We start from the raw sequence: 144179 nt of genomic DNA, 5'->3' as shown, positions 1-144179 counted from the left end.
GGAGGCTCACGCTGCCCCCGACACTTCCTGATTCTACTGCGCAGGCGCACCAACCGACCTGTAGGAGTCGCTGTCCACAACGCCCGATCCCCACCCATCAGTTTCCCACCCCCTAATACGGCCAATGTGTATTAGTATGAACGACCAGCTAAACTGAAAGCAATGTGGAGCGCTGGGCTCGAACAGGCGATCCCAGCGTCTCCGCATTCGTGGCGAGCGCCTTGCCCACTACGCCACGTAGCCGCCCGAATTACAAAAACTAAGTACAAACTTAATTAATTAAATTGTAGAGCACTGTGATATATTGTTACCAATATTTGCTTTGATGTCTAGTAGGGCTGACCTTCGAAGCTTTTTTTGGCAATCGAAGCTTCGATTTTAATTCGAAGCTTCGAGATTTTTTTTTTTTTTTTGTATCTTATGTTGTGGGACTTGTACAGCACTTTGGTAAACTTTGTTGTTTTTAAATGTGCTCTATAAATAAAGTGGATTGGATTAATGAATTAAGTAGCCCCTTTCGTGACTGTGACGCAGCCAACAAGGTTTCACTCGGCTGTGTGATTTAATTCAAGGTGGATCGCTGTTGTCGTTTGAACAACTTCAGATTTCATGGGAACTACCAATCCCCCAAATCAAGAATGTTTAAGATGAATGAAGTAAGATTTTGATTATTTTAAATATGGCCTGTGTAGACTAAACTATGCACAGAATTATGTCAGTCTACAAGGTCCGGATTCTACATGGTCCGGAAATGTAGACCTTGTAGACTCCACTACAGACCAATTATCAGTGAATGTTCATGCATTTTTAAGAAGGGCTACTTCCACAAAAAAACAAATAACTCACCAAAACATCTCAGTAGCACCTTATCTAAATGTTCTATTTCATATATGGAGATTCATATTTATTTATGTATTGCATGCATTTCTACATTTTATTTCCTATTTTGTTTATTCATCCCAGTATCTTTCTTTCTTATGTGTGGAATTATACAAGGCATTTACATTCACATTTACATTTAGTCATTTAGCTGACGCTTTTATCCAAAGCGACTTACAAGTTCTGTACGACAGGTCATCAGGAAGGATACAACTCTATCAGCTGAGTAACAATATTCATCAAAGTGTTGCGTGTTACAGTGTAGGTTAGTTTATTAGGACAAGTGCATGACAGTAAGGTTAGTTAGGGTTAGATTTTTTTTATTTAATTTTTTTTATTTTATTTTAGATAATTGTTGAAGAAGTGCGTCTTTAGTCGACGGCGAAAGATTGGACGGGATTCGGCTGTCCTAACTGGGGTGGGTAGTTCATTCCACCATTGTGGGGCAAGGACTGAGAATAGGCGTGTAGGTGGTGTATATGTGTTTGAGGATGATATCCTTCAAACAGGCAATAGTGATGATATAATTTGGGCAGTGCTGAGCTGGGTTACTTTCCTCCAGTGTATTTGTCCCCCGGCCCCACCCAATGGCCCCATGCACACACACACACACCGAAGTAAAAAAAAAAATTGAAAAAAAAAAAAAATGAAAATAATTTTTTTTTTTAACTTCGATTTTTTTTAATGTTCGAAGCTTGTGCCATCGAACGAAGCTTCGAAGCTTCGAAGTATTTAAGACAGCTTGAAGTCGTCTTTGTGGACGCCTAGGTTCTTGTAGTATGCTACTATGTGTTCTACCCCATAATGCCCTGTATGGGAGGGTAGTTTGTTTACCAGTGTTGTGGCTATGTTTGTGAAGAAAGTGTTTAAGTAATTGGCTACATCCAGCTTGTCTGTGATGAGCGTGTTGTCCGTCTTTATGTTTATGTTTGAGAACCTGGTTTTAAGTTTTTTACTGCAGCCTAGTTGATTATTGAGTAATTTCCAAAGTTCACATGGTTTATTTTTGTTTTCCTCAGTTTTGTCATTGATGACATTTTTTTTTAGCAGTTTTGATCATGGATGTTGGCGCAGCAGCCATTTTCAGCAAAGGTCTAGACAGCCTTGGGCTACTAAGGAGGAATAAAAGACGCCACACACTTCATTGCAGTTTCACACACCACTGACCGAATCTCACAAGTGAGCCGGCAATGATCCCTTTATTGGAACCAGCTGCGTAATTGTCAAGCTGACAAGTATGACGTCAGCATAAGAGCATTAAAGAGATGCATCGTTCACGACTGTTCAACACCCCCACTTGATCTTATTCTGATAAAACCTTTGACATACATTTACATTTTCTTTTCTTTCATTTTTAACCTTCAACACCAAAAATAAAATACACAAACTTTTCAAGCATGACCTTTGTTGCAGGTTTGGTTAACATATCAGCTACCATTTCTGTTGTTGGACAGTATTCAATAATAATGTTTCCATCATTTACTGCAGATCGAACAAAATGATATTTAATGTCAACATGTTTACACCTTTGGCGACACACAGGATTCTTTGAAAGTGCAATTGCCCCTTGGTTATCCTCAAAGATTGTCACTGGTGCATAATCATTTTCACTATCCATTCCTTTTAATAACTGCACAAGATAAAAACTTTCCTGTGTAGCAGCTGCCAAAGCCATATATTCTGCTTCACATGTGGATAAAGCAACTGTAGGCTGTTTCTTAGATTTCCAGGAAATAACAGGTCCTGTCTGACATAGACTAAAACAGTACCCAGTTGTGCTCCGTCTGTCATTTTGATCTGCTGCCCAATCAGCATCACAATATGCAACAAGTTTTAGTTTTGAATCACTTCTCTTGTAACACAACTCCTGGTCTACAGTTCCCTTCAAGTATCTCAACACATGTTTTGCTGTTACCATATGCTGTTCTTTTGGTTCGGATAAGTGTTGAGACAACTTACTGACAATAAAACTTAGATCAGGTCTAGTACATGTCATTACATAAATCAAGCTGCCTACCACTTCACGATACCTCTTTTGATCAACAGATTCACCTTCATTGTCAAATTGTTGTTTATACTCACATGGAGTCGATCTTGCCTTGCAGTCAGACATGTCAAACCTTTGCAATATTTTCATGATGTACCTTTTCTGGTTCATCTTTATTTCACCATCTGTCTGTGTGAAATCAATGCCTAGAAAGTTCTTAAGTTTGCCAAGATCTTTCATCTTAAATTTGGCTCCCAAAATGTCTTTTACATTTTGGATTGTTTGACTGTTGCTTCCTGCAATGATAAGATCGTCAACCCAGATTATCAAAATAATCCTTTCACCTTTAGATGTTAGTTTATTGTAAACACAATGGTCAGCCGGGTTTTGGATAAAACCATTTTCACTTAGATAATCATGGAGCATTTTATTCCAATTCCGTCCTGATTGTTTCAGACCATACAGTGATTTGTTAAGTTTACAGACCAGTTTCTCCCCCTTCTCTGACTTAACCTCAAATCCTTCAGGTTGCTCCATAAACAACTCACAGTCTATAGGAGCATGTAAATATGCCGTTTTAACATCCATTTGATGCAACTCCAAATTATGTTCTACTGCAATTTGCATTAGACTACGTATAGAGGTCATATTTGCGGTTGGAGAAAAGGTTTCCTTATAATCAATACCAGACACTTGACTATAGCCTTTTGCTACATACCTGGCTTTGCATGTTTCAACTGGGTTCTCTTTCACTGTGTAAACCCATCTGCCCCCCACTGCATGTTTACCTTCTGGCAGTGTGGTCAGGGTAAATGTGTCATTTTCCCTCAGTGAATCCATTTCCTCTTCCATAGCTTTAGTCCATAATTGAGAATTTGGTGATGACATAGCCTCCTCCAATGTTTGGGGCACATCACAAATAACTCTATAACAGTAATCAAGGGTTAGTTCTTCTTGGTCATCAGATTCGACTTTACACTCATAATCCTTCAAATATTGAGGAGGTTTTCTTTCCCTTTGTGGATAAGATTTACTCTGGAAATATTGAGGAGGTTTTCTTTCTCTTTGTGGATAAGATGTACTCTGGCTACTTTGGCCTTCACCTGTCTCAATGTTATCACAAATCTCATTCTCCTGTGACTCTTTTGTGAGTACATTTGCCTTTTCAGTTTTTGGTAGGTGGTTTACAGCTCTCCTCATACTGAAATCTTCATCACCTGTTTCCTGCTCTGTTTGAGTCTGATTCTCAATGACACTCTTGGTGATGAATTTGACCAACCTATTTTTAAGTACTTTTCCTGTGTCAGGATAAAACACCAAATAAGCAGGGCTGTTCTTATCATAGCCTACAAAAATACCCTTTTCACATCTTGAATCCAACTTTTTCTTGTTTTGCTTGTAAGCATAGCATGGTGACCCAAATGTTCTCATTTTTGAAAGGTTAGGCTTCTTTCCTGTTAACATGTAGTATGGAGTCTGTCCTACACGCTTGTTGTAACACCTATTTCGAATGACAGCAGCAGTCATAACTGCATATGTCCACAACTCTTTTGGTAGGTCACTCTCAATTAGCATGCATCTTGCCATTTCAAACAATGTTCTCCAATTTCTCTCAGCTGTCCCATTTTGATGGGGTGAATAAGGAGCTGAGGTCTCATGTCTGATGGCATTTCTACTTAGCAATGACTGAAATTGACCAGAAGTATACTCTGTACCATTATCAGATCTCATGCATTTGATTTTTCCATAAGGTGAAACGTCAGCAATGTACTTCTCAGTAGCCTTGACTGTGTCACTCTTTGATTTCAAAAAATAAACAAAAACTGCTCCTGAATAGTCATCAGTAAATGCTAATGTGTATCTGAACCCATCTTTAGCTGTAGGATCTATAGGTCCAGACAAATCTGTGTGTACAAGCTGCAGTGGAGCCTTTGCTCTTTCATCTGGCTCTCTGCTCCTGCTCTGAGCAAATTTACCCTTTGTGCACACTTCACATGTCAAATTAGATGTATCAGTTTTGCCTTTAATTGTCATACCCTCTGTGACTTTTTGCAATTTTAACACATCTTCGTAGTTACAGTGACCTAGAATTTCGTGCCATGTTTTGATATCATAACACCCATGACATTCATCAACATTTTCATCATTAACTGTGTTTAGATAAAACAATCTATCATACACCTTAATATCAAATGTCGTACCGTTCTCATGAATGAGCTTGTTCTGTCCTTCCTTGAATACAACCGTGGCTCCGTTGGTCGTCGCTGCCTTGACCGAGAAAATGTCTTGGGGAAAGGATGGGACGTACAGCGCCCCCGTCAGCATCGTCTCCACCTCTCGACCCGTATTGTCTTTCAGCCAAACTTTGGCTGCACCTCTCTTCAGCGCTATGCCAGAGGCCCTCACTCCATCAGCCAACTCCAGGACATGTTTTCGTGGCTCGAAACTCTCGTCAAAGTCTTTGAACTTGCTCACGTCAGTCACTATGTGCGATGTAGCACCGGTGTCGACCATAAGCCCTCTTTGCTTCAGGCCATTGCCTGGGTCGCCGTCCACCTGTCGTTCGCGGGCCTTGAAGGCGAATGTGTGGTGGTGGTCGTGGTCCTCTTCATCCGCGGCCTGTTTTACGTTGTCTCGTCGTCCTCTCCGCCTGCAGTTTTCATCTCTGTGCGTGGAACTTCTGCAAAAACGGCACCACTGTCTCTGTTGTTCCCCGTGACCAGCAGCCTTGCACTCGCGGGCCATATGGCCCTTTTGGCCGCAAGCATAACAGGTCAGCAGCTTCACATCAAAGTCTTTGCCTCTTACTTTCATCACGCTGTCATCAACTGAGCTCCCACTGAACTTCTCAGTGCTCTCGTAGCTCCTCAGCTTGGTTTTGAACTCGGCGAAGGTGATCTTCTCATCACTTTGTGTAATGTGGATAGAAAACGGTTTAAACGACGCTGGCAGCCCCTTCAGAATCATCGCTATCAATAAACCGTCACTTAAAATCTCTTCTGCATTCCTCAGTGCTGTGATAGCAGTTTCTGCTCGTATAATATAGTCTGTAATGCTTTCATTAGCATATTTCTGGAGAGACGTAAGCTCTGTGTACAAGCTGATCACACGTGGTTTTCCTGTACTTGCGTAGTGATCCCTCAGAATCTTCAACGCCTTTCTCCCATCGTCCGCTGCATCTCTCATGACCAGAGACAAACTTGTATCGTCCAACAATTGAATAAGTTCAGCGTAGACTTCTTCATTTTTGTCAGCATCTTCTGCGGCTCTTGTTGTGGCTGCGTCTGCGTCTTCTTCGTCCCCGTCACTGTCAGGTTTTTTCAATATGGTGCTTTTCAGCCCTTGTAGACGCAGGTGGCCAAGAAACTTTGTTTCCCACAACTCATAGCTTTTCTCATCTCCGTCAAAGCACAAACGATTCCATCGGCTTCCAAGATCCTTTCTGGGCCCATAACCTGTTGGCGCAGCAGCCATTTTCAGCAAAGGTCTAGACAGCCTTGGGCTACTAAGGAGGAATAAAAGACGCCACACACTTCATTGCAGTTTCACACACCACTGACCGAATCTCACAAGTGAGCCGGCAATGATCCCTTTATTGGAACCAGCTGCGTAATTGTCAAGCTGACAAGTATGACGTCAGCATAAGAGCATTAAAGAGATGCATCGTTCACGACTGTTCAACAATGGAGTTTACGTCTCTCTGAGATCAATAATAATAATGTAATGAGGAACAACTCGTTGGAAATACACATTTCTATAATAAAAAGATCTCTCTCTCTATGCTTTACATTATACTGGGCTCCTCCTGGACTATGCCTGAATGCACACGGTTGGACGATTTATTTGATAAAAGTTTCACATAAATAGAATGAATTGAAATAGTCTTATTGTTGCAGTAGTAAGTGTAACGAAAGTAACATGCGTATGTTTTATTTTATTAGTTTAGTTGTTTGTTAGTTTACACAGTTTACTAACACAGATTTTCAAATATAAACATAAAGACAGATAACACGCTCATCACAGACAAGCTGGATGTGGCCAATTACTTAAAGGGGACATGCATTGCTTGGTTGGTTAAGGTTAGGCATTGTTTCGGAGTTGGTTATGGTTAGAAGGGTTAAGTTTAGGCGCTGTTAAGGAGCTGGTTAAGGTTAGAGTTTGTCTTAGAGAATGGCAATATTCTTTCGGAGTTGGTTATGCCTTATGGTTAAGGTTAGGCATGGTTAAGGTTAAGGTTAAGGTTAGGCATAGTTTCGGAGTTGCTTAAGGTTAGAAGGGTTAAGTTTAGGCGCTGTTAAGGAGCTGGTTAAGGTTAGAGTTTGTCTTAGAGAATGGCAATAGACAGCCTATTTCCGCGTTGCAGCGCGAGGCAATAGACAGCCTATTTCCGCGCGACAGCTCTCAGCAGCCTCGTTGCACGTCCTGAGGCTGCCGCGGGGCGTGGCCGCGCCTGTCACGTGCCTGTCGGGGCCAATCAGGCCTACCCCGGAAGTAATTTACAGTTGCGGAACAGCTACAGGCTTCGGGGACAGCCTTACCATACATATTATTTATATTATTCAAATGGAACTCAAACATGTTCCTTGTGATGTCACACTATGATGTCATAATAGCACATTCTAGAACATTTGTGATGTCACAGTATGATGTCATAATCAAACATTCTAGAACATTTGTGTATCTATTCAACAATTCTCTCAGAAGATCTCATTGTGTATCTTGGAACAGTACTGAACAGTACTGAACAGATAGACTAAACAACATAGATTGAAGCCTGCATTTATCAACCAAGGTTGCCAAGGTTAACCCATAATTACTGGACTGTCATTATTGTTATTATTATTTCTGTTATTGTCCTGTGATTTATCGTTGATTATTACTGTTACTGTATAGTTTGTCTTGTTTCATGTTAAAAGAAAAAGGGAAAATAAAAAACATTTGTTAAAAAAAAAAGATAGACTAAACAACTATTTTCGTGGCTGCCACAGGCTTGCCCAGTGAGAGGATTCGCCGGGGCTGCAGCTGGACCCTATTGGGAATGTGAGAAAAACACAATGGCGGATAAAGAAGGATGGAACTGTGGTACCATGCCTGTGGTAACTCTGAACGGGAATGAAACCAAGAACATTGCTGACCTGCAGAAAGAATGTGCCACAGAGACTATTTCTGAGCTCCAGCAGGAGCTCCAGGTCCGACACAACGAGATCTCCCGGGTGACGCGCCAGAAGGTGAAGGTACAGAAGGAGGCAAGGCAGCTGCGCACAGACAAGGAGACCAAGATGGTGGACATCAAAACCCTGACCCAGCAAGGCCAGCGGGCCAAAGAGGACCAGCAGAGTCTGGAGAAACAGCTGAGGGAGCTGAAGAACCAGAGTGAGAAAGCCACCAAAGAGCTGGAACAGACGCAAGTGAGGAACACCAAGCTGCAGCAGGAAAATGAGCAGCACTTAATGACCATAGACCATCTTGAGGCAGAAAATCAATATAAAACATCCAACCTGAAGATTAAAGAGAAGGAGGAGATTCAAATGCGCCAGGAGATTGTGAGACTGACCAAGATGAAAGAGGTCATACAGAAGCACTCCCACCAGGTGGAGGAGGAGAAGGCAGAGCTTGAGGTTCAGAGGGAGATGCTGAAAACACAGAAAGCTGTCCTGGAGAAAGAAATCGAGGCTTTCCAAAAGCTATCAGACGTGGACAAGAAATCCTATGAGGAGCTGGTCCGCAAGCACGATGTCTTGAATAAGAACATGATCAAAGCGGCGGATGCCACAGAGAAGCAGCAGCACATTGTGAAGCTCCAGGAACAGGTCAAGAATAACCTGGACCAAGAGATCTGCAGTTACAGCGAGGCGGCCCAGAAGCAGCATAAGATCATCTACCAGCTGGAGAAAGACCGTAACCTCCACTTTAACGAGATTAATGACCTCACACATAAAGTGTTGCAGCACATGGATGACATTAGATTAAGAGAGGCCGATAAGCAGAAGGACAAGAAGCAAATCACAGAGGCGGAGAGCAGACTGAGGCAGCAGCAGAACCTCTACGAGGCCGTCAGGTCCGACAAAAACATCTACAGTAAGAACCTGATCGAAGCTCAGGATGAGATCACCGCGATGAAGACAATGATGACGCTCACGGACCAGCGGATGAAACAGCTGAAAGATGATATCGAAGGGAGGGATTCGAAACTGAGCATGGTGAGCCTCGAGAAAGAGCGACTGGAGAAAGAGAAGGAAGCCCTCAAGGTTGACCTACAGATGATGAACCAGCAGGCAGGGGAGACGAACAGGGAAAACAACAGCCACGAGAAGGAGGAGGAAAAGCTGCGTAAGGACATAGCCGCGGCTAAGACTGAGCAGATTAACCAAAAGAAGGAATTGGACCAGATGATCCGCCAGCGGGATATCCTGGGCACCCAGCTGCTGTGCCGCAACAAGGAGCAGGCACTGCTGTACGAGAGGATAAAGATTAAAGAGTCCATACTCAACCAGACCAATATTAAGTACGAGGAGAGGGTGGAGCACATCAAACTTCTCGGTCGGAAGATCAAGGGGCTCCGCAGCAAGAAGCGCATCCTAAAAAAGACTGTGTCCAACGTGGAGGACCTGAGGTATGAGGTGCTCTACATGCAGAAGGAGTTGAACATAGAGAGGAAAAGGTGTCGCATTTTAGAGGAGCAAACGGAAACCCCTATGAATGTGCATCGCTGGAGAAAGCTAGAGGCCAGTGACCCTAGCAAATATGAGCTGATTAAGAAGATTCACTCCTTCCAGAGACTCCTGATCACCAATAACCAAGCGATGGTGAACAAAGAGCTTTTATTGCAGGAGAAGGAGAAGCTGTATGTTGATTTAAAGAACATTCTGACGCGGCAACCTGGCTCAGAGGTAGTGGAGCAGCTCCAGCAGTACCAGGGGACGCTCAGGAAGAAGGCCAAGAAGCTGAAGGCTTTAATGGCAGAGCTGAACATGTGTCAGTCTATGGTTAAAGAATACAAGGGTGAGAATCAGAGGCTGGAGGGCGAGCTGCAGAACATCAAGAAGAAGTGCCTCAGTCAGAAATGCAAGGAGCAGCAGCACAGGGAGAAGAGCAAGGTCCATGCAGAGCAGCCACTGATCCTGCCCTAAATCAGAGATGGACCAAGCTTCACTGGAGGGGGCTTCAGCCTCAACAAAAAGTAATCATCCGTTAATCAATCGTTAAGCTGTAGGAATATAATAATAATAATAATAATAATAATAATAATAATAATAATAATAATAATAATAATAATAATAATAATAATAATAATAATAATAATAATAATAATAATAATGGATTCAATTTGTACCGCACTTTATATTCGTGAGAATCTCAGAGTGCTACAGGAGATATAGACAAAAGTTAAATGAATAAAACAATTTAAAATGAATAAAAACAATTAAAAAGACTAACAACCAGTGAAATGGAAGAACCTAAGAGTAAAATAAAATAAAAATAATAATAAAATGAATAGAAGTAAAAATAAAAGTAAAAGAAAATTCAGGCAAAAGCCTTGTTAAGAAATGTTTATATTTCGCCTAAAGGTACATGCCTAAGTAAATGGAAGATTGCTCCACTTCTCCAAGGGCAATTTGCATGTTCTTGGTATCTAGGAACATCTAGGGACCTGGGGGTATGTATTTCCAGTGTCAGAAATATTGTGTCTGTTACTAGGCTGAGTAAATTGTAATGAAGAAAAGGAGAATATAAATTATGATTTATTTTTGCATCTTTGATGGTGAATAATACCATGTTAAATCTGCGGGGTACGAGGAAATGCTCACTGAGCTCATTCACTACCTTATTGAGATCATGTGTAAAAAAAATCATAAAGGGAAGATGATTAAACAGAAGGATTTGTAGATACAGTAATTAATGATAATCGATTTTTATTATAAAATCATATTTGACCTTGAACTTGACCTTGACCTTATTATGGCCAAATCATACATCTATGGATAGGGAAAATGCTCCTCTTTCCAATGGCAGGGTTGAATCTGGATTTTGTCATTTCCTTGCGGTTTTACGATATTTTGCATTTTCCGATAAATTCGTATTTCCGATAAATCGTATATAAAACATCGGTAAAAATGAAAATATACACTTTGACTACTGTTTTTGATAGGGTTATGGTCTTTACTCTTGGCTACAATTTTTTTATTTTTTTAAATAACCTCTTAACATCCAAGGGCCCACATGTGGACGATTCTTTGCCGACCTCTAGTGGCTCGGGTGTGCATTTCTTTTAATACAATATATAGATAGAATTAAAGCCCTATTTGTTGCCTGTCGATTGCCCTTTCAGGTGACAAAATCCGTTCAGCGGTTCTCGAGTTACATGCCGATATGTGAGGCGTGCCCCAAAGTACGCAAAAGTACACATTACCACCCCCGACTCCCGGGGCTCTAGCTCTGTCAATCATTTGGCGATCTCGATAATCTTTGCACAGGGTTGTAGCCAATGAGTGTGGCTTTCCAATGATAGCCCATGCTATGATAATTGGGGATCTAATACGGTCTCTATTGATCGATTTATGATAAAGAAAAGCAGGGAGACACCCCAGGTGAATAGGCAAAAAAAATATTTGAATAGATATCACTATGAAACTTTCCCAGTTTGTTATGTACATAACAACTTAGAAAAAATGTATTGCAAGTTTTCTGAGATCTTATGTTTATATATGCAAAATAGGCATTACCTCATTAAATATGCACTCATTTGCATATGACGTTTGGGTATAAATACCAACATGGGATGATGCCAGATTTTTTCAAATGTTTTCATTATGTTGACACATAACACTGAACTTTGTACAAGGGGGATTGTAACTGAGGGGTACAATTCCCTGACTGTATTACTAGATATGATACTTACTACCACTACCTTTGTACTTAATATTCGGCCACCCAGTACACGGCATAAATATATTATGATGAACACTGTCACGTAGATGAAACGGATCCAACACAAATGTACGAATTAGAAATAGGTCTTTATTTCTACACAGCGATGGTGTGTAGAGCAAGCACTTAATCAAATCAATCACATTTATGAATGGAAATTAGTATGCACTTTTATGGCAAGAGTATTCGTCGGTATATCAATAGAGAATGTCCAATCTCTGAAGGCGCAGGTGGTACATATACGACCTGGAATAGTTTAAGGAATAACAGCAATGATACTTTAATGATTATATACTGGATACACTAGGGGGGGGTTAATCCGGTCGCTTGTAAGCCGACAGGAGTAGGAGGGGGGGGGGGGTAGAATCCGGCTGCCTCATCCGGCCAAGGGTATCCCAGGTGAACCCACTGTAGTGCCGTTCAATGCGCCGGCGATCCTTGGACCACAGATGAAAGCAGGTGGACTCTTTGTGGGCCGGCGTCATCCGGTCCACGAAGGAGAGACGTGAAGCGACCTCGTCTTGCAGAGCGTCTCCTCACCTTGCGTCCTCTCCAGGGGGGGGGGGGGTTCCAACACACGGCAGTGTCGGGGGTCTTTATCCATGGAATAATCAAAGTATACAAAGCATAATCCGTGCCTGGGAAGGCGGGCTGTCGTCGGTAGAATAATCCGGTATACAGGTCCACTCGCTCGTCGGCTCTGGGGCTCCTCGGGTGCAGCTTCACGTGGGGTCAACCACCCTGGATAAGCAGCCAGTTCTCTGCCCGAAACGATGGGGTACTGACTACGGTAGTATTCTCACCGCACGAAGCACTATATATTAACAGACTATTATTAGCTTAATAGACTACGTCCAACTCGACGATATAGTGCCAAATATGACTATTCAAATATTAATATACACGATGTCTCAATACCGATGGTAGGCGAACTTGGCCTTACTCCCACACGTGGCGTCGCGGGGAGGCTTTACGTCTGTCACTCTATTGGAGGGTAAGAAACTGGACTGAAAAGAAAGTCCTACTTTAGTAGCGCAGTATATATACGCACTATGAACAAATAGTCCCATTAGTGGTGCGGTAGTCAGATTCCTACGCGGAACTAGGACTTGTTCGTACATGTGGAGCGGTACGTTTGAACTGGGTCTGAGGCCGGGGTATGGCAGCCTGGCACCAAGGTCTCGACCAATAGTAGAATGGAGACTATTATGGGATGTTCAGTAGGCTAGAATGGATATTCAATGCATATTGTACAAGGAATATACAAGGGATATCAGGGAATATTAGAGAATATACAAATACAATTAAATATATATATATAAATAAATATATATATTCGGTTTAATCTGGCCCTTCACAACAGCCACCCCCTGATTGGTCCCAGACCTAATCAGTTAAACAGAGACAGATTAATCGCGTTGTCTATTTACACATAAGGGTTTGCTGTAGGGGTCAGTCAACTTCACAAAGTCATAGGGTTATAGGGTCATGGTCATCATCGATTGTGTCTGGGAGTCGAGGCAGTTCTATGAGCCTCGCCACGGGACGGGTGTAAGTGCGACCCTGGACGAGCACTTCAGCTGCTCGGACCTTGCCGTCGGCACCGGTGATCACTTTGCTTACGCGGCCGGCCGGCCACATAGCTCTGGGCAGTGATTGATCAATAATCATGACGACTGTTCCTTCTGTCAAATTGTCTCTCTCCTTTACCCACTTCTGGCGGGTCTGTAGAGACGGTAGGTAGTGCAGTAGGAAACTGCTCCAAAACTTGTCGGCTAATACTTGGCTGTACCTCCACATTCGTCGGCCGTTCGCTTCTTCAGGCCGGTACATTGTCTGGGGTAATGCAGGATCTAGCCGCCCCATCAGGAGTGTGTTGGGGGTAACTGGGTCGATATCCGCCACATCACTGGAGACATATCCGAGGGGCTTCGAGTTAAGTACTCCCTCAATCTCCGTGAGGACTGTCATTAGGACTTCTTCCGCCACAGTCTGGGCCCCAAGTACTGCGTACAGGGCTGTCTTTATGGAGCGCACTTCTCGTTCCCAAGTGCCACCGAAGTGGGGTGCGTTTGGGGGGTTGAATTGGAAATCAACCTGTGCTGGAGCGAGGTGGGTCTTAAGTTCTGGGCCCATAGCTTGGAAGCTCTCTCTCAGCTCTCTTTCGCCGCCTTTGAAGTTTGTCCCATGATCGGACAATAGGGTAGACGGTCTTCCTTTCCGTGATGTGAATCTACGGAAGGCCATAAGGAATGAGTCTGTGCTCATGGTCGGGAGAAGCTCGATGTGTATCGCTCTGGTGGTCATGCATTTGAATACAATACCCCACCGCTTCTCGGTTCCTCTTCCTTTCTTTATGTGCAGCGGGCCAAAGCAGTCCATACCCGTTGAGTGGAATGGCTTGTCACCGATTCGGAGGCGACATGGAGGAAGGTCAGCCATCCTTGGTATGCTGGGCTGCGCGCGCCACTTGCGGCAGTCTAGACATGTTCGCTGGAAGCGTCGTACCGCCTCTCTTCCTTGTAGGATCCAGTAACGACGTCTGATTTCCGCGAAGACTCTTTCTGCTCCTGCGTGATGTACATCCTCATCGTATTTCTTTATAATCAGCTCTGTGACCTTGTGTCGGCTGTTCAATACGATCGGGTATTTAATGTCATCCGGTAGATTGGGGGCTCTGCGTAGGCGACCACCCACTCTGATGAGGGTATGAGCGTCGCTCTCGGGGGCCAGATGAATGAATCTGCTGTCGGATGGGACGGGCTTTCCTCCCTGTAGACAGGCCAATTCATCGGGGAACGAGTCTCTCTGGGCTCGCTGCAGTAGAAGCAATTCTGCTTCCTCGTAGTTAGCTGCTGACATATCAGCGGGGGACTTGCACTCCGGGTGGTACCGCAGGAATGTTCTTTGTTGTGCACTCTCTATGGACGTGCAATCGTCTATGTTAGGGTCGGTGGAGGCTACGGTGCTCAATCCACAGAACACAGACTTCTTATTTTCCACCTCCTCTGGACTTGCTTCCCTCGGGATAGGCATGGGCCACTGTCCTTCCGGGAGTCTTAGGAATGCGGGGCCGTCACTGTAGACATTGCGACGGGTGAGGTCATCCAGGGGCATCCCCCGGGTGATGACGTCAGCTGGGTTCTGTTTTGTATCAACGTAGCGCCACTCTGTTTCTCCGGTTAACTCTTCGGTTAAGTCTTGAATCTCGGTGACTCTGACTCCCACGAAGACTTTGTACTTGCATGAGTCCGATTTGATCCAGGCGAGTACCGTCGTGGAATCTGACCACAGGATTGTTCTAGACACCGGTATGGTGAGCTCACGTTGGATGAGCGTGGCTAGGTGCGCTCCGGCTAGGGCTGCGCAGAGCTCTAGACGTGGGATAGATTGTTGCTTGCGTGGGGCTATTCTCGAGCGGGCGAGGACAAATGCTGTGTAGATCTCTCCCCCCTTCTCTTGGGCCCGCAAGTAGGCTACTGATCCGTATGCGACCTCTGAGGCGTCACTGAAGACGTGTAAGTCCATTTTACATGTCTCTGGCCTCACCGTGGGTGGGAAGTAGCTTCGGCGCATATTAACGCCTGGGAGTGAGTGGAGCTCCATCTCCCACTCTCTCCAGGTGGATGCAAGGTGTGCGGGAATGGGGTCGTCCCAGCCCTGGTCCTTGTCCCACAATGCTCGTACAATCATTTTTGCCCTGGTGGTGTACGGTAGAATACATCCTAGCGGGTCATATTGTCGGGCGAGTGTTGTGTACACACTCCGTCTGGTGGTCGGCGCCGCCGCCGGCCTTCCCTGCTCCGTAGTCAGGGGCTTGTGTCTGTAGTGAAGCGAATCTGTTTTGAATCGCCACACCAATCCCAGGGTCATCTCCTGGGCTTCTCCCGGGATTGTAGCCATCCAGGTCTCGCTGCTGGCTGCCTTGTCCTCGGAGGAGAGGCTGCGCAGTACTTGCGGATCGCTGCTGGCCCACTGCCTGAGATCAAAGCCGCCTTTGATCAATGAGGCGCGGAGTTTAATCAGGAGAGCCTCGGCTTCTTCTTGGGTTGAAAGGCTTTGTAGACAGTTGTCTACGTAGAAGCTGTTCTTTACGCTGTGTCGGACCTCTTCGTCCGCTGCTGGGTCCTCTGCTACATGTTTCTGTAGTGCAAATGTAGCACAGCAGGGGCTGCACGTCGTTCCGAAGGGGAGGACTTCCCATTGGTAGATGGCTGGGTGCTCATCTCCTGGCTTCTCTCTCCATAGGAACCGTAACAGGGGCTTGTCCTCCTCTACTAATCTCACCTGCAGGAACATTCCTTTAATGTCCCCGCTGATGGCCACCTTTTCCTGGCGGAAGCGGAGTAGAACGCCGAGTAGGGAGGGGCCGAGTGTGGGACCGGGCAGTAAATCTTTATTCAGATTTTGGGATCCGATCTGGTAGCTGCAGTTAAATACTATGCGGTCTTTACCGTTGTGATGGACCTTGTGGTGAGGCACGTACCACGATTCAGTGGTCTGGTCAGCCTCTTTAATGTCCATCTTTGTGACGTGTCCCGCTGTGATGAGCTTCTCAATCTCAGCGCGGTATACACTCTCTTGGGCGGGGTTCTTGGCTAAGCGCCGCTCCGTGTTCAGCAGGTACCGTTCTGTGGCGTCTGTCTTGGCGTGGAAAGTAGGCATTCCTTCTCGCCGCAGGAGTGGCGTGGCGTATCTCAACACGCCGTTGACCGGGACTCTCTTGGTCCCTGTCTCGAGGAGGTGAATGGCGTAAATGTCATCTTTAGAGCGAATGTCTTTCTTTCCGTTCTTAAAGGGCATTTGTTCCAAGGTCCATAGCCGCTCTACGTGTTGCAGGAGTGCGGTTTCTCCCTCTGTGACTCGGGAGTGGAGACATCTAGTGGCTGTACTTCGGTTGAGAGATTTGGCGAGCGGGCCTTGGAGAGTCCATCCCAAACGGGTCTCGACTGCTGCAGGACAGCCTCGGGGTCCGGTATGAACCCGGTCTATCGGGACAATGAGGTCTGCATGGTCGGAGCCTATCAACAGGGTCGGCATAGCATTGTCTATGAGCGGGATCGGTAACTTGCGCAGATGTGCATATTTCTCCATCAGCTTGGCGACGGGGTATGTGTACCGCGACAGTCCTATTTCTTGGCTGGTGAAAGCGTCTGTAATCTGGTACCGTCGCTCAGGCTGGCCGCTTGCTGCGATAGAGAATGAGACATTCTCGCCCTTTATCGTCTTCAAATCTCGTCTTATTGTCCGAATTGTCATTTGGGTTTCGCTTCCCCGCAGCCCTAGCTGGGCCGCAGCGGAGGCGAGCAGAAGGGTCTTCTCTGACCCGTCATCGAGGACGGCGTAAGTGTCCAGGACTTTATTCTGGTAGCTTAGTGTCACACGCACTACTTTTAGGAGTACTCGGGCTCCACTGCTGCTGGCGGGATCGATGTACATGACGCTCGCTTTGCTGCTGGATGGTGCGGGTGAAGGGCGCCGTCTGTTACTGTCGTGAAGTATGTCCAGCTGGGCTCCATCGCACTTGGTGCACCTTTTCTTTAAGCGGCATTCGGCTGCCATGTGTGAGCGCGCACAGCGAAAACAGCGCTTGTTGGACTTTATCCATTGACTTGCTTCCTCCGCGTTCAGCTTGGGGAAGGAGTCACATTGCGCTAGCCAGTGTTCTTTCTCACAGTAGGGGCACACTATCTTCCACTTCTCTGTTCTGGAGGGGGTACTGTGGCTCCTGCTGCTCGGTACTGACTCCGATTGGTGCATCACAGTCACCGATCTTCTTCCATCATTTAGTCGTCTGGTTCCTTCTCTGGAGCCAGGGGTGCTCCGTCCGAATGTACTTGCAGGAGAAGGAGAAGCTGTATGTTGATTTAAAGAACATTCTGACGCGGCAACCTGGCTCAGAGGTAGTGGAGCAGCTCCAGCAGTACCAGGGGACGCTCAGGAAGAAGGCCAAGAAGCTGAAGGCTTTAATGGCAGAGCTGAACATGTGTCAGTCTATGGTTAAAGAATACAAGGGTGAGAATCAGAGGCTGGAGGGCGAGCTGCAGAACATCAAGAAGAAGTGCCTCAGTCAGAAATGCAAGGAGCAGCAGCACAGGGAGAAGAGCAAGGTCCATGCAGAGCAGCCACTGATCCTGCCCTAAATCAGAGATGGACCAAGCTTCACTGGAGGGGGCTTCAGCCTCAACAAAAAGTAATCATCCGTTAATCAATCGTTAAGCTGTAGGAATATAATAATAATAATAATAATAATAATAATAATAATAATAATAATAATAATAATAATAATAATAATAATAATAATAATAATAATAATAATAATAATAATAATAATAATAATAATAATAATAATAATAATGGATTCAATTTGTACCGCACTTTATATTCGTGAGAATCTCAGAGTGCTACAGGAGATATAGACAAAAGTTAAATGAATAAAACAATTTAAAATGAATAAAAACAATTAAAAAGACTAACAACCAGTGAAATGGAAGAACCTAAGAGTAAAATAAAATAAAAATAATAATAAAATGAATAGAAGTAAAAATAAAAGTAAAAGAAAATTCAGGCAAAAGCCTTGTTAAGAAATGTTTATATTTCGCCTAAAGGTACATGCCTAAGTAAATGGAAGATTGCTCCACTTCTCCAAGGGCAATTTGCATGTTCTTGGTATCTAGGAACATCTAGGGACCTGGGGGTATGTATTTCCAGTGTCAGAAATATTGTGTCTGTTACTAGGCTGAGTAAATTGTAATGAAGAAAAGGAGAATATAAATTATGATTTATTTTTGCATCTTTGATGGTGAATAATACCATGTTAAATCTGCGGGGTACGAGGAAATGCTCACTGAGCTCATTCACTACCTTATTGAGATCATGTGTAAAAAAAATCATAAAGGGAAGATGATTAAACAGAAGGATTTGTAGATACAGTAATTAATGATAATCGATTTTTATTATAAAATCATATTTACATTTATATTTGACCTTGAACTTGACCTTGACCTTATTATGGCCAAATCATACATCTATGGATAGGGAAAATGCTCCTCTTTCCAATGGCAGGGTTGAATCTGGATTTTGTCATTTCCTTGCGGTTTTACGATATTTTGCATTTTCCGATAAATTCGTATTTCCGATAAATCGTATATAAAACATCGGTAAAAATGAAAATATACACTTTGACTACTGTTTTTGATAGGGTTATGGTCTTTACTCTTGGCTACAATTTTTAATTTTTTTTAAATAACCTCTTAACATCCAAGGGCCCACATGTGGACGATTCTTTGCCGACCTCTAGTGGCTCGGGTGTGCATTTCTTTTAATACAATATATAGATAGAATTAAAGCCCTATTTGTTGCCTGTCGATTGCCCTTTCAGGTGACAAAATCCGTTCAGCGGTTCTCGAGTTACATGCCGATATGTGAGGCGTGCCCCAAAGTACGCAAAAGTACACATTACCACCCCCGACTCCCGGGGCTCTAGCTCTGTTAATCATTTGGCGATCTCGATAATCTTTGCACAGGGTTGTAGCCAATGAGTGTGGCTTTCCAATGATAGCCCATGCTATGATAATTGGGGATCTAATACGGTCTCTATTGATCGATTTATGATAAAGAAAAGCAGGGAGACACCCCAGGTGAATAGGCAAAAAAAATATTTGAATAGATATCACTATGAAACTTTCCCAGTTTGTTATGTACATAACAACTTAGAAAAAATGTATTGCAAGTTTTCTGAGATCTTATGTTTATATATGCAAAATAGGCATTACCTCATTAAATATGCACTCATTTGCATATGACGTTTGGGTATAAATACCAACATGGGATGATGCCAGATTTTTTCAAATGTTTTCATTATGTTGACACATAACACTGAACTTTGTACAAGGGGGATTGTAACTGAGGGGTACAATTCCCTGACTGTATTACTAGATATGATACTTACTACCACTACCTTTGTACTTAATATTCGGCCACCCAGTACACGGCATAAATATATTATGATGAACACTGTCACGTAGATGAAACGGATCCAACACAAATGTACGAATTAGAAATAGGTCTTTATTTCTACACAGCGATGGTGTGTAGAGCAAGCACTTAATCAAATCAATCACATTTATGAATGGAAATTAGTATGCACTTTTATGGCAAGAGTATTCGTCGGTATATCAATAGAGAATGTCCAATCTCTGAAGGCGCAGGTGGTACATATACGACCTGGAATAGTTTAAGGAATAACAGCAATGATACTTTAATGATTATATACTGGATACACTAGGGGGGGGTTAATCCGGTCGCTTGTAAGCCGACAGGAGTAGGAGGGGGGGGGGGGGTAGAATCCGGCTGCCTCATCCGGCCAAGGGTATCCCAGGTGAACCCACTGTAGTGCCGTTCAATGCGCCGGCGATCCTTGGACCACAGATGAAAGCAGGTGGACTCTTTGTGGGCCGGCGTCATCCGGTCCACGGAGGAGAGACGTGAAGCGACCTCGTCTTGCAGAGCGTCTCCTCACCTTGCGTCCTCTCCAGGGGGGGGGGGGGTTCCAACACACGGCAGTGTCGGGGGTCTTTATCCATGGAATAATCAAAGTATACAAAGCATAATCCGTGCCTGGGAAGGCGGGCTGTCGTCGGTAGAATAATCCGGTATACAGGTCCACTCGCTCGTCGGCTCTGGGGCTCCTCGGGTGCAGCTTCACGTGGGGTCAACCACCCTGGATAAGCAGCCAGTTCTCTGCCCGAAACGATGGGGTACTGACTACGGTAGTATTCTCACCGCACGAAGCACTATATATTAACAGACTATTATTAGCTTAATAGACTACGTCCAACTCGACGATATAGTGCCAAATATGACTATTCAAATATTAATATACACGATGTCTCAATACCGATGGTAGGCGAACTTGGCCTTACTCCCACACGTGGCGTCGCGGGGAGGCTTTACGTCTGTCACTCTATTGGAGGGTAAGAAACTGGACTGAAAAGAAAGTCCTACTTTAGTAGCGCAGTATATATACGCACTATGAACAAATAGTCCCATTAGTGGTGCGGTAGTCAGATTCCTACGCGGAACTAGGACTTGTTCGTACATGTGGAGCGGTACGTTTGAACTGGGTCTGAGGCCGGGGTATGGCAGCCTGGCACCAAGGTCTCGACCAATAGTAGAATGGAGACTATTATGGGATGTTCAGTAGGCTAGAATGGATATTCAATGCATATTGTACAAGGAATATACAAGGGATATCAGGGAATATTAGAGAATATACAAATACAATTAAATATATATATATAAATAAATATATATATTCGGTTTAATCTGGCCCTTCACAACAGCCACCCCCTGATTGGTCCCAGACCTAATCAGTTAAACAGAGACAGATTAATCGCGTTGTCTATTTACACATAAGGGTTTGCTGTAGGGGTCAGTCAACTTCACAAAGTCATAGGGTTATAGGGTCATGGTCATCATCGATTGTGTCTGGGAGTCGAGGCAGTTCTATGAGCCTCGCCACGGGACGGGTGTAAGTGCGACCCTGGACGAGCACTTCAGCTGCTCGGACCTTGCCGTCGGCACCGGTGATCACTTTGCTTACGCGGCCGGCCGGCCACATAGCTCTGGGCAGTGATTGATCAATAATCATGACGACTGTTCCTTCTGTCAAATTGTCTCTCTCCTTTACCCACTTCTGGCGGGTCTGTAGAGACGGTAGGTAGTGCAGTAGGAAACTGCTCCAAAACTTGTCGGCTAATACTTGGCTGTACCTCCACATTCGTCGGCCGTTCGCTTCTTCAGGCCGGTACATTGTCTGGGGTAATGCAGGATCTAGCCGCCCCATCAGGAGTGTGTTGGGGGTAACTGGGTCGATATCCGCCACATCACTGGAGACATATCCGAGGGGCTTCGAGTTAAGTACTCCCTCAATCTCCGTGAGGACTGTCATTAGGACTTCTTCCGCCACAGTCTGGGCCCCAAGTACTGCGTACAGGGCTGTCTTTATGGAGCGCACTTCTCGTTCCCAAGTGCCACCGAAGTGGGGTGCGTTTGGGGGGTTGAATTGGAAATCAACCTGTGCTGGAGCGAGGTGGGTCTTAAGTTCTGGGCCCATAGCTTGGAAGCTCTCTCTCAGCTCTCTTTCGCCGCCTTTGAAGTTTGTCCCATGATCGGACAATAGGGTAGACGGTCTTCCTTTCCGTGATGTGAATCTACGGAAGGCCATAAGGAATGAGTCTGTGCTCATGGTCGGGAGAAGCTCGATGTGTATCGCTCTGGTGGTCATGCATTTGAATACAATACCCCACCGCTTCTCGGTTCCTCTTCCTTTCTTTATGTGCAGCGGGCCAAAGCAGTCCATACCCGTTGAGTGGAATGGCTTGTCACCGATTCGGAGGCGACATGGAGGAAGGTCAGCCATCCTTGGTATGCTGGGCTGCGCGCGCCACTTGCGGCAGTCTAGACATGTTCGCTGGAAGCGTCGTACCGCCTCTCTTCCTTGTAGGATCCAGTAACGACGTCTGATTTCCGCGAAGACTCTTTCTGCTCCTGCGTGATGTACATCCTCATCGTATTTCTTTATAATCAGCTCTGTGACCTTGTGTCGGCTGTTCAATACGATCGGGTATTTAATGTCATCCGGTAGATTGGGGGCTCTGCGTAGGCGACCACCCACTCTGATGAGGGTATGAGCGTCGCTCTCGGGGGCCAGATGAATGAATCTGCTGTCGGATGGGACGGGCTTTCCTCCCTGTAGACAGGCCAATTCATCGGGGAACGAGTCTCTCTGGGCTCGCTGCAGTAGAAGCAATTCTGCTTCCTCGTAGTTAGCTGCTGACATATCAGCGGGGGACTTGCACTCCGGGTGGTACCGCAGGAATGTTCTTTGTTGTGCACTCTCTATGGACGTGCAATCGTCTATGTTAGGGTCGGTGGAGGCTACGGTGCTCAATCCACAGAACACAGACTTCTTATTTTCCACCTCCTCTGGACTTGCTTCCCTCGGGATAGGCATGGGCCACTGTCCTTCCGGGAGTCTTAGGAATGCGGGGCCGTCACTGTAGACATTGCGACGGGTGAGGTCATCCAGGGGCATCCCCCGGGTGATGACGTCAGCTGGGTTCTGTTTTGTATCAACGTAGCGCCACTCTGTTTCTCCGGTTAACTCTTCGGTTAAGTCTTGAATCTCGGTGACTCTGACTCCCACGAAGACTTTGTACTTGCATGAGTCCGATTTGATCCAGGCGAGTACCGTCGTGGAATCTGACCACAGGATTGTTCTAGACACCGGTATGGTGAGCTCACGTTGGATGAGCGTGGCTAGGTGCGCTCCGGCTAGGGCTGCGCAGAGCTCTAGACGTGGGATAGATTGTTGCTTGCGTGGGGCTATTCTCGAGCGGGCGAGGACAAATGCTGTGTAGATCTCTCCCCCCTTCTCTTGGGCCCGCAAGTAGGCTACTGATCCATATGCGACCTCTGAGGCGTCACTGAAGACGTGTAAGTCCATTTTACATGTCTCTGGCCTCACCGTGGGTGGGAAGTAGCTTCGGCGCATATTAACGCCTGGGAGTGAGTGGAGCTCCATCTCCCACTCTCTCCAGGTGGATGCAAGGTGTGCGGGAATGGGGTCGTCCCAGCCCTGGTCCTTGTCCCACAATGCTCGTACAATCATTTTTGCCCTGGTGGTGTACGGTAGAATACATCCTAGCGGGTCATATTGTCGGGCGAGTGTTGTGTACACACTCCGTCTGGTGGTCGGCGCCGCCGCCGGCCTTCCCTGCTCCGTAGTCAGGGGCTTGTGTCTGTAGTGAAGCGAATCTGTTTTGAATCGCCACACCAATCCCAGGGTCATCTCCTGGGCTTCTCCCGGGATTGTAGCCATCCAGGTCTCGCTGCTGGCTGCCTTGTCCTCGGAGGAGAGGCTGCGCAGTACTTGCGGATCGCTGCTGGCCCACTGCCTGAGATCAAAGCCGCCTTTGATCAATGAGGCGCGGAGTTTAATCAGGAGAGCCTCGGCTTCTTCTTGGGTTGAAAGGCTTTGTAGACAGTTGTCTACGTAGAAGCTGTTCTTTACGCTGTGTCGGACCTCTTCGTCCGCTGCTGGGTCCTCTGCTACATGTTTCTGTAGTGCAAATGTAGCACAGCAGGGGCTGCACGTCGTTCCGAAGGGGAGGACTTCCCATTGGTAGATGGCTGGGTGCTCATCTCCTGGCTTCTCTCTCCATAGGAACCGTAACAGGGGCTTGTCCTCCTCTACTAATCTCACCTGCAGGAACATTCCTTTAATGTCCCCGCTGATGGCCACCTTTTCCTGGCGGAAGCGGAGTAGAACGCCGAGTAGGGAGGGGCCGAGTGTGGGACCGGGCAGTAAATCTTTATTCAGATTTTGGGATCCGATCTGGTAGCTGCAGTTAAATACTATGCGGTCTTTACCGTTGTGATGGACCTTGTGGTGAGGCACGTACCACGATTCAGTGGTCTGGTCAGCCTCTTTAATGTCCATCTTTGTGACGTGTCCCGCTGTGATGAGCTTCTCAATCTCAGCGCGGTATACACTCTCTTGGGCGGGGTTCTTGGCTAAGCGCCGCTCCGTGTTCAGCAGGTACCGTTCTGTGGCGTCTGTCTTGGCGTGGAAAGTAGGCATTCCTTCTCGCCGCAGGAGTGGCGTGGCGTATCTCAACACGCCGTTGACCGGGACTCTCTTGGTCCCTGTCTCGAGGAGGTGAATGGCGTAAATGTCATCTTTAGAGCGAATGTCTTTCTTTCCGTTCTTAAAGGGCATTTGTTCCAAGGTCCATAGCCGCTCTACGTGTTGCAGGAGTGCGGTTTCTCCCTCTGTGACTCGGGAGTGGAGACATCTAGTGGCTGTACTTCGGTTGAGAGATTTGGCGAGCGGGCCTTGGAGAGTCCATCCCAAACGGGTCTCGACTGCTGCAGGACAGCCTCGGGGTCCGGTATGAACCCGGTCTATCGGGACAATGAGGTCTGCATGGTCGGAGCCTATCAACAGGGTCGGCATAGCATTGTCTATGAGCGGGATCGGTAACTTGCGCAGATGTGCATATTTCTCCATCAGCTTGGCGACGGGGTATGTGTACCGCGACAGTCCTATTTCTTGGCTGGTGAAAGCGTCTGTAATCTGGTACCGTCGCTCAGGCTGGCCGCTTGCTGCGATAGAGAATGAGACATTCTCGCCCTTTATCGTCTTCAAATCTCGTCTTATTGTCCGAATTGTCATTTGGGTTTCGCTTCCCCGCAGCCCTAGCTGGGCCGCAGCGGAGGCGAGCAGAAGGGTCTTCTCTGACCCGTCATCGAGGACGGCGTAAGTGTCCAGGACTTTATTCTGGTAGCTTAGTGTCACACGCACTACTTTTAGGAGTACTCGGGCTCCACTGCTGCTGGCGGGATCGATGTACATGACGCTCGCTTTGCTGCTGGATGGTGCGGGTGAAGGGCGCCGTCTGTTACTGTCGTGAAGTATGTCCAGCTGGGCTCCATCGCACTTGGTGCACCTTTTCTTTAAGCGGCATTCGGCTGCCATGTGTGAGCGCGCACAGCGAAAACAGCGCTTGTTGGACTTTATCCATTGACTTGCTTCCTCCGCGTTCAGCTTGGGGAAGGAGTCACATTGCGCTAGCCAGTGTTCTTTCTCACAGTAGGGGCACACTATCTTCCACTTCTCTGTTCTGGAGGGGGTACTGTGGCTCCTGCTGCTCGGTACTGACTCCGATTGGTGCATCACAGTCACCGATCTTCTTCCATCATTTAGTCGTCTGGTTCCTTCTCTGGAGCCAGGGGTGCTCCGTCCGAATGTATCTAGCCGTAGGCTGCTGACTTCTCTCGCCAGGAAGTCTGCTAGATCGAGGAGGTTCGGTTCGGGGCCATTCGGGTCTCGGTGGTCCCTCTGTCGCCTAAAACGCTCCTGTCGAGCGGGCGGCAGCTTCTCCAAGATCCTTTCCACATTTGAGTTGGCGTAAAGTTCATGCCTCCCCTTCTCTCTCTGCGCTCCCAACATCCCTACCAGGGACTGCACTCTGATGGACAGGTCGTCCAGTGCTCGATTGTCTATTGCTGGGGGTAAGCGGTCGATGTGTCGGATCTCCTGGATCACGTAATCCCATATGCGCCCATACCTCTGGTCCAATGCTACCAGCGCTGCTGTGTATGGGGTGGTGGAAGTCGCGTAGGCGAGCGCTATATTATGTGCGCGGGGCACCTTTAAGTGCTTTAGTAGGATGGCGTATTTATGGCGTTCATCCAATACATCCACCAACATGGTCTCCAGACACATGCGGAGTTCCGTATACTGGGCCCGGTTCTCTTGGGTGAAGTCGGGTACCATAGGCGGGCCAATGTATGACGCTGACTGTGGATACATCGGCGAGCGTTGGGGGAGAGGCCTCCTAGGCGAGTCTCCTCCCGCTCCTTGGTATGGGCTGGTACCGGCAGTGTACCATGGCCCGCTTGTCCAGGTGCTGTTCCTCGGTGCGGGTCGTGCTCACCCGTGTATAGAGTCGGGGGTCTGTAGCGCAGCTCCGCGGGAGTATAGCCTGGGCTGTACCGGACCTCCTGGTCCGGTAGAGTACTGTGCTGTCGTCGGGCGTGGTTCTCCTCCTCTTCCTCTTCGTCTTCAGTTAGGTCATCCAGTGCTTGTAGTCTCTGGTTTAGCCTCTCCACAGGATATGCTGCTCCTTCCCGGTTGCTAGGTCTCGCTTGGACCGGTGGGGGGAGGTGGTCTGTGGGGGGTATAGACCTCGTCTGTTGGTCAAGTTCAGGGTTGTTTACTCGGCTAGGGGATGCCGCCCTGGAGGTGTGTCTAGACGAGTTCCTGGAGCCTCTGGCGGAGGGAGAGGGTGTTGTCCGTCTGATCAGCTGTTCTATTAGTTGCGCTTGCTGTCTGTCGCGCTCTGCGTCCCGTAGAGCACCAGCAGCTGCTCGCTGGCTGTCTGCTCGGTCTCGGGCCACATTCTCTTCTCTCTGAATGCGTCTTAGTTCTAGACGTATATGCTCTTCTTCGCTCCGCTGCTGGATCTGCAGTCGGTCGCGTTCAGCAGCGGCGTTCAGGCTGATGAGGAAGGCCTGCTGTAGGGTCCTCTCTGCCTCGCTGGGAGAAGGCGGTTGTATAGGGGAGCCTTCCCTCGGGGTACTCCTTGCGGAGCCTTGGAGCTCTATCTCCACGGTGCTCTCCCCGTCTTCTTCCGTGCCGAGTTCTCTCTCGGTAGCGTTGTATTCCTCCCGGGACTCATCGGGGACTACTTCTTCAGTACTGGCGGGGTGTGAAGTCATGTCTGGTTCCCACTGGTCCCCACCGTGAACTTGGTCAGTTACATTAGAGCCCGTAGGGGCCTCTATGGTCGGGGTAGTCTGGGCGTTGGGGTTAGACATACTTTTACTTTCTAGTTTTACCGCGTTTACTGTTAGTAGAAGACTAGGTTGTTGACTGACAGCGTAAGCCTCTAAGTACTGAGGGAGCCGTCGTTCGCGCTGCGGGCGTTGGTTAGGAGGATCGTTTCGTGGAGTGTTCATCATAGGCCATTTCAATATTAATAACACTATATTAATATTACACTAATTACCATCCGGCTCGAAGGACCAATTGTAACTGAGGGGTACAATTCCCTGACTGTATTACTAGATATGATACTTACTACCACTACCTTTGTACTTAATATTCGGCCACCCAGTACACGGCATAAATATATTATGATGAACACTGTCACGTAGATGAAACGGATCCAACACAAATGTACGAATTAGAAATAGGTCTTTATTTCTACACAGCGATGGTGTGTAGAGCAAGCACTTAATCAAATCAATCACATTTATGAATGGAAATTAGTATGCACTTTTATGGCAAGAGTATTCGTCGGTATATCAATAGAGAATGTCCAATCTCTGAAGGCGCAGGTGGTACATATACGACCTGGAATAGTTTAAGGAATAACAGCAATGATACTTTAATGATTATATACTGGATACACTAGGGGGGGGTTAATCCGGTCGCTTGTAAGCCGACAGGAGTAGGAGGGGGGGGGGGGTAGAATCCGGCTGCCTCATCCGGCCAAGGGTATCCCAGGTGAACCCACTGTAGTGCCGTTCAATGCGCCGGCGATCCTTGGACCACAGATGAAAGCAGGTGGACTCTTTGTGGGCCGGCGTCATCCGGTCCACGGAGGAGAGACGTGAAGCGACCTCGTCTTGCAGAGCGTCTCCTCACCTTGCGTCCTCTCCAGGGGGGGGGGGTTCCAACACACGGCAGTGTCGGGGGTCTTTATCCATGGAATAATCAAAGTATACAAAGCATAATCCGTGCCTGGGAAGGCGGGCTGTCGTCGGTAGAATAATCCGGTATACAGGTCCACTCGCTCGTCGGCTCTGGGGCTCCTCGGGTGCAGCTTCACGTGGGGTCAACCACCCTGGATAAGCAGCCAGTTCTCTGCCCGAAACGATGGGGTACTGACTACGGTAGTATTCTCACCGCACGAAGCACTATATATTAACAGACTATTATTAGCTTAATAGACTACGTCCAACTCGACGATATAGTGCCAAATATGACTATTCAAATATTAATATACACGATGTCTCAATACCGATGGTAGGCGAACTTGGCCTTACTCCCACACGTGGCGTCGCGGGGAGGCTTTACGTCTGTCACTCTATTGGAGGGTAAGAAACTGGACTGAAAAGAAAGTCCTACTTTAGTAGCGCAGTATATATACGCACTATGAACAAATAGTCCCATTAGTGGTGCGGTAGTCAGATTCCTACGCGGAACTAGGACTTGTTCGTACATGTGGAGCGGTACGTTTGAACTGGGTCTGAGGGGTATGGCAGCCTGGCACCAAGGTCTCGACCAATAGTAGAATGGAGACTATTATGGGATGTTCAGTAGGCTAGAATGGATATTCAATGCATATTGTACAAGGAATATACAAGGGATATCAGGGAATATTAGAGAATATACAAATACAATTAAATATATATATATAAATAAATATATATATTCGGTTTAATCTGGCCCTTCACAACAGGGATTGTGGATATGTCTTTTTATCATCCCATAAATCAGGAAATGCTGTCTACAGTCATAAAAAAATCTATTTTCGCCATGTTTTTGGTCTAAATGTACTATAAATCAGGCTATGAATGATATATCAACAAACCCCTCTGTAGAAAGATGCAGGGTATATATAGGAAGAAATGTGGAAAGTATGGTGTGTGTAGATGCTATGGAATGGTAGATTTATACCCAAGTGTGTAAGAAAAACGCATAAAATTTTTTTTTTGGGAAAACGCCTTCAAAGTTCTGTATTGTAAAATGCCATTTTTTTTAAACAGCTATTTACAAACACAATACCTAATCAAACCATTAGTAATAGACAACCTAAACACATGCCTGATAACTGAATAATAATAATAATAATAATAATAATAATAATAATAATAATAATAATAATAATAATAATAATAATAATAATAATAATAATAATAATAATAATAATAATAATAATAATAATAATTATTATTATTATTATTATTATTATTATTATTATTATTATTATTATTATTATTATTATTAATAATATTAATATTAATATTATTAATAATAATAATAATAATAATAATAATAATAATAATAATAATAATAATAATAATAATAATAATAATAATAATAATAATAATAATAATAATAATAATAATAATAATAATAATAATAATAATAATAATTATTATTATTATTATTATTATTATTATTATTATTATTATTATTATTATTAATATTAATAATAATAATAATAATAATAATAATAATAATAATAATAATAATAATAATAATAATAATAATAATAATAATAATAATAATAATAATAATAATAATAATAATAATAATAATAATGATGTTATTGAACTGACCAGAACTACACACAGGCTACAAACAGTGTAGTAACAGTGTAGTACAGTGTAGTACAGTGTAGTACCCCCTAATAGGCAAACAAATATTTGAATAGATATCACTATGAAACTTTCCCAGTTTGTTATGTACATATAAACTAAGAAAAAAAAATATTGCAAGTTTTCTTAATCTTATGTTTATATATGCAAATGAGGCACTTCCCCATTAAATATGTGCACATTTATGGATGCAATAAGGCACATTTAAGTAAAATAAACAACTAAATGTGTGTTATTGACGTTTTTTGTCACTAGTTTCATAGAAGACATGTTTAGGAAGCAAAATATAACAAAATCTCAATCAACCAAAAAAAGTATATTTGCCTATTCACCTGGGGTATCTCGCCTTAAAGGAACACGCCAACATTTGGGGAAATTAGCTTATCGTCTTCTCCAGAGAGAGACAATTGATTGATTGATTGAAAATTGTATTAACAGATTGCAGAATGGGTACAATGGGTTTATTTTCTTATTTAAAATGGCTGCAAACACATGTAAAAAGTTATACGAATAAAGCCCATTGAACTGAATTGGATTGTGTTGAACTGAATTGATTGGGAATGGGCAAGAGCTGGTGCCTTCTCCCTGGCACACACACAAACGTACTGTATCCCCTCTATACAAATTGGGGATTCTCATAAAAGGAAATGTTTTTGTTATATGGTATCATTGAGTCTGTATTAATACCTGGGTAATAATTGTGTGGGTCAGGGCAGGGGCGTAGCTGGGGGGGGGGGGGGGGGGGGGGGGCAACGTTTTTTATTTTATTTTTTTATTAGACATCACTCAGGTGTATTATTGATGCTCTCATTGATACTATGTTTGTTTATGAAGTGTGTGTGTGTGTGTGTGTGTGTGTGTGTGTGTGTGTGTGTGTGTGTGTGTGTGTGTGTGTGTGTGTGTGTGTGTGTGTGTGTGTGTGTGTGTGTGTGTGTGTGTGTGTGAGATATAGAGAGAGAGGGGGGGCTTTGGTAGACTATTGCATTGGTCCATTCATTGAAGATGAACGCAATGCGACATCCTTTACTAGGCTCACCCACCAACAGTGCAGGTGCTGAACTGCTGATCCGAATGTATAGGTAAAAACCATATTATGCGTTTTCATCAATAAATAAATGGCCAAAAAAAATGATCTCGCTCGCTTACGCACGCGCGCCCGCATTGACAGGGGGCTTACGCATACATTCTTTCATGGGGGCCAGAATCTACAGCTACGCCCCTGGGTCAGGGGTTGAGCTACCCATGTCAGAGTTCTTTTCACTTTTCCACCTTTGGCATGATCAACGCAGAACAGTGTGCATATTAGAACATGTGTATAAAAGATTATTCACAACACTGGTGGCATCATCACAATAGGTGACATAGGGACTGGCTGAAAAGGAGAGGAATATAAGCTTATAGTGAAACCATTATCAGAACACAACTCAGCAGGTGCTATAAAAAGTTATTTGGCTTACCAAGATTAGCAATTTAGTTTCTAGCCCCCTCTAGTGTCCAATATGATTGTTGCAAGCAACAATTTGAAATGGTCATTATGGTCTCATCAAAGTTCAACAACGTGTGCTTTTATTTTGATATTCCTTAATTCCACATTGAAATTATGCGATACAGTGTGGGGTCCCCAAAAAAATCCAAAATAAAATGGGGTCGCAGTATGAAAAAGTTTGAGAACCCCTCCGATCTAATGAACTATTTTCTATGCCCCATAATAATATATGGCAGGTGTACTTCGGCAGAAAATAGTTTGTAGTGATGATGGATAAAAATGGATAAAATATGACCACATGGCAAGGTGAACAGTTCGATAGAAAGTGGGCATGTATAGAGCGTATAGGGCTATAAAGGCACCTTATTATTTGAATTGTCATTTTATTATTTTCTATCTTATTTCTCATTTTATTGTCATTTTCTTTTAAACCCAGCCACTTCCGAGTGCCGGTCCCAAGCCCGGGAAAAATGGGGAGGGTTGCGTCAGGAAGGGCATCCGGCGTAAAAACCAAACTGCCAAAATGATTATGCGGATCAAAAATCTGATTTCCATACCGGATCGGTCGAGGCCCGGGTCACCAACGACCGCCCCTGGCACTGCTGACCAGCAGGGTGCCGGGGGAAATTGGGCTACAGGTGGTAGAAAGAGAAGAGGGGGGAAACATGTCCGGAGGAGGAGGCAGAAGAGGATGGGGAGGAGTGTGGAGGTGAGGGTTGGAACGTTGAACGTTGGCACCATGTCTGGCAAAGGGGGAGAGATAGTTGATATGATGGAGAGAAGAAAAATAGATATACTGTGTGTGCAGGAGACCAGGTGGAAGGGGCGTAAGGCCAGATGCATGGGGAGAGGGTACAAACTGCTCTACTATGAGGTGGATGGGAGAAGAAATGGGGTAGGGGTTATCCTAAAGGGGGAGTATGCCAGTAGCGTGGTAGAGGTGAGGAGAGTATCGGACAGAGTGATGGCTCTGAAGCTAGTGAGGGAAGGGCTAATGCTGAATGTGATCAGCGCGTATGCCCCCCAGGTGGGGTGCGAGATGGAAGAGAAGGAAGAATTCTGGAGCATGTTAGATGAAGTGGTGGAGAGTGTGCCTGTGGGGGAGAGAGTGGTGATTGGAGCGGACTTCAACGGGCATGTAGGGGAGGGAAACAAAGGGGATGAGGAGGTGATGGGCAGGTACGGCGCCAAAGAGAGAAATGCGGAAGGGCAGATGGTGGTAGACTTTGCAAAAAGGATGGGTATGGCGGTAGTGAACACTTACTTCAGGAAGAGAGAGGAGCACAGGATTACATATAAAAGCGGGGGAAGGTGCACACAGGTGGACTATGTTCTATGCAGAAGGGGTAATCTGAAAGAGGTCAGGGACTGCAAGGTGATCGCAGGTGAGAGTGTAGCTAGGCAGCACCGCATGGTGGCCTGTAGGATGACTGTGGAGGCCAAGAGGAAGAAAGCCAAGGGAGAGAAGGTAGAGCCAAAGATTAAATGGTGGCAGTTAAAGAGAGAGGAACGTTGTGTGGAGTTCAGGGAGAAGATAAGACAGGCGCTGGGTGGTAGGGAGGAGCTGCCGGTTGGTTGGGCAGCCACAGCAGATGTGGTGAGGGAGACCGCTAAAATGGTATTTGGCGTGTCTTCAGGACGAAGGAAGGAAGATAAGGAGACCTGGTGGTGGACTGAGGAAGTGCAGGAAAGTATACAGAGGAAGAGGTTGGCGAAGAAGCAGTGGGACAGACTGAGGGATGAAGAGAGTAGACAGGCATACATGGAGAGACGGCGGGAGGCGAAGAGAGAGGTGGCAAAGGCGAAGGAAAGAGCATTCAGCGAGCTGTATGAGAGGTTGGACACCAAGGAAGGAGAAAAGGACCTATATAGGCTGGCTAGGCAGAGGAACCAGGCAGGGAAGGATATACAGCAGGTCAGAGTTATAAAAGATAAGGAGGGCAAGGTGCTGACCAGCGAGGACAGTGTGGTGAGAAGGTGGAAGGAGTACTTTGAAGAGCTGATGAATGAGGAAAATGAGAGAGAAAGGAGGATGGACAGTGTGGAGGCAGTGAACCAGGAAGTGCAACAGATCAGTAAGGAGGAAGTGAGGGCAGCTTTGAAGAGGATGAAGAGTGGGAAGGCGGTAGGCCCAGATGACATACCAGCGGAGGCCTGGAGATGCCTAGGCGAGATGGCAGTGGTTTTTCTAACAAGATTGTTCAACAACATCTTGGAAAACGAGAAAATGCCAGAGGAGTGGAGGCAAAGTGTGCTAGTGCCGATTTTTAAGAATAAGGGAGACGCACAGAGTTGCAGCAACTACAGGGGAATAAAGCTGATCAGCCACAGCATGAAGCTATGGAAAAGGATAGTGGAGGCTAGGTTAAGAGGAGAGGTGAGGATTAGTGAGCAGCAGTATTGGTTCATGCCAGGGAAAAGCACGACAGACGCATTGTTCGCCCTTAGAATGTTAATGGAGAAGTATAGAGAAGGCCAGAAGGAGCTGCATTGCGTCTTTGTAGACCTAGAGAAGGCGTATGACAGGGTACCAAGAGAGGAGGTGTGGTACTGTATGAGAAAGTCAGGAGTAGCTGAAAAGTTTGTGAGGGTAGTACAGGACATGTATGAGGGCAGTGCGACTGTGGTGAGGTGTGCAGTGGGAGTGACGGAAGGGTTCAAGGTCGGGGTAGGATTGCACCAAGGGTCGGCCCTCAGTCCTTTCTTATTTGCAGTAGTGATGGACAGGCTGACAGATGAGGTCAGGCAGGAGTCCCCGTGGACCATGATGTTCGCAGATGACATCGCGATCTGTAGTGAGAGCAGGGAGCAGGTGGAAGAGAACCTGGAGAAGTGGAGGCATGCCCTGGAGAGAAGGGGGATGAGGGTGAGCAGAAGCAAGACCGAGTATATGTGTGTGAACGGGAAGGAAGACGGAGGGGTGGTGATGATGCAAGGAGTAGAGGTACCAAAGGTGGACGAGTTTAAGTACTTGGGGTCAACAGTCCAAAGTAATGGGGACTGTGGTAGGGAGGTGAAGAAGAGAGTGCAGGCCGGGTGGTGCGGGTGGAGAAGGATGACGGGTGATCTGCGATAGAAGGGTACCAGCAAGAGTAAAGGGAAAGGTATCCAGCACGGTAGTGAGACCAGCTATGCTGTATGGTCTAGAAACAGTGGCGCTGACCAACAAGCAGGTGGCGGAGCTGGAGGTGGCAGAGATGAAGATGTTAAGGTTCTCTCTGGGAGTAACAAGGTTGGACAAAATCGAAAATGTCTACATCAGAGGAACGGCCCATGTTGAGCAGTTCGGGCAGAATGTGAGAGAAGCAAGACTGAGATGGTTTGGACATGTGCGGAGGAGGGAGGTGGGGTATATCGGGAGGAGGATGCTGGAGATGGAGCTGCCAGGAAAGAGGAGGAGGGGAAGGCCCAAGAGGAGGTTTATGGACACAGTGAAGGAGGACATGCAGGCAGTGGGAGTGACGGAGGACGACACAGATGACAGAAACAGATGGAAACGGATGATCCGCTGTGGCGACCCCTGACGGGAAAAGCCGAAAGAAAAAGAAGAATTGTCATTTTCTTTTATATATTTTTTTATTTATCTCACCATTAATACTTACCTAATCTAAATGTGTTTTTCATTCCTTCAATACACAACCACGATTGCATCTAAACTGTCTACCAATATCACTTGTATATCATCATTATTATTTTTACTTCTTAAATCTCTTTGTTTCAACACTTACTGGTGGTTTCATCCACACATATATATAATATATATTCTGGTTTATCTGTTTTTATGTTTCTAAAAACCACATGAGAGAGTTGTCAGTTGGTTTTGTTCAGCAACAGTAAGACATGAGAGATGACCTACAGTACATGCATTTTTTTTTTAATTAAAAACGAAGGTTTGAACGTCCATTCGAAGAACCCTGACGAAGTTAGACATTTATTATTTGAATTTTTTAATTAAAAACTAAAGTTGGAACGTCCGTTCGAAGAACCCTGACGAAGTTTGAATCCCAAAAACAGGCTTCGGGGACAGCCTTACCATACATATTATTTATAGTATTCAAATGGAACTCAAACATGTTCCGTTGTGATGTCACAGTATGATGTCATATAGAACATTCTAGAACATTTGTGATGTCACAGTATATGTCATAATCAAACATACTAGAACATTTGTGTATCTATTCAACAATTCTCTCAGAGGATCTCATTGTGTATCTTGGAACAGTACTGAACAGATAGACTAAACAACATAGATTGAAGCCTGCATTTCTCAACCAAGGTGCCTTGCCTACCGTTTTGCTGTGGAAAGGTGAGTGTCCACAACGGCTAGCTAGCTGTTCTACTTGAATACTGAATGTTAATATTGAATCAGACAATATTGAATACTGAATGTTAATTCAGGTTGACAGTTGACATCATTTGACAGTTGACAGAAATGTATCTATTCAACAATTCTTTCAGAAGATCTCATTGTTACAACATTACACCTCTCTTTCAAAGGATGCAGGTCGTAACGCTCAAACCCACAATAACACTTATTATCTAGCGTAGCAAGCTAAGTTTACAAAACGGATTCTGTTGAGTTTTTCATGAGGAAGTTGTATTCCTCATAGGTCTGCTCATGAACCCAAGAAAAGCACCTGTCTGAAGAAGACCATGCCGCAGACCTGCTCTTCGGCTTCGCCTTCGAAGCACCCTGAAAGACGCCACTATCGCATCCGGGCCCTCACTTCTCAGGTGGACGAGACACTCTGTGATGATACCAAACAAACCGAGACACAGGGAAACTCGGGGACCACCAGGTCCAAGAGTGGCCCTCACAAGACCCATCAACAAAATATCCGCATCATCCCCAAAGACCGTATCCGCAATCTGACGATCCCGAAGAAGGATCCCTCTGAACATATCATCCTGCCCCCCGCTGTGATGGAGCGGATCACTGTGGCAGCCCGGGTGACCACCAAGGAGGAGAGGGAGGCAGCGATGGAGGCCCTGCAGGAGAGGAGGGATGCAGCCATGGATGTGATGGAGGAGAGGAAAGCTCTGATCCATCAAGCTGACCTATCGCGCAAGAAGAACCAGGCACTGAATGACATTGAGTCAGATGCCCGGGACCGGGCTCAGTACGCGCTGGACCGGGCCAACGCCATGATGATGGAGCAAGAGGGCGAGATCCGCAGGCTCAACACGCTGATCCTGGGTGCTCAGTGCCTCGCGGTACGCAACGCACAGATCCTGGAGAAGACTCAGATCAGGGACGAGCTGGTGGATGATGAGAGGCGCCTGCACGGCATGATGGAGCTGGATTGCCGTCTGGCCTTACAGACCCAGAGTCAGATTGATGATCTGCGCAAGCAGCAGAGAATCCAGGGGGAGCAGCACATTCTGGTCCAGATTGAGGAGCGTCAGATGGAGAAGCTCCTGCAGCAGGAGAGGACGGAGCAGGAGGGAAAGCATGTGATGGAGAAGATAAAGAGAATGGAGCTGGAGGAATTGATGTCCTTGGAGAGGAAGAAGGAGGAGCAGCAGCTCCTTCAGGAGGATATCATGAGGATCGACGCAGAGAGCCTCCGGGTCAAGGAGCGCAAGAAGAAGCAGGAGAAGATGGCTGACCACAGGGCCATGGAGTTCACCCAGAAGAAAATGCAACTTGAGGCAGAATATAAAGCGGTGCAGAGTCACGCCAAGAAGGAGAAGGAGAAGGGAGTGGCCAGACTGAGGTGCCTGCAGGAGAGAGACAGAGACCAACAGGCTGAGAAGGATGAGCTCCGTGTCCGCAGGAACCAGGAGGCGGTGGAGAGGAAAAGTAGGAGGAAGGAGAAGGAGAAGTCGAAGAGAAAAGCAGAGGAGGAGGTCACGCACAAGGCTGGGCTCTCTGAGCAGGTGGTCCACAAAGAGCACCTGTTGTCCATCCAGGCTGGGAGAGAGAGGGCAGAGTTTGAGAGGCTACTAAGTGCCCAGCAGGAGGCTATCGCCAGGCAGAAGGAGGAAGAGAAGAGACAACATCAGAGAGCAATGCACAATGCAGCTGGCGTCCGTCAGCAGATGAGGGAGCGTGAGCAGGTGGCCGTGAGCAAGCGCTGGGAGAAGTGTGAAGAAGAAAAGAAGGTGGTGGAGGAGGCGCAGGAGAGACGTGCCTGCATGGACAAGATGAAGGAGAAGAAACTCGGGCAGCTCAGAGCTGCTGGACTCGCGGAGGAATACTGCAATCAAGTGGAGAGGAATATTCCTAATATCACAGAACAGTAACAGTGTTTCCCTTATATGCATTCAGCAGCGCCGCTGCTATGAACTTACTAGACTATTAAAAAAAAATGATGGGTGGCTGAGTGGCGCAGTGGGCAAGGCGCTCGCCACTAATGCAGGATATGCTGGTATCGAGCCCAGCTCTCGGCGTTGCTACCGGCTTGACCGGCCGTCATACTAACACTATTGGCAGTGTTAGAGGGTGGGAAAGCCGGTGGGTGGGGATTGGACGTTGTGGACGCCTGAATACTTTAGACAACAAATGTTTGTTTCCACGTCTCTGATTGGCCATGTCATTTCTGGTCATGTGACATGTACGCCCAATCGTGGGACCGCAGGTTTATACACTGATTAAGCTTAGGCGCTCTTTCGAAGTTGGTTAAGGTTAGAGTTTGTCTTAGAGCAGCGGTTCCCAAACTTTTTTGGCCGTGCACCCCCTGTCACCTCCCGACCTAGCTGACGCACCCCTCAATGGGTTTCTGTTAGAAAAAATTGTTGCTGGTCTCCGTGCACAGATTTTATTTTTTATTTTATCTTTTCCCACGGCGACTATGGATAGGGAATTTCTTTATTTAATTAAAATGTTCACGACAACATGGATGCATGTACTCTGCCAGCATGTTTAATATCCATAATACTAAAGGTTTGACTAAGATTTTTATGAAATGTTATTGTAAAAAAAAATAAAAAATGTTTTACCACCAAAAATGTGCCTTTTCATGTCACGCACCACCTAGAGGGCGCTCGCGCACCACAAGGGGTGCGCGCACCACCGTTTGGGAACCACTGTCTTAGACCATGGCGATAGAACGCCTACCCTTCTTTCGACGGTTAAGCTTAGGCACTCTTTCGAAGTTGGTTAAGGTTAGAGTTTGTCTTAGAGCATGGCGATAGAACGCCAGGTAGTTTGCAGGCTGTTAGACCCGGAAATCGGCGCAGAACTTGCTGTCCCACGATTGGCGCACATGTCACATGACCTGGCCAATCAGAGCGCAAAACTCGAACGCGGAAACAAACATTTGTTGTCGAAAGTATTCACGCGTTGTGGACAGCGACTCCTACAGGTCGGTTGGGTGACGCCGGTACGGCGGAAACAGGAAGTATCGGGGGCAGCGTGAGCCTCCCACGCGTTACTCCTCGCCACTGAGAGTTCGAGCTGTTGCGGTGAAAAGATGCAACAGGCTGCCTCCTCGTGTACCGGAGGGGACACGTGATGCAAGGCTCCTATCCTCACTACAGCCGACCAGTGGGAGGCATAGTCTAGCAACGTTCAAGACAGGGGAGGGAAGAATTGGAATTACGAAATTGGGATGGGAGAAAAATAGAAAAATAAGGAGAAAAAGTGGATAAAAAAAATAATAAATATTTATAAAAAAAAATTTAAATTAAAAAAAATCTCATTGTGTATCTTGGAACAGTACTGAACAGTACTGAACAGATAGACTAAACAACATAGATTCAAGCCTGCATTTATCAACCAAGGTGCCTTGTCTACCATTTTGCTGTGGAGAGGTGAGTGTCCACAACGGCTAGCTAGCTGTTCTACTTGAATACTGAATGTTAATATTGAATCATATTGAATATTGAATACTGAATGTTAATTCAGGTTGACAGTTGACATCATTTGACAGTTGACAGGGGGCTGGAAAGTTGATTTAATAAAAGAAAAAATACTCATTTAATCAGATTAATCACTTTATTCAAATTGAGGATTTAGTTTGAGGATATAAATATATATATATATATTTCTTTATTTTAACTTCTTTTTTTGTATCCACTTTTTGTCCCCATTTTCTATTTTTCTCCCATCCCAATTTTGTGTTTCCAATTCTTCCCTCCCCTGTCTTGAACGTTGCTAGACTATGCCTCCCACTGGTCGGCTGTAGTGAGGATAGAAGCCTTGCATCACGTGTCCCCTCCGGTACACGAGGAGGCAGCCTGTCGCATATTTTCACCGCAACAGCTCAAACTTTCAGTGGCGAGGAGTAACGCGTGGGAGGCTCACGCTGCCCCCGATACTTCCTGTTTCCGCCGTACCGCCGTCACCCAACCGACCTGTAGGAGTCGCTGTCCACAACGTCCAATCCCCACCCACCGGCTTTCCCACCCCCCTCTAACACTGCCAATTGTGTTAGTATGACGGCCGGCCAAGCCGGTAGCAACGCAGAGAGCTGGGCTCGATACCAGCATATCCTGCGTTAGTGGTGGCGAGCGCCTTGCCCACTGCGCCACTCAGCCGCCATTATTTTAACTTTAATTAAAAACGAAGGTTTTTAAGTTTTTTATTAATAATTTTTTTTAAACTTCAATTTTTTATTAACATTTATAGACAAACAACACTTACACAATACCTACAATGACATCAACAACACAACAGTACATCCACATGGGCCCCTTGAATTCAGCCACGCTCAGCCTCCCAGAACTCCATGAGAGGGACCCCCCCCCCCCCCTCCCGCCATCCACCCCCAGAAACAGGGCTCCCCCACATCCCAGGGCCGTCTCACGCGGGGCCGAGTACTCAGCGACACGGCTGGGTACCTTGAATTTGATTGGGCCAGGCCCAGTAGAGGGGCGAGGGGTGGTACTCCCCCGCACCGAGCCAAGCCCGCCACCTCCCATTCCACTCAGCACCCCACCCCACGGCCGAAGACCCCACAACATCCAAGACCCCCCTCTCCCGGGCCAAACCGCGGAAACGATGGTCAAGACCCCCCCCCCCCTGAGCCAAGCCCATAAGAGCCCCCCATATCCCAGGCCGATGCGCGCGCCGCCGGGCCCCCAGCGACACGGGTCCCTTGAATCAATTGGGCCAGCCCAGTAGAGGAAAGGATAGGGGACTCCCCCCCCACCGAGCCAAGCCCGCCATTTCCCATGCCACCGAGAGCCCCACACCCACCGCCCCCCCCAACACACAGGACCCCGCCGGGCAAAGCCCAGCCGCTCTGATCCCCCTGAGAGAAACCCCTCCCTCCCTCCCTCCCTCCTCCCCGAGAAACAGAACACCCATATCCTGGTCCACCATGCGCGGAGCCGAGCACCCAGAGCTCCCACCCGCCCCCGCCCGACCGCCAGGCCCCCGGCCCACGAGAACCCCAAGCCCAGGCTTGCAGAAGGCCAAAGCACCACGCCTCAATTATCCCACGACCCCCCAAGCCCGGTGCCCCCCTGGCCCGGTGACCAGTCCGCCCAGGCCACGGCGGCTGAGGGCCCCAGGAAACCCCACCCCCCCACACCAATCCCACAACACGCAAGGCCTCCCCCTCCCCCGGGTCGAACCGCCAGAACGATGGCCCCTCCCCCCAACACCCCCCCCCCCCCCTGAACCCAAGCTGCCCACCTCTGTACCTCCCATGTCGCCGACATCACCGCATATATTTATGAAAAATGAAACTAACAACACAATAAGAAAAAAATTAAGTGAACATAAATGGTTATATGGTTAGCACTCTGTCCCCGGTTGGCGGTTTGGGGGGGGGATCAGCCCTCCCACTGGAGAAGCCCCCCCCCCCAGAGACGGAGATAGCGCCAAAGGAGATTCTCCAAGCCTCTCTTCATGTCCAACATTTTGAATTCTTGTCCATTTTGAATTCTTGTCCTTCATATTTGTCCATGTGCATATTTAAAGCAACTGCTATTCTAACAACTCAGAAGAAAATAATATAAAAGAAGACTAAAGACAATTGGCACTTCCCAGGTCATTCTTTTTAACCCCGTTTAACCCCCGTTGGCGGGTTGGAGGGGTAAGGCTCTCCTGGAGAGGGCCCCTCCTATAACGATGTAGATATCCCCAATAGGGATTCTCCAATGTCCCTATTATTGTCCAACATTTTATTTGAATTTAGTTAGTACATTTCCAGAGCTCCCGGTCCGGTCTCCGAATGTGATTCCCCATGTTCCCCTGTCATCTTATTTGTGTGTCATGTGTGCTAGTGTCTACAGTTTAGTCTAGTACGTGTTATTTGTATTATATGTCCCGAATCAAGTCCCAACCTATGCGTTTACCTTGTCTGTATTCCCAGTGGTCTGTGTGTTATCTGCAGTGTGTCTCGAACCATAACCTCCATTCACTATAAAATAATATGCTTAGTTGTGTGTCATGTGTGTTAGTGTCAACAGTTTAGTCTAGTACGTGTTATTTGTATTATATGTCCCGAATCAAGTCCCAATTTCCCCATCTAATGTGTTTACCCTGTCTGTATTCCCAGTGGTCTGTGTTGTCTGCAATGTGTCTCGAATCATAACCTCCATTCACTATCACATTTTATTACATGGCGTTTTAACATTCGCCGAAATGCTTGATTGTGGTTGGTCAATAGCCCCCGACACGACAGTGGTGAATTATTTTTCGATAACCACCGGTGATTATTGTTTTTCGCAGCTGGAGTAATCAAGCAGCTTAGCCCCACTGACGCACAGTTTCAGTGCAATTAGACACACCTGCCGGGCTGCCGGCGATAATAATAATCACTTTATTTGGGCTGACAGAGCCACAGAACAACTGCGTCTGCATTATCTCGTCTTGTCGATTTTGTAAAATGAATTAGGTATATTGTTAGTAAGTTAGCCATGTAATAAGCGGGATAATGTATAGCTATACTCGGTCATCATCGCAAAATAATTTACCTTCACTGACGTTTAAAACACCTCGCCGAGGCGGCTCGGTATTTTAAACTCTGTGTCGGTCAATTATTTTGCGACAATGACCTCGTAGCTATACATTATCCCTTACATATGCATATGTGGTATTGAATCTTGGTCGGTGTGTATGACCTCATTACTGTATATATGATATATACAGTATCATAGTATTATTGTACATAGCTATCATACAGGTGTGTAAAAAGTAATATATGGGTAGACTATAGTATGAGGTAGATAGTTATGATTACAGTGAAGGCAGTTGAGGTGTCCTTGAAAATTAGGTGTTCCTTCCTCAGACACTGTTTGTGATGAATAGTCTCAATTTCAGTGAGTGATGTACGGGTGATGTGTTGGGTGCTTTCCAGTCTGAGGCAGTGCAGACTGTCATGCAGTTGGTGAGTATGCCTTCTATGGCGCACAGGTAAAAGTTCACCAGAATCTGAGGAGACAGGTGGGCTTTCCTCAGTCTCCTCAGGAAGAAGAGGCGCTGGTGGGCCTTCTTGACCAGTGTTGAGGTCCTTGGGAGATGCGGACACCTAGGAACTTGAAGCTGGAGACACGCTCAACCTCCGTCCCGTTGATATGGATGGTGGCGTGTCCAGTGTCCACCAGCCCTGGTCTTCCTGAAGGCAAGGATGAGCTCCTTGGTGTTGAGGGCCAGGTCGGTGCTGGAACTCCTCCCTGTAGGCAGACTCATTGTTGTGACCCACCTTGGTGTTGAGGGCCAGGTCGGTGCTGGAACTCCTCCCTGTAGGCCGACTCATTGTTGTGACCCACCACCGTTGTGTCGTCTCCAAACTTGATAACAGTGCTGGTATCATGCATAGACATATATAAAGGCTAGATGACTCACCCGCGCTGCTGGCCAATGGAGACCGACGTTGTCACATGGCTGCCATCTTGCCACAGGCAGCACGCCCACTCATAACATGAATGTCTGTGGTGCATGTACTATTGAAATAACCATAGCTTGCAAAATCTTCAACCGATTTTCAAACGGTTTGGTTTGTTATAAACGTCAGAGATGTAGTTATCATACTGCATACTTATAATGGACTTTCATATGAAAATTATTTCAACATGTCCAAGCATCATAGCCATGTTAATAACGTTTGTAATAAACAAAACCGTTTGTAAATCGGTTGAACATTTAGCAAGCTATGGTTATTTCAATAGTACATGCACGATAGACATTCATGTTGAGTGGGCGTGCTGCCTGTGACAAGATGGCCACCGGTGAACTACGCTGGAGACTCCGCCTTGCTCCATCTAGTTATATATATCTATGGTGCCATGTACAGGAGTGCAGTCGCGGGTGAAGAGGGTGTAGAATTATACTAAACCTTACAATTCCCAGAATACCCTCATTTTACATTGTTTAGTATAAAACCTTAAATAATGCAAAATAATTACACATGTATTGATCATTTTATTTATACTGAATTGTATTGTATTAATTTACATTGCATTATATTGTACATTGTACTGTATTAATTTACAACAGAAAAAAAAGAAATCTTCTGTCAGACGGGAGCCGGCTCCCATCGTTCTCTTCTGTCTTCAATACGTTGCCTATTTAACTGAGGATCCACAGTTTTTAAATGTTTATGATTTTTTTTAAATGACAACATACTTCATAGACTACACAGGCATATATAGCTCTCCACAACCCACCATCCCATAATAACCTGTATATAAATAAAAATAAACACACACACGGACAGTAACTCTTTCCCATTGACCTCAGGCCCTGTTTAGACGAGCGTTTTGTGAACAGAAACCGCAAAAGTCATCTTGCGGTTTCACTTTTAATTTTACGTTTAGACGAGCGTTTTGGAGTGGAATTCTCCGTGCAGACGACGCTGTAACGACGGAGACCCGCTGTCACACGATTGGCGCATATGTCACATGACGTGTTGTGAAGACCCGCCCTACTCTGCCTCTGATTCGCAGACTGTGGATGGGGAATGTGATTGCACCAAAGCAGAGTCACTCACAGACAGTGGGTCCACTCACGCCGCGACAGATTCTTGTGTATTTAACCCTTTCACTGCCACACGACAGCCGGTTGTGTGATAGTAAAGGGGTAACCTTCTGTCGTGTGGCAGTGAAAGGGTTAAAAGTACTGCCAATGTAGCCTTCAGGTGATCTCCGTTGATATAAGTCAGACATACTTGCTTTGTTTACGTCTCGGCTACTGGCGCATACCTGCTACCTGTGACGTAAGCAGTACGCGCGACCAGAGCTGTGACAAACCTTTCGTCATCGTTTTAACAGATTTATACGGTTTGACAGTTTAGACGAAAGCGCAAAGCTTTTGCGTTTCTAGGAATTCCACCCTGGAAGGTAGTCTCACTTTTTTGCGGTTTCACCCCGTAAAAACGCTGTTTCCGTATAAACGAAAGGCACATCCGTAAAAATATTTTTGCGGATTCACCTGCTAGCGTTTCCGTCTAAACGGGGCCTGAGTGGTGGAATACTGAAACGTCTGTAACCACCACAGAAGCATGTCAAATACAGCTGTAATACATTAAAACCATGTGCAATCTTTCTATCATTACTTTATACTTTAAACCATATTTCTTTACCCTTAATTAAATAAATATAACCTAAATTAATTAAATGTAGCCTTTTCTCGTAATTCCTACAGTTTACGGTGCGACCACCATATAGAATAATCAATACATTATTATATTTCTATGGGTGTGACGATGATTACAAAGACGGAAGGCCATCTCCTGTTTCTTCTAAGTTGATGTTTTATTAAAAAAATCTTTTTTTACATAGTGTTAAATACAATCTTTCCAGAAAACAAATATAGATGTCTGAAAGAGGGTCGATGAAGGATGAGAAATCAACTGTGATTAATAATATCCCACCATGATCCAGACCAGGACCCAGCTTCCCAAAACCCTCTTAGCGCCGAGATCAAATCACTGGCCTTGTGAGCCAATGGCACTAAGATGCTCTCAGTGCTGAAATGCTTTTGGGGAAACCGGGCACAGTACAGTATAACTGCAATAATTACTGTAAAACCCCATGCCACCGTCAGCCGTAGATCGTCGAAATCAAAGAGGAATCAAGGAGAAGGGATCATAAAGTCTGTCATTCATAGCATGTTTGTGCAAAACAAGGAGAGTCGCGGGCCGCCTAAGGAGTCTGCCAGTTTGAGCCGTATTGCAGCAGATTGTACCGTCCTTCCATTGAAGGCAATGGAGCCCAAAGTCCCGACACCCAATTCTCCATACGGTATATTCAACTCTCTGTATCTGAGCGTCCTATCTCCCGTCGGGGTGGCTGTGGTGCATCTCTGGCGAGTAGGTCAGGAGGACGACCATGACCCATAGGTGCAGCAGTGCCTGTGGAAGGAATTGAGAAGAGAGTAGAAGAAAAGGGTTCCTTTATTTGTCTTATAAGCGTGTTTAACTAATTCTAGTTTAAGATAAGCCAAGATAAGATATTCCTTTATTGATCGCCTTGGGGAAATTCGGGCATCATAGCAGCATTGGGGGTGGGGGAGGGGAGGTACAGGCAGGGTAATAGTAGAAATACATAATTATAGGCAATCAAATTTGATCTGAATATAAAAGAATATGAGAAAATATAAAAATAAATAAACAGTGTCAACAATATGATTAATGCTGAATATAAGAAAGTAATCAGGTGCAGATGAGGGTCTGTATGTCCTATCAGTTATATTATACGTTACAATAAATATGGGCAATAAAGAATTTGAATCTGAATATATACTATGAGTAAAGTAAACAGTATACACAGGCGCAGTATACACACAAGGCAACTGGCAAGAAATATGTTATAGTATAACTTTTAAAAGAAGTAGCTATATCAGTGAGCCGTTGTAGGTTTTTTCATAGCGGTGGTGGTTATGGAGGTTTTGGGTTAGATTCCACACCTGGCCCTGTTCTGTTGCGAATTTTAGTTCAAGCACAGTTTCCAGAGTGAAAACTGTACAAATATCCGGACATATTTGATGTAAAAGTGTTCATTCTCAACACTCGTGTTTCGGAGGAGGCCCAGAGTGGCCGATGGAGACAGAAATGTGATGATAACGTTAACGTTACTGGTGAAAACCCACCAATGTCTAGACTGTTTCACTGGAATTCTGTTACTAGGGAACAGTTTGGACCCAAGTGTATTTCCTGTTGACTATTGCATCAGCAAACAGTATGACAGGAAATAAACTTGGGTCCTTTTAGAATGTTTATGTTGTCATGTTGAAACAGTCTATAAATCTATTATTTATTTATCGATTTGTTGTGTCCCTACTTTGGTAAACAAATTATTGCACAAAGGATGCGTTCTTTGATTCACGTGTGTATTCTGGAAGTAAAGGCTCAGTTATAGCTCAGCTAATACGCTAACAAGTTCTCTAGCAGTGGTGGCCCAGAGACTGTCTGTCAAATACTCACCATGTACAGGATAACAAACACCCGGGCCATAGGGTAGCGCCTCAAGAAGATCCCCAGTCGGATGCTGGAAAGACAACATTTTCCTTTTACTCTGATGGGAATGTCTTATAGGAAAATCACTGATGGGAATGTCTTTCTTATAGGAAAATCACTCTGATGGGAATATTTTAGGGGGAAAACCACTCTGATGGGAATGTCAGAGGAAATCACTCTGATGGGAATGTCTTATAGGAAAATCACTCTGATGGGAATGTCTTATAGGAAAATCACTCTAATGGGAATGTCTTATAGGAAAATCACTCTAATGGGAATGTCTTATAGGAAAAATCACTGATGGAAGGTGTGATAGTACGTAGACATTTTAAATAGTTTATATAAATTCTACATTGTAACATCACGCTATTATACTAATTAATTATATATAAATTCTATATTATTACACATATATACACGTACATCCATACAATACTGCCCTATAAAAGTAAACAACAGTAACTGCTCAAGTAGTGAGAGGGAGCTGACTTCCATGCCCCGTCAGTGGTATTTTTAGGACCAGGACAGATAGTATCAACTTTCCAGTCACTATGCTCAGTTTCACTGCTCTCACGACTCTCCCTCCGCAGGGAAGAATAGCTCACCTGAACCTGTCGATGGTGCTGGCCGCCTTGCGCACCTGGCCGTACATCCCCGGGCTGTCCTGGTCGTTGAAGAGCACCGGCATGTTCCTCTGCCGCGCCCCTGAGACGACAACAGAGGGTGGGTAATAAACACCCGGGCAATAGAGGTAAACAGTGGAGCCATAACAAAGGTCTGACCAACTCTCCATATCAGGTCTAAATACGCAAGAGACTGGCTACTTCGTTTTTACTACTTACGGATAAAGGCAACAAAGTTTAAGTGTTTGGGCATTCTCTATCGTTTTGGTATCTGTACCAAGCAATATAGTATCTACATATCTGTAGATATATATGCTGTTGGCCACTACTATGTTGATGGCCTACCTGGACTCTCTATATTGCCCATGTTGATGGCCTGCGCTCCAGGCTGTCCCCCCTGGACGCCCTTCAGCTGCATCTCCAGACGCTCCAGCTGGAAGACCATGGAGCTCTTCTCCGTCCCCAGGGCCTCCAGCATAGTCTGCTTCTGGATCAGCGTCTCGGTCAGCTGGTGCAGTCGGCTCTCCAGCTCCGTCTGGCTGCTGCTGCTGAGAGCCTTGTTGGTCAACTGCTCCGGGCAGAGCGGGAAAACGGAATGAAGACGGTTGCTTTTAGTGGTTTGTCAATAGTGTCTTTAACCCTTTCACTACCGCACTACAGAAGGTTAACCCTTTCACTACCACACTACAGAAGGTGAACCCTTTCACTATCACACTACAGAAGGTGAACCCTTTCACTACCACCCTACAGAAGGTTAACCCTTTCACTACCGCACTACAGAAGGTTAACCCTTTCACTACCACACTACAGAAGGTTAATCTTTCACTACCACACTACAGAAGGTTAACCCTTTCACTACCACACTACAGAAGGTTAACCCTTTCACTACCAGACTACAGAAGGTTAACCTTTCACTACCACACTACAGAAGGTTAACCTTTTCACTACCACACTAAAGAAGGTGTTTAACCTTTCACTACCACACTACAGGTTAACCTTTCACTACCACACTACAGAAGGTGAACCTTTCACTACCACACTACAGAAGGTTAACCCTTTCACTACCACACTACAGAAGGTGAACCTTTCACTACAGCACTACAGAAGGTTAACCTTTTCACAACCGCACTACAGAAAGGCTTAACGGTCTGTAGTGTGGTAGTGAAAGGGTGAAGAACGGGTTTTGCATGAACCGGGTGAAGAAGTGGTTCACCTGGTTCCGGAGCTTCTGGATTTCGTCCTCCCGGTCCTTGATCCGGCTCTGCAGGGCGCTCTTGGCTCGGTGCTGCTCCTCCTCTACGTACTGGAGCTCCTGGAGGAGACACAGACACACAGCTCAACTCTCTTTCCATGGATACTGGAAAACCTGATGCACGAGAGCCTTCTATCGATGTCATTTAGGGTCTTAAAAAGGAGCTGTAAGTGGGGCGGCTACGTGGCGTAGTGGGCAAGGCGCTCGCCACGAATGACGGAGACGCTGGGCTTGCCTGTTCGAGCCCAGCGCTCCACATTGCTTTCAGTTTAGCTGGCAGAGGCACTAATCCATACTAATACACATTGGCCGTATTAGGGGGTGGGAAACTGATGGGTGGGGATCGGGCGTTGTGGACAGCCACTCCTACAGGTCGGTTGGTGCGCCTGCGCAGTAGAATCAGGAAGTGTCGGGGGCAGCGTGAGCCTCCCACGCGTTACTCCTCGCCACTGAGAGATCGAGCTGCGCAGGTGAAAAGATGCGACTCCTGTTACCTCAAGTACCGGAGGGGACTTGTGCTATGTATGACTTAGTCCACATTGCAGCCGGCTTGTGGGAGGCAAGAAACAGCGTTCGTGACAGGGGAGGGTTGAATTGGATGATACGAAATTGGGATGGGAGAAAATATATGGAAAATGGGAGAAAAAGTGGATAAAAAAAGGGAGCTGTAAGTGGTATTTCCTTTAGTTAAAATAAGTGTTAAAGGAACACGCCAACATTTTGGGAAATGAGCCCACCGTCTTCTCCAGAGAGAGACAAGAAGATAGATACCAGTTTCCTCTCTGTGCGTTCAGTAGAAAGCTATCTGGCTGCATGTTAGCCTAGCTTAGCACAATGAATGGAAGCGGACATGAGTCATGACGGGTTAGTCTCGGCATTGTCCAACTAACACCTCTCCCGAAGGCTAACCGGTCATTAGGGATGGGTACCGTTCACATTTGAACCGATACGGTACCGGTACCTGTGAATCGATACCGGTACCCAACGGTACCTTTTTTCGGTACTCTAAAAATGTAATCTACCTACCTCAGTTGTGAAAAAAAATCTAAACTTTTCGGCTTGCCATTGCCCCGACTGCTTTGTTGTTGAATCAAGTAAAATCCTAGGTAAGTGTATATTGTGCGTGTGAATGGTGACGTGAAAAAAAAAAGTTAAAGAAAGAAAATAAGTTTAAAAAAAAATATATATATATATATATATATATATATATATTTTTTTTATTTTTTACAGTACCGAAATCTGGCACCGACGGATCTCACGTGAATCGGTACTCGGTAGTACCGACGTGATTCGGTAGGTACCTTTAAAAGTACCTAATTCGGTACCCATCCATACCAGTCATGTCCTCTTCCATTCATTGTGCTAAGCTAGGATAACATGCAGCCAGATAGCTTTCTACTGAACGCATAGTGGGCACTGATGTCAACAACAACACTACTGAAGCTAGCACGGCACTCTGTGAGAATTCGTTTTCTACCCTCAAGAACGTCTTTACAGAACATCGCCTTAGTATGCTTCATCGACGCAAGGCCAATTTAATTCAGTTGGCATTTGAGAAGGACTTAACAAAAACGTTCAGGAATGAGTGAAGGGGCAGTGTTTTAAGAAGATTTCATTGTCCCAAAAACGCCGCTTGCCACTCTACTAATGATGGTGAGTAGCCTGTGGAGGAATTTTGTTTGCTTTTTTATGCACCTTATTTTTGTCAGTTCAGTTCAGTTTGTCAGTGAATTCAGAAGAATAAATGGAGACTTTTCAAAGATATAGAATAGAATAGAAATGTATTATCCTGAGGGAAATTTGACACTGCAAATTACTCAACATTAAACATTTAGACAGAACAAGTCACGAATAAGAATAAAAAAACAAATGGCCTAAGAATAGAATAAAATGAAATAGAATAAAAATTGAATAAAAGATACAGTAAAAATATACTGAAGTCTACAGTAGGTGTAATATTGCACAGTGATGCAGTGAGGCAGTGATGCATTGTATAGTCTGATGGCTGTCGGAATGAAGGACTTCCTGTGCCGTTCAGTGCTGCATTTAGGTAGTGTGAGCCTGGCACTGAACATGCTCCTCCTGTCAGCCAAGTCTGTGTATGGTGGGAGGGGTTTTCCCTGATGGCCTGGAGCTTAGCAAGGTTCCTCCTCTCCGCCACCCTCGCTAGAGTCCAGCTCCACCCCAACCATGCTACTGGCCTTCCTGACCATCTTATCCAGCCTGTTTGTGTCCCCTGCTCTCAGTCCGCTGCCCCAGCAGGTCTGTTATATATATCCGTTCAGTCTGCTTTTGTATAAGTGAATGTTCTTAAGATAGAGAGAAATTAGATTTTTCAATTGCCTCTCTGCTGTTTAGTTCAGCACCGTGGGCAGCGCCAAGCAAGCCACAGCGCCGCTGTCCCAGCTAAAACGTACTGTTCCCACTTTATCCAAATCAGGAGAGAGAACTCCACACAATGGTCTGACGGAAAATAAGAACTAAAAAGTAGTTTTAAGCAAATTATGTGCTTAAAACAAGTAAGAACAGAGAGACTCCGGCTCAGCTTCTTACCCCAGGCCATCAGAACACTGAACACTGAACTCTCCACTCACAAGTACACATGAGCACACACACACACACACACACACACACACACACACACACAACACTCATGCGGCAACCGCTAAAACAATCACTTTAAACAAAATGTCACTTTAAAAAATGTAAAGTCACTTTAAAGGAAGGAGGTACTGTATAGTATAGTTTAGATACATTAAGAGTTAATAATTGTAAATTGTATAGTATAGTATAGTAGTGTATATAGGAACCAGTTTCTCAGGAACTTAGCATGTCTTTTTTTACCATGCATATCTTGTGTCTTACCTATTTTATTTTTTCTATGCCTATTTTTATTATTGTATTTTGCACAATCAATGCGGGCATGACCACCCGCATTTCACTGTACGCCCTGGTATGTATGTGACAAATAAACCTCTTGATTCTTGATTCTTGATAAGATAATCTGCCAGTGCAGTGAGCAGATGTGGTCCCATGGAGGGAGCTGTTCCACTCACATGTCTGCAGCGCTCCAGCTCGGCCTCCACCTCCAGCCTGGCTTTGCTCTGAGAGTCCTGCTGATCCTGGGCCTCCGTCTGCTGCTCCCTCCACGTCTCCGCCTCCATCATGGCCTGGTTCTCCAGATCCTGCCGGACCAAGACACAAACATTTTTTATTCATTTATTTAACCTTTATTTAACCAGGCCCGGTCCTTGTCCTTCATTCCGGCAGCCATCAGACTGTGTAACGCATCACTGTGCCTCACTGCATCACTGAGCTCAGGGTGACGGTACAATCTGGCATAATCTTCCTGGACTTACTTTTAAAATTGACTTTTTACTGTACATTTACTGTATATTTTTGGCTGTATATTGTATATACATATCAGAATCTATATCCCGGACCGTCTTTTATTCTATATTCTTATTCGTGACTTTTGTTTTTGACTGTTTTGCATGTTTACTGTGAGCGATCTGTAGCGCCGAATGTCCCTCGGGATGAATAAAGTATTTCTATTCTAGGTCAATTAAGAACACGTTCTTATTTACAACGACGGCCTGGCGAGAGGACAAAGGCCTCTCGAAGGGTTAACGGGGACAGGGGACAACGTTCTTTTTTTGGAATACAATTTTTATAAAACAGAAAAGAGACAGAAGATTTCATGAGGCCATTTACATCAAACCCCCGCCCTCTTTTCTCGATCATCCCATCGCAACGGTTGCTTCCCCCGGACAAACTAAATAGGTTTAGATAAGACACCTCCCTGATCCTATAGTAGACGGTCCTCTCACCTGGATCTCTGTGCGCAGCGTCTGCACCTGACCCTGCAGCGTCTGGATCTCGTCCCGCTGCATCTCCTTCTCGTGACGCAGCTCCTCCATCTCCAGCACCGCGGTGCCGCCTCCGTCCAGAGCGTCCAGACCAGAGCCCTCCTTCAGACTGCTGATCAGCTTCTCTTTGGACTGGAGAGAGGGAGGGAGGGAGGGAGGGGGGGAGAGAGAGAAGATGTTACTATTCATATAAAAACTATCATATCCAGAGCTTTCCCCAGGATTTTCAAACAAGACGGTGCAGAGTCTCAACTAGGGGGTGGTCCAGAGGGGGTCTGTGCCCCCCATCCGTGAGGCAAAACAAAATTGCAACAAAGAAAGCAATTTGCTGTCATTTCTACAAAATGTCTACTAAAACTGTATTGTTTATTTCGCTCTGTAAAGTGTCTTTGGGCATTCGGAAAAGCGCTATTCTGCAACTTAAACAGAATTTCAATAAAATAGCAAACACAAGGGTAAGTTCCAAATAAGTTATTAATTTAAGTACAGTGTATAAGATTGCACAATAGTTAAATGTTGGCCATGAAAACAAACAAACACACACACACACACACACACACGCACACACGCACACACGCACACACACACACACACACGCACACACGCACACACGCAGGGACAGAGCAATCATGTATAAGACAATGCGTCTATTTCTAAGCTGACCCCAAGCTTTCACTGTAAAAAAAATAATATAATTATAAACACATACATTTAAGCACATGGTGGCGCTGGCACGTTGTCATAGTGACGCAGCGCCCCGATACCATTGTTTCCCAACTGCTCCAGTGGAGTTGCTCACTGACCAACAGTGTCAGACTGTCATTGTACTGAGCAGCTCCCAGGTGTGAATGGGAACTGTGTGGATGATGTGAAGCAGGGCGTTGCTGGAAAAGTGCATCTGTGCTCAGAGAACCTGCCCTGATAAATAAAGGTAAAACAAACATTCAGATGAAGGTGCCCACTTGATAAACACCTGTGGTCCTGCATGGCTCACTGGGTGGAGTACCTGGTGCTCTGAGCTCGGCACTAACACACTGTTATGGTGAGCGCTTCCCACCAGTACCTGGTGCTCTGAGCTCGGGCACTAACACACTGTTATGGTGAGCGCTTCCCAACAGTGCCTGGTGCTCTGAGCTCGGCACTAAGACTGTTATGGTGAGCGCTTCCCAACAGTACCTGGTGCTCTGAGCTCGGCACTAAGACTGTTATGGTGAGCGCTTCCCAACAGTGCCTGGTGCTCTGAGCTCGGCACTAACACACTGTTATGGTGAGCGCTTCCCAACAGTACCTGGTGCTCTGAGCTCTGCACTAACACACTGTTATGGTGAGCGCTTCCCACCAGTACCTGGTGCTCTGAGCTCGGCACTAAGACTGTTATGGTGAGCGCTTCCCAACAGTACCTGGTGCTCTGAGCTCGGCACTAAGACTGTTATGGTGAGCGCTTCCCAACAGTACCTGGTGCTCTGAGCTCGGGCACTAAGACTGTTATGGTGAGCGCTTCCCACCAGTACCTGGTGCTCTGAACTGGGGCACTAAGACTGTTATGGTGAGCGCTTCCCACCAGTACCTGGTGCTCTGAACTGGGGCACTAAGACTGTTATGGTGAGCGCTTCCCACCAGGGCCATACTAAGAAATGCATTTAGCAATTCCTTTGTAAAGTATTCGGTGGCCTAGTACTATAATACTGCTATAGAAATGCAGTCATTCGTTCATAACCCCAATTACATACAGACCCTCACCCCCCCCCCCCCCCCCCGCGCTCCACTTTCTGGAACATCCAGGCCAGGTTTTCATGTGAACACTTGTCATAATTTTAACAGCACAGGGGATGGTTACAGCTCATCCTGTTTGTTGGAAAATGTTGCCGTTTGACAAAAACACACCAAAGCCTTTTAATCTATTCATTAGACGGGCGATTCAAGAGGGTCTGCAGTAGGGCTGGGTGATGACTCAATATGATATTTCAGGCTTTGTGTTTGTAGCCTTGCAGCAGAGAGCGCTCTAGATGTCTAACCTGTAGGATGCGTTGAGGCTTTGTGTTTCTAGCCTTGCAGCAGAGAGCGCTCTAGATGTCTAACCTGTAGGATGCGTTGAGGCTTTGTGTTTCTAGCCTTGCAGCAGAGAGCGCTCTAGATGTCTAACCTGTAGGATGCGTGAGGCTTTGTGTTTGTAGTCTTGCAGCAGAGAGCGCTCTAGATGTCTAACCTGTAGGATGCGTTGAGGCTTTGTGTTTGTAGTCTTGCAGCAGAGAGCGCTCTAGATGTCTAACCTGTAGGATGCGTGAGGCTTTGTGTTTCTAGTCTTGCAGCAGAGAGCGCTCTAGATGTCTAACCTGTAGGATGCGTGAGGCTTTGTGTTTGTAGTCTTGCAGCTCCTGCTTGGCATTCTCGGCTGCTGCTCTGGTGCTTTTCATCTGTTGCTGGAGGTCCTCTGCTCGGTGCTTCTCCTCCGACACCCGTCTCTCGGCTCCGGTCACAGTCCCCGCCAGGGTCTGCCTCTCCGCCTCTAGCTTGGCTAGCCGGGTGGCGTACTCGGTCTGCGTCGATCAACACAAGAAATGGATGAAACAGGTAGGTCTGATCCAGTCTTATCATTTTTTTTACCTTTCTATCATTTTCTCCTGTTATGCCAATTCCCTTCCTGGTCTTTGTGCTGCCCTACTGTCGGTCTGAGGAGGGTGTAGACTACCACATGCTGCCCTACTGTCAGTCTGAGGAGGGTGTGTAGACTACCACATGCTGCCCTACTGTTGGTCTGAGGAGGGTGTAGACTACCACATGCTGCCCTACTGTCAGTCTAGGGAGGGTGTAGACTACCACATGCTGCCCTACTGTCAGTCTGGGGAGGGTGTAGACTACCACATGCTGCCCTACTGTCGGTCTGGGGAGGGTGTAGACTACCACATGCTGCCCTACTGTCAGTCTGAGGAGGGTGTGTAGACTACCACATGCTGCCCTACTGTCAGTCTGAGGAGGGTGTGTAGACTACCACATGCTGCCCTACTGTCGGTCTGAGGAGGGTGTAGACTACCACATGCTGCCCTACAGTCAGTCTGGGGAGGGTGTAGACTACCACATGCTGCCCTACTGTCAGTCTGAGGAGGGTGTGTAGACTACCACATGCTGCCCTACTGTCAGTCTGAGGAGGGTGTGTAGACTACCACATGCTGCCCTACTGTCGGTCTGGGGAGGGTGTAGACTACCACATGCTGCCCTACTGTCAGTCTGGGGAGGGTGTAGAGTATATGAAATATATGAAAATATGAAAATAAAATTCGATTATGTAAAATAAAAAAATAAAATATGATTTTTTATTTTTGCAAAATCAACTCTGCCTCTCTTTGTTAATTACAACAATCAATGCTGTTTGTTATTTAAGATGAGGTCGGACTCGGCGGCTAGGTGGTGTAGTGGTCTAAGGCACTCGCCACCAGTGTGGAGACGCTAGGATTCGCGTGTTCGAATCCAGCTCTCCACATTGTTTTTCAGTTTGGCTGGTCGTCCGCAGTAATACACATTGGCCGTATTACGGGGAGGGAAAAACTGAAGGGTGGGGATCGAACGTTGTGAACAAGCGACTCCTACAAGTCGGTTGGTGCGCCTGCGCAGTAGAATCAGGAAGTGTCGGGGGCAGCGTGAGCCTCCCACGCGTTACTCCTCGACACTGAGAGATCGAGCTGCGCAGGTGAAAAGATGCGACTGCTGTTACCTCAAGTACCGGAGGGGACTTGTGCTATGTATGACTTAGTCCTCACTGCAGCCGGCTTGTGGGAGGCAAGAAACAGCGTTCGTGACAGGGGAGGGTTGAATTGGATGATACGAAATTGGGATGGGAGAAAATATAGAAAATGGGAGAAAAAGTGGATCAAAAAAAAAAAGATGAGGTCGGACTCTGCACTGACAGATTTGTGTTCATTGTGCTGCTTTTATAAAGCCTCAAATGACGGCTTACAATATTTCATGGAAGCAAAGTATTTAGTTTGTCTAAGATTTAAAAAGGTTTAAACTTTTCAGCACTGACAAAGTTGAACAAAGTGCTGTACAAGTCCCACAACATAAAAAAAAAAAAAAAAAATATTTAAATTTTTTATTTCGAAGCGTCGAATTAAAATCGAATCTCGGCCCCGAAGCTTCGAATTCCAAAAAATAAATCGAAGGTCAGCCCTACTATTGCAACAACCAGGACTCATACAACCCGGCTTCCCAGCAGCAAACACTGACAATTGTGTTTGTAGGGACGACTGACCGAGCCGGAGGTACCGCTGCCGGTAATTGAACCTGGGTATCTGCGGTGGTAGGCGAGTGCTTAGAGCTCTACACTACCAAGCCACCCCCTGATACAGCCTTCTGGTGTATTCAACATACTGTTTCACACATTTGTTTTGTTCTAATGGGGATCCTAATAAACTCAATATTGTTTGTATTGTACATTTATTGTAACTTGTATGCTGTCCTAGACTAGAGAGTAGTAGCCAGGGCACACGTCTTTCATTGCATTGAAGTGCACTGGCTGTATTGCCCATATCGCACAGGACTGCCACTGTGGGTTATAGGTGGCAAATTGTGGTCACTCGCTCAGTCATACATGGCTGTTTTGAAAGGGACGTTTTTGTGGTATGTTTTGTAGGACTCATGCGCAAGTCATGTAGATGTGTTGTGGGTCTGGAGGGTTTTGTATTGTGCCTAATGAGTAGTTTCACCCACTAGATGTCACTAGAGCACCAGCATGTCAGACCAAAACAATTATGCAGCCATTTACAATGTGGTGCTTACATAGCTCTACCATCGAACTAAATTCAGATCAAACTGTCAAACTGGGCATAGCAGATCAAATATGACTAAAGATCCAGCAATAGCATATCAAACCTGCCAGGAACATATTTTAGGTTCAACTTTAGGTCGAAAAAGAGAAAGTTGACAAGCGCACAATTCACCACCATTTTCTTTTTGAAAACAGGAGCAGAGAACCAAGGGACTGCCCACTAGCGGCGCATTTATCCAATCAATTGAATGCATACAACAATAAAACTACTTGGAACTTAATTGAACAATAACAGTGGTATATAGCTTATACCACAGCAATGATCTCTCAGCAGTTCAAAGTTACTGCCTTGGTTAATGCCATTTTCTTTTGTCATACACATAAAACAGAGAAAGTGGCACCCACTTGCATCTGTCGGTAGCTGTCCTGTTCCCTCCTGACGGACAGTTCACCTTCTCTCAGCCTCTCCTGCATGGTCTCAAGAGCTTGGGACTGCATGTTGCTCCCTTCCGAGTGATCCTGCAGGATCCTGAGCAACAAGAAACACTATTTAAAAAGTATGTATGGATTTAAAGGTGCTATGGATAACATTCAGCCACTAGATGTCACACTAGAGCACCAGCATGTAATTTATCCAATCAGGTGCATAGATGTAGGGAGGGGATACATGCCTGAGACATCAATACTTTTTTGGAGGAAAAGCATTTAGCAAAAGTTTTATTCTGCACCCTCTTTTTTTTTCCCTCCGATTTCCTCCCATCCCAATGTTAGTTGTTATGCCAATTCCCAATCCCCTTCCTGGTCGCTGCGCACTTACCCCCCACAGTCGGTCTGGGAGAGTGGAGGCTACCACGTGCTTCCTCCGACACACGTCCAGCCAATCAACCGCTTCTTTTCACCTGGCAGCGCGGATTCTCACTGAGAGGGCGTAGCGTGTGGAAGGATCACACTATCCCACTTAGATCCTATCCGCGCTTAGCAGGCGCCCCGACCGAACTGTAGGAGTCGCTGTTTACAACGACCCGGACCCACCCCGCCAGCTTCTCCCACCCTCTAATACTGCCAATTGTATTAGTGTGAACGGCCAGCCAAGCTGGTGACAACCCCGGAGCTGTGAGCTGGATTCGAACAGGCGAATCCAGCCGCTCCGGGGTTGGTGACGAACGCAATCTCCGTTACGCCACCTGACCGCCTTATTCTGCACCCTTTTTAAAAGCTCTGTGGATGTATTATTATTATAATTTTTTTTTAAATAACAAAAGATTTGTATCTATAGCACCTTTAAGTGAGAGTGCTGGTGGCAATAATAACCTCTTCAAGGTGAATCAGGTTCTCTCATTTGAAAAGGACGTGGTCGGGAGAACCTACTTTGACTTTTCACACTGTGCTTCCTCGAGCGCACTGCTGCGAGTCGTCAGCAGCTGATCGGCTTCGTCTAGCCTGATTTTGAGGACTGCGAGCTGTCCGTCTTTGGCAGAGAGAGCCTCAGTGAGGTCATCGACCTGCGACCGGAAGTCCCTGACTGTCCGGTCTGAGCGGGACTGTTCCGAGTTCCATTTCTCTGCTCGTAGACGGGTCTGGTTCAATTCTATGGGAGAAGACAGCATTTTAGAAGACTGGAGAGGGAGGGATACAGATATGTCACTAACATTAATAAAATTCCTTGAGACGAAGAACCACATAAATTATTATTTTTTTTTTTTAGATTAACGATTTCAAACCTAATTATCCAATGATGGTAGGTTGAAGTGATGTGTGCCTTTATAGATGGTTTCAACTGAACATAAAATATCTAAACCCGGACACAACTTCAGTGAAAATAAATAACGAATGCAAGCTGACCTAGCTCTTGGCCAAAAACACCTCTCCCAAAATCTTAAACTAGGCTAGCTGATCCGTATCCGCATCCATTCATTCGTGCTATGCTAGGCTAGCTTGCAGCCGGATATCTTTCTACTGAATAGCATAGAGAGGAAATTGGTATCTAGTATCCATCTTATTGTCTCACTCTGGAGAAGACGGCAATAAGCGCATGATACCACAATGTTGCCGCATTCCTTTAAAAATGTGTGATCTGAAAGGGAAGGCGGGGAGTTGTCATTTCCCTTAACACTTTCAGAGCCTTTGATTAACCTTGATTTACCCCGTTGAATGCCACCATCCACTTCAATGTTAGCGTTAAAAACGCCTAATCTATGTTTCAAATTATGTCTATGTGTCTAATCTGCCCGTCGCTTATCAATGACTCGTTTGCAGTCAACATTGTCGAAGCGGATTGTTTTTTTATCTGTTCATTTTCGTTTTATAGCATTTTGAAAAGCCCTCGTTTTAAAGGAAAATATAAAGATTCCATGATAAAAGACATTTACTGGAATATTCTAGAATACACAAAAACGTTGTAATTTTTCGGCCTATTTATGAATCGTTTTCAAATAAACGCTAGATCATCAATAGTATATGTGTACGTATGCACGCTATAGACGCGAGCTGAAACATCTATTCTCTTATTTCCTCATCAGTGATCACAGCCACATCACACATAGGGGACATGCTGTTATCTCAGCGAATACAGCGCCGATTACCCCAAGACTGGTAACATAGACTCCTTCCCTTTCAGATCACACATTTTTAAAGGAATGCGGCAACATTGTGGTATCATGCGCTTATTGCCGTCTTCTCCCATCCCAATGTTAGTCGTTATGCCAATTCCCAATCCCCTTCCTGGTCGCTGCGCACCTACCCCCTACAGTCGGTCTGGGAGAGTGGAGGCTATCACATGCTTCCTCCGACACATGTGTAGCCAATCAACCGCTTCTTTTCACCTGGCAGCGCGGACTCTCACTGAGAGGGTGTAACGTGTGGAAGGATCACACTACCCCCCTTAGATCCTTTCCTCGCTGAGCAGGCGCCCCGACCGAACTGTAGGAGTCGCTGTTTACAACGACCAGGACCCACCCACCAACGGCAAGAGCTGGGCTCGATACTAGTGATGCACCGATGTGAAAATTGTGACCGATACCGATAAACGATATTAATATTGCTGTTCTGGCCGATACCGATATTTACGGATGTCGATATCTCTGTATAGAAAACACTTTTTTATGATAATCAAATAAAGAGCTATTTTCCAAAACGCTTAATTTTTTTTACTTTTGTAACTTATTTTCAGAAATGACTGATATTTTGAAACTATTAAGGCCAAAACATGTTAAAAAAAAAGAAAAAAGATTTATATAAGAAATTTAAATAAATTGTAATCATTTTTTTTAAATATCGGCCCATCTTGATATCGGACCGATACCGATGTGTAAAAAAAACTGCCATATCGGCCGATATATCGTGCATCACTACTCGATACCAGTATCTCCTGCGTTGGTGGCGAGCGCCTTGCCCACTGCGCCACCCAGCCGCCCTATGCTACTATACTTGTACTACTACCTATCATGCTAATAGGTCTATACTACTACGCACTCAGTGTAAAACTCAAGTTCGACACTATTTGACAAACTAACCCACTTTAAACAAACACACTGTAGCACCCACTCCCCACACTTTATATTTATGGATGAAGGATTGCACTACAACTCGTACACCTTACTGTAAATTGTACCTAAAATTGTACCTCATCCCATTTCTGCTTTGCACTAGATAGTACTGTACATTAGTACACTGCATAGTATTGTGTATTGTATATTATATGGTAACTCAGAACATTGTACATATGTCTATACCGAACACTGTGACCTCATTTTCTTCTTCTAAATTCATGCTATATTATGTTATTATGTTATTTGATACTATCTTGTCTAGCACAGTCTCTGGAGCGTAACAGTAAGAAGCATTTTGTATGAAAGTATTCTGTACTTCTGTATGACAACTATTAAAGAACTTGAACTTGAACTTGAACCCCTTAGCTGCACCCTTCCTGCTGACTGGTTCAACTCACAATTTGTAAGTCGCTTTGAATAAAAGCGGTAGATAAATGTAAACGTAAACATTCTAAATGGGAATTTGGTTCTTCGTCCTCAAGCGTGTGTGCTTTGCTCTGTTGTTAATGCAGGTATTATTACATTCACTCATCTTCAAAGGCCGGACCTCCAGGCTGCAGAACAGCTTCTTCCCGAGAGCCATCATCACTGAACTGAACAATCACCCCCCCCCCCCCCCCCCCCCCGCCCCTATTGCCACCATATCTACTTCACTATAATATATACATGCATGTGCAATACGGCATTGCAGATGTTTGGGACATGGTGCAGCTCAATAAATTAGAATATCGTGGAAAAGTCTATATATTTAGCTGTATTGATGCAGTCATTTGTGCAAAAGGAGCCCCAACCAAGTACTGAGTGAACACATACATGAACATACTTTTCAGAAGGCCGACATTTCTATACACAAAAGAAAGATACATCTATTTTAAATTTTTTATTGGTGATACAGACTTTTGGGCTTTCATGAGCTGTAAGACATAATCATCAAAATTAAAACAAATAAAGGCTTGAAATATTTCACTTTGTGTGTAATGAATCTATAATCTACGAGAGTTTCGCTTTTTGAATTGAATTACTGAAATAAAATAACTTTTCCACGATATTCTAATGTATCGAGCTGCACCTGTATGTATGGTAGTGTGTGTATGGGTACATGGAATGTGTTGGGTGGTAGTGTGTACAGGACAGGTATCGTTTATTTAGGTGCTGCATAAACAAATTCCGTACCGTGTTGTGCAATGACAATAATAAAGCCTTCTAAAGTCTAAATCTTAACATAATGTATTGTAATCGAGGCCGGTCTCTCCGCCACCTTACCGTCCTGCATGTCTTTCGCCCTCTGGATGAGAGAAGCCATCTCCTGGTTGAGGGAGGCCACCTCGTTCCGGAGCAGCTGGTTCTCCAGACGCAGGCTGGACAGCACCTGACTCTGGGCCTCCTCTACTGGAGCAGCGGCCTCCTGCACGTACTGCACGCCGGACTCCTGGGGAACCGCCAGGCCGGAGTCTGAACTCTCAGTGGTGTCTGTGAGGCACAGAGCGGTACAGAGACATCACTGAGACACAGAAGTCCCTGAGACATACGGTACTTACTTGGAAAGTAAAGCAAAGACAGCCATGTCAATTCTATAGGGACCCACTGTCTAGAGACGAGGGCTGCCTCTCTATTACGTCTTGTGATTAGCTATGTTCAGCCTGGCTGGGGCTATAGACATGGCCAGGTTTGGTATGGTTGTTTGCGTCTCACTCTCCACTGTGTTTCTTGTAAACGGTCTGGTTGCAAGACAACCTTTCAGAAATCACACCACCAACTGTGGTACACAAGCTAAACCGTGATGATACATCAGCAGTGTTTCCCCTATATGCATTCAGCAGTGGCGCAGCGCTAGGAACTACTAGACTATTAAAAAGAAATTATAAAAAAAAATTAAAAAAGAAATATATATATATTTTTTTATCATTTCATTTGGGCTGTGGGGGGTGCAGGAAAACCCCAAAATGTTGGGAAATTAGCTTATTTAACATCTTCCCTGGAGTTAGACAAGAAGATACATACCTTTTTTGTCTCTGTGCGTGCATTTAGCTTTGGGAACAGTCGCTCCGTTAGCATAGCTTAGCTTCATCACTGGAAGTGAGGCGGGGCCGGAGCCTGACGTTCCCTACGGGTTTGTTGATATTCTCATTCCTTCAAAGGATCCGAACCGATTGAAGTTTATGGATACCATGACTTAAAATCCTCTTACCTTGACGATTAAAAGCCTCCCCAATTTAGAAAATAGTAATCCAATGGCTGGTATTGATAATATACTACTAACTACTGGACGCTCGGAGCTAACCAGAGCTAACACAGAACAGGATGGTAAAGCAAATATAATGACTTCCTTTCTGGGGTTTTCAAAATAAAAGTGCGACGTTTATAGCAGCGGAAAACGTTTATTTTGTACATTATCTAACTTTAACACGAACCTAAACTAACGTTACAACTAACCTAAAGTTAGTTTAGGTTCGTGTTAACATTAGATAATGTACAAAATAAATGTTTTCCGCTGCTATAAACGTCGCACTTTTATTTTGAAAACCCCAGAAAGGAAGTCATTATATTTGCTTTACCATCCTGTTCTGTGTTAGCTCCGGTTAGCTCCGAGCGTCGAGTAGTTAGTAGTATATTATCAATACCAGCCATTGGATTACTGTTTTCTAAATTGGGGAGGCTTTTAATCGTCAAGGTAAGAGGATTTTAAGTCATGGTATCCATAAACTTCAATCGGTTCGGATCCTTTGAAGGAATGAGAATATCAACAAACCTGTAGGGAACGTCAGGCTCTGGCCCCGCCTCACTTCCAGTGATGAAGCTAAGCTATGCTAATGGAGCGACTGTTCCCAAAGCTAAATGCACGCACAGAGACAAAAAAGGTATGCATCTTCTTGTCTAACTCCAGGGAAGATGTTAAATAAGCTAATTTCCCAAAATGTTGGAGTTTTCCTTTAATGTAAAAGACTGACCTGAGGAAAAGGCTGCAGGGAGAAAGCACTGCAGTCTAGTCGATTTTGTGTTTTGAGCACAAAGTTCATCATAGATCTAGCCTCTTTATTTTGCTCTCAAAGTGCACCAGATTGATGCATTTAACTTTAAAATGTAAAAAAATAAAAAAGGTTCCAGGGGGTTATGCCCCCGGACCCCCCCAAGAGGCACAGCACCGCTGCTGAATTTTTTTTCAGGGGAAACACTGATCAGTCACAGTCGGCTTTGGCCAGGTTGTGAAAGGTGGCCATCTCAGCCGGGGTCCAGCCAGGTTTGTCCAGGTTCTAAAGACAATGGAGATGCTAACCATGTGCCAGACAGGCCACAGTACGGCTAAACCCTGGCTAGTGGAGACGAGGCCACAGTACGGCTAAACCCTGGCTAGTGGAGACGAGGCCACAGTACGGCTAAACCCTGGCTAGTGGAGACGAGGCCACAGTACGGCTAAACCCTGGCTAGTGGAGACAAGGCCACAGTACGGCTAAACCCTGGCTAGTGGAGACAAGGCCACAGTACGGCTAAACCCTGGCTAGTGGAGACAAGGCCACAGCACGGCTAAACCCTGACTAGTGGAGACGAGGCCACAGCACGGCGAAACCTTTAGTGGAGACGAGGCCACAGTACGGCTAAACCCTGACTAGTGGAGACAAGGCCACAGCACGGCTAAACCCTGGCTAGTGGAGACGAGGCCACAGTATGGCTAAACCCTGGCTAGTGGAGACAAGGCCACAGCATGGCTAAACCCTGGCTAGTGGAGACGAGGCCACAGGACGGCTAAACCCTGGCTAGTGGACTGGAGACAAGGCCACAGCACGGCTAAACCCTGGCTAGAGGAGACAAGGCCACAGCACGGCTAAACCCTGGCTAGTGGAGACAAGGCCACAGTACGGCTAAACCCTGGCTAGTGGAGACAAGGCCACAGTACGGCTAAACCCTGGCTAGTGGAGACAAGGCCACAGCACGGCTAAACCCTGACTAGTGGAGACGAGGCCACAGCACGGCGAAAACCTTTAGTGGAGACGAGGCCACAGTACGGCTAAACCCTGACTAGTGGAGACAAGGCCACAGCACGGCTAAACCCTGGCTAGTGGAGACGAGGCCACAGTATGGCTAAACCCTGGCTAGTGGAGACAAGGCCACAGCATGGCTAAACCCTGGCTAGTGGAGACGAGGCCACAGGACGGCTAAACCCTGGCTAGTGGACTGGAGACAAGGCCACAGCACGGCAAAACCCTGGCTAGAGGAGACAAGGCCACAGCACGGCTAAACCCTGGCTAGTGGAGACGAGGCCACAGCACGGCTAAACCCTGGCTAGTGGAGACGAGGCCACAGCATGGCTAAACCCTGGCTAGTGGAGACGAGGCCACAGCACGGCTAAACCCTGGCTAGTGGAGACGAGGCCACAGCACGGCTAAACCCTGGCTAGTGGAGACAAGGCCACAGCACGGCTAAACCCTGGCTAGTGGAGACAAGGCCAGAGCACGGCTAAACCCTGGCTAGTGGAGACAAGGCCACAGCACGGCTAAACCCTGGCTAGTGGAGACAAGGCCACAGCACGGCTAAACCCTGGCTAGTGGAGACGAGGCCACAGCACGGCTAAACCCTGACTAGTGGAGACGAGGCCACAGCACGGCTAAACCCTGACTAGTGGAGACGAGGCCACAGCACGGCTAAACCCTGACTAGTGGAGACGAGGCCACAGCACGGCTAAACCCAGGCTAGTGGGGAGACGATGCACTAGTCGAACGGTTTGGTATTTTTTCCATCCAACTCGATTTCCCCCGATTCTAATCCATCTACACTTGATTAATGCGATATCGATTCATAAATTCCCAGACCGATCGTGGGATCGAATCGGGACCTCCTTGTGAACCGGAATCAAATAGATTTTGGAGAAATCAGCAGCGATTTCCTATGATCTAAAATGTCTCCGCTGAACCGGACTTGAACCATCAAGTTACTCGACTCGTCACGTAAACGCGAGCAGTCGCCCCGCCTCAGGCGTACCTTGACTCTGGTCCCTGGCAGAGTCGTCCTCGGAGGTTCTGAGGCTGTGAGCGGACAGAGAGCTGAGGCTCGACGCCCGTGAGACGCCCCGGGTGGAAGGGGGCGTGGAGGGGGCAGAGGGGAACGTGAAAGGAGCGAAGGAAGGAGGAGGAGTCAGGTTTTGGACCTCGGCGGCGGTGACGACGGGGACGGACACCTTGAGGGGTTCTCGTCTCACGTCTTTCCTGTCGCCGGCGGGGGGGTCCGAGCTGTTCAGGAAGTCGAACAGGAGGTCGTCGTCCACGTCCACTTCCTGCTCGCTCTTCTTGCGCCTCACAAAACTGGAGGCGGCCTTGGCGGCGCTGGGAGCGGCACCGCTGGACGAGCCCAGCGCTAGCGGCATGCTGTTCGACAAGGCGGCGTGGGACCTTTTGACGTTGCCGGCTGCTGCAGTGATGTAGCCAGACGACGCCTGGTGGGAAGGTGCATAGCCATGCTGGGTCTCAGCCTTGTACCCTGTGCCGTCAGTCACGTCTCCCTCATAGGAGCCCGAAAAGGAGGACGTTCTGCCATCCTCCTGGTGCAGGGCGGTGGCAGCTCCTTGGTCCACTTTATTCAGGAAATCTTCAGCTTTCCCGGCCAAGTCAGTGAACCAAGACATTCTGCACCTTGAATGGAAGACACAAATGGGCAAAATTGATACCCAGCTTTTTGCAGTTTAGCACACTATTCAATTTAGTAACGTTATTGTAAAACCGAAATACACAAGGGCATGCATATATATATATATAATGTAGTCATGCAGTCATTTAGGTATCACGAGATCCACCGGGGGGAACTCTGATCGCCACCATGACACAATATTGAAGACTGGTTGTGTCGAATAAACTCTCTAATCTAAAGCTAACCAGTTAGCTGCCTAGCTGTCTGCTACCGGGAAACCACGTACTCACCGTTAAAACCCGTCGTTCGATAGGCGAAATATCTCAGCCCACTTGGCTATCGGCCAGGTTTAACTGGTGAATGTAAACGGGGATAAATATTGTTTGTAAAGACGATGCAGTGTCATTATCTGTCAAATAGGATCTTGTTGATCTGCTCAATACGTGGACCAGGAAGTGGTGCAAGGACCCCACAACAGAACGCACTACACAAAGCCTGATTAAAAATTAGCCAATGGGTTTCCAGGCCCGAAAGACAAGACACTAATCGGTTGATTTATGTTTGGTAATCTGAGATTTTTTAAATCAGTCACGAGGGCCAATATCACCATATTTATTCCCAAATCCAAAACAGACAAATACTATTACTTCATATACATGTTATACATTTGGCACCAGATATTATATAAAAAAAAAAACGTTAAAAAGAATAATAAAAAAACGTTTATAGGGATCGGAAGTAATTAAAGGGGAATGCCACCAATTTAATTCGGAGATATTCTTCCTGTGCCCCAGGGGATTTGAGTCAGAATTTGTGAAGACAAACCACTCTCCAGAAACTAGAGCTCAGATAGAACCCTCCAAACTTGTTAGTAAAATCTGGAGCAGCTCCATTGATTGACTATATGGGGCTCTGACTTCTGACGAGGTAATATGTTTGTGTGATCAGGCACAACATCCCCTATTCAGAGGGTTCTCTCCGATTCGCATATTTAGGAGAGAGCGGCGCGAGTTCACACACACTGACTCAACTATGCCGACGCACAGTAAGAACAGTGTAAATTCCTAAAATAGGTGACATTCCCCTTTAATCATATTATCCCCGTCTCATCCTGACCTAGCAAAAGATTCACTGAGTGTTTCTGCATGGGTGATCATCAGTCCATCCATGTGGCTTCCATTAGGCTGTGAAAGACACAAAACGAACACACGGACATTATGAAACAGTGCCTCTTTATTTTTTCCGCACTCACTCCAAAATGTATATTTACATGGCATGCCACATCAATACAAGAACTGACTATGGACACAATCAATAACACTTAGAATCTGCTCCGGTAGTGAGAAGGGGCACGGGAGTCGCCCCCCTCACATGACCAACCAAACAAGAGATAAAAGAAATAAAGCAATGCCTTTAATGATCCATAGAAAAAGGTTTACATCTTAAATCTGGTTGTTTCGGCGACTTAAAAAGTGACAAATATTGTCCATTTGACGTATATTGGACCACTCTTATAATCCTCCTCAGGTCTGAATGAAGCATGGCCGTAGTTACAGTTGCAGATGAGGGATGTCCACCTGCAGGTACTAGGGAAGACTGCTGGTTAAGCTAGTGATGGTTTTGCAAGTATTACATCCGCTTCCCTTAAAAAAAATAAGAAAATACTGTAATAAAAAATAAAGAAATTGGAACAACGTAATTCAGTGTTGATGAGGAAAAAGCTGACCAGCTTCAGTTTGAATGCTCAATCCAATAATCTCAAAGTACTGCGTTTTGACAATATGTTTTAGGATAGTGTCCTCGTTCAAGGTGATAATCCACAGCACTGTGTCCTTGGAGGGAGGAAAAAAGTAAAAGAAATGTACTGAAAAACTAAAAACATCAGGACAGAAAGGACTGAATTTCAAAATATCCAACAGGGGGGGGGGGGGGGGGCGGGAGAGAAGTTAAATACATACAAAAAGAAAAGAAAAAAAAACGATTCAATTTACGAATTTGCACGTGTTGACGCCAAAAGAAACAACAACATTCTGACAACTTTCTTCCTAGAGAGATCTTTTGAGGAAAAAAAATGCACTTTCGCATAATCAATATTTCCTCTGTTCTGGGATGGACAGTCTCTTGTATCAACACTCAGACATACTTCCTCACAGTCACTCACGACTCGTTCACTCACTCACACACACACACTCACACATTCAACCATTACACATGCAATGTGGTTTTGAATGGGGGGCGGGGCCATTAGATCAAGCCCCTCCTCTTCTTGTAGTCCTCCAGGTTGAGAGACCTGCGGGGAGCACCGTCCTTCACTGGCAGCGCATTGGAGCTCACAGACAGAGACTTGGCCTCTGCACAACAACAAAAAGAGAATTTGATTTGTAATTGAATCAAATTATTTTATATGCATATAAACCTCAATTATAAACTGGTAAATTACTAAATGGTATATACCGTATACAGTACCAGTCAAAAGTTTGGACACACTTTCTCATTGAACTGAATGAGAAGGCGTGTCCAAACTTTGGACTGGTACTGTATATATATATATATTTACTGTATATATATATATATACGTATATATGTTTGTTCACATCTGTATTAATGTACCTGCATACAATCCATTTTATATACCAATTTATATACCTGCATATAACCCACATAACTGATAGCATGTACAATAATGCTGTATAATTATGTATGTAACACATACATAATATATATACAGTGTATAGATTTATCGACATGTCTGTATATACCTGCATACAAACCTTTTTACATAACTGTAGATAGTATATCTATATCTGTACATATCCCTTACCTACTCTTACTAGTTACGCTGCTGGCTAGTATGACTTACTACCATAGTGTCTTTATACCTGTATCACAGCACATAATACTGTACATACATCTTATTAGCATTACTCAGCAGTACTCATTTATATATATATGTTTTTTTAAGGGAATTTGTGCTTTTTATTCAACAATTTAATGAAGATTGACAGGAAACATGGGAGAGAAAGAAGGGGGGGGGGGCTTCAAAGGTCAAGGGCTGCTTCAAACCCAGGAAGTTATGATTACATGGTATGTACCTTAGCTTGGTGAGCCAGACAGTACCTTCTTGAGATAGGATGGTTGTTGTCTTGTGTAATACAGAAGCTTTTGCACTACTCTACTGGCTGTAAGTCATATTGACACAACTCCTAGTTTACTGGAATTCTGTAAATCTTTTATTGGGGCTGTGTGACAAATGTCAAAAAACGACCTGAACCGAATGATTAAATGGGGGGACATTGAACCCTTGTGTTAATTACAGCTCCATGAAATGATGTAGATGAAGGAATAGCACTACCTTATCTTATAGGGACTGCTACGATATCATTGCATCGAACTGTAATTAACACAACACAAGGATTCAATGTCCCCGATGTCATCACTGGTGGCCAAATACAAACTCATTTACTCTCAATAACTAAATTAATGTTCGTTTTTGGATGTGTGAGATTACCGGTATGTGCAAAATAAATCAGTCTTTTTTTTTGTGAAGTGCCCAAGTGTTAACACTTTGAGTGCCAACGACGAGAAATCTCGTTGTTCGCCGCCATGCGTTGAGTGCCAACGATGAGAAATCTCGTTATTTAATCGTTATTGCTTTTATTAGCGATATCCATTCAAATCCAGCCTCACGTTATCATTGGGACTATCTATGAGCTCGAACAGGGAAAATACCGCCCCCTATCGTCTCCCGGATGGTAATGCACCCATTGGATTGGACTCAATGGAAATGCAGGCATGTAACCCGAGACGATTGCATTCATTGTGCACCCTCAGAGCAGCGTGGAATGTGTTTCGAGTACATAACGTTGGATCAATAAACGCGATCGATATTTGGAATGGCGATCAGGAATTGGAATAATCTTTTTGCAGAACATCTGATGTGAGTTAAGGAATCTATTTTACCAGTCTTGGGGTAATCAGGTGTATTTTTCACATATATCTCAACGTGTCCCATATGCGTGTGTGCGTGGATGATGTTAGCGCTGACCAGGTCATAGATAATCTATTTTTCAGCCCGCTTCTCTAGCGTGAATAAGTACACATATACTATCGATAATCTTTTTTTTTTATCCACTTTTTCTCCTTATTTTTCTATTTTTCTCCCATCCCAATTTCGCCTCGCCAATTCTCCCTTCAATTCTCCCCTCCCCCGTCTCGAACGTTGCTAGACTATGCCTCCCACTGGTCGGCTGCAGTGAGGACCAAGCCTTGCATCGCGTGTCCCCTCCAGTACACGAGGAGGCAGGTGTCATCTTTTCACCTGAACAGCGCAATCTCTCAGTGGCGAGGAGTAACGCGTGGGAGGCTCACCCTGCCCCCGATACTTCCTGATTCTGCTGTACAGGCGCACCAACCGACCTGTAGGAGTCGCTGTCCACAACGTCCAATCCCGACCCACCGGCTTTCCCACCCCTAACACTGCCAATTGTATTAGTACGAACGACCAGCCAAGCCGGTAGCAACGCCGAGAGCTGGGCTCAAACCCAGCATCTCCTGCGTTGGTGGCGAGCGCCTTGCCCACTGCGCCACTTAGCCGCCCGAATACTATCGATAATCTAGCGTTTATTTGAAAACTATTCATAAATCAGCCGGAAAATGACAACGCGTTGTGTGTATTCCAGTAAAGAGCTATTATCACGGAATCTTTTTTGATTTTTTTTTAGATGTCCAAAAACGCAGTTTTTCAAAACGGTATCAAACGGAAATGTACAGATGAAAAAACAATCCGTTTCATACATGTTGACTGCAAGCAAGTCATTGATAAGCGACGGGCGTATTAGACACATAGCCATAATATAGAATATAGAAATAGCTCCGCGAAAATCATGAAATATCGGAAAATCAGTCTCAAAAGGCGATAAATCGTGCGCCCCCTGCTGGCACTCAATGTGTTAACACTTTCCGCGCCAGACCCGATGATAGTCGGGTTAACTCGCCGAACGTTCAGCGCCAGACCCGACTACAGTCGGGTTTTGGCAGTTTTTTCTTTTATTCGATATTTCCATCCAGGGAGCCTGGTGTTATCATAGGGAATGAGTCTGAGATCCCAAAAGTGCAATACCAGCCGCATCCTACCAGGCGGCGGTATCGAGCACCCTTTGAAACTCTGTATTGGGCTGTGTGTCGATTATATTGGTCCGGACGGACTTTTCCATGTCGGGCAAGGGGAGCGGTTGTCCCTATCGGCTTGAGGAGCGTCAAATGCTCCAGATGGATGATGTATGGCGGATCATGTTGGCGACACGATCGACACCAATACTGGGACTCGATCAGATAATTGGAATATTCTTTATATTCTTTTTGGGACACATCCTAGTCAAGGTAAGGGCTATATGATATCAATCTTGCGTTGATCAAAGCATGCCTTCATTGCGATCCGAGCGTATGTGTGTAACGCTAGTCCATAACGTATTCCGTTGGTGACGATCAAAGCATAAAAAAACGCATTTGATTTTTTTTATTGTAGCGTGTGTAGGGATGGAACGCCAATGCATTTAGTATAATACACGTTGGGGGCCATTACCAGCCTCCCATGAATTACCCTAGACCGCTCTAAAACCCTACTTATATTCACCATGGTATAAAACAGGAATGTATGGATGACATTTTTTTCTTTTTCACATATTGAATGATGGATACTCAATGTCAAATGGGCAATAGTATTGTATCCATAGCTATAATATATAATATAGTTATAGCTCCCTGTAAACACCGCCATGTATTCCTATACTTTAGAGCGCTGGCCTTTCAACCACACAGTGCCCTCTGGCGCTGAAAGTGTTAAAGGAGGCCCATTATCGTTATAGTGCAGGATGTGAAACACACACACAGCAGAGGTAATCATCTCACCTGCATTAGGAACCTGCAAGTCGATTTTGACGTCAAAGTCGTGAACTTTAAACAGGTCTTCCGACAGGTCGGTGGCGGGTTTGGGGACGTCGCTGGGTTTGGGAACATGGTCCTTCAAGACACAAAGAAGACAATTACTTCCTCTGCAATGTCACACAATCTCAATTCGACAGGAAAGAAAAGGGGTTTGACAGGTCAACAGAAATGTGTCTTTACGCGATACACCTCCCACTATGAAATTGCTTGCCAACTGCATGATCCTCAGCCAATATGATTATGCATGTACGTACTGGTATAGTGGTGTTACGGTGGAAAGTAAACACAGGCTACAAACCAGCCAAAATAAGACCATACGATTGGTCCCTAAATCTGCCACCTCGAACCCATATTGAGCCATGTCACTTCAATGAGGTGGGATGGCTCCCTGTGGAGCAGAGGGTCTCCTTTCTGAAACTGGGACATATGTATAAAATGTTAAATGGATCTGCCCCCAGATATTTATGCTCTCGCATTGTCCTGCGTGGCCAGGTCCACGGACGACAGTTACGGTCTGGACAGATCTCAGTTTATGAGCCTAGAAAGGGTTCCTATTCACAGAATGGCTTTCTGTCTACAGCCTGCCGGCTGTGGAACTCTCTGCCCAGGGCCATCCAAAACTCCCCCACTATTGCTGTCTTCAAGAGGGGTGTGAAGCGACATCTGCAACAATAGGTTGCAGAGGGTGCTTGGCCACCACTATTGAAGAACAGGAACATGACATGCTGTAATGAGGCTCTTTCAGAAAATTGTGTTGTCTATTTTACCTACTTGTTGTATATATCTTATCTTCTTAACTCTTTCTTTGTGATTTATTGTATTCTTCTTGGGACCATGTTGGAAACAAGTCGACAGACTTTCACATGTTATCCTTGTACCCCTTGTTTTTATACTTTTGTATAAATTGTATGTACTAAATAAAAATAAGAATAATAAGAATAATAATGCAAACATCAAGTACCTTACGGCACAGATGTTTATCACACCATATGTACCGTCCTTATGTATACTGCACCTGTGTATACTGTATATCCGTGCAATAGATAACCTCCCCACCTTTGTTTCCTGTCTCAAAAACACATCTGTTCATTCTGGCATATTCACTTTCATTTTAAGTTTATTATAACTGCTCTCATATGTAACTCTGTAATACTGTGTTTTTACTGTGTGAAATTGTATTTGTTTTTAACCCTGTACAGCGACCTTGGGTGCTCAGAAAGGCGCCTTTAAATAAAATGCATTATTATTATTATTAAGACACGCGTTGTCTCTTACAAATAAGTTGGCTTCGCAATTGGTATCCAGTTGCGCCCCCGAGCCGTACTTCGCGTCCAGGTGAGCGAGGATAGCTGCGTGTATGGAGGGGTCTCGAGCCTACAGGACCACAAGAGGAAGAAGAAACACACTTAAAGTACAGTCACAGATTTTTAGAAGTCCGATTACCACGTTATCAACACAGATCTAGCTTTTATCTAATCACGCTATTATTAATATTGATGGGTATGACTTAATTGAATTTTATCATGTACTTATTTTTAATTCATGATGCAGACATAACGTGCAATAACTGTATGGGAACGGTCAATGTCTGTATACTGTTGTGAGCTGCGAGATACCCTGAATTTCCCCAAGGGGATTAATAAAGTATCTATCTATCTATCTATCTATCTATCTATCTGAGGAAAATAGCCTTTAGTCAAAACATCACCGTACAAATGGAATAAACGTTCATGTAAAATATTCCTATATTAAATATATATATATACACATTTATATGTAATATATATATATTTATAATATATAAAATATTTTATATTTATATATATTAAAAAAAAATTATTGAGCAGAATTTAAAAGAGCAATATATGTTTATAGAAAAATATATTGCTCTTAAATTCAACTTTTTTTTTAAATATATATATATATATTTGTATAATATTTATAAATATATATTTGTATTTGCGTATATATATCCCTGTTTATTGTCCTATGGCTTTTATGACATATTTCTATACATTTGGATATGAATATACTCCCTTTCCGTTTCTCATTGAATTAGCCTGGAACAGAAAGCTCTTACGTTGGACACCATAGTGGGCTTGCACTGTCTCCGGGTGAAGGGGTCCATGACCGTCTGGTTCTTGGCGGCCTGTCCTTCAGCCTGTGAAGAGGCGGAGAGGAGAAAGTTAAGAACATTTTCAAACTTCCTCTATACTTAGTCGTCATGGTTAAAACACAAGGTGCATTTACACAACAAATATTACTCTTATTTAATTGGGAAAAGTGAGTACATTCCGTCTATGAGTCGATGCGAGGTTAACCGTCTGTAGTGTGGTAGTGAAAGGGTTAACCTTCTGTAGTGTGGTAGTGAAAGTGTTGACAGATTGTCGTGTGGCAGTGAAAGGGTTAACCGTTTGGTAGTGAAAGGGTTAAGACAGTACTAGGCGGCCGGGTAGCGCAGCGGACTAAGCGCCTGTCTACCACCGCAGAGACACTGGTATCGAATCCGGCTGTCAGCGGTGCCTCCGGCTTGGTCAGTCGTCATACTGACACAATTGGCGGTGTCAGCGGGTGGGAAGCCGGTGGGTTGTATCCTGGTCGTTGTAAACAGTGACTCCTACAGGTCGGTCAGGGCGCCTGCACAGCGAGGGAGGGAACGGGAGAAGGTAGTGTGACCCTCCCACACATTACACTTCCCCAGTGAGAGTCCTCGCTGGCAGGTGAAAAGAGGCTGCTGGCTGTCTCCTATGTATCGGCGGAAGCATCCGATAGACTTCAGGGCTCCCTAGACCGGCAAGTAGGGGGCAAATGCACACAACGGCCAGGAAGGGGAGGGGGGAATTGGCATAACGACTAAATTGGGATGGGAGAAAAATACAGAAAAAGGAGAAAAAAGTAGATAAAAAAAAAAAAGACAGTACTAGTATGAGTGAACACGAGCAACCATCTACCAAATCCAAAAACTAGAGTAGCTAAAATGCAAACTTGTGATGTCATCAAGTATAAAGTCTGAAGCTGCTCCATAAACGATGTTTATGGAATGTTTTTATAGAGAGCACTGAGAGGAACCCAGGGGAAGGAGTTCATAAATACATATTCTGTTTCAGAACTGACATCACTACTATAGAATGAAGTAGGGCTGGGCGATAAAACAATAACTATCGCGATAAATTATTTCCTCGAAATAAACATGAAACGTGGTCGCAAAGTTTCGATATATCGATTTTCCAAGCTTGGATATGAGCACACGCACTAACAACCAATCAGTGAAGGAGATGGCGGACAGCGGAAGGAGACCCACGCTGCACCTCTGGGTAGAGAGGTAAGACTCAAGGAGTAAACATGGCTGGCTAGGATAATTAGCTTGCACGGCGCTATTTTATAGTTTACGTGCCGAGTGGGTGTCTGGCGTGAATTCTGAGGCCACGGTTATAGTAGTGTGGGGTATACGGTGGACGTCGTTGCAATGTATTGGGGCAGAACAGAGTATTTTATGGTCATATTTAGTACTTTGCAAACAAGGCTGGCTAGGATAATTAGCTTGCACTGCGCTATTTTATAGTTCACGTGCCGAGTGGGTGTGTGGCGTGAATTCTGATGCCACGGTTATAGTAGTGTGGGGTATACGGTGGACGTCGTTGCAATGTATTGGGGCGAAACAGAGTATTTTAGGGTCATATTTAGTACATTGTCATGGGATACACCGCTTGTCGGCTAACTGCTAACGTGCGCGGACTGATGACGACATCAACTCGAGACATTCGCAGCAGCAAAACAAGTCTATTAATAGCCCGTCCATCGGCGCCGGGCATAAGAAGTTAATTAAACTTGACAGACATTATATCGACGATAATTATCGATATCGAGTTATATGAAAATAATTTTATAATTTTATCGCGATAACGTTTTTGGCCATATCGCCCAGCCCTAGAATGAAGATATAAAAAAGAAAACAAACATTCTGTGACTCCACAACATCAGTCTCTCATTCATTGTCAATGGAGCAGCTCGAGACTTTATACGTGATGACGTCACAAGTTTGATTCTTACTTTTCTGGTTTCTAGCTTTAGGAGAGAGAGTAGCTCAAGTTCACTAATATTGATTGAGCTGTATTGGGTTATAGAAATAACATAGTAGAATTTATCATTTGATGTTCCTTAAGACCTTATCCCATCTATAATCTTAACTGAGATATTGTCTAGTATTCTGAATATTAATGTTTGTATAAACAAACTCATAAAGGGTGATGCTAGAAGAGGGCGGCTAGGTGGTGTAGTGGGCAAGGCACTCGCCACCAGTGTGGAGACGCTAGGATTCGCGTGTTCGAATCCAGCTCTCCACATTGTTTTCAGTTTAGCTGGTCGTCCGCAGTAATACACATTGGCCGTATTACGGGGAGGGAAAACTGAAGGGTGGGGATCGAACGTTGTGAACAAGCGACTCCTACAAGTCTGCGCAGTAGAATCAGGAAGTGTCGGGGGCAGCGTGAGCCTCCCACGCGTTACTCCTCGACACAGAGATCGAGCTGCGCAGGTGAAAAGATGCGACTGCTGTTACCTCAAGTACCGGAGGGGACTTGTGCTATGTATGACTTAGTCCACATTGCAGCCGGCTTGTGGGAGGCAAGAAACAGCGTTCGTGACAGGGGAGGGTTGAATTGGATGATACGAAATTGGGATGGGAGAAAATATAGAAAAATGGGAGAAAAAGTGGATCAAAAAAAAAAGGGTGATGCTAGAAGAAGATACAGGCACTTACTACAAGAGCTTTTTCAGATTCCACAATGTTCCAACTTCTGTTCCTCTGATTAATGTAGCTGGACAACGAAGACAGCAAGGCAAACAGAAAAGAAAAATCTATCAATTATCTCTAAAACAAAAGTTCACAATAATAGCTAAATGATGTAGGAATTAAGTCATCGATATATCACTGTCAAATAATTTGTGAAAACGTTATCTTTCTGGCATAAAACAACCATTACAGTGGCCAAAATTAGCTGCTTTGTGGTTTCATTTTGGATGGATTTGTTTCGAAAGAGCCGTCAATAATTTTGTACTGGCGAGAGACATTTCTAACCCAGCGGGAGAGGAGAAACCTTTTTTTCCCAGATGGGAAGCAGTGAATATCAATTACTGTAATAGCAATGATTGCATATATATTTATTTGTAATAGTCTACAAGAACGACAATGAGCATTCATATATAATACACAAAGCACCTTTGAGGCATCATTTACGTGACTTTTTAGAATCATATAAAAAAAAATCCCCCCAACCTGATAGCAGAGATGCTTTTGGTCCTCTGCCGGTCGAGTGCTTCTGCTCTCTCCTCCAGCTCATTCAGCTCATCCTGGATCGCCTTCGCCCTGTCGTTGTCTCCACTCTCCTCCGCCATGGCCTTTAGTCGAACACAGACAAGAGGGATAAGAGACTCATAAGAGAGCAATCCATACCTACCTACTCACTAGGGATGGGCAAAACTCACAAATGTACTATTCGTCACTGGGAACTATTCGAATACTAATCAAACTTAATCTGAGCCTCCACATTAACGTTTTGTTTTTATTTAATAGCGAACGTGAGATAATCCAACAAGTGAACTAGCTGGCTGCTGTCATTGCTAACAGCTAACGCTAGCAGAGCAGGCTAGCGTATTTCCAGGAACAAAAGCATTCATTCTGAACGTTGCATCACTGATGCTTGAAATGTGTGAACTTTGTGAAACGTACAAAAAGTTGCTACAATGTAACATCTCCAGTCTCTCTTTCTTCATTGGTCAAATGACGGCAGTGGTAATGAGTCCTAATAAAATGCTTTTCTTGGGCACCAACAAAAGCACATAAAATTGCTGTATTTCTTGTTACCTTGTCTTTGAGAAGCTGAGTTTTCTTCATGGCGTAATTTGGAGGGCACTTTCGGAACCTGTCTTTCTCTTTGACGATCTGTGAAGACAGCAAATAAAATGACACGTATTACTGTCAACTCAAAGTCCCGGTGTTTATTTACTTACTTACTGCACTGCATAATGTGTGACCAGAGAAACACCAGACTCACATCCTCAATGTCTTTGTCGTCGAACTTGTAGTTCATAGCCTCTTTGATGGACTGCTCCTTTTTGGTGATTTCATCAAGAGTGGGTACCTGCATCGAAGCCACCATCATCTGGAGGAGAAAAGTGAAGACACAACGCCGTTTAGTCAGAGCATGCTATATAGTGTGAGAAATATTAGCACCATTATATTTTATTTGCAGTAATATTTTATCTTTATTCATTTATTTTGGTTAATATATATATGTTTATATTGGCCGATCTTTTTCTGGACACAGCTGTGTGCAAAAGACAAGATTTTCTTTTAAATGCCGTTGCTTGTTCAAAAACAGTGTTTTGTTAAGTTAAATTTAAGTATTTTTAAGACCTTTTAATACCACTTGGAGAAAAATATAATACCAATTTCATGACCATACTAGCAAAATAACTTAATAAACATAACACTGAACTGACGTTACGCTTAAATTCGGCAATTAAAATTTCGCACATTTCATACAAGCTCTCGCCAGATGCACCAAGCTCCTGATACCCAGCAAAAAAACAACGACTTGAATACAAAAACATTTGACAAATGTAATATTATTTAAGACTTTTTAATACCTTTTAAGGCCTTAAATTGAGAATTATAAATGTTTAATACCCTGCAGATACCATGTAATATATCTTTACATTGGCCGACTTCTTTTTCTGGACACAACTGTGCACAAAAGACACAATATAAAAATAAATAATGTTGCGCGACACACGTCTCAAGTTCACTTACCGCCTCTTTCCACTTCATGAACTCATGTTCTGTGAACTCTTGATTAGACACAAACTCCAGCCTGAAGACCCGCGTGTCGCCACCATGCCTGAGGAACACAGAGAACATCAGTCAGGAGGAGCAGCAAATGTTAAATTATCGTCCCAGAGGCTTAAAATGCAAAAGAAATTATTAAAGGAATTTTGTCGTTTGCATGTTATAACCAATAGAACAGAGGGGAGAATTATTGTACAAATAAAATTATTATTTTACAAAGGACAACACTGGTCACGAGTCCCACAGCCCATAATGGTTACATGGAGGAGTTAAAGAGATTGTTCACAATTTTGTTACAAATGTTGTTTTTGATCAGTAGAGTACATGTTGTTATACTGTATATCCGCAGTTCCGCTTAGTTAGCCACCAACTAACACAAAGTTAATGGGGTCAAGCTCCCATCTGTACAGGCTGCCTGAAGGTAACAGATATCCACTCCGTGGAGCAGGTTTCAGTTACCTTCAGTCAGCTTGTACTGACAGGAACATGACCCCAGTGACCTTATATGACTTTGTGGATAACTAGCCGGAGACGCAGGTATCCAGTACGACAATGTGGATCGTTCTGAGAAAGAACTCTTATCGATCGACAACATCATCGCCAAGTAGGAAGCTAGGGTTCCAAGAATTGTGAACGGTCCCTTGTAAGATCTACAACGAAGCGGAGCGGGGTTGGGGTGTTGGTCCTGGGGGGTCCGGGGGTCCTGCGGTGGGGGGGTGGGAGGAAATGTCTTTTGTGATGTCTTTTGTGGTGTCTGTAATAGTATAAGTAGTTCTGTATTTATTATTGCTAATGTCGTTATTGTTGTTATTATTATTGTGGTACTGTGTGGTCTTGTTATTATTACTGTATTGTGTTTGTCTTGTTTTATGTATAAAATGAAAAAATAAAATGACAAAAAAAAAGTAAGATATACGATGAATTTCAAACGTAGGATTTGTACCTTAATTGTAAACCTTTATTTGTTCTCGTTGTTCCCAGCTGGTAAACCTTTGCCGTCTCCACCACATCCACGATTTCAGCAACCTGTCAATGACACAAGCAAAGGAATATAACCGAGTACAACTACAGCTAGAACGCTCAATTCCCATGCCTTATTATTTTTCAATGTCTGTTCAATCCATTTTTAAGTTCCCATCTCAAACAACTTCAAATTACTTTATTTTCCTTTCGGAACTTCATTTGTGCAGTGGTTGAAAGACAAACATACAGTCACAATACATAGACACTCACCACTATATATCAAAAAAAATTGTTAAAACTACAATAAAAAGACCACTATATAAAAAAACACCAACTACATTAAAACTACAGTACTTAAAGCATGATATATTAAGAACAATACCTTCTTTTCTTCATTACTCCAACAACACCCGCATTGAGATATTACAACAAATGTCTTAAATACTTCGAAGCTTCGTTCGATGGGCATGGGATTCGAATAAGAAAATAAAATTTGATAAAAAGAAATATATATATATATATATATATATATATATATATATATATATATATATATTTTTTTTGTTGTGCAAAATCAACTCTGCCTCTTGTTACTTAACCCTTTAATCGCCGTTGACGCTGAAACACGTCATTCCCCGCCATGCTCATTCTGCCGTTGACGCTGGACAGCGTCTTTGATATCAATATTTCAAAAATCTGTGATCGAAATAATATTTCTCCCCCGGAGACATGAGATGTACTGGTGAGCCCCTATCAACTCTCTAACGGTTCAAGAGCGCCATCTGGTGGCCGATCGGCCTGATCACCCAGGGAAGAAACAGGAAGTGGAAGCTGGTGCTCATTTCAATTTGGTCCGATCACTCGCTATAGGTCCCGGGACTCGATCTCGACACAATGGATAGCGATCCGTTGCCAATAACTCGATAAACAACATGATTTGGACGTATATAGTATTATACAACCTGGAAATGGATCGGGTATTTCTACATCCCATAATAGAAAAAATTCTGTTCCACGCTCATCTCCCAACGGCGAGAGGAAGCTACGGTGAGTTTCAGCATATTTTTTAATGTCTTCTATACTAACTGCTCTAATGATCATATCACCCACACTAGATGAATGATATAACTTTGCCCACGGAATTATAAACGACCCCCCGCCCATCCGGTCAACATCAGATCATACGTAGTAACTTCTAGAAGTACGTGCAGTTGAATTTTTTTATCTCGCGCCGATTGCTATCAAACTGTATACAATCATCAATATAATGCATTTAGGGCTATAAATCACGTTCTGGAGAAAGCTGCAGAAAACAATAAAAACATACTTATACTTTAGACCGTATTTTAGTATGAATATGTGAATGAAAAAGTATAACGTTGCTACACCCTGAAGGATTTGGGGTGCTTTTTCAATGTATGTGATGTATAGATTGGGGGGAGTGACCACAGCTAAAACGGTGCCGGGTCAGAGAGGTCGAAGTGCATGCGGACGGTGGAAGCAGGAGACGGTGGTTCAGTAGAGCAGGGTGATTGTTGTGAGGCACACTGCCAGCGAGAGAATGTTTGTCGACATTCCTTTTAAGAACATCTGAGATAAGAGAGTGTCTCCCAGAGCAGGAGGGAGAGAGGTTCATCTTAATGCAACAGTGAATGAAACTGCATTTTAATGTGTGAAAGGTTAGCAGTTGTCATGACAACACGTCGCATGACAACCAGAAGGCGGGGCCGTCGTTGCGACGACGAACATCTATGAGTCGAACGGTGTTTCCGGGTGTAAGGCAGACTAGAAACTGACCAAGAGCGAGTAGGACTGAGATCACACAGACACTCTCTCCTCTCATTGAGAGAGGGGGGGGGGGGGGGGGAGAATGCCACATCACCAGTAGCTTCGGCTACCACAAGGATGGTCTTAGGCTAACGAACAGGCCTGAACACTATTGGACTGAATCACAAAAGGACGATAGACGAACACACCGAAAGATCATTAGAATAGACTCTTCAAGGACGATACAATTTGATAACATCTGATTATGAGGTTCTGTTTATAGCAATAAAACAACGCTTTTCCTCATAAGGTATCTCACGGTGTCGAAGTGTCGAATTCTTACGGAGGTGGAGAATTATTATGGTTTATGGATTGCACTAACGGGGGGAGATAAGGATCTTATCTACCAGTATCGGAGAAGTCAGGACCATTAAAAGTACACAACGCAGAGGAATTGGATGGAGGGCCAAACAGACGAAGACGTGATACTGGCCAGTTTGATCAGAATCTTATGAACAATAGATATAGGACTTTGAATGGGCCATGGTAATGTCAATTTAGCAATACAATTTAAAAAGTTATAGCCCTGCAAAGAAGGGGAACTTCTCCATGTTAAATAGGGCTGGTGAGGGATGGTAAATTATGAATTTAACCCCGGCGATCAAAGTGTTAACTACAACAAGCAATGCTATTTGTTATTTAAGATGAGGTCGGACTCGGCACTGACAGATTTGTGTTCATTGTGTTGCTTTTATAAAGCCTCAAATGACGGCTTACAATATTTCATGAAAGCAAAGTGTTTTGTTTGTCTAAGATTTAAACTTTACAGCACTGACAAAGTTGAACAAAGTGCTGTACAAATCCCACAACATATAAAAAAAGAAAAGAAAAAGAAATACAAAAAAAACTTTTTTTTATCTCGACGCTTCGAGATATCTCGGCCCCGAAACTTCGAATTCCAAATAAAATTCGAAGGTCAGCCCTACACATCTGTAGATACTATATCTGTTACTGTTGCTTCTCTTACCCTGTAGACTGGTTTACTGTTGCTTCTCTTACCCTGTAGACTGGTTTACTGCTGCTGTTGCCGATGCCGATCCTGACGAAGCAGCCGGTGACGGTCTTGAGGAAGAAGGGCATGTGGACCCAGCGCTCCAGCTTGTGCCTGGAGAGACGCACCCGGTTCAGCTCTTCTGGTAGCGACACGGGCTGCGACTTGGGCGGAGTGTCCTCTTTCCTGTTACCATGACAACACAGGGGTGACGTTAATGCCATTCATTTCATACCTCTCAAAACGGAGGTTTCGCTCATTTCTGTATGTACACGTCGGGTGTACATACAGAAATAAGCAAATAAGTAGTATGTGCCAGTATAACCGATATATGTAGTATGTGCCAGTATATCTGGTACTATGTACTATATGCCAGTATATCTGGTATACTCTATGTGCCAGCATATGTGATTATATGTAGTATGTGCCAGTATATCTGGTACTATGTAGTATGTGCCAGTATATCTGGTACTATGTAGTATGTGCCAGTAAATTGGGTATATGTAGTATGTGCCAGTATATCTGGTATGTGCCAGTATATCTGGTACTATGTAGTATGTGCCAGTATATCTGGAACTATGTAGTATGTGCCAGTATATATGGTACTATGTAGTATGTGCCACAGGGTTAGAAATTAACGGGGGCTCGGGGCAAAATGCCCTTGAAAATGGACTAAATGCCTTTGGAAATCATTTAAGGGGGCACAAAATGCCCCCGACAGTTTACTAATTATATATATATTATATTATTATATATTATATGGAGACATTAACATTACGTTTTGTTTCATTTATGTGAATAGTTTATTTTTATTTACAAGTGAACCAAACTTCTCCTCCATTGCAAACACGCAAGTTGACGCAACGCTCCGAGTCCCAGCTGTGACACCCAAGTTCACCCGTGCGCACACTAGCTTTTGATCCGAGGCCGATGTCAACGTCACTCCTCCCCCTCTCATCTTTGGCAGGTGAGCAGCTGGCATTTTGAAGACAGTCAAGATGGAGCGTTTTTTATTAAACTATAAAAACAAGGAAAAAGAGCCTGAGAAGCAGATTCCCGGGCCCAGGTCCTCAAATAATTTTTTTTTAAAGCGGAGTACGGTGGAGTCGTGGGGATTAGACTGGTTAGGGGTTGAGGAGGATGCTACAGGCCAACATATTATTTATTGTAAAGTGTGTCGTGAGACTCCAGCTGCAAACACGGCTAATGTCCGAGGAGCGTGTGTGGCTCTTTTTGTCCGCGGGACTATGACTGTCAAGAAATACAGCGCTTTGCGCCACCAAGACAGCCGCGGTCACAACATGGCATATGGTAAGTGTCGACAATGTTTTATAATTTGTATGTTAATTTGCTTGAACGTTAACGTTAGCGAGTTTGCTAACTTAGGTAACGTCATTGCAATAGGCCACGTTTAGTACCACGTTTTGGACAGGCCGCAGGCGTAATTGTGCTTTATACAGTTTTTGATGATTGTTTTCCGTGTTTATGTTGTTCACAGAAGCGTGGAAGAACAAACTGAAACACAACGAGCCCATCGTCCAGTCAGTTATGAAAATGAATGCTGACCTGTTAAGCAGAATGGTCAAGTTATTTGACATAACTTACCACCTAGCAAAACAAGAGCTGCCGTTCACGTACTTCCCATCCCTGATCACCCTTGAGAAAAGGCATGGAGTAGATTTGGGGGGAACTTATGCAAACGACAAACAGGCACGAGTCTTCACGCAATTCCTGGCTGAGGACATACAAAGTCAGATGACCGAGGAGATCACATCAGCCAGATATGTCAGCATTCTGGTGGATGGCAGCACAGACAGACGAGCCTGTGAAAAGGAGGTGGTGTATGCCAAGTTCATGGATAAAGGAATTCCATCAATGAAATTTCTCGGGTAAGAAAAATATTCAAGACAAATGTCTAAACTCAGATACTAAGTTACTGTATATTAGGTATTTTTAAGCGAGCGACGGCAGGCAACACACTGTAAAAACTGAGCGAGCGTCATCTGGTCATTTTATATCAGGCTGTCAGCTCATTTTATTCAACCAAAACTGTATAAAATGCAATTCATAAATGGTTCAAATTAATTGAATTCAGCTCAATTCGATTTCAAATAGCAGTCTTTTTTATTATGTAGCCTATAGGTTACTAATAATTATTTAATAAATATGAATGAACCCCAATCCCAGTTTTTACAGTGCAGCAAGGACAATGATGAAATAACATGACTTCTACTGGTGTATCAGTTATAATATAAATTAATTTACCAATACATTCATTGATCAATAATAACCTGTATTATTACCATGCTACTTATGTCAATGAGTTCATATTGTGCTTGATGTATTTCAGTCATGCTCCGCTAGTTATATTCCTTTTTTACGTCTCTCTCTCTCTCTCTCTCTCGATAGACTCATTCATTGGTTGCGCGGTATTTGGGAAAATAATAAGTTTAATAATAAGTAAGAACACTGGAATTGGGGTTCATTCATATTTATTAAATAAGTATTAACATATACATAATAAAAACGACCGTTTTGAAATCGAATTGAGCTGAATTCAATGAATTTGAACCATTTATTAATTGCATTTTACACAGTTTTAGTTTAATACAATTAGCTGATAGTTTAAAAGTGACCAGATGACGCTCAATTTTTACAGTGTGGGTCATATGTCTTGTCCCTTTTTGATAGAATTGCAGAAGCAGCGAACACAACAGCAAGCGGAATCCTTGATTGCATAAACTCTGTCATGGTGTCGAAAGGCATTCCAAGATGGAAGGAAAATCGAATTGGATTTGGTGCCGATGGAGCTGCGACAAACTTTGGAAAACATCATGGTGTCTTCGCTCAACTTTCCTGTGACATGCCTTGGCTGATGGGAATCCATTGCGTTGCACATAGTCTAGAATTGGCCTGCAAGGATGCATTTAAAGACAGTTACTTCAACGAGGTTTGTAGTAGTTATAAACGTTATTTTAATAATAATATAACAATATAATAATTTAAATTTAAATCATTATTAATTTAGTATATGGAATTTGGCATTACATTAATTTAGTATATTTTTGGCATCAATTTCATTTAATTTTGTTCAACAAATGTAATGGTTTCTTTATGACTGTAACTGCAACCAGAGTAAATAAAAAATCTTTCTGGACACTCAGACAAAAATAAAGTGAATGATTTTCTTGTTTTTCAGATTGATGGCTTTTTGTCATCATATGCCACATTCTATCGAACGTCTCGAAAACGTGTTCGTGAACTTGGTGAAATGGCTGCCATACTGGAAGAGTCCATTCTAATGCCAGCCAAAGTAGAGGGCACTCGATGGGTGGACCACCGACGCAGAGCGCTTGTGGCACTCGAAAGAAACTATCCAACAGTGGTGGCACATCTCAGTGAAATTGGAAGCGAACACCGTCAAGACATCAAGAAACCTGATGCAGCAAAAGCCAGAGGTTGGCTGAAGAAGATCACTTCTTTCAAGTTCATCCTTCACGTGGGCCTTTACTTGGACATACTAGAAGAGCTATCACGCCTTTCCCTCTTGTTCCAGAGAGACAATGTGACACTGACAGAAGTAGTCAATGCAGTCATGGCATCTTCTGAAATATTGAAAGACATGCCAAAGTCCAATGGCCACAGGCTGAGATCAGTGAGAGGAGAGTGCAGAATGGGAGCATACAGGGGAGTTCAATTAACTAACCCAGAACAAAAAGTTGCATTTGATAACTCCCTTGAGGCGCTGATCAAGCCAGTCCTATGTCGTCTGGAGGAAAGGTTTGCCACATTCTCAGGCAAGGTACTGAGTGCCATGTGCACAGTGGATCCCAGCAACTGGCCAGAGGACCAGGACCTAGCTGGCTATGGAGATGATGAAGTATGGCTTTTACTCCAGCATTTCAAAGATATCGTAACCCCGAAAGGCTGTGAGATCAACACAGCAATGGCTGAGTGGGCACGGCTAAAAAAAAAAAAATGCTGAAAAAATATGCACAGGTCAACTGGTGGTCAAGGTTGTTTGGAACCTGGAAAGATGAGTTCAAAAATATCATTCACCTCTTCGAAATAATCGAGGTTCTTCCACTGGCAACAGCCAAAGTGGAGAGATCTTTTCCCCTCATGAACCGGGTTAAAAATGACTGGCGAAACAGGCTGGAGACATCCACACTAGACCATTTGATGGTCATTTACCTTGAGGGCCCACCTGAGGGGGAGATGAACTTGGAGCCTGCCATTGCGAAGTGGTTCAAGGCAGGAGATAGGGCGAGGAGGCCCAACATTAAGCCTTATGGCCCCCCAAGATGCCTCATGCTCTTGATTTGATTTATTAATTATTTAAGGCTGTTACCTCTCTGTTGTTCAGGCTGTTACATCTGTTTAATTTAATTTATCCAAATTTCTGATTTTTACTTTTAACAAAAACAATTGGTATGATCTCAGCAAGCATGATGTACAACCCTTATAGCAAATCTTTTTTTTGCAGTATGCTTATCTTTTGTATAGGTTGGTTTTATATGTATTCACAACATGAGCTGTGTTGTGAATGTGAATAAAATAATCAAATGAAGTTAACTGTTTGAGGTCATTAATTGAGTTGTATTTTTTAAATGATAAGGATGTTTAATATCCGTTTATCATAAAAATTCAGTGCCCCCGAAACACACAAAAAAGCCCCCGAAAATCAATTAAGGGGGGCAAAAAAAGCCCTTGATTTTTTTTTTTTTTTCTAACCCTGATGTGCCAGTATATTGGGTATAGGTAGTATGTGCCAGTATATCTGGTACTATGTATGTAGTATGTGCCAGCATATAAAATCACACAGCATATAAATTCATAACAATATGACAACAGGAAGAGGCAAAAAAAAACAAAAAAGCAAAGATAACAAACCAATAAAAACATACAACTTGATAAGACAAAAGGTTGGAGATCAAGGTTTTAAGCTCTGCAAGAGGGGGGAGAATCTCAAGCTTTAAGGACTGTTGGAGTTCATTCCATGAGCTAGACTCTAGAGGCATCGTAACAAAATGCAGATGCACCCTGTTCAGAGCAAACTCTGGGGAGCAAACATCAGAGAACAACAACGGCACTGTATCCGTTAGGGGTGGGGGGGAAATCGATACGTAGTAGTATCGCGATACTTTGCGTGGTGATACTGTATCGATACAGGGACCACCATGTTCTGCAATAAAAATTATTGAAGTGAGATGAACAGACTGAACTTTATTTTATTAGATAAAACATGTTGACAAAGTTTTACTTTGCAGTTGAAAAAGGTAATAAAAAAAATTAAAAAAATCGTAATATTAATATCGCGATATATTTAGTATTGCGATACTATCGTATCGTGACGCAAGTATCGCGATAGTATCGTGTCGCGAAGTCTCTGGCGATTCCCACCCCTAGTATCCGTACTTATGCCGCGAGGAAGAACAATATATTGCAGTGGATTAATGAAAAAAGCACCAACTGTTAAAGGATGGCAGAGAGTGTTGTTGGATTTAGTGCCGTTAGGATATCTTACAATCCAATATTGCATCCCAAAACAGACCAATTCTATAACATTTGGGAACCCGGTCTGAACTATATAGAGCCTGGCGTCTCTGCCATCAAGCTGCAGGGACTTTCTTGATTGTGTGTGGAGTGCATTATCAATTTGTTTTCATGTTATTGTATTATTTATTGTTTTGTATTTTTTCTTCTCTTTTTTTTCAGTTTGTGGATTTTATAATGTATCCATATTTTACACAAAAAACATTTAAAGATAAAAAAACACTAATAAAAGATATTTGAAAAAATAAATCTCAATATACAATTTAAAATTAAAGAAATGTTCCAGAAAGGTCCAAATTAAAGATTTGCGGACATAGATTGTTAGAACAACCGTTAAAAATAACCAATCCCCCAAACACACTCCTGATCCGCCTTTCCAGGCCATACTCACTCGTCGTCATCGTCATAAGACGAGGAGTGTGAACTCCGGTCACTCTTCACCGATGACTTGTCGTCGTCCTCCTCCTCTTCCTCCTCATCGTCAGAATACACCTCGCTGGTCTTCAGGGGCTCGCGCTTGGCCAGCAGCTCCGCTGTTCACCAAAGAGGTCAAAAAGGTCAGCGAGACGTTCGCCAAACGTGACGTCACAATGTAAAATGACATCACACTGGCGTTTGAGACGAGAGACGGAACCCCGTGACAAACCTGTTCTGTTCTTCTTCTTCTCCCGCTCCGCCTTCAGCTCCTCCATGGCCTGGGACTTCTTGTCCAGCTTCTCGTCACGTTTGGTACGCCTCTCTTTATTATGCGACATGACCTGGAGGAGGAGGGGAGGAGTTATGAAATGGTCAAAACTCACACAAAATTACTATTCGATAGTCACTGGGAACTATTCGATTACTTAAGAAGGGGGGGCGGGGGGGGGGGGGAGATGATTCAAAAAGTTGAAAAGAAAATCAGGGTGTGTGTGACGTGTTGGTCTGACGTACACCTCGACTCTTTACTGTTGTTCTGATGAGGTGATGATAATGAAGCCGAGAGGCGACTCACCACCTGCGTGTCCTGAACCTGAGATAGTTTTCTCTTCTCTTGCTCTTCTTCCTGCTTCTTCTTCTTCTCCTCCTTATCCTTTTTCTTCGCAGTCTTCAATTTCTTTTTAATCTCAAACCTGTCAAAAGAAATTATTGAACACAGAATTGAAAACGAGCTGAAATCGTGATGGACAGACATTTACAGATAAGGGATATGTACAGATATAGATATAGTATCTACTAGACCTGTCCCCGACTAAGGATTTGTATAGTCAACTTTGATTGGCAAAAATTTGCCAATAGTCGACTGCAATTGTTTTTTTAAATTATTATAAATATATATTCATTTTTTATCATTCCATTTGGGCTGTGGGGGGTGCTTAATGTCTGAAGGAGTCAACTGAAGGCTTCTTGTCCTCTGCGAAATCATGCAATTGGTCCACTGATGGATACATCTTGATATTTGTCTAGTGTGTTCATTAGACGAGTGAAATCCTCTTTCAGTGCTTCTGTGCCCGTTTTCTTAGGCAGTTAGCCTCGCTGGTATGCATGCCATTAGCGTTAGCCACGCTTCTAGACCTCTTTGCTTTTGGAAAGAATGATAAAAAAATATATATATATTTATATTTCTTTTGCATTCGACTAAGAGGTTGGCAGTCGACTACGGCTCCTTTCGATCGATTAGTCGACTAGTCGAGGTCAGCCCTAGTATCTACAGACATGTAAAATGTGAAAACACCCAAGACATCCCCGTCTCGATCTGCCCGGAGGAGGGATGGCGTACGCAAGAAATCCGTAAAAAAGAATCTTCTGATCACATTTGATTGAGGATTTTTAAAGGGGAACTATTTTACAATTTCTTTCACTATTTGGGCACTTTTACACAATTCCTGTGAGTCTATGGAACACCTGTGTTTTTTTTTTATTATTCATTGTTTTGTATTTCTAATAAAGTACTCAAAAACATCATTTTTCTACCTCAAGATCTTAAGCCGTTTTGAGGCTGGGCTCCAACCACTGTAACCCTAACCCTGCCACATCAACTGCCACATTATTATGCAGCTGAGACATCTGACATCACAGATCAGCACATTTTCAGATGACACAGTTCAGTGAGGGTGAATATTGTGAGAGGAGAATTGGAAGAATGCGCCAATATGAGAATTAGAGACATATATCCTATTAATATACCGGGTAAGTCCATATAGCTAGGAAACAATGCTAAACACTGAAAAAGGCCATTTATAAGATACCGTACTTTTCGGACTATAAGCCGCGGCTTTTTCCCCCATTTTTCGACCCTGCGGCTTATATAACGGTGCGGCTTATATGTGACTCGACGTGACCAAACTCGAAAATGTAAACATCTAAATATTGCTTTTTTGACTGCATTGAAATGTTATTTATCTGTTCCTTTATTTGCTAAACTTAATACAACTTGTAAATGAGTTAATGCTTGTTATTTGTCCGACAGTATTGTGTCCCAATGCTAATTACATATGGTAATTAAACATTAAAACACCTGCGGCTTATAGTCCAGTGCGGCTTATATATGTACACATCATTCAATTTAGCTGCTGCGGCTTATAGTCAGGTGCGGCTTATAGTGCGAAAAGTACGGTAGTTCCCCTTTAAAATAATCCCACTTTCCGTCTCCAATCCAATCATACAGAACTTTCTTCCAATTAGTGCTCAACAAGAGACGAAAGATTAGCATCTGTCCTTTTCCATTTTCACCGCTATCCATGGCCTATTCTCCAATAAAATCCTGTCCGAACAGCCTGTTTCACGTGTCAAATCACGCCATGTTAAAGAAAAAGGCCACATTTGATCCCGGTCCTCCTGCCCCCTGGCCCGCTCACCGTCTCTTCAGGACCTCTCTCTTCTCGATCCTGTTGAACAGCTCCTGCTCCCTCTCCTTCTCCGTCATCTGCTCCAGGCGGGCCCTGTCCTCCTCGTCGCCCATCAGGTCGTCTCCGTAACCGTCCCGGAACACGTCGTCCTCCGAGGAGGAGTCCGAGTCTGAGCTGGAGGACGAGCTGTTGCTCTCCGAGTCCGACACCTCGCCTGATGGGGGGAGTGACATAAGATTAAGATACACACACGTTATATGAAATGGTTAAATCAAAATTCCAAGATTGATCTTTTAATCTATGCCTTTTTCCCCCCAGTGGATGTAAATGGTAAATAGTGAATTTATATAGAGCATCTATCCAAATCGCTTTACAATTTCTTCACCGAACGCGGCGGTGTGAACCTGCTCATCGGGAGCAATTAGGGGGTTAAGTGTCTTGCTCAAGGACACTTCAACACGCTGCCCGGGAGGAGTGGGAATCACGTTGGCAGACGTCTCTAGTTTGCAGATGTCTCTAGTTTGCAGTAGTCTCTAGTTTGCAGATGTCTCTAGTTTGCAGATGTCTTGGCGCCGAGTTTCTGCTGAGCTACTTCAGTAACTCAGTTGACCAACTCAGTTCACCAAATTACATCTTTTCAATCAATCCATAAATAGACTCGGTCGTAAAGAAGGCGAAGCAGCACCTCTACCACCTGAGACAGTTAAGGAAGTTCAGAGTATCGGGGAAGATACTCCAGTCCTTCTACTCCAGAGCTGTAGAGAGCATCTCGACTGGAAACATCACTGCCTGGTATGGAAACAGCACGGCACAGGACAAGAAGGCCCTACAGAGAGTGGTGCGCTCAGCTGAGCGTACTACAGGTATTGCACTACCACCCCTGCAGGTCTTATATAACAAGAGGTGCAAATCCAGAGCCTGCAGAATAATGAAAGACCCTCACCACCCCAACAACAGCCTGTTCAAGCTGCTGCGGTCAGGCAAACGCCTGCGAACACCAGCAACTAGGACAGAGAGACTTCGGCTCAGCTTCTTCCCCCAGGCCATCAGTCTTGAACACTGAACTCTCCACACACAAGCACACATGAGCACACACACAACACACACACTGTATACGCTCACACACCAGCGTTTCCGTTAGCCGGTAATTACCGGTATTTGACCGGCAAAATATGTTGAAGTCCGAATATTTAAATATCTCCGGTCTTAATGTCCGGTGAAAATAATTCCTCTAAGCACAATTTTATTATTTGAATTGTATTAAAATCGGCTAAAATTAAATAGCCTATGCGAATGAACGAAACAATAATTCCATTTTCAGTTTCATTGTTGCTTCACGCTGATAGGATGGCGCCGCTCAGATGTGAAACTTATTTTTCTTTTTTTTTTGAGCCTGCGCGCTCTGGCCACCATAACGACAAACAGGTATACGAGGAAGAGAGAGAGATGGCGAAACAAGCTAAGCTTAGTAAATATTTCATGAAACCAAGCACAAGCAGGTCTAATAATGACAACGAAGATGGTCTTCTGAACTTGAAGTCACAGAGACCGCTGACGCTGATGCCGTGGTGGCTCCCGCGGAAAAGAAACAAAAATGTCGAGCGTACTTTTACTATTAATTTATTGATTGAACCACAAAGAGCATCCCCAGTCTGCTGCTACCGTTGCGAGCCTCGCCTGTTCCAATGGGGATCTATTAAAGTCGAACCAGCAACTAAAGTCGCTGTTCTCGCAGCCGTCGCAGGTACAAAACGGATAGGCACAACGAGAGACGGGGTGAGTGACTAGTGTTGACTGCAACTGTTGGTTGACTGCCGTGTCACATAGTAATGCATATTATTGATTATAACTAAATGTAGGCTATAACCTATAATGAAATTAACAAATGCGTTACACGCATCGCATGTGGCTCGTCCTCTCTGCATGTGGCGACGAGCTAGCAAACGAGGCAATGTGATGATCAACTACAGTTTGCTGTGTGTGAAGTTGAACATTATGATATGTGTGACGTGTCTGATACAACGAGGTGAAGCGATGTCTACTCGAGATTCATTTGGGGGTGCGTGTGACAGCTGCTGCAGCGTGAGCCTGCGGGGCGGGAGCTTGATGCTGGTAGCGTATCGCACTAACTTGAGAGGCGAGAGATAGTAATTTGATTCTGCAAATCAATTTCTCATTCTTCGCTTGATGTAATTAATACACATGTCCAATTATAACGGAATTCGTTAGCTCATAAAAATGTGATTATAATAGCCTGCTGTTTAAAACTCTGACCGGAATATCTCGAATATGTCCGGTGATAGAAATCTTGCAGGACACCCAGACCGGCACGAATATGTTCTAACGGAAACGCTGTCACACACTAGCAGTCACTTTAAAGGATAACTCCACTATTTTGGGAAATTAGCTTATTTAACATCTTCCCTGAAGTTAGACAAGAAGATGCATACCTTTTTTGTCTCTGTGCGTGCATTTTAGCTTTGGGAATAGATGCTCCGTTAGCATAGCTTAGCTTCATCACTGGAAGTGAGGCAGGACAGTAGCCTTACAGTGCCTTACAGTGTATTGCAAGGTCTGACATTGACCAAACTTGATATGCATGACCTTGGTGGGCTCTAGGTCAACTCCTGAAAAGGGGGTCAATGTCAGACTTTGCAATCAAAAGTTAGGGGGCTAATAACCCTTGCCATAATTTCAGTGCGCCCATAACTTTTGATTGCAAGGTCTGACATTGACCCCCTTTTCAGGAGTTGACCTAGAGCCCACCAAGGTCATGCATATCAAGTTTGGTCAATGTCAGACCTTGCAATACACTGTAAGGCACTGTAAGGCTACTGTCCTGCCTCACTTCCAGTGATGAAGCTAAGCTATGCTAACGGAGCATCTATTCCCAAAGCTAAAATGCATGCACAGAGACAAAAAAGGTATGCATCTTCTTGTCTAACTCCAGGGAAGATGTTAAATAAGCTAATTTCCCAAAATAGTGGAGTTATCCTTTAACATGAACACACACACACACATGCTGCACACGCTCACACTCATGGTCACTTTACACAATGAAAGGTCACTTTAAAAACAAGAACGGGAGTGGTTCTTGTATAGTAAACAGATGGATAGCAAGCTAGCATAAGGACACATAGTATAACTGTAGATTGTATAGTATAGCATTGTATAGTACTGTACATAAGACCCAGTGCCTCATCCATAGCTAACAGTGTATTGCACTATCGCAGGATCTAGCATGTCTTACCATGCTTTTTGTAAACTTCATGTACATATACCCGATATGTCTTTATTCGTATTACTTGTATTATTGCACAAATGTCTTATTCTCATCCTATTGGATTCTTATTATTGTATTATTGCACAATCGTTGCGGGCAAGACCCCCCGCATTTCACTGTATACTTGTATGCCGTGACAAATAAAACTCTTAACTTGACTTATTTATATAGCATATTTACAACAGTTGTGACTGTACCAAAGTGCACCACCGATAAAACAGAGCAAAGAAGAAAATACATATACAAAACATACTAAATATAAAAGTGCAAAAAGTGCAAATACAAATAAGTGCAGGGGTTCAGATAGAAATAAAAACAAAATAAAAGAAAGAAAAGTGCAGTAGAATACATAAGGCATAAAAGGACTAAAAGTAACGACCTAGGAGGCAGGCTCAGCTCTGGTCAAAGGCCAGGGAGAATAGATACGTTTTAAGCTGAGACTTAAAGAAATCAAGGGTCTTGGCTGACCTGATGTGGAAGGGAAGGAAAAAGCTCTGTCCCCTTTGGTTTTTAGCCTAGACCTGGGCACATGTAGCAGCAGGGTTGGCTGACCTTAGGGCTCTGGATGGGGTGTGGAGACACAGGAGCTCGGTCAGGTACTGTGGGGCCAGGCCATTTAGGGAATTAACAGTTAAAAGTCATTTTAAGACTTCCGGTTTGCGACGTTCTGGTGAGCAGCCACATGAAAGAGCTCCCGATCATTGAATAATAAAAAAATAAAAATAAAAAATGAGATGCTGCCGTTGCTAGCTTGGCTGGTCGTTCATACTAACACAATTGACAGTGTTAGGGGTGGGAAATCTGGTGGGTGGGGATTAGACGTTGTGGACAGCGACTCCTACAGGTCGGTTGGTGCGCCTGTACAGCAGAATCAGGACGTAATGGGGGCAGCGTGAGCCTCCCACGCGTTACTCCTCGCCACAGAGATCGCGCTGTACAGGTGAAAAGATGCGACGGCTACCTCCTCGTGTACCGGAGGGGACACGTGATGCAAGGCTTCGTCCTCACTGCAGCCGACCAGTGGGAAGCATAGTCTAGCAACGTTCGAGACAGGGGAGGGGAGAATTGAAGGGAGAATTGGCGAGGCGAAATTGGGATAAAAAAAATTATATGGAAAATAAGGAGAAAAAGTGGATAAAAAAAGGAAGTAAAACAATTCAAAGCGAAATAAAAAGTGACAATTCAAGGATATAGGAGGGTAGGAAGGAGGAACACGAGAAAAAGCGAGAGAAAAGCGACCCCAGAAGAAGTACAAATGAGGGCGCAGGAGTACCACCCCTCGCCCTCTACTGGGCCTGGCCCAATCACATTCAAGGTACCCGTGTCGCTGAGTACTCGGCCCCGCGTGAGACAGCCCTGGGATGTGGAGGAGCCCCGTTTCTGGGGGTGGATGGCGGGAGGGGGGGGGGTCCCTCTCATGGAGGTCTGGGAGGCTGAGCGTGGCCGAATTCAAGGGGCCCATGTGGATGTACTGTTGTGTTGTTGATGTCATTGTAGGTATTGTGTAAGTGTCTATAAATGTTAATAAAAAATGTAAGTTTAAAAAATAAAAATAAAAATGTTATTTTAAATCAATGCGGTGACGGATGGGGAGCCAGTGGAGTGAGGCCAGGACTGGGGTGATATGCTCAAGTTTTTTAGTGCTGGTGAGGAGTCGGGCAGCCGCATTTTGGATGAGCTGTAGACGGCGGAGTGATGCCTGATCAATGCCAGTATAGAGACAGCATTGCAGTAATCCAGCTGAGTTGTTATAAAGGCATGGATCGCTCTCTCCAGGTCGCATTGTTTTGATGACAAAATGACAAACCAGCGTCATCGAGCCTATTTGAAAACACATCGAATCAAAATCGGGACCTTGTGAATTCTAAACCGCATCGAATTGGGTAACCAGTGCCCGATACCCCAACTCTACTCTACTACTGAGAACACATCTGTGTACACTCAGGAAGAACATCAAAGACGTGCACGCTAGGTTTCCTGCCGTTGCCCTTGACCGAGGTACTGGCATTACAACTGGAGTTGGTCCCCCAGGCGCCACATCTCAACAACAACACAGCAACAACAACATTCCATGATATACACAGTCCAGTAAAAGTACAAGTAAAACAGACAACTAGGTGTATAGGCTACTTAACAGGCACCCAGAAAAGTGACAATTTTTTTTTACTTGAACTTGAGGACTGCATACTTTTTTTTGCAAAGCTTAGCTTTATACTTTATAGCACATGCATGAGCCTGGTCTCTTTTGAAAGATAACATTCTGAAGTTACTAATGCAAAAAAGTCTTATGTAGTACAGGTCCAAATTTGATAAAAATCCATTCAGAAATGAGAGATCCGGGTAAACCGTGACAAAAAAAAAGTCCTCCAAAATCTATTTCCTCATCCATGGCCATTCATTCTGAAGTGCGATTCCTTCTCGTTTCCGCTCGGCAACTTTCACTTAATTCCTGTATTTGCACCCCCCCCCCCCCCCCCCCCACGTGGGGTATCGTTGGAAAGGTACACTCATTGGCTACAAGGCTGGCCAATAATCTTCGCCATCAGCGGATGATTGGCAGTTCTGGAGCATCGGGAGTCCGGGGTGGTCATCTGACATGCAGCGCGTAAAAAGACGCTCGCCTGACATATCGTCATGTAACTCGAGAACCGAGGCACGGGTTTGGTCGTGTGAGGTGGCGTTCGAATGCAGCCCCGAGCCGTTAGACGCTCGCAAAGTGCCGTGACTTTTTTGCATGGGCATGAGGGCCCGATTTCGGTCCGGTGCAAGTTAAGAGGTTAAATTGACTACTGGCTGAGTTTAGAAGTCTGATAGCCGAGGGGACAAAATATTTTGTGTAACGGTTGGTCCTACTCAAAAGGAACATCATAACAGCGGCCAGAAGGCAACAGCGAAAACCGCTGAGACAGAGCATGGAGAGGTTGATCACTGATGCTCGTCCCCTTCTTGACCACCTGGCCGGTCCAGAAAACACACTCTTAACAATGTTCTGTAGGCTGTAATGTTCTTATCTTTAATAGATAGACCACTGAACAAACTGATAAAAGAAAATGTTAAGAGGCTAAATGCCCCACTGCTCCTAAATAGTTACGATGGATCAAAGGCAGAGGATGAATCTCGCCAAAGGGATTCATAGTTTTATTCCTCTGGAAGTTCTGTTCCACAGTAGATGCTACATAACACAACAAGTAAGGCATACATAATTATACAAAAGACAGGGTTTACAGGAACACTTGAAGACAGGGGCCACGCAGCAGAGACAAAGACGTGGATGGACACTCTATACACCAGACTGGGTTTCACAACTTGAGAGGTTACTTCTTTAAAGCTTGTATGGCTGTGGGAACAAAGCTCTGGCTAAAACAAGCCTTTCTGCACATGGGTAGTCTATACCTACAGCCAGAGGGAAGGTCTTTCTGCACCTGGGTAGTCTATACCTACAGCCAGAAGGAAGGTCTTTCTGCACATGGGTAGTCTATACCTACAGCCAGAGGGAAGGTCTTTCTGCACATGGGTAGTCTATACCTACAGCCAGAGGGAAGGTCTTTCTGCACCTGGGTAGTCTATACCTACAGCCAGAAGGAAGGTCTTTCTGCACATGGGTAGTCTATACCTACAGCCAGAGGGAAGGTCTTTCTGCACATGGGTAGTCTATACCTACAGCCAGAGGGAAGGTCTTTCTGCACATGGGTAGTCTATACCGTATACCTACAACCAGAGGGAAGGTCTTTCTGCACCTGGGTAGTCTATACCTACAGCCAGAGGGAAGGTCTTTCTGCACATGGGTAGTCTATACCTACAGCCAGAGGGAAGGTCTTTCTGCACATGGGTAGTCTATACCGTATACCTACAACCAGAGGGAAGGTCTTTCTACACATGGGTAGTCTATACCATATACCTACAACCAGAGGGAAGGTCTTTCTGCACCTGGGTAGTCTATACCTACAGCCAGAAGGAAGGTCTTTCTGCACCTGGGTAGTCTATACCTACAGCCAGAAGGAAGGTCTTTCTGCACATGGGTAGTCTATACCTACAACCAGAGGGAAGGTCTTTCTGCACATGGGTAGTCTATACCTACAGCCAGAAGGAAGGTCTTTCTCCACATGGATAGTCTATACCCATGACCAGAAGGAATTTATTCTTATTGGTGACTGTAAGCATATGGGGGAAAAAAACAGATGGCATCATATAGAAGAACTGGCTCAATAATGAAGACACCAGTGAAGAACGTACCCTCCTCCGGAGCGGAGCTCTCAGCTGAACTGTCTCCATTGGAGCTTCCGGACGCGGCTGCCTTGTTCACCTTCTTCTTCGTGGCGTTCTTCTTGTCGGGACCCTTCCCCGGCTTCACTTTCTTCTTTCCTTTCGTGCCACCCACCGTCCACTACAGGAAAACATAAAAAAAAACATTCCGTTTTTGGCCGACAAATAATCACCATTCAGAGACGGTTCAGCATCGGTGACAATGTATCCAGGAAACTCTCAATGGCGTCTGGAAAAAATGATTAGTCGGTCAAATATGATCGGGAAATTTCAACATTTAGCTGAGGCGTGTTGAGCGGTTACTTACCTCATCGTCGCTATCGGATGTCTCAGAGTCTGTAGAGGCGGCGGGCTTGCTGACAGGCTCTTCCTGTTCACCTGAATCCACCCTCTTCCTCTTGGCCAGAGACAGAAGCTCCTGAGGGCAGAAGGGAAAGCGATGTTGTTTTGAATTTGAACCACAGGAAAACCCATTCAAATCACATCCAGGGGGGAAAAAATGATAGAAAATAATAAAACACACAACAGAGGAGCCAGTAAATGTAAAAACGAAAGATTGAATGGGTACTTTACAGGCTTAAGAGACCCAAAGGCACATAAATCGTTTAGTTTTGTTGTTAAATTCAACCTTTAACCATTTAACCAGAAAAGCCGCGTTGAGATTAAAAATCTCTTTCAAGAATGTCCTGGTCAGGACAGGCAATGGCACATTTAACAGGGTTGCAGACAAACAAGAGAACAATTACAGACAATAGAATGTACAGACAATAAGAATGTACAGATCACAAGGTTAACTTTAAATATAAAAATCAGTGACAAAACATCATCTAATCCAGGGGTTCCCAAAGTCGGGGTCGTGACCCCCAGTTGTGTCGTGAGCCGCCGCGGGGGGTCGCCAGATGATTTGAAAAAAAAAAAAAAAAATCCAATATTTCTTTTTATGCAGTCAGGCCACTGAACTTGGAAGCAGGCCAGGCCAGTGTTTCTAGTTGCACCAGCACAATAGTTAGTTAACCTAGGTGGGGAACAACCAGGAGATCACTGCAACTCACACAAGTTGGAGAACTATCTCTCTCTCTCTCTTGCTCTCACACACACACAAGGGAGCCGCATGTGATTGGTGGAGGCGGGACCCTTACAAAAAACTGCTAATCATTGACACATGCTAGCCTGTAATAATCCCCCCCAGAAAAATCTACGTTGCATTTGATATATTGCAAATATATGCCATCACACACAAGGGCATTTAAAGTAGGGATGCACGATAATTATCGGGCCGATAATTATCGGGCCGATATCAGCAATTATGACGTCATCCCGATAAACTCGATAACGTTATTGATAGCTCCGATAACATATAATACATTTTTTGGTTAAAAGAAATCCGGTGTGGGTGGATTTGGATGAAGGGCGCTTGTTTTTATTATAGCCTCCTCCCGTTTTGCCAGTACTGTGGTAAAACTGATAGCGTGTGGTTTAGGAACAGGGAGTTTTTCACAAATCCAGCGCTCCCCTTCTTGTCTGTGACGTAGTCACGTTACATTCGGAGACAGACAGTCGATCTGCCAATTACGCCCCTCCGCTTGCACCCACCTCTTCTTCTTACCACCAATCAGAAGCTCTCGTTCGTTTATTTACCTCCGGATTGTCGGCCATTATTCTACTCGGAGCTATAACGTTAGCTGCTCCCCGCCAGCCACATTGACAAGTACCAGCGCTTATACATTACTGGCAAATGTCTTGTTGCACTTGTGGCAACGAGCGTTGTCAGCATCGACTTATAGACTTATATATAAATAGACCCAGACTTTTTTTGAGGAATTTAAACGTTGCAAACTAATCTTGTTGGCCGTTTTCTATCTCTCCTCCCTGGGTCTCTCTCTGCCTGCGCGAGCCGGCTGTGCTCACACACACACACACGGGTGCTGTCGAGAGCAGAGCTGTGTGTGTGTGTGAGTGAGTGAGTGAGTGAGTGAGTGAGTGAGTGAGTGAGTGAGTGAGTGAGTGAGTGAGTGAGTGAGTGAGTGTGTGTGTGTGTGAGTGAGTGTGTGTGTAAGAGCACAGCCGGCTCGCGCAGGCAGAGAGAGACCCAGGGAGGAGAGATAGAAAACGGCCAACAAGATTAGTTTGCGACGTTTAAATTCCAAAAAAAAAAAAAACTCCATAATTTCTCGAGTACCGATAGCAGTACAGATGACGTCGGAGCTTATAAATACTAAAAAAAAAAATAATAATAATTGATAAAAAAAATAATATATATACATTTAAAAAAAAATTATAATACAATAAATATCGGTTATCGATATCGGTTATCGGCTTGAGGAGCATAACATTTTCGGTATCGGTATCGGTGTCAAAATCAATATCGTGCATCCCTAATTTAAAGGGTTAGAATTATAAAATTAATATGTGGTGTTATGATCAGGGCTGAAGTTGAATAAGATTGTATTTTTTATCAATTACAAAAAAATCTGTGTTGTTGCTAATCATACATATGCTAGCCTGTTTTTTAACAATAATTTGTGATGCCATCACAAACACTGGCATTTAAAGGGTACAAATAAAATAATTCCTGCACCAGAATGCAGGAAATGAAGTCTTTGTAACAAAACCTTTCCTGGTGGGGGACACCCAGACCCCCTGCTTAAAAAGTGGCCTGACTGGGGCTATATTTTGCACTATATTTCCTGGCCTGAATGATTTCCCCAGTCCGGCCCTGGTTAAAAGCCTCCAATGCTTATTAGTGTGTGTGGTGCGTTTGAACGTTTGCATGTTTCAACCATACATTTCCATTTATTAAAAAAAAATATATATATATATATATTAGTGCCGTCAGGTGATTAAAAAAATTAATCTAATTAATTACAGGATTTGTAATTAATTAATCTAATTAATTGCATTTGAATCACATAACCATTTTATGCCTGATATTCTATTTTCTATAATCATATTTCAAATTGCATGTGTCCGGATGGCAGAATTCAGTACTGTATTTACAAAACCTTCCGTTTAATCATCTTCCATCTATTAATTTGCTTAGATTTTTCAGGTCTGGTCAATTTGAGCATGGTGTTATTCACAGTCAAAGATAAAAAAAAAAAATGATTGATATTCTCATTTGGTTCATTACAATTGACTAAAAATAAAATTTTCATTCAATCAATCACCGCACAGATTGATTGATTGAATGAAAATGTTATTAACAGATTGCAGAATGGGTACAATATACAGTACGGCTCAATACACACAATTGTTAAGGGGATGCAGACCAGAGAAAGACTTTCGTCTTGTTTACATCAGGGTCCCCCATTTTCAATTCATAATGAATTGTAAGTAAGGGTGCACCTTGCACCGTGCAATCCATTCTTTGTGGACCTAGCCCACAGTATTTCTGACACTACATTCCCTGAGATTCATAGATGTCCCTAGAATCAGATACCAAGAACATGCAAATGGGCCATATTAAAAAAAAATCTGTAAATGTGTATTCTACATTCTTATGGAATGAATGATACAAAAAAAATTATATAAAAAAAAATTGTAAAAAGAGATTTGTAATTAATTTTTAGTTACTTTTCATAACGCGATAATTTGCTGTGTAATTAATTAATCTAATTAACGCGATAAACTGACAGTCACAGCCCTAATATATATATATATATTTTTTTTTACCTCCTATAATAGTGGGGGTTGCGGCTCTCTGACACCGTTATTTGGGGGTCGCGGCCTGAAAAGTTTGGGAACCCCTGATCTAATCCAAAGTTATACAGTGACAATCAGTTCAGTCAGAGCTTGCAAGAACAGAACAGCGCTAGGGATGGGTACCGAATTCGGTACTTTTGAGGTACCGAACCGAAACACGTCAGTACTACCGAGTATCGATTCAAGTGATACAGAAAAAAAAAAGAACGAAAAATACTTTATTTTTTACTTTTTTTTTTTTACCTTTTTTCTTTTCATGTCAACGTTCACACGCACAATATATGCTTACCTAGGATTTGACTTGATTCAACAACAAAGCAGTCGGAGCAATGGCAAGCCGAAAACTGTCGAAATTGTAGTTATTTGAAGTTTGGATTTTTTTTTCATGACTGAGGTAGGTAAATAAAATTTCTTGAGCCTAAAGTACAGAAAAAAAGGTACCGTTGGGTACCGGTATCGATTCACAGGTACCGGTACCGTATCAGTTCAAATGTGAAAGGTACCCATCCCTAAACAGCGCAGAACAGCAAAAAGAAACACAGATTCGCAAATGGCTCAAATTAATGGATAATAAAGCAACCCATAACAATCCTAGACAGTTGAATCCAGTGAAAACAAGCACACGATGCAGCCCAAACGTCATCTCGTCAGCACACAGGGTGCCGTGGATGACAGCTCACTAGCCGTGCAGCCAGCTGGAACCGCCCTGACAGCAGCAACCAGAATGTCTGCAGCTGTTCAATTCGACTGGCCGGTAGTAACAGGCAAGGGTGAAGGTGGTGTAACACTAGGGCTGTCTTAAATACTTCGAAGCTTCGTTCGATGGGCATGGGATTCGAATATGAAAATAAAATTTGATTATTAACACTTTGACACAATATCACTCATTCGAGTACACTGAATGCAAACGCATTCAGTCGGAAAGGAGTGGTGGCGTTAGCCGACAGCCACGAACAAGAACCATTGAAATTCGTGCTGCGCCTGCAACAACTGCAAGTACCTCGCAGCAACAAACACTAGTGTCTGCTTTTACACTCTTTCACGACAAAAAAAAAGAAAAGGCACAAAGACATTACAAATGCAATAGGTTATTTTATCGCAAAAGACATGATGCCAATTAGCACAGTAGAAAATATGGGATTCAAGAAGCTAATGAAAGTTATTGACCACAGATACGATTTCCCTGGCCGAATTTTTTTCCCCCAGACTGTACTCCCACGGCTGTATGCAGACTGTAGGGACATTGTCGAGAAGGAGCTGCAAACTATCGTATTTCGCTACAACGTAGGATATGTGGTCAAGTCGGACGTCTGAGCCTTATATGAGCCTGACCATCCACTTTATAGACAAAGAGTGGAATCTTCAAAGTAAATGCCTCCAAACGGCTTACTTTCCCGAAGACCATACAGGTGAAATGATTGCCATAGGACTGGTCGAAGCGCTCGACTCGTGGGGACTGAGCGACTGATCACAACAGACAGTGGGGCGAATATAGTGAAGGCAACTGGACTCAACAACTGGACACGCCTCCAGTGCTTTGGACACCGACTACATTCAGCCATTGGTCATTTTTCTTATTATTAAGATCTGATATTTGTGGTCACATATTTTGTTCCATTTCTAATTTAGTTGAATTCTGTATTAGCATGAAGTCCCGTGTATTTTCAAAGCTGTACTACTGTAGTAGCAATAATGATAATAAAATTAAAATGTTTAAAAAAAGATTAGGCTAATAATAATTACAACATGTAATATTCAATATTGTAGAGGGAGAGACATGCTGTTATAATAGTACTTATGCTTAACACTTTGGATGCCAGCCACGCGTTTTGTCGTTAGTTCATGCCGACCGTTGAGTGCCCGCCAACGACATATATCGTTTGTTTGCCGTATTTTTTTATTGGCGATTTGAATTCATATTTCATCAATCGAGCCTCGGGTTAGTGCTGCAGAGTCTCTGAGCTCAATTGGGAAGATACCGCCCCCTATCGTCTCTCCCTGTGGTACTGCACCCCATTAGTTTAAACTGATGCAGGGGGAGTGGTCAGTTTCCTAATTTTATTTTTCCCTCAAGGCATCTGAAGAATCGATTGAGCTCACCGGCCCGGAAAACGTGTGGATTATGTATTTAGAGGACTCAACACTGTAATCAATAAGCGTGATCGATATTTGGAATGGCGATCAGGAATTGGAATAATCTTTTTGGATAACATCTGATCTCAGGTAAGGAATCTATTTTACCAGTCTTAGGATAATCAGACCTGTTTTCACAGAGATATAAGCTTTTTCCCTATGCGTGTGTGTGTGTGTGTGTCTGTGATCGCTGATGAGGAAATGAGAGAATCGATTTTTCAGCCGGCCTCTATAGCGTGCATAAGTACACATACTATCGATAATCTAGCGTTTATTTGAAAACGATTCATAAATAGGCCGAAAATGACAGTTTTTGTATATTCTAGAATATTCCAGTAAATGCCTTTTATCACGGAATCTTTATATTTTCCTTGAAAACTAGGGCTTTTCAAAATGCTATAAAAACAAAAATGAACCGATAAAAAACAATCCGTTTCGACAATGTTTACATTTTTACATTTACATTTAGTCATTTAGCTGACGCTTTTATCCAAAGCGACTTACAAGTTCTGTACGACAAGCCATCAGGAAGGGCACAACTCTATCAGCTGAGCAACAATGTTCATCAAAGTGTTGAGTGCTACAGTGTAGGTTAGTTTATTAGGACAAGTGCATGACAGTACGGTTAGTTAGGGTTAGATTTTTTTTTTTTTTTTTTTTTTTTTTTTTTAATTCAGATAATGGTTGAAGAAGTGCGTCTTTAGTCGACGGCGAAAGATTGGACGTGATTCGGCTGTCCTAACTGGGGTGGGTAGTTCATTCCACCATTGTGGGGCAAGGACTGAGAATAGGCGACTTCTCTTTGATGACCCTCCCGGAGCTTGGATAGGAGTAGGTCTGAGGCGGCCAGAAGATGCAGAGCGTAGGGGTCTTGAGGGTGTGTAGTTAGAGACCATTGACCGGAGGTAGGCGGGAGCGGTTCCCTTTGCCGCACGGTATGCTAGGTCGAGGGCCTTGAAGCGGATTCGTGCAGCAATGGGGAGCCAGTGCAGGTCCCTAAGAAGTGGGGTGACATGGGCCGACTTCGGTAGGTTTGAGATCAGGCGGGCCGCTGCGTTCTGAATGAGTTGAAGAGGCTTAGTGGCAGTGGCCGGGAGGCCAGCGAGCAGTGCATTGCAGTAGTCGAGGCGGGAGATGACTGTTGATTGGACGAGGAGTTGGGTGGCTTCTTTTGTCAGGAAGGGGCGTATCCTTCTGACGTTGCTCAGGAGGAATCGGCAGGTTCTGGTCGTCGCTGCGATGTGAGCAGAGAAGTTCAACTGGTCGTCGAGGACAACACCAAGGTTCTTGGCGGTCGGGGACGCAGTCACAGCTGTATTCTCGACTGTGATTGAAAGGTCGGTTAGGGGGGAGGATTTGGCCGGCAGGTGGAGCAATTCTGTTTTGCTTAGGTTCAGTTTGAGGTGGTTGGACGTCATCCAGGCTGAGATGTCGGACAGACAGGCCGAGATCCGCTCAGAGACGTGGATATCTGAGGGAGGGAAGGAGAGGAAGAGTTGAGTATCGTCGGCATAACAATGGTAGGAGAAGCCATGAGACGTGATAATGTTACCCAGTGATTTAGTGTAGAGGGAGAAGAGAAGGGGTCCTAAAACCGAGCCCTGGGGGACACCCGTCCGCAGGGGGCGGGTGGCCGACAGGGTCCCTCTCCATGACACTTGGTAGGAGCGGTCATTGAGGTATGATGACAGCCATGTCAGCGCAGAGCCAGCCACTCCCATTCCTGCGAGGGCCGCAAGGAGGATCTGGTGGTTGACTGTGTCGAAGGCTGCAGATAGATCTAGGAGAATCAGGACAGAGGAGAGGCCTTTCGCTTTTGCTAAGTGAAGTGCCTCTGTGACCGCAATGAGGGCTGTCTCTGTGGAGTGACCAGTCCTAAAGCCTGACTGATTAGGGTCTAGGAGGTCATTCTGTAAGAGATAAGCAGTAAGTTGGTTGGATACAGCACGTTCAAGTGTTTTAGAAAGGAAGGAGAGAAGAGAGACAGGACGGTAGTTGCCTATGACGGTAGGGTTCAGGGTTGGTTTTTTTATGAGCGGCGTGACTCTGGCTTGTTTTAGGGAGGTGGGGACCACCCCCGAGTTGAGTGAGGAGTTGATGGTTGCAGTTAGGAATGGGAGGATGTCTGGTTGCCTAATGTTGCCTACAAACAAGTCATTGATAAACGACGGGCAGATTAGACACATAGCCATCATTTAAGAGAGAATATGCGTTCACAACGCTATCATTGAAGTGGGTGCTGGCATTTAACCACGTTTTACCATGTTCACCAGTGGTAATCAAAGTGTTAAGAACACGGTGCACACCAGTCTGTCCGATTTACCACTGCTCTTCTGTGCTTGTAAATCCTGCTCTTAGCTACGAGGGAATCCCCAAGAAGGAACCGTTTGTGAATGCCAAAGTCAGCCCGAAAAGGTCTTTCTTAAGTGGAGCTACGATTAAATTTGCTCTTAACTTTTGTATTAAGTCTGTTGGTGAATGAGACCCAATGTTTTAGCAGCAAACCTCTCTTTGCCATACAATGGAGATAATGGACAATTGCTTGCAATAATGTCATTGAGGTTGTATTATCTGTCCTTCAAACCATATATACATACTAGGCCAGTCCCCTCATTGTTAATTCATCCATTAATTGGTTGCTTTGGTCTTAACACATTGACCGCCGGGGGTTGTGCCCATCTCATACCCCCCTCTGCCACAGTTAAAAGCCTATGGAGATGTTTACCTTCTTTGCAGGGCTATAACTTTTTAAATTGTATTGCTATATTGACATTACTATGGCCCATTCAACATCGATTATCTATCGTTCAGGTTGTGGGAACGTTATACTTTTTCATTCATACATTGTTGTGTTAATACCTTCGAGAATAAAAGTATGTTTTTAATCTTTTCTGCTGTAATTCCAAAAACGCTAGTTATAGGCCCAAACGCATATGATAGATTATCGATTGGCGTTTCTTTCCCATACACGCTATTAGGGGTGGGACGGTTCACAAAACCCACGGTTCGGTACGTACCTCGTTTTTGTGGTCACGGGTTTCGGTTCGATATTGTTTTTTATTAAAAAGAAATTAACACTCAAAAATAAAAAAACATGCTTCTCATTTATAAAAAAAAAAAAAAAGGTTTACAGTGTTTACAGCCTTAAATAATGTTTGGCACACAAAGACCGAACTGACTGAAAAATATAGGCTACATTTGTCAAAGTATTAACTTAGTGCAAACAAACAATATGCTCAGCCAGCACTAGACTTTCCTTTCTTTAATATATAAACACAAAAAAACAATGTCAACCATGTTTAAATTCCCTGCTTGTCAGTTCTTAATGGAAAGATTCGTTTTCTGCTTGAAATTATTATGTATCTGTCTACATTTATTTAGACTAACATTATTTAAATATTGAGTGCAACTGTGGTGGATTACGTAATTCGGTGAGTTGGAACTATCTATGGGTTGGCGCCGGGTCCCCACGGACATTTTAGTGTCACGGACCGCCAGCTCAGGCAATGTTATCAACGCGGTCCGCCAACGTTAGGAGGTGATGGCATGCAGTGGGAAAGCGGCAATAGTCCCGGTTGGAGTTAGTAAAACACAGTTGTATGTTAGCCTTCTTGGATGTTGAATAAACGCCTATCATTGTCTTTAAACACTCCGCCTCTCAGACTCCCATTTCCTCCTCTGCTAGCTAGTAGCTACGGTAACATTTCATTGACTCTATTAGCTAGCGGCAGGGACCGAAACTAAAGCCCGCCGCCCGCCAGGCGGCGCATGACACTTAGAGGGCTGCCCGCCGTGTGGCGTGTAGACGTGTAGTTCATAACTTCATAACGATACTCTTGTGCGAGTACAGATTATAGCCGCTCGTCTTTTTTTTCTCCGCCGCGAGATCGTTAAAAAACTACAAGTCCCACATCGCACTAGGTCCAATCACAGTAGAGTGACGTGACTGGTTTCATGAGAAAAAAAGCAAATGACCAATCGGAAGCTATCATTTGGCTTGTTTACTTCCATCTGCTCTAGTCTATATCGGACCTCCAAGAGCTAACGTTACTGTTTAAACAATGACCCAGTCAACTATTCACTTTTAGTTTAATACATGACGAGGCATTGTCTAACGGTATCTAGCTGGCTAGCTACTGATATCAACAAATGCTCCAGCAATAGTCTACTCGAGTGCATAATACCTCCGGTCCCTCGTTAGCTAGCTCACGTTGATCCATCTGTCCCAGTAAACTAAATTGTCTTAACGTTATCTACCGGGCTAGCAGTAGCTACAGATAGCTCCTGATATCAATGTCTTATAACATTGATTGAATGCGTATTCTAGCTGAGGGCATGTTGAATGTGATTTGACAAAAGAACGGTAACGTTATAAATAGGTCCAGCTGCATCGCCGGAGAATCCTTGCATGCTGAATGTAGGGTCTAGCTGAATATAGGGTCTAGCTGCAGGGCCGGAGAATCCTTGCTGGAGCTGGAGGCTACTCAAGTATACACACAGACAGTGGAGCTGTTTGCAGATAGCAAGCATTTTGACTTATTGCGTGGTGGCGATGTCTCGCAGATAATACAACTACAAGTATGATTATATAATATATATTTTATTTAAAAAAATTTTTTATATAAAATATATATATATATATTTTTAATCAAAAAAAATTTGGCAGGTAAGAAATATGCTTGGCGGGTAGACTCTTCCCATCTACCTGCCACTGGCCGGTGAGTCAAAAAGTTAATTTCGCTCCCTGGCTAGCGGGCTACTATAGTTAAAACGTGCGTTGTGTTGTACAAACTGCTAACGCTATGGCAAGATGTGTGTAGGCCTATGTAATGTTAATGGCTATGTTTTTAAAGTAGTAATGAAGATTGATTTATATTGTGCTTGCCATTTTTACACAAACTGACTAGCACCTGCCTGCAGCCAGTGCTCACCTCTCCCGGCACGGCTCCGCCAAATGTTTTTTTTTATTTGCGAGTCATCTGAACCGTACGATACACAAACGCCCCGAACCGTGGGGGTCGTACCGTACGGTACACGGTTCGGATGCATACCGTCCCACCCAGCATTTCCGTTAGCCAGTAATTACCGGTATTTGACCGGCAAAATCTGTTGAAGTCCGACATATTTAATCTCTCCGGTCTTAATGTCTGGTGAAAATAATTCCCTGAGTCTAAGCACAATTTGATTATTTGAATTGTATTAAAATAGGCTAAAATTAAATAGCCTATGCGATGAACGAAACAATCATTACATTTGTTTCATCGTTGCTTCTAATAATGACAACGACGTTGTCAGCGAGAGCTTAGTGCTGGGTGTGCGAACTTTTGTGAAGCTGCAGAGCCGGAGCAGCAGCAGCACAATGCAGTACTCCAGCAGTACTCCAATTCAGCCATTTTCAATTCAATGTTGGGTGGGGGGCGCTGCTGTGCGGTCCCCAGAAAAGAGCCAATAACAGCTGAATCTGCTGCTCTGCATCGACATACTCTTGCAAATAAGTCATTGGGAGGTGGAGAGAGAGTCGTCACGCAAACCCACGATAATGTTGCCGTCTCTCTCTGCCAAATTTCTCAGTTCTTCGCTTGATATAATTAATACAAATGTCCAATATAACGGAATTCGTTAGCTCATAAAAATGTGATTATAACAGACTGTTGATTTAAAGTCGGCAGCAGCACGAGTCTCGGGACTTATTTTATTTGGAATATAATGACTTTATACGCAAAAGTAGCCTAGTTTTAAGTAAAAATATTATAAATCTACATGCCTTAACACTTTGACTGCCGGGAACCGTCTTTAGACGTCTTTGCTGGCCATGCTAAAGTTGCCGGAGGACGCGTTACGTCGTCCTTATATCAATATTTCAAAAATCTGCGATCGGATTCATATGTCCCCTCCGCTGGCCTGAGATCCACCAGCAGGACCCACTGAGCTCTCTGGCGGTTCAGGAGCGCCATCTGGTGGCCGATCGGCGCAATTGCCAAACAGGATGTTGCATAGAGGTTGTCCTAGACGTCCGTAGTACTTCCGGGCGCTCGCTATAGGTCATGGGACTCTGGTAGAGCCATATGAAATCCGCGTTCACGGAATCGCGGACGGAATCGCGGAATTAACCAATAAAAATGGAATCTACTGCAAAACGTGGAATATTGCAGAATTTGGCCTAATCTGGACTGAAATTTCGTTTTTGGGTGGAACGTTTGGTGCACACGCGACCGGGGAGGCGGGGACTCTACAGCGTGTTACACACAACACAGCCGCGGTGCTCAAGCGTCTGGCTGCTTCAGTGTTAACATCGTCAAGAAGCTAAACAATTCCACAATAAGCCCTCAATTCAGAGCAGAACAGTATCCTAATGACTTTTATGCCTCCGGTGATAAGGTGTTTTGCTAATTCTGTCAACGTTCCGTGGACTGGACCCGCAAAAACACTTGCGACACTATTGTGATTAAATAGCTATAACGTTAGGACGTTTAGCTTCTAGCTAAATCTAGTGCACCCATCCATTTGTTTAATGCAAACGATTGTCATTATACACTGCCCTTTATAAACTAAATACACTTAAATAGCTATGTAACGTTATAGGACTATCTATGGAAATGATAGCTTCTAGAAGTTCTAGCTAAATCTGGTGCACCCATCCATTTGTTTAATGCAAACGATTGTCATTATACACTGCCCTTTATAATCTAAATAAACTTAAATAGCTATGAAACGTTACAGTACATAGGACTATAGATGGAAATGATAGCTTCTTGCTAAATCTAGTGCACCCATCCATTTGTTTAATGCAAACGATTGCCATTATACACTGTCCTTTATAAACGAAATAAAGGTGCCTAAATTATGCATTACTATATTTCATCACAATATAATAGATATAGCTAGGTTACTGACATTGTCATTGTGATAATGTCAGTAGTAGCTAGCTGTATCTATTGTTTACACTTGAAATATGTATTTTTATTTTGTCACAATATTAATTGAAAAATATTGTGTAAAATTGAACTGTATTTCTGAGTTGCAGCACTTAAAAATAGGGCTGGGCGATATGGCCTAAATATGATATCACGATATTTTCTGACCTTTCGGCGATACACGATACGCATCACGATGTTTTTCTTTTTTCCCCCCAAACAATTCATTATGAGGCTTACCAAGACAGTATTTGAGTTTGCAAGCTAACATTAAAGACAAAATAAAATACCCATGCATTTAGCATTTTTATATTATATATTAGATTTAGATTATTGGATTATTAGATTATATATTGCATATATTTAGCAATGAGATATTATATGATTTAGATACGAAATATGATGAATTGAAAATGGGGGACCCTGATGTAAACAAGACGAAAGTCTTTCTCTGGTCTGCATCCTCCAGTCCACTGTTGACTGTTGTTGTATTGAGCTGTACTGTATTGTACCTATGCTGCAATCTGTTAATAACGTTTATATTCATTCAGTCGGCAAACAGAATCAGTTTGATTGACAGTCGCGTCTGCCAATTACGTCACATCGCTTGCACCCGCCCTGCTGCTCTTAGCACCAATCGGCAAGCGCGTATTAATTTTTTACTTCCGCTATTGGAGAGCTCAATGAAAACAACAATGGCAGCGGTAGCTCGCCGCGGCCGACTTTTACCTTTTAGCTCTGCAGAATGACTAAACGACTGGAGGCATAATGATTTTACTGTAACGGATGTTATAATAAAAGCATTTCCATACACCTGTCTGATTGAAAACGTTATTAACAGACCGCAGAATGGGCACAACGGAGTCAGCACGGGCTGAGATATGAACGGCTAATGCTTGCTATATCTAGGTCGACCTCGGTCGTTGCTATGTAAATACGCTGATGTTATTGAAAGTGTAACTATATAACGTCAATGCCACAAAACGAATGCCTTTGTTATCATAAGTAGTAACTTTTGATGCAGTAGTGTGTGTGGGGCGGTTCAAAAGTGTCAACGTGTGGACCAGATTGACGCAACACAAGCCTCTTGGGCAAAACATCACGATATCCACGATACGTTTAAAAAGTGTATCGTTAATGAACTGTACCCGATATTTATATAATATCGTCATATCGCCCAGCCCTACTTAAAAACATTAAATGGACTGTTATATCTTATTCAATTGTGGACATTTATTCATTCCCACTTATTAGACACTATTTCTGATGGTAAAATGAGCATAAAAGGCAAAATACAGAATTCTGAAATATTAATACGGAAAAAATGGAATTTGGGAAAAAATAAAATGGAAGTTGGAAAATAATAAAACGGATTTCATATGGCTCTAGACTCTGGCTCGTCACGCTACACGGTGATCGATTGGCAATAACTCGATAAACAACATGATTTGGACGTATATACCATTATACAAGCTGGAGATGGACCGGGTAAAAATATATCTCATAATGATAAGATTTCTACTCTACGATGATCGCCCAACGGCGCACAGAGACTGGGGTGAGTTTCAGCGTGTAACGTTACCGGCTTCGATACTAACTGCTATTATCAACATTTGACCCACATTAGATGATTGGTATAACGCTGCCCACGGAATTATAAACGCCCCCTCGCCCATCCGGTCAACATCAGATGACGTGTAGTAACTTCTAGAAGTACGTCTAGTTGGAATTTTTTATATCGCGCTGATTGCCATCAAACTGTATTTCATCATCAATATAATGCATTTGGGGCTATATATCACATTCTGGAGAAAGCTGCAGAAAGAGATGAAAACATACTTATACATTAGACCATACTTTACTATGAATATGTGAATGAAAAAGTTTAACGTTGCTACACAATGAACAATACATATAGGACTTTGAATGGGCCCTAATAATGGCAATGTAGCAATAGAATTTAAAAAGTTATAGCCCTGCAAAGAAGGGGACTTTCTCCATAGACAAATAGCGCTGGCAATCTATGGTATATCATGAATTTAACCTTAGGCAGCCAAAGTGTTAATGATGTCATTCTTTTGTTTTGTTGTCATTCTTTTGCCTATCAATTGTTTTTAAGCTCAATAAACTCTGACCGGAATTTCTCTCATTTGACCGGTAGATTGAAATCTACCGGACACTGAGGCCGGCAACAATTTTTTCTAACGGAAACCCTGGTCCCACCCCTACAAGCTATATTAAAAAATTCAAATGTATATGATCGGTATACATTATGCTTCATCATGCGTGGAGGAAAGGGGGGTCATTTATAATTCCTTGATAATCAGTAACGGCTTTATGTAGTATGGGTGATATATTGATCAGATGGTTTGCAGTGAAATTAATAAACAATCTGGCTGAAAATAACGTTATATTCCCCTTACCGTGGGCCGATGAGACTGGCGGTGAAAGATCCCAATTATTCGACGCCGATCGCCTAGGTCCATTTCCGGTTTGTATGGCGCAATAAACACCGAAATCATATTGATTATTAAGTTTAGAAAGCGATCCATATGTACTATAGTGTCTGTCAGGAGTCCCGTAGCGAGATGTGACTGCCGGAGGAATTTCCTTGATGCACCGATGGCACTTCCGGTTTTTGCGAGAGTGTAACTCGCCCGACCATCCACCAGGCGGCGGTATTGAGCCGTTGCAGTCACATCTAGGGTCCCGCTAGGGCATCAGGGGTTGGCTGGATGAATTATGAATGCCACGGCGAAAAAATGAAATATTGATCTAAAAAACGCTGTACAGCGATCTTGGCAGACAACGCAGGGCGGGCAATAACGCTGGACAGCGTTTTTGGCACTGGATGTGTTAATTGCCAAAGATGTTTAGGCTTTTTTTCATGCTGAATGAATTTTAAAATTATGATAAGAAGCATGGTATTTAAGGAGGTCCTTCTGCATGACAGCAAGAAGGGAAACTGTACATAATTGTACAGAGAAAGTCTGTGACTAGCCCTAACCATCACACCTCCAAGAGGACTCTGCACACCTTTACGATTTCATACTATGAAATAGAACCGTGCTGGTCGATGAGGTGAGACATGGAAAGTGGGCACTGGGGCTTATAATGCTAGCAAACCTTATGATTCTAGCTGCTAGCCATAAATGCATTCATTCATTTATTTTGCATTTATTTTTAATTTATTGGACCTTGTGGTGTTCTTGTTTTGTTCTTGACTTATTGTTATGTTTCTTCTTGACTTGTTTAAAGAAGACGTGTCCGGCCCATGGGGACATTAACGTGTGTTGTCGGGCCTTACAAATAAATTTGATTTGATTTGATCATCTACCTCCTTGTTGACAGATAACTGGCATGTTTTTCCACAAGAGTTGTAGAACCGCTACTACTGGCTTGTGGTGACTAGTCTACTGATGTTTATTTTGCTATACTTCAGTTTATGGGACCTACCGTTAATAGAAATATGCAATGGGTGTAGGTTTGAGTTAACACAGTATTCTTTCTTAGTAAAGCGACAACGCTTGGACAACTCATCTGCAGGGTCTGGTCTGGTGCTTTTTTTTATTATACTAGTTTATTGTGTCAAAGAAAGTCATTTTACATTTAGGTATAGTACGTCTACCCACATACACATACATAACTGCACATATCCATACTCACATACGTACACACACAAATGTACATACGCATATTTTAAATCTTGAATTTTTTTTTTTTACCCATCACCCATACAAAAAACAAGAGACAAAAACACAAACAAAGGGGTGAGCACCAGTATAGATCCTGGACTGGTATACATCTAATATCCATCCCTACTCGTCCCCACATACATATACAAGAAAAATAACAACAACAATAATAGCAAATAAATAAACGAATAGAAAAAAAAACAAGCAAAAAACTAAAAATAAAATAATAATAAGTAAAAAGGCTTGAATTTTCATTGTAGATGTAGCTGTAGGCCCAAGGGGTGTTCCCCAACAATTGAGCAGTAGATCAAGACATCACTGTTTCATGTTACTTAAAATCTTCCTCAAAGACTGATCTGTCTGTCATCTAGTACCCCTCCATAGTTTAAAGAAAGATACCCGATCTTTTTCCCAGCATATTTTCATTCTTATTGATTTTGTAGGTTCTATTTCCATACTATATATATCCTCTACAGTTTCTAACCATTTGTTTACTTTCGGGGGTTCAAGTTTTTTCCAAGCTCTTATTTGTTTAAGTGCTGCAGCTCTCAAAATAAAATAAAAAAGGTATAATTCTTCTTTTTGTAGGTTTTTGGGGCGTGTTCCTAACAGTATATCATGTTTTTCTATACGATTACGCACTCTCTCAAACATCTGTTCCATTATGTCTAATATATCCTACGGCCCCTCCGACCACCACCAACATTCATTCACATGCATACACATTCATACGAGGCAAGTAGGTTAAGTGTCTTGCCCAAGGACACAACGGCAGTGGGATGGACATGGGCTTGAGCGGGATTCGAACCACCAACCCTTCGATCATTGGACGACCCGCTCTACCCCTGAGCCACGCCGCCCCACTATTATGGGTCCATAAAACATTTATTCAGCACTTCTGAATGCATAGTATACAGCACATTAATTCCATCTTTTCTCTGGCTGCCGCGGCAGACATCTGTGCTCTACTGAGCGCACCTTTCTAGTCCCCAGTTGAATGTGCTCTCTTGACTCGGCACAGTAGACGCGCGACGTGTATGCTCGAGAAAGATTATATTATCAACGACAGACAGTGTCAATGTGAGAAACACTATCCCCCCCCCTCCCCTCTCGCTCTGAATAATATGCATATTAGATCACTCAGTGATTGCAGGTTCTATACAACAAAAGGTGCAAATCCAGAGCCTGCAGGATAATGAAAGACCCTCACCACCCCAATAACAGCCTGTTTCAGCTGCTGAGGTCAGGCAGACGCCTGCGAACCCCAGCTACTAGGACAGAGCATCTTAGGCTCAGCTTCTTCCCCCAGGCCATCAGAGCCATGAACAATGAACATTGAGTGCTCAGAACATTGAACTATCCACACACAAGCACACATGAACACACACACGACACGCACGCTGTGCACGCTCACACACGAGCAGCCACTTAACACTTTAACATGAGCGGGCACACACTCATGACGCACACTTATGGCCAAAGGAAAGGACACTTTAAATTAGAATAACAGGAACAGTGTATTGCACTACCAAAGCTAACTAGCATGTCCCATATGCTCTGTAAATAACTATGTACAGATACCGAGATGTCACTCCATGTTACCTGTTAACTGCACAATGTTGTTTTTTTTCATTTTTGATTCTATTATATGTTGTACCACTGTATTGCACATCGTTGCGGGCAAGACCACCCGCATTTCATTGTATACCTGTATGCCGTGACAATTAAAACTCTTGACTTGACTCTTGAGACTTGACTTGATTAACCGCGACGGGCATATAGTAAATAAGGATGTTAAAGACGCATTTATTGGACGCGTTGCGCGCAGAGTTTACATAGAAACAGCGCGACTCCCGACAGCGCGACATCATCACAACAACACGCGTTAGGTTACAGGTTGTTTCTTTTTCGGTATTATATTTTCGGTGAAAAAACTCTTTCGGCCGAAAGCCGAAAGGCCATTTTTTGCCATTTTCGGCCGAAAACTTTCGGTAGCCGAAATTTCGGTGCATCCCTAATTTTGTGCGAATTTGGACATACTCGATGGTGTTCTAAAGTACCTCATATTTATTTTCCAAGCATACTCCTGCCAAAAGGGTGATTTTATGTAATGGAAGATATCTTTAACGCTTTGATTCCACTCCTTATCTGGTATGTTTGTTTTCAGTTCCTTCTGCCATTTATTTTTAATATAGCTTAAATCTTCAATTTTGTTTTCTTGAAGCATTCTGTAGATTTGTCCAGTTGTGTTTTTGAGGTTATGGCTTTGTTGAGTCTTTATAATGTATTTCAGAAGGGGGTGGAGATCTTCAAGAGTTTTAATTTGGACTTTTTCTCTTAAGTAGCTTCTTACTTGCAGGTATCGGTGAAAGTGATTACTAGGACAGGCATATTTATTAGCTACATTTTCAAAAGAATCCACTCCTTCATTGTACATTTGATAGAAACGTATGAGGCCCAATAGCTTCCCATGTCTTAAAAAAACCATCAATACTGTTGGAGAAAAATCCCATGCTATTTATCTTAAGCAGATCATTTCTGATCAGCACTTGGTCTGGTGCATGCTGGCGGGTGTTTGTCAACAACACCGAAATAGAACTTTAGCTCTGCGCCCATGACGTCACCCGAGAGATAAGGTTCTAATTGATTGATTGAAAACTTTATTAACAGATTGCAGAATGGGTACAGTACAGCTCAATACATACAATTATCAAGGGGATGCAGACCAGAGAAATACTTTCGTCTTGTTTACATCAGGGTCCCCCTGAAGCCAGTGCGAGGCCCCACACACACGGACTGCAGTAATAAAAACATTACCATCATCTAACTTAACTGATAGCCAACAACCCGCAATAGTAACTCTACTGCACAAGTAGCCAGCCAGCTGAGTGCCAGACAGGCCCACGGCGCGCGGTGTTTTCCTACTACAGCATAATAACATTGCACCACCAATAATGTAGCCTAGCTAGTTAGCCTGCTAACTTGCCATAGCATCCAATTGTTTGGTTGAAGAGAGAATAAATAGCATTTTTGTTTTAAACACCACGTCAAAACCATTGGACTCGGGGGGGGGTCGTGTTTATTCCAGAACAAATTGCATGCAATTGTGAGCAAGTGTTGTGGCAGTTTAGAGTCCAGGCCTGCCCTCAATGTTCCATGGGCCAGGCAACAGTACCATCACTAGCTAGCTAAGCTAACGGTTACATGGGCTAACGAGCGTTAGCTTTGCCGCAGAGTGTTGACAACTCAATGAAGGAAAATTACAATGAAATGAAGTCGTGTCCTCCTCCTTACCTGGTCCAAGTTATCATCACTGGCGCTGTCGTCGGAATCGGAGTCTATTACGACCCGACCTTTCCGTTTCTTTACGCTCACCATGATTAGCCAAAAGCTAGCTGCTCACTAGCTACTCACTAGCTGCTGCCTCGGTGCCGTCTGCAGTGAGTGTTTGGTGGTGGACGTACTACGCACGCGCGAGACGGCGGTGTAGCCCAGGCTCCTAGCGCGAGCTCCTAGAGTCTGCTGCCTCACAAAGGCAACCAGAGCATGCGCCTTTTTTTGTTTGTTTAGTTTACTCAGTTTATTTGAGGGACAGAGTGTTGAAGGCAGAGGTTCTGTGTAGGATTGTTAGTAACTGTCTAAATGCATATATAACTGTTCACACTAGTAACTGTCTACCTGCATATATAACTGTGTCCACTAGAGGGCGCCCTCTAGTCTCTCAGTGAGAGAAGACCTGTATAGTAACTGCTCTGCCATGTGAATAATAAACCACGCCGATTAAAGGCTCAAGATAGAAACCATGCCTATAGCCGAATTCTGTTAACAGGTTATGGGCCCAGATAACGCAGGGGCGAAATAATAAGGGTACTGTAGCAAGCTTAGCTGAAGTATAGGCTAGGTTAGCGCCGGGAGCACCGCGTGGCTAGACGCTAGGCCAACAAGAGCTAAAGCTAAGCCGACCACTAACGAAGAGGATGGAAAACAGGAGAAGGGGCAAATGGCCATCATTCAATGGAAAAGCAGAGAACTATGAGCTCTGGGAAGAGCGCATGCTGTGCTGCATGCACGGTGCGGGCCTGAAGGAGACGACCCTGGCGGCCCCCACAGGAGAACTGACGGCGGAAGAGCAAGCCCTGGACGACCAGCGTAACGCAAACACGTACTGTGAGTTAGCGCAGATGCTCGACGACACCAGCTTGGGGCTGATATTCCGCGACACTAAAGACAGAGGCAGAGAAAGCCTGGAGAGAGCATTACATCGGGAGAGGAAGACCCAGAGTCGTGGCCCTCTACATAGCACTAACGGGCCTGAGGACGGGGACCACCGAGACCGTGACCGAATACGTCAACAGAGCGGAGCAGATCACGACGCCATTGAGGAGTGCCGGAGAAGCACCAAGCGATGGGCTAATGATGGCGATGATAATGAGAGGACTACTGGAGCTGTACAAACCGTTCACACTCCTGGTAACACACGGTTCAACGGACATGACGTTGGGACAGTTCAAGGCTAAGTTAAGGAACTTCGAGGCCTCAGAAGACACCCACCCAGCCGCCGCGGAGGAGGGGGAGAGGGTGCGCCAAGGGAGAGAACCAGGACCACGACAGAACTGGCGTGTTGGCGATGCGGAGATAAAGGCCATCGGAGAAGCGACTGCACAAAGACTGTCTGGTGTAGCTTCTGCAAATCCACAGGGCACACAGACAGAGCGTGCATGAAGAAACACGACCAGAGCGCGCGATACGCGCATGGGCAAGATGACGGCCATGGACGAGACGACGGCCATGGACGAGACGGAGGCCACGGACAAAATGGCGGCTACAGATGAAATGGCGGCTACGGCCGAGGCGGCGGCCATGGACGAGACGGAGGCCACCGACAAAATGGCGGCTACGGACAAAATGGCGGCTACGGACAAGAAGACGGCTGTGGACAGGATGATGACAGCGGACACAATGGCGTCGACGTGAGACGGATCGAGACGACGCCCGGAGAATAACGGGACAAGAAGACTGCGCTTTCGGGGCACCGACGGACCGGCCCAGCTGCAGCGAGTCCAGAGGAGGGGACTGATCGTGGACACAGGTGCGTCATCCCATATCATCAACGACAGGAGTCGGTTCAAGAACTTTGACGACACTTTCCACCCGGAGAGGCACAGCATGGAGCTGGCGGACGGGAGACGCACCTACGGATTGGCGCAAGAGAGGGGAGACGCACAGGTATGCCTCACGGACAGTAAGGGGCGGCGGCGTACGGTGACGTTAAAGAACGCTCTCTACATACCATTGTTCCCACAAGGACTATTCTCTGTAATAGCTGCTACTGCAAGCGGTGCCAAGGTATTCTTCGATAAAGGTAAACATTTTCTTGTAGAACCTGACGGTACCCGGTTTGACATAAAGATGTACCAGAGAATATATTATCTAGGGCGGCTAGGTTGTGTAGTGGGCAAGGCGCTCGCCACCAATGCAGGAGACGCTGGGTTCGAGCCCAGCTCTCCGCATTGCTATCAGCTTGGCTGGTCGTTCATACTAACACAATTGGCAGTGTTAGGGGTGGGAAAGCTGATGGGTGGGGATCGGACGTTGTGGACATCGACTCCTACAGGTCGGTTGGTGCGCCTGCGCAGCAGAATCAGGAAGCGACGGGGGCGGCATGTCCCTCCCACGCAGACCCCCGCCGCTGAGAGATCGCGCTGTGCAGGTGAAAAGATGCGACAGCTGCTTCCTCGAGTACCGGAGGGGACACGTGATGTAAGGCTTTGTCCACATTGCAGCCGGCTTGTGGGAGGCATGGCCTAACAGCGTTAGAGACAGGGGAGGGTAGAATTGGACGATACGAAATTGGAATGGGAGAAAAATTAAAAATGGGAGAAAAAAGTAGATAAAAAAAAAGAATATATTATCTGAAAACGGCGTGACAACGACAAGTGTAATGATAATAATGATATGTGTAGCGGGACGGCCAGTCACGATATTCAGACATGGCACGAGATTATGGGTCATTGTAATTACAAGGATTTACTGAAACTGCAAGTAGTGTCAGAAGGCATGCACATTGAAGGAGAAAAGCGTAGACTTTACAAAAATTGTGCAGTGTGCAAAACGGGTAAGTTTACTCAATCGAGATACAGAAATCCCACAGACAGAGTAAGGGTACCACTTGCATTAGTTGACACGGACCTAGCCGGCCCAGTAAGCAACGAGTCCATAGAAGGCTTTAGATATGTACAGTCTTTTACAGAAACGTGTGCACAGGGGCAGTGTTTGTCTACTTTCTTAAAGCAAAGAGTGACATACCCCAGGCCACGGAGAAATTACTGGCAGACGTAGCCCCTTATGCGAAAAAGACTGTGTGCATGTTCTTTAGCAAGCGTCCAGAAACCATCAAGCGGCCCAATGTGTTCCTGAGGAAGGAGGGAAGGAAGGAAGAACTAGAACTTGTTTCCCACTTCAAATTCCTTGGGGTCATCTTGGACTCAAACCTGACCTTTAAGAAACACATAAAGAAAGTGAGGAACACCATCAACTTCAACATTTCCAACTTCAAACAAATACGGCCCTCCCTAACACTTGAAGCCGCAAAGACATACCTACACTGTATGGTCTTCTCTCACATTGAATATTGCCTTCTAAACTGGTCATTTACTGGGGCCACAGCCATGAAACCCATAGAACAACTCTACAACAGAGCATTGAAGGTATATGACAGGAAACAGTACTCATACCACCACTGTAAAATCCTGGATAAGCATCAAATTTTAAATTTTGAAAACCTCAGACGTTATAAAAGTTCCTGCTTTGTATATAAATGCCTGCACAGATTAGCCCCTCCCCCTCTCAAGGAGTTTATCCACGAGAAAAGGAACACTGGATTAGCCACTAGATCAAACACCAGAGGGGATTGTGAGGTCCATTTTAGAAAGACCGCCTTCAGCAAAAATTGTCTATCGATAAAGGGAAGTGGAACATGGAACAGCCTTCCGGTCCCCTTAAGGGAATGTCCCACCCTGTCCACCTTTAAGGGCCAACTCAGGAAATGGCTGTTAGACAGCCAAATATGCACTCATTAGGGATGTTAGTGATGTTGTACTGACTGAATGTCATGTTAGTGTGGTCATGTCAGTGATGTCAGTTTTTATGAATGAACGTTGTATGGTCCGTTTTGTGTTTGTTTTATGTTAGGACTACGGGTGGAAATTAGCCCTGTGCTATTCCCGGCATATTTACGTCCTTATCATGCTGTGATGTTATGCATACACATGTAAATGATGTTCATTAATTTGCATTGTCCTTAATAAACAAATCTAAATCTTATGGTAACGTAGGATGCTTGAGGTCCGACCACGAAACCGAGTTCACAAACAGAGAGTTCCAATCACTGTTGAGAAGGTATAAGATAAGACACGAGACGTCACGTCCATATCCCCCACACCAGAACGGGGTGGCAGAGAGGGAATGGCATACCCTTTTCGAAATGGCTAAGAGTAAGCTAGAAGATAGTAACTTACCTAAGAGCCTATGGCATTATGCGGTGCAAGAAGCCGCTTACACCAGAAACAGAAGCTTTAATAAGCACTTAGGCACTACCCCATATATAGCACTGACAGGAAAGAAGTGTAATCTAGCCAGAATGCACCGATTTGGATCAGTGTGTTATGCGTACCTGCAGGACAGGGGAAAACCCAAGTCCAAGGGTGTAAAAGGATTTTTCGTAGGACACGACAAAGCAAGCCCTGCTTTCCTAGTTTATCATCCCGGTAACGGGAGAGTGCAGAAACACATGCTAGTCAAGTTTGTCATGAAGACAACCTGTGAGAGCGAGACACAGACAGAGGAGCCAGAGCTGAACTCCAGAGCAAGGTGTGTAGAAACCGAGACACATCAACCCAGTGTACTTAGTACAGTCGTGCAGACAGACAGTCAGCAACCCCCAGAGGGCGATGACGAGGAGCACCCGAGGGTTACGTCAAGTGCCCCAACCAGTGGGAGGTATCCCTCAAGGGAACACAAACCCCCAAAATATCTGACAGACTATGCCAGGAAAGGGAGTGACGAGGAGGACTGATTGATTGATTGATTGATTGATTGATTGATTGAAAACTTTATTAACAGATTGCAGAATGGGTACAGTACAGTACAGCTCAATACATACAATTGTTAAGGGGATGCAGACCAGAGAAAGACTTTCGTCTTGTTTACATCAGGGTCCCCCATTTTCAATTAATCGTAACATATATGACATACATGACATACAGATAGACAGTACTGCTACATCTATACATTTTGACATACCAGATTTGCAATTACAATACTGTTTGTGATACAAAAAGAGTCCAGAAAAAAGAGTATATCATTTGGCGTAGAAACTGTACATTGGATTGGGTAGGTGGGGGTGGGGGGGGACTGTACATTGGAGGTGGTTGGGTGGGGGGGGGGGGGGGGGGGGGGTTGGGTAGGAGGGGTGGGTGGGGGACACTGTACAACTGTACAAACAAAACTGTACATTGGATTATTGACAAGACCATACTTGGTAATTTACTGTACATTTGGACAATCTGGACAATACACCTACCCCCGTTGAGTACTACTACAGGGTAGTCAGTGGGGTAAATCCGACCTTTAAAGAGGCCACATTGTCCCCCGAAGAGGGCAGACAGACAGCGGGAGGGAAATGGGTGTATTCAACCAAGTTACCAGAGGGCAGACAGACAGTGGGAGTAAAATGGGTGTATTCAATCCAGGAGGGTATTGAAGGCCACGGCAAATACAAAGTATTGTCAGGATCCGCTTGTCCAGCAGACTGGCTTCGTTCCCCCGCCAGTTCAGGGATCCTGCCCTGCACCTCAGAGAGCCTGCCCTGCACCCCCCTCTAGTGGAGTTTTCCCGCTACTCCCCCTACTGCCTCTGCTAATGGCAATTCATATGTGTATCCTCCAAATGTCTTTAATGTTTAATGTATTCTTGTCTATGTTGCCCACTCTGTTTCCCGGTCTGGTCTAGTGTGTTGTCTCTTGTATTTGTATGTATTGTTGTTATTCAGTCCCGTCATGTATTTGGTGTCACTGTTAATGTCAGCTTGTGTGTCTGTCCAGGTGTGTCTTGTTAGTAATTAGTCTCCCTATATATTCTGTCCTTTCCCGTTACTTCCCTGTCGGTTCGTTATCTTGTCATATCATTGTTATCCTGCTCTCCACGTTTGTACCCTGTATATCGGGTTTTTGTATTATGTGCTGTCCCAGCCCTGCTGAGGTTTTCTTTCGTGATTTGTAGTTTAAGCCTTGTGAAAGAACAAGTAAAGCCTTTTGTCAAGCCCCTCGTGCTGTGATTGCTATTGGGTCCACACCAACACTGAATCATCACAAGTATGGTTTGTAGAAAATTGCTTAAATGCTGAAGGAGGGTACCCCATGTTTAAATAATGAAGAAGGGTGACAAATTGCTTAAATGTTGAAGGAGGATACTCCAGGGAGGAGTAGAATCCAGGTTTGAATGTCTGACTAGAGACCATGTTTGAATACTGAAATTAATCCTATGTTTAATTCCACGTTTGAATACTGAAAGGAATCCTATGTTTAATTCCACGTTTAAATACAGAAATGGGTCCCATGTTTAAGTACAGAGGTGGATGAGTTACCATGTTTAAAATACTGAAAATTGTGTGGAGGTATCCCAGAGGAGATATGTGGAAAAGCTCCTGAGATGTTTTGACTGAAGTAAGAGATGTATAGATAAACTGTGGGTAGCTTCATTTTGTTAGACCACCGGTACTCGCCCTGACTTATGTTTTTGTAGTGAGTAAGAGTGTCACAGTATTTTTGCTGACCCCACAGAGAAGCATTGAACTACGTCAAAAATATGTTTTTTGTTATCTCAGAGGTGTTTCATGAAAGACAGCAAAGGTTTAAGGCTTAAAGCTCACAGTGATACTATCAGCCTGTGAAGCTGAGTATATGTTTCTAGCTATGTCAATGCAAAATGTGTTTATCTAGAACAACTGTTCGAAGTGATGGAGAAAAGATTATGAATATATTGCTCAAAAATGTAGTAGGTAATTGAAATGTACCCTCTATGCTGAATATGGTGCTTTTGTAGATGATGGGCGTTCTGTCAACACCGTTTAAAAATGATGGACATTGTGTATATATGGAGACTGTTGTTTATGAGGACAACCAGGGGACCATTGTGATTGCTAGGAACCCAATGTGTCAACATAGATGTAAACATGCCATTATAGAAAATATCATCTCATCAGGTATGTCATCAGAGAAGAAAGAATGACACCGGTTTACTGTCCAATGGACGACAGAGTAGCAGACACTATGAGGAAACCTGTTTCAAATTAAAATTGAAGGGATTTGCAAGGGTCATGTTTAATGTGAAGATAGTGACTGTCATACCCTGTTGTTTTTGGGATTATATTATTTCCTTTGTAAAATGTTTTTCCAAGAAGTCAGCCAGTATGCTAAACCCTAAGTGGGAGTTTTGAAGGCAGAGGTTCTGTGTAGGATTGTTAGTAACTGTCTAACTGCAATACTGCATTATATAACTGTTCACACTAGTAACTTTCTACCTGCATATATAACTGTGTCCACTAGAGGGCGCCCTAGGCGGAGACACTCAGGAGTACTACCAGGTGGCGAGTATAAGTAGCTATGTCTCCTCCCACTTCTTTCTCTTCCCCCTAGTTTCTCAGTGAGAGAAGACCTGTGTAGTAACTGCTCTGCCATGTAAATAATAAACCACGCCGATTAAAGGCTTGAGATAGAAACCATGCCTCTTGACCACATTATTGTCGCCCTATAGCCGAATTCTGTTAACACAGAGAATGAATGAATGAATGAATGATGAATGAATGAATGAATGAATGAATGAATGAATGAATGAATGAAAACTTTATTAACAGATTGCAGAATGGGTACAGTACAGTACAGCTCAATACATACAATTGTTAAGGGGATGCAGACCAGAGAAAGACTTTCGTCTTGTTTACATCAGGGTCCCCCATTTTCAATTCATCGTAACATATATGACATACATGACATACAGATAGACAGTACTGCTCCATCTATACATTTATGACATACCAGATTTGCAATTACAGTACTGTTTGTGATACAAAAAGAGTCCAGAAAGAAAAGAGTATATACATTAGGCGTGGAAACTGTACATTGGATTGGGTAGGTGGGGGGGGACTGTACATTGGAGGTGGTTGGGGGGGGGGGGGGTTGGTTAGGAGGGGTGGGTGGGGGACACTGTACAACTGTACAAACAACACTGTACATTGGATTATTGACAAGACCATACTTGGTAATTTACTGTACATTGGAGGGGGTTGTGTTCGGACATTTACAGGGGCCAGTTTCGGGTTGCAGTCTCCCTTAGGTGTTTTTTGAGAGTGTTTTTGAAAGTGGGTAGTGATTCACATTCCTTTACAGCTTTGGGTAGGGCGTTCCACATTGATGTGGCATAATTGCGAAACGTGTTTAGTCCCTTGTTTGAGCCGAATCTGGGTTTAACATGATTTGTGGAGCTCCCTCTGGTGTTGTGATTGTGGTATTCACTGACCTTTGGGAAGTATTTTGTCATGTACATGGGTACCTTGGTCGTGTAGTGTATCTTGTAGACCAGGCCCATTGCAAGTTGCTGTACTCTGTCGTCTACTCTAAGCCATCCTAGGTTGTCAAAGTGGGCAGGGGTGAGGTGGGTTCTAGGAGTAAGGTCAAGCAGTAGTCTGACCAGTTTGTTTTGAGATGTTTGTAATTTTGTTTTTAGCGCCTTTGAGGTGCTTTTTAATCAACAGTTTATACATTAATACAAATAAAAAAAACTAAATATGCCAACATTAGCAGGGTTGCTAGTTTTCAGGTGTAGTACTAAATACCTGTATGTCATGTATGTCCCTATGCCATACAGGGACGTGCACAGGACTTTAGAGGGGCACTGAAAAGGGCACTGGGCCTGTGCTATTTTTGGGGGCCCTTTTTGGGTGGGGAGGGGCCTTTTTATGCTTTTTGGGGGTTTTTGGTGATCAAATATTGAATATTGAACTATAATAATCAGTGCAGGAGCTCACTTATCCTTGAAAGACACTTTTATCACTGACTTAAAAGGCCCATACATCTCCATAAATGTTCAGGGCGGAGGGAATAAGTGCTTACCAGACCTGGCTCTCAAGCGAAGACAGACCCACTGCACACAAGATGAGGTGGAAACCGAGCTCCACTTCTTAACAACCTGCCTACTATACCAAGACATATACTTCCCACAAATTGCAAACACCCAAAGAGACTTTGAAAACATGGACAATAACTCAAAACTCTGGGAGAAATACAAGAATGTGAAATAAAGCCCATTTGAATTGAAGAGCGAGAGAGATAGATAGAGCATGTCTGTGTGTGTTAGAAAGAGAGAGATAGAGAGAGAGCATGTCTGTTTGTGTGTGTGTGTTAGAGAGAGAGCATGTATATGTGTGTGTGTTAGAAAGAGAGAGAAAGATAGAGAGAGATAGCATGTCATTTTGTGTGTTAGAGAGAGATATAGAGCATGTCTGTGTGTGTTAGAAAGAGAGCTTGTGTATTAGAGAGAGAGAGCATGTCTGTGTGTGTGTGTGTGTTAGAGAGAGAGCATGTATGTGTGTGTGTTAGTTTTAGAGAGAGAGAGAGAGAGAGAGAGATGAAAAACGAAAAACTCACCCTAACGCAGAATCATTTCCATGGAGATAAAGTACCAGTCCCTTGGGAGTCCTAGTTTATCTGCCACACGTTAGGACTCGATAACTTAGCAATTAGCTAAAGGCAGGGACGGTAACTAGCGTTAGCTAACGCTAGCTAGCTAGCATTAGCTAACGCTAGTTACGCGTCCCTGCCTTTAGCTACTAGCCGACATAGCTATAGCCTGACTGAAGGTTCTAACATGCAACAACTTTCATCTTAAGTCCATCTGCCGAACATCCTCTTCGTCTTGGCAAAGTTGGCATAACCATCATACTTGGTATTGATAACAAGCTTATGGCACATGGTGTTATTTCTTCTGCTCCATGCTGCTTTTCAAAAGACATCCACTCGCTCCTCTGGATAGCGCTGAATAGATCCTGTACCTGGCTGACTGTAGCCCCTTCCCTCGTGGATCTACAAACGTGTCTATCTGCAGAGCAGCAGAGCCGCAGAAACCGGAACACTATTCTACAAACGTCTAATGTGAAATATATAAGCATGTAAGCAAAACTAGATTTTAGGTCTGTGATAAAAAAAAAGGCCACGCAGGAAGGGGGGCCTCGCAAAAAAAAAAAAAAAATAATAATAATATATATATATTTTTTTCGAGGCCCCCCTTCCCGCTAGGCCCTGTGCGACCGCACTGCTTGCACACACCCTGAGGCGGCCCTGGTCTTACCGTCTGACCCCTCCTTATTTGATACAGTACATGTGACCCATGTACTGCTTATTTTATACTGAGGAAGAAAAACGGAGCAGGATTGGTAAATGGGAGTGGGATTCTATAAAAGTTTGGCTCGGGATTGGGATCAGTTCTCTGTGGGAGTGGGAGGGAGTGGGATTTTTTTTAAACTCTCATTTGGGTTCAGTGAAGGAGTCACCTCAGAGACGCCATTGGTATGTTTTGTGGTTTGGGTAATTGTCAATTTAAATTACTATAATTTATACCTGTAAAAGGCTGGGTTGTTGGCAATATTGTGGGAATCATTCCAATTATTATAATGTTTGAATGTACTGTGTAACTAAATAGTTATGTGATGCCAATTGGCAAGTTATTTTGTGTATTTGGGTTGAATTTGTTCCAGTGTGATCAAATAACAATTGTTTGGTAAATTAATTTGGTTAAGTGAAATTCAAACAATTGATTTGGTCTGTTTAAATTAAAAGTAAAATATAAAATGTTTAATGAAAAGACTACAATTGAAGGAAATATATTTTATTAGCATGCAATTGTTATTTGTGGAGTGGCTAATCTTCTGTCCTTCTTTAAAGTTTTTTTTAACCTACTTTCAACAAATGATTTCAATGATACTAATTGGACTACTAATTGGAGTCGAGTTGTCCAGCGTCCTCTGTTGATGTTTCAAGCCATTTTTCAAGTTTGGGCAGCACTGATACAAAAAAAACACAACTTGACAAGCATGATTTGTGGAACTCCCTCTTGTTGTGGTCGTGGAATTTACTGACCTTTGGGAAGTATTTCGACATGTACATGGGTACCTTAGTGGTGTAGTATATCTTGTAGACCAGGCCCATTGCAAGTTGCTGTACTCTGTCGTCTACTCTAAGCCATAGGTTGTCAAAATGGGCAGGGGTGAGGTGGGTTTTAGGAGTAAAGGCCAAGCAGTACATTTTGTGATGTTTTTAGGGCCTTTGAGGTGCTTTGGTACCATGAGGTGCAAGCATAGTCGTAGTACCCTTGAATGAGTGCTCCTGCTAGAGTCTTCAGGGTATTCTTGTTTACCAGAGAGGAGATCCGGTACAAGAATCTAGTTCGTTGGTTGACTTTATTGATTACATTGGTTGCCATTTTGTCACAGGAAAGATTTACCTGTAGAATGGAACCCAGGTAGGTAATTTCATCTTTCCTTGTGACAATAATATTATTGTCACCCACTGTAACAAAGAAACTGTTGGCCTTGCTGAGTTTGTTATTGGATTCTGTTTTACCAGGTGTAATGATAGTTTGTTTGATCCCCCTCACTACTTTGAAGGACTGTATTGAGTTGTTTACACGCACCTGCAACTTTTAACTGTAATTTGTCTATTCTGCTTCATGTATTACATGCCTTGCAATTTTATTTGGTTGTTGTGTGTTTTTGATTATTTCCCTTATCTGTGATGTATGTATATTGTCTGTCTCTTATCTCTGTGATGTATGTATCATGTCTCTGTGATGTATGTATCGTCTGTCTCTTGCCTCTGTGATGTGTATTGTCTGTCTCTTACCTCTGTGATGTATGTATCATTTTCTATTTTTGAATTATATCCCTGTTGCCCTTCGAGAGGTCAGTTTTGTCCTCTCACCAGGTCCTTTTGTCCTCTCACCAGGTCCTTTTGTCCTCTCACCAGGTCCTTTTGTCCTCTCACCAGGTCCTTTTGTCCTCTCACCAGGTCCTTTTGTCTTCTCAGCAGGCTGTCATTGTACGGTAAATACGAATTTATTTGATATTAATTGACTTGCCTGGTTAAATAACATAAATGTCTGGATTTGAACGTGCAGAATGACTGTTGAAACGACAATGGACATTGTTTTTGTATTTTTTTATTATTTTTTAAACAAACACATAAACAAACATGACAACACAAGATTAGATATACAAGCATTAATTAACAGTGCACATCCAATGAAATCACCATTTAGATAAATGTCTTATATAGGATATACCCCTAACCCCTGCTATCTATTACCCTACACACATATGCTCTTGCTCGCACCCCCCCCCCCCCCCTGGACCCCCCCAATGGATAATCCATCCATTATCATTCGCTCCTAACCAGACACTACCATTATATGCTAGCTTTTATTCTCTCCACCACTTCTAACCACATTGTCATTTTGGATTCATTGAGACCCAAAATTCTTGCTGTAGATATTTCTAGATAAATCACATCGAGATATGTAAGAATCCAGACCTTCCGGCACATTTTTTCCGGTTGAAAGCATCACGATGCTATCAGCATTTTAGCCACTGTGATACCAGATAAAACCAATCTCTTTAGCTGTATAGGTACTGCACACTCAAAAACATCATTCAGCAGTAATACAGAGGGGTGTACAGGTATTGTTCAGAGTTAAGAGATTTGATAATTGCTGGGTCACTTCTTTCCAAAATATCTTAACTGGTGGGCAGTCCCAGTACATGTGCATAAATGTCCCCTCGTCCCCATTTGTACATTAGGAGCATTTGGAGTCTTGTTTAAGACCCATTCTGTTCAGTTTTATAGGAGTCAAGTATGTCCTATGAATATAGTTAAGATTGATTTGTTGATGGTCCGGGTTCCTTGATGCAAGTTGAACATTTTGCCCAGGCTTCTTGCCAATCAAAATCTTTTTCCAGGTCTGGTATATCCCTCCTCCAGACTGAGTCTAGGTGGAGGGTTTCATACGAGGACGTTAGTAATTGATGATAAAAATCTGATACAAATCCTCTCGATGTCTCTCTTTCATAGAATTTGTGGTATCTGTGGTGTACAATTGGTATCCTTAATGGAACACTGTGAGCTTTCAAACATAACAATAACTGTGCGTAAAAATAATATGTGGAACCGGTGAGATAATCTTTTTGTGTATTTCATCATGACTACAAATACCCTGTTTGTTGAAAACATCTCTTAATGAGTGTATGCCTTGCTTTTCCCATCTAGGGAATCTTATAGGTCGTTTTCCAATCGGGAGTGCATTGTTATTGAATAAGGGAGTATGATTATGCCATTTATGTGGGTTAGAATATTTTTTTTGTGTTTCACGCCATATCCGGATCGCATGAGTAATTATGGGGCCAAATTTCAGTTTGCATTGCTTAATTGATACTTTGGTGTGTACTATGTCCTGCAGTCTGTGGTGCTACTATATTTACTTCTAAATTTCTCCAGGAAACTGATGCTTGGGGTTCAAACCAGGTTGTCAGTGGTCTTAAAGTGTACGCCTTAAAATAGTGGAAAAAATTTGGAAATGCCATACCTCCGTCGGCTTTGTTTCTCTGTGCGTGGATCTTTTTATACGTGGTGGTTTGTTATTCCAAATAAATTTGTATGCGGAATAGTGTAATTTTTTCCAGTAACCATCTGGAGGGGGTAACGGTAGCATTGAGCTGATGAAGTTGATTCTAGGTAAGACATCCATCTTAACTATTGAAACCCGTGCCTGTACTGAGTTTTTAAGTTTTGACCACCTGTCAAAGTCGTATTTGATTTTATTTTGGATTTCTATGTAATTGTGTTTCACCGTTTGGCTTATGGTAGGGAATACTTCAACTCCCAAACATCTAAAGTGTTTAACCATTGGTATTTCTTCTGGAAGACTTGTATTTTTTGCAGGGGCGTTCAGTGGAAGGAAAGCCGACTTTGGCCAATTTATCTTAAATCCCGATAGGTCGCCAAAGTCATCAATCAGAGAAGATGAGGCATTGCGGTGTTAGGGTTTTGCATGAACAGTATTACGTCGTCCGCATATAAACTAATTTTGTGTTGTGTGCCCTTGATTACGATTGGTTCTCCTGGAAGAGACTGTATCCCACCAGAAATGTACCTCTCATGCTGGGACATAATTGGACCCCTATTACTTAATATGATTTTATACTCAGTCAAGGAGGGGAACTTTCATAAGAACGACAATATTGCACTCATAACAGTCCTCCTTAAAAAAGACAAAGACCCCACAGAGTGCGGTAGTTATAGACCCTTAAGCCTCCTCGGAACCGATATCAAACTGTTCTCTAAGGTATTAGCCATCAGACTTCAAAAGCATATGACGTCTTTAGTTCATCCGGATCAAACTGGCTTCATAAGAAACCGCTTGATCACTGACAACATAAGACGACTACTATACGTACTAGATGCCAGCAAGGACGACACACCACACCTAAGGCGATGCTGTCCCTGGATGCAATGAAAGCTTTTGATAGGTTGCAATGGTCGTATCTATGGGCAGTATTGAAAGGATGGGGTTAGGAAAAGGATTCATTGATAAGATTAAAGTATTATACAAAGACCCATCGGCCATAATTACAACAGGTATAATTACCTCCGGTATCACGCTCTTCTAGACAGGGTTGCCCTCTTAGTCCCGGACTATTCGATTTATCACTAGAACCTTTAGCACGATATATATAAGACAATCCCAACTCATAGACAATGGACATTGTATACTTTTGGTTGTACTTTTAATATACTTTTGGTTGTACGTTTAGGGGCGATAGTGGCTCAGGAGTTAGAGCGGTTTGTGGTAATCGGAAGGTTCCTGGTTCGATTCCGTATCGTTGAGCAAAGGCACTTAATAACCCCTAATTGCTCCTGATGAGCAGGTTGGCACCTTGCATGTTTTTCTCCGCCATCGGTGTGTCAATGTGAGGCATCGGTTGTAAAGCGCTTTGAGTAAAAGCTGTTCTATATAAATGCAGCCATAGTATAATCTTTTTTTTAATCCACTTTTTCTCCTTTTTCTCCCATCCCAATTTCGTATTGCCAATTCTCCCCTCCCCTGTCTTGAACGTTGCTAGACTATGCCCCCCACTGGTCGGTTGTAGTGAGGATAGAAACCTTGCATCACGTGTCCCCTCCGGTACACGAGGAGGCAGCCTGTTGCTTCTTTTCACCTGGCAGCGCAGACTCTCACTGGGAGAGTGTAACGTGTGGAAGGTCACACTACCTCGCCCAGATCCTTCCCTTGCTGGGCAGGCGCCCCGACGGAACTGTAGGAGTCGCTGTTTACAACGACCAGGACGCCTGTTTACTTTCCACAGGCTAGTTTTCCTTCCGCGTTCCCATTTTGCGCTCTGATTGGCCACGCGCGTTTCTGGTCATGTGACATGTGCGCCAATCGTGGGACTGCAAGTTTTTGGACAGTTAAGCTTAGGAACTCTTTCGAAGTTGGTTAAGGTTAGAGTTTGTCTTAGAGCATGGCGATAGAACGCCTGCCCTGATTCCAAACTCTAACCTTAACCAACTGCAAAAGAGTCTCCTAAGCTTAACCAGTGATAAACTAGGCGTTAGGTAGTTTGCAGGCTGTTCGACGCGGAAATGGTCTAAGACACTGCTCGTCATGCTATTGGGCGCACATGTCACATGACCAGAAACGTGCGTGGCCAATCAGAGCTCAAAACGGGAACGCGGAAGGAAAACTAGTTCCCCCCCCCTGCTAACACTGCCAATAGTGTTAGTATGGACGGTCGGCCAACCCGGAAGCACCACAGCTGGATTCGATCCCACTGTCTCTGTGGTGGTAGACAGACGCGTAGTCCGCTGCGCTACCCGGCCGCCCGGGGGATGAACTGTTCTATTGTAGTTCCAGGCTGGATGAACTGTTGTGATATGGTTCCAAGTTGGCGGAACTGTTCTATATTATGGTTCTGCAGAGGGCGGAGGCCAAGCTGGCTGAAATTGAGTCCTTTCTCCTGGAGCTGGACTCTCTGAGCCATGTCGTGGCAGAGTTCTTCTGTGAAGACCCAGCCGTCTTCAAACTAGAGGAGTGCTGCTCCGTCTTCCACTCCTTCTGCCAGAAGTTTGACACGGCTGCTCAGGTGAGACTGAACTCGTATATTATATCTAAAGGCAGATATAGCCTGAACCAGAACAAACCACAGCATGGAGAGAAGGCCATGGATTTCCCTCTCGTTACTATCGTACATCATTTAACTCTGAACATCTTGTCCCGCTGCAGGAGAACCGAACGAGAGAGATGGCAGAGCTGAGACGCAGGCAGAAGGAGAGTGTCCGCGCTTCAGCCAAGCGTGTCTCACACCCTTACCCAAATGCCCCCAGCTTGGATTCGGCCCTCCACAGCTTCCTCTCCATCCATCCAGGTGGCCGAGCCCGATGCACGAAGGGCATGCTGCCTCAAATTGTAGAGGAACCGGAGGTAGGCCCAGAGAGCAGGCAGGGGAGAAGAATGAGGAGGAAGCGGAGGAGACGTGTCACCAGACCAGCGAAGACGGCCTCGGTGGTGATGTGTCGGACGTCCCTCACCAACCTGGAGAGGCTAGACATTTTTCTCCAGCTGGAACCGGTTACTTGGCCTTTTTTAACAGCAAGGGGAACCTGGGCTCCCCGTGGACCATCCTCAGCCCTTGTCCCTCACCCTGTCGGAACAGACCCTTGCGCAGCAGACACAGCATCCTCCACAGGCGTTATCCTACCTCAGAACACCTGGCGGGTCCCAGAAAGGACTTTGGGTCCACATCCACCCTCTCCTTTGAAAAGCCATCCCAGGCGGCGGCCCAGAGGCAGAGGTGTCACTCTGTCGCTCCTGGCTGGCAAATCTGTTACAGAGCATCCTAGCCAAACTGTTCAGGTTTTCCACCAATGACGGGAGTCCTTGACGGAAGGCGGCGCTAGGGCTTCTGGAACTGGGGCGTGGGCAGTTGTGTTTTTATTTATTGTGTTTTTAGTTAGGTAATGGCCAGCAATGGCCACTGCTTATTTTATATTGTACTGTGAAGCTATGCATCCCCCACCCTCGGTGCTGATTTAAATGCGAGGCCCTTTAGGTAAGGTAAAAAAAAAGGAGAAGGATATATCCGCCGAAACTGCCACGTGAGAAGGGCCATTCTCCTGTGTGTCAGTCCACCGGCTGTGATACTTAGAAGGGGGCTGGTCTGGCGGTCAACAGGTAGTCTGTAGCAATGTTGTGGATGTCCAGTAGAAGCTCTCGTGTCTGAATCCTCCTGCCGCTGGAAACCGGCGAGGTTGTTCACAAAGGCGATGACCGGCAGGACACACCGGATCAGCGTGTGGACGATGGCAAAGTTGAGGTCCAAGAGGGGGCGAGGCCCAGTGCGACCGCACGCCCCTAGCGGCGGCCCTGTACCCCCCCCCCCCCCCCCATGCTATGGTCCTATGCTAAGTTTTAACAGTATTTTATTTTGGCTCCCAGTGTGTTTTATCTCTCCTCGTCTTCCCACTTTCCCTATCAGTGTAACAGTTTTAATAATTTGAATAAAGAACATTCAATAAAGGTAATGGGTTACGTTTTTGATATTTCTATTCATACTTACTTACTGCCCTTTATGCCTATTGGCAAGGATTTCCACTTGAGACTGTTTCAGGGCGAACTGTTGGGAGGTACCCCAGAGGGGGCACTCTGTTAATTTCATACTAATTGCTGTGGGGCACTCTGGACTGCGTGTGAGAAGTGCTATATAGAAGAGTGTTTAATATTTATTATTATTATATTGTAAAAATGTTATGCATTGAACCGTTTAAAGTCTCGACGACATTGAAAATCAGGGTGACCTCAATTGTCCTTTTGAGAATATAAGCAGAGCAAGAGGGAAGAATTGCTATGGGTGGGCGAAGTGAGCCAATGTCCCCCTCGTCCCCACCAGTGACGTGCCCTTGAGCAAGGCACTTAAACCATCATAAATAGTTAGAATGGGTTATACAATAAATGCAGAAGACACATTTGTAACATGTAAACATTTACTTAAACATTATATTATATTCTATCCCCACCTCCATTAGGCTTGCCTTCAAATATAGGCTCAAAACCCACTTCTACCTACTAGCCTTTCCCGTTCACTGACTCATGCCCCGTTTTCCTGTGAGCTTACCTGTGTGCCCTCCCATAAAATGCAGTGTGATTGTTGTCAATATGTATCTACCCTCTGTACAGCACTTTGGTTGACACATGTCATGTTAAATGTGCTATATAAATAAATCTGAGTAAAGCAGGCCCCACAGAAAGGAGGAAGCTGGTGGTGGAGGTACGGCGACAAGAGGTGTCAAGTCTGAGCTGTACAAAGGCTGAGGCCCGGGCTGAGCAGGGACAGTGGATGAACTGGGAAAGTGTAGAGAAGAGTCAAGTCAAGTCACTTTTATTTGTATAGCACACTTACAAATGACTAGCAGCCAAACCAAAGTGCTTCACATGATAAAAACGCATACAATGCAATAGAATACACTAAAATTACAGAAAAAAGGTATAGTACCGTACATATAAGAAAGCAAGGGCAAAGTACAATATAAAAAGAGACAGGAAAATTGGATAAAAATAGTGACAGCGGACGTCATGGTCGTCGCTGCTGTCGGGACAAAACCTCATAACTCCATTTCTTTAATATTTTTTTTTTTATATATAAATCAACTCCGTAGATCATCCTCCATATGTGTGTGTGGGTTTTACAAAGTTTAAACAATGGGAAAGCATTAAACCGATCATCTGTCTAAACCTCCTAACTCTATTCACCCTCAAATCTGTGTTAGTTTTTTTCATCTGCTGAAAAGTTGGGTTTTTGGAGTTATGAGGTTTTGTCCCGACAGCAGTGATATGTAAATGCTATACAGACCCCAAGTCTGTTAGGACAGCAGACTCGGTTGGCACTGCTCAAAACTTACCTTTTTAAAATAGCTTTTAAATGAATTATTATCTTTATTTCATTGTCTTATTTTTCTTTATTTCTATAAATTTTACTTTTGTATCATTCGTCATCAATTTGTATCATTGTTTTATGTAGTTTTTTTTATCATTTTATTAGTTCTTTTTTAATGTCAACATATTATTTAAAGGTGAACTATTTTACAATTTCTTTCATTATTTGGGCACTTTTACACAATTCATGTGAGTTTATGGAACACCTCTGTAATTCTTTATTTTTTTTAATGAATTGTTTTGTATTTCTAATCAAGTCCTCAAAAACAGCATTTTTCTACCTCAAGATCTTAAGCCGTTTTGAGCCTGGGCTCCAACCACAGTGGGAACTGTGTGGAGTGTGTGAGTCTCAACATGCAGCTGAGTCTCTCTGACATCACAGATCAGCACATTTTCAGATGACTCAGTTCAGTGAGGGTGAATATTGTGAGAGGAGAATTGGAAGAATGCGCCAATATGAGAATTAGAGACATAGATCATATTAATATAAGTCCACATAGCTAGGAAACAATGCTAAACACTGAAAAGGGCAATTTATAAGATAGTTCCCCTTTAAATTATTCAAATGGACTCAAACATGTTTCGTTGTGATGTCACAGTATGATGTCATAATCAAACATTCTAGAACATTTGTGATGTCACAGTATGGTGTCATTATCAAACATTCTAGAACATTTGTGATGTCACAGTATGGTCATAATAGACCATTCTAGAACATTTGTGATGTCACAGTATGATGTCATAATAGAACATTCTAGAACATTTGTGTACAGTATATAGTCAACAATTCTCTCAGAAGATCTCAGATCTCAGAAGACAAGTGAAGATATCACTTTTTGTTTCCGGCTACTTGTCTGTAAGCTTGAATATATTCTGTAGATACAATTTAAAAATCCCCACATGGAAAAGGAAACCATGTACTGTACAAGCCGTAATGAGCTGCATCTGGAGGGAAGGTTCTGTGATGTGGTTATTAAAGTCAACAGCACTGAGTTTAACACCCACAAGAACATCCTGTGTTGCTGCAGTGACTATTTCATGTAAGTTTATCTTGGTTCAGGAATATTGAACTATAATAATCAGTGCAGGAGCTCACTTATCCTTGAAAGACACTTTTAGCACTGACTTAAAAGGCCCATACATCTCCATAAATGTTCAGGGCGGAGGGAATAAGTGCTTACCCTACAGACCCCAAGTCTGTTAGGACAGCAGACTCGGTTGGCACTGCTCAAAACTTACCTTTTTAAAATAGCTTTTAAATGAATTATTATCTTTATTTCATTGTCTTATTTTTCTTTATTTCTATACATTTTACTTAAATATTTTATTATAATTTGTATCATTGTTTTATGTAGTTTTTTTTATCATTTTATTAGTTCTTTTTTAATGTCAACATATTATTTAAATTATTCAAATGGACTCAAACATGTTCCGTTGTGATGTCACAGTATGATGTCATAATCAAACATTCTAGAACATTTTTGATGTCACAGTATGATGTCATAATCAAACATTCTAGAACATTTGTGATGTCACAGTATGGTCATAATCATAATAGACCATTCTAGAACATTTGTGATGTCACAGTATGATGTCATAATAGAACATTCTAGAACATTTATGATGTCACAGTATGATGTCATAATAGAACATTCTAGAACATTTGTGTACAGTATATAGTCAACAATTCTCTCAGAAGCTCTCAGATCTCAGAAGACAAGTGAAGATATCACTTTTTGTTTCCGGCTACTTGTCTGTAAGCTTGAATATATTCTGTAGATACAATTTAAAAATCCCCACATGGAAAAGGAAACAATGTACTGTACAAGCCGTAATGAGCTGCATCTGGAGGGAAGGTTCTGTGATGTGGTTATTAAAGTCAACAGCACTGAGTTTAACACCCACAAGAACATCCTGTGTTGCTGCAGTGACTATTTCAGGTAAGTTTATCTTGGTTCAGGTTAGCTTGGTTGTAAACAGATACCATACTGTACTTTTACTGTAAACAGATACTATACTGTACTTCTACTGTAAACAGATACTATACTGTACAAAGATAATATACTGTACTTCTACTGTAAAACGATAATATACTGTACTTCTACTATAAAAAAATTATAAAAATACTATACTGTACTTCTACTGTAAACAGATACTATACTTCTACTGTGCTAAGACCCTATACTTCTACAGTGAAAATATATTACTACACAGGACAGAATGTTGCTTACTGTTTACTCATCAGATATCTCTATACTCTGCGTCCCACAGAAACCTCTTTACTCCAATGGAGTGGAGCGACTCAGAGAAACCAGTCTACACTATCCCTGGGGTGTCCCCGGGTATGATGCAGCTCATCATAGAGTACGCCTACACACGCTTTGTGCCGGTGACAGCAGAGAACGTGGAAGAGCTTCTGGTGGCTGCAGACCAGCTTCTCGTCACTGGCATAGTAGGAGCGTGCTCTGACTTCCTAGAAGGCCAGCTGTCTCTGGAAAACTGTGTCGGCATCTGGAGGTCGGCGGACTTCTACTGCTGCCCTGACCTGAGGCGCAAGGCCCATCTCTTCATCGTGTGCCACTTTGAGGAGATGTTGCACGTCTCACAGGAGTTTGTGGAGCTGTCCCTGCAGCAACTGGTGGACATCATCGAGAGGGATGATCTGAACGTGAAGAGCGAGGAGACGGTGTTCGAGGCCGTCCTCTGTTGGATCGACCACTCCCGTGAGGAGCGTAAAACACACATCCCTTTGCTGCTGCCAAAGGTAACTAATTGTATTACTGTGCATTACATTAAAACAACACTAGGTTCCCTAGTACAGTGGTTCTCAAACATTTGGGTCCAAACTGTTCCCTAGCAACAGAAACCGTCTACAACCGATGTCTAAGTTGTACCCGCTGTCTGCTTGTCTCTTCCCAGGTTCGCATGGGCTTGATGAGGCCTGACTACTTGCTGAACAACGTCCAGAACAACCCTGTGGTAAGGGACAGCCACGATTGCAGGCCCCTCATCATCAGCGTCCTGAACCCCCCTGGCTCTGACAGGCTCCCAAACCCCCTGACCCGCCCACGCCTGCCCCAGGAGGTCCCATTGGCCATCGGAGGCCGGATTGGCGGCATCCCGACCAATGGCATGGAGATGGAGGCTTACAATGGCGTGGAGAGTCCCCGGGTCTTCCACGGCACTGCTTATCTCCGCGGTCTGGTCTACTGCGTCGGCGGTCGGGACTGCGTAGAGCGTGTGCTCAGCAGTGTGCACAGGTTCAACCCCGTCACTCGCACCTGGCTGCAGGCGGCTCCCATGCACTCACGCCGCTGTCATGTCAGCGTGGTCGCGTTGGGCGGCTGTATCTACGCCATGGGAGGGTTAGACGGACACGTGCAACTGAACACCGCTGAGCGCTACGAGCCTGAAACCAACCAGTGGACACTGATCTCACCCATGCTGGAGCACAGGAGCTCCGCCGGGGCAGCAGCCCTCCAGGGCAAGGTGGGTGGAACTGAGGGACACAGGGTGCTAGATGAACACAAGGAACGTTAGATCAGAAATCAGAAATGTCTTTATTGCCAAGTAAGCTTACACATACAAAAGATGTGTCTGGGTCCTTTGGTGCATCAACATTAACAGACAATTAAAGTAGAATGAAATCAAATGGAATATATAAACTAAATTAGAATATTCTTTCTTATTACAGGTTTACATCTGTGGTGGCTTCAACGGGTGGTGGTCTCTGCTCACAGCTGAGTGCTACAGCCCAGACACCGACCAGTGGACTCTGATCGCCCCCATGAGCAGCAGGCGTAGCGGAGTGGGAGTCGCTGCGTACGGAGGACAAGTCTATGCGGTAGGTGCACACTGAGACAAATGCTTTATACTAGATATTTTTATAGATATGTATCATTTGACTTGCAATGCTGCTGTGATGCCCTCATTTCCCTAAGTGGATTAATACAGTGTCTGCCTGCCTTCCTGCCTTAACCACATACTAAAACATTCCTCTCATGTGTCCTGTCCTCAGGTGGGAGGGTTTAACGATAAAAACGACCTGCGTAGCGCAGAGGCCTACAGCCCCTTGACTGACTCCTGGCGCGCCCTGCCCGCCATGCTCACCTGCCGCAGGCGCTTTGGCATCGCGGTGCTGGACGACCTCCTCTTCGTGGTCGGAGGCCTCAATAACTTCAAGCCTATCTCCAATGTGGAGTGCTACGACCAGAGCAGCAACAGGTGGACTGTAGCTGAGGACATGGAGATCCAGCGCTGTGGCCTAAACTGCTGCATAATGCATGGCCTGCCTAACATGAGCCAGTACGCCACTCTCCGTGGAGGAGGAGGAGGAGGAGGAGGAGGAGGAGGAGCAGGAGGAGGCGGAGGAGGAGGAGCAGGAGGAGCAGGAGGAGCAGGAGGAGGAGGAGCATTAGGAGGAGGAGGAAGAGGAGGAGGAAGAGGAGGATTAGGAGGAGGAGGAAGAGGAGGATTAGGAGCAGGAAGAGGAGGAAGAGGAGGATTAGGAGCAGGAGGAGGAGGAAGAGGAGGATTAGGAGGAAGAGGAGGATTAGGAGGAGGAGGAAGAGGAGGATTAGGAGGAGGAGGAAGAGGAGGATTAGGAGCAGGAAGAGGAGGAAGAAGAGGATTAGGAGCAGGAGGAGGAGGAAGAGGAGGATTAGGAGCAGGAGGAGGAGGAAGAGGAGGATTAGGAGCAGGAGGAGGAGGAAGATATGGGAACTTTTATCCATATGGTTGAGCCTGTTAGGAATTGCACCCCCAACCCAAGCAGATTGCAGATCACTCTCTCTATATGGAGGTAAAAAAGAAAATATGGTCAAAATAATTGGCATAAAAAGGGCACTTTTTTATATATATAAATGCATATTAAATCAAATCAAATTGATTTGTAAAGCCCCGAAATCACAAGTTAATGTCCCCATGGGCCGGACAAGTCTTCTTTAAACTATTCAAGAAGAAACATCCCAATAAATCAAGAACAAAAAACCCACCATAAATCCAAAATAAATGTAAAATAAATAAATGCAACACTCCCAGACATACCCCAGCAAAGGTAAGGAAAAACCTAGCAATAGGAAAAAAGCACCACATGCGATGTGTTTGATTTGATTGATTGATTGAAAACTTTATTAACAGATTGCAGAATGGGTACAATACAGTACAGCTCAATACACACAATTGTTAAGGGGATGCAGACCAGAGAAAGACTTTCGTCTTGTTTACATCAGGGTCCCCCATTTTCAATTAATCAGGACATATATGACATACATGACATACAGATAGACAGTACTGCTACATCTATACATTTATGACATACCAGATTTGCAAATACATTACTGTTTGTGATACAAAAAGAGTCCAGAAAAGGGAGTATATACATTTGACGTTAAAACTGTACATTGGAGGAGGTTGGGTGGGGTTGGGGGGGGAAACACTGTACAACTGTACAAGCAAAACTGTACATTGGAATATTGACAACCATACTAGGTAATTTACTGTACATTGGAGGGGGTTGGGTTAGGACATTTACAGGGGCCAGTTTCGAATTGCAGTCTCCCGTAGGTGTTCTTTGAGAGTGGTTTTGAAAGTGGGTAGTGATTCACATTCCTTTACAACTTTAGGTAGGGCGTTCCACATTGATGTGGCATAATTGCGAAACGTGTTTAGTCCCTTGTTTGAGCCGAATCTGGGTTTAACATGATTTGTGGAGCTCCCTCTGGTGTTGTGATCGTGGTATTCACTGACCTTTGGGAAGTATTTTGACATGTACATGGGTACCTTGGTCGTGTAGTGTATCTTGTAGACCAGGCCCATTGCAAGTTGCTGTACTCTGTCATCTACTCTAAGCCATCCTAAGTTGTCAAAGTGGGCAGGGGTGAGGTGGGTTCTAGGAGTACGGTCAAGCAGTAGTCTGACCAGTTTGTTTTGAGATGTTTGTAATTTTGTTTTTAGCGCCTTTGAGGTGCTTTGGTACCATGAGGTGCAAGCATAGTCGTAGTACCCTTGAATGAGTGCTCCTGCCAGGAGAGAAACCTTAGAGAAACCTTAGAAGGGCCGTTCAAGGGGGGATCCCCCTTGGATGTCGGTGATAATAGTGTTGCTATGGATGGGTGGAGAATAAAACAGGCGAATTGTTTGTATGTATGTACATATACGTGTAATAAAACACAAATATGTGCATGCAATAGCAACTGGGGTACATAAGAACATTTTTGAAACATTTAAATATATTACAACTCTGTACATACATCTGATTAGCATTATACTCAGTAGAACAAATGTATCTTATACCCAGCTTAATCACTATATGGCATATTACTATTGCACTTTACTGTTACATTTGCACTTGGGTTTGATGCCACACTTATTTTCATTGTAATGTACTTATGCTGTATGATGACAATACATTTCAATGTAATATAATCTAACTGATACTATGACCTGAATGATGGTCCTAGAGGTCAGTGATTTGATGCTCTTTTGGTGTTTTGGTGAGTGCTGTCTTAACGTAAGAGAGTGCCGTCTTAACAGGTCGTCGGAAATCTCCCATATAGGCATTGGATTGGGTCGAGACCTGGTGACTGCAAATGCCCTCATATGCCCTGTGTATGGGGACATGTCACCCATATAGAAACACACCTCTTCAATCAATATCTGAAATGCAAATAAGTTGCAAAAATGTTTTGATGTGTTGATGGGGCACTGTCACTTTAAGGAGGTTGGTTTTGGGGTTGGGCTGAGAGGAGACGCCCTGTGTGGGGTTTCATTGATAAATGTTTGATTACTACGAGCTGTCAGAAGCTAGCACGGCATAGTTCTGACAGCTGTCACTTGTGCTACTGCGAAATAAATGATACGCGGCTTTGTGTTGTCAACTGATAGAAATT

General features: G+C 44.2%; 2 protein-coding genes and 1 pseudogene across 3 annotated transcripts; 1 reads left to right on the top strand and 2 right to left on the bottom strand.

Annotated features, from left to right (window-relative positions):
- Positions 1–7920: 7920 nt before the first annotated feature.
- LOC311225689 (cilia- and flagella-associated protein 58-like) lies at positions 7921–10050 on the top strand (annotated as a pseudogene). The gene has a single exon. The product of its transcript is annotated as a cilia- and flagella-associated protein 58-like (transcript).
- Positions 10051–43560: 33510 nt separating this feature from the next.
- golga5 (golgin A5) lies at positions 43561–66710 on the bottom strand. Its single transcript, XM_084309615.1, has 13 exons — positions 66549–66710; positions 65617–66263; positions 61906–62112; positions 58463–58682; positions 57500–57623; positions 54666–54869; positions 52294–52464; positions 51520–51648; positions 48425–48523; positions 47557–47779; positions 47194–47293; positions 46556–46619; positions 43561–45484 (listed from the first exon to the last, which is right to left on the bottom strand). Exons 2-13 carry the CDS (start codon positions 66254–66256, stop codon positions 45404–45406), a joined length of 2262 nt encoding a protein of 753 aa, XP_084165741.1. The 5' UTR covers positions 66257–66263; positions 66549–66710; the 3' UTR covers positions 43561–45403.
- Positions 66711–67471: 761 nt separating this feature from the next.
- On the bottom strand, positions 67472–118630 carry rtf1 (RTF1 homolog, Paf1/RNA polymerase II complex component). Its single transcript, XM_084310416.1, has 18 exons — positions 118495–118630; positions 99064–99174; positions 98727–98877; positions 91220–91424; positions 89377–89494; positions 89032–89143; positions 88777–88918; positions 82838–83015; positions 79992–80074; positions 79013–79100; positions 78255–78362; positions 78065–78142; positions 77477–77598; positions 76961–77018; positions 74282–74362; positions 73477–73575; positions 72166–72277; positions 67472–68609 (listed from the first exon to the last, which is right to left on the bottom strand). Exons 1-18 carry the CDS (start codon positions 118576–118578, stop codon positions 68503–68505), a joined length of 2037 nt encoding a protein of 678 aa, XP_084166542.1. The 5' UTR covers positions 118579–118630; the 3' UTR covers positions 67472–68502.
- Positions 118631–144179: the final 25549 nt, after the last annotated feature.

Source organism: Notolepis coatsorum (assembly GCF_963971535.1).
Source record: "Notolepis coatsorum genome assembly, chromosome: 3".
Classification (NCBI taxonomy): Eukaryota; Metazoa; Chordata; class Actinopteri; order Aulopiformes; family Paralepididae; genus Notolepis; species Notolepis coatsorum.
Note: the sequence above shows the minus strand (reverse complement) of the source record. Positions and strands in the feature narration are given on the sequence as shown.

Coding starts and splice junctions, on each gene's coding strand:
- rtf1 (XM_084310416.1), bottom strand. CDS start 118,578: ATGGTGAGCGTAAAGAAACGGAAAGGTCGGGTCGTAATAGACTCCGAT. Junction 89,144..89,376: donor AGGTTCAGGACACGCAGGTG/GTGAGTCGCCTC, acceptor CTCCTCCTCCAG/GTCATGTCGCATAATAAAGA. Junction 77,019..77,476: donor AAAAGCATCTCTGCTATCAG/GTTGGGGGGATT, acceptor TTCGTTGTCCAG/CTACATTAATCAGAGGAACA.
- golga5 (XM_084309615.1), bottom strand. CDS start 66,256: ATGTCTTGGTTCACTGACTTGGCCGGGAAAGCTGAAGATTTCCTGAAT. Junction 51,649..52,293: donor CGCTGCGCACAGAGATCCAG/GTGAGAGGACCG, acceptor TTGGTCCGGCAG/GATCTGGAGAACCAGGCCAT. Junction 46,620..47,193: donor AGCACCATCGACAGGTTCAG/GTGAGCTATTCT, acceptor TTGTCTTTCCAG/CATCCGACTGGGGATCTTCT.